This window comes from Heptranchias perlo, chromosome 3 (assembly GCF_035084215.1).
Source record: "Heptranchias perlo isolate sHepPer1 chromosome 3, sHepPer1.hap1, whole genome shotgun sequence".
In the NCBI taxonomy this organism is placed as follows: Eukaryota; Metazoa; Chordata; class Chondrichthyes; order Hexanchiformes; family Hexanchidae; genus Heptranchias; species Heptranchias perlo.
In genome coordinates this window covers 99,890,167-100,034,345 of record NC_090327.1, presented here as the reverse complement: position 1 = coordinate 100,034,345, position 144,179 = coordinate 99,890,167, and the positions used below count along the sequence as shown (strand labels likewise).

Here is a 144,179-nt window from a genome sequence, read left to right as displayed (position 1 = left end):
AGGGAAGATCATGTCTGACTAATTTGATTGAATTTTTTGAGGGGGTGACTAGGCGTGTGGATGAGGGTAACGCAGTGGATGTGGTATACATGGATTTCAGTAAGGCCTTCGATAAAGTCCCGCACAGGAGACTGGTCAAGAAGGTACGAGCCCATGGAATCCAGGGTGCCTTGGCACTTTGGATACAACACTGGCTTAGTGGCAGAAGGCAGAGGGTGATGGTCGAAGGTTGTTTTTGTGACTGGAAGCCTGTGGCCAGTGGGGTACCACAGGGATCGGTGCTGGGTCCCTTGCTGTTTGTGGTCTACATTAACGACTTGGATATGAATGTAAAAAGTATGATCAGTAAGTTCGCTGATGATACAAAAATTGGTAGGGTGGTAAATAGCGAGGAGGATAGCCTCAGTCTGCAGGACGATATAGATGGGTTGGTCAGATGGGCGGAACGGTGGCAAATGGAATTTAACCCGGAAAAGTGCGAGGTGATGCACTTTGGAGGGACTAACAAGGCAAGGGAATACACAATGAATGGGAGGACCCTAGGCAAGACAGAGGGTCAGAGGGATCTTGGTGTGCAAGTTCACAGATCCCTGAAGGCGGCGGAACAGGTAGATAAGGTGGTAAAGAAGGCATATGGGATACTTGCCTTTATTAGCCGAGGCATAGAATATAAGAGCAAGGAGGTTATGATGGAGCTGTATAAAACACTGGTTAGGCCACAGCTGGAGTACTGTGTGCAGTTCTGGTCGCCACACTACAGGAAGGATGTGATCGCTTTGGAGAGGGTGCAGAGGAGATTCACCAGGATGTTACCAGGGCTGGAGCGCTTCAGCTATGAAGAGAGACTGGGAAGATTGGGTTTGTTTTCCTTGGAGCAGAGGAGGGACATGATTGAGGTGTACAAAATTATGAGGGGCACAGATAGGATGGATACTAAGGAGCTTTTTCCCTTCGTTGAGGGTTCTATAACAAGGGGACATAGATTCAAGGTAAAAGGCGGGAGGTTTAGAGGGGATTTGAGAAAGAACTTTTTCACCCAGAGGGTGGTTGGAGTCTGGAACTCACTGCCTGAAAGGGTTGTGGAGGCAGGAACCCTCACAACATTCAAGAAGCATTTGGATGAGCACTTGAAATGCCATAGCACACAAGGCTACAGACCAAATGCTGGAATATGGGATTAGATTAGACAGGGCTTGATGGCCGGCGCGGACACGATGGGCCGAAGGGCCTCTATCCGTGCTGTATAACTCTATGACTCTATGACTGCTATCACTGAGCCAAGATTGACACCATTGGCATCACACCTTAAAATACAAGTGGGACAAAAAGTAGTGTTTGGTTGAAATAACCACTGTCTATTATGCAAATAACACTGATGGCAAAAATATCCTATTAACCAGATGCGAAGCAATCAAAACCACTTCCATTCACTATGGTTAGGAAAAGCTACCATTCAGATGTGAGCAAGCAGCACAAAGCCACCAAATCAAATCACTCAAACATTTTCCAGACCCAACAATCTGGAACAATCACTAAACAAACCAATCAAATGGTTCAGACAACTTTTACCAAACTATTTTTGGCCACCATTTTCCTTTCTCACTCAGTCATTGTATCCAGCTAAATATAACATAGCAAACATAAACACAATTACACAGTTCTCAAAAAAAAGTATCCCTGCAAGAAATTTCTCCACATAGGATCATTTCTTGGGCCTGAGGCGAGAATTTAGCTTCAGTCTCAAAGTTTGGAAACTTCACCTTTGCCTTGGGTGTGGGGAGCTGGAGTTTGAGTGAGAGGTGTATTGTGGGAGTGCATCATGACATCCTTAGTCACATGACAAGGTGGAAAATTTACAAATAGCAACAGTGAGGCCGGAGCAGCAAACAAAAAGAAATCAAAACTCAAAAGATTTAATCTTTTTCATTGTTATATATTGATTAAGCCATTAAATAAAAAATAGAGTTAGCCCAAAATGTTCCAGTTGTGTCACAGATGGAGGGGTGGACGATGATTGTTGTCTCTATGGGAGCTGGAGGGTGATGTTTTTGAGGTACTTCAATGGTGAGCTCAGAGATTGTAGTTGGAGCCAGTCAGTCTGGCCCAAACCATGGTGAAGGACCACCAGCTCAAGGTGCAGGTCACTGGATGTTGGCAGCCTCTCCCCCCCCCCCTCCTAAACCCCCTACCTCCCCAGTGTAATACTACACCAACTATAGCATCAGTGAGAACTACAAATCCACTGTGGAGGGTGAGGGAGGAGGGGGTGAGGGGGGAGGAGGGGGTGAGGAGGGGGGAGGGGGTGAGGAGGGGGGAGGGGGTGAGGAGGGGGGAGGGGGTGAGGAGGGGGTGAGGGGGGAGGGGGAGGGGGTGAGGGGGAGGGGGGAGGGGGAGGGGGTGAGGGGGAGGAGGTGAGGGGGTGAGGGGGTGAGGGGGGAGAAAAAAATCTTTTATAATTGTGTAAATAAATGAGAATAAGAAACAAGACTTTAGGAGGGAGGATAGAAGAACAAATAAATAACTTGCATCTTAAGCAAGTACTGTGAAATCCCATTTGCGAGGTAAAGTAAAAAAAGTGAATAACTAGGAATATGAGGTCTTTTGAAAAGAACAAACAAAGTAACTTGGACCTTAAGCAACTTCTGTAAAGTGGCAGGTAATTAGTAATACAAATATTATATAGTAAATCAGGTAGTATTTTTTACCTCATCAGCTGTGTGATATATTAATTCAGTAAATTTGCTCAATTACAGGAGGGAAAACCACTTGTGTTTACACTGTACTATAGAGCCCAGACTAACCATCAGCAAAACAAAGAGATCGACTGCTACTTAAATAAAAATAAAAGAAATAAAGAAGGACCAGCATTTATATAGCACCTTTCACTACCTTGGGATGTCCCAAAGCTCTTTACAGCAAATGAAGTACCCTTTTAAATGTAGCTATTGTTGTAATGTAAGGAAATGTGTGAGCCAATTTGCGGGCAGCAAGCTCCCACAAACGGCAATTAAATAACTAATCAAATCAACTGTTTTAGGTGTTGCTTGAAGGAGAATTATTGTCCAGGACACCAGGAGAGCTCCATGGTGTCCTGGACAAAAGATCCCATGGCACTTCGTATAGTGCCATGGGATCTTTTACTTCCACCCGAGAGGCCAGACAGGGCCTCAGTTTAATGTCACATCCAAAGGCGGCACTGAAGTGTCAGACTGGATTATGTGCTCGTCTCTGGAGTGGGGCTTGAACCCATGACCTTCTGACTCAGAGGGGAGAGTGCTTGAATAGGAAATGGTGTCACAGTGGGTTGGTATATCCTTCCAACTTTACGACCTATATTTGAATCCAGCCTAATTGAGGGGTAGAAAGTATACTTCTGGATGAGGGAGGCGCGGGGGTAGGGACGAGGGGGGACCGCGGGGACGAGGGGGGCCGCAGGGAGGCCGCGGGGGCGGGGACGGGGACGAGGACAAGGGGGGCATGGGGGCGGGGGGCCGGGAGGAAGGGGGGCACAGGGGCGGGGAGAAAGGGGGATGGGAGAGGGGAGATGGGGATGGAAGGGTGGAAGGGAGAGGGGATGGAGAGGGGAGGAGGGGGATGGGAGAGGGAGGTGAAGGGAGAGGGGAGAGAGGAGGAGGGGGATGGAAGGGGAAAGGGAGAGAGGAAGATGGGGAAGGGAAAGGGGAGGAGGAGAGAAGGGGGGAGGGAAAGGGAAGGAAGGGGAAAGGGAAGGACAGAGAAGAGGGAGATGGAGTAGAAGCGATCACATTAAACATTGGTTCCTTCAAAGCTTACCAATATTATTGAAGAGCATGAGGGTTTGGAAAACACACATCACTTATTTAGTGACAAGTACCTCCGACAGTAACAACTCTGCATGAAATCTGTATCAGCTTGTTTTAAAAGATACCTGATGAGTGTTTGCTTTTGATACTAATCATAAAAGGCCTTTGATAAGGTACCGCATAGTAGACTCATGACTAAGGTCAGTGCATGTGGAGTCGGGGACAAGTAGCAGAATGGATAGCAAGCTGGCTACAAAACACAAAACAGAGAGTAGGGGTTAAAGGTAGTTACTCAAACTGGCAAGAGGTGGGAAGTGATGTTCCACAAGGATCAGTGCTGGGGCCATTGTTGTTCACCATATACATAAACGATTTGGACTCAGAAATCGGAAGTACAATTTCAAAATTTGAGGACAGCACCAGATTGGGAGGTATAGTTAATACTGAGGAGGACTGCGACAAAATACAGGAAGACATTAATAAACTTGCAGAATGGGCGTGTAATTGGCAAATGATTTTCAATATAGACAAGTGTGAGATGGTAAATTTTGGGAGGAATAATAAAGAGGCCACATACTCCTTGGAAAATAAGAGTCTAAACGGGGTAGAGGAGCAGAGGGAACACGGGGGTACAGATACACAAATCACTAAAAATAAGACCATAAAAAAGCAAACCAAGAACTGGGGTTCATTTCTAAAGGGATAGAATTGAAAAGCAGAGAAATTATGCTAAACTTGTACAGAACCTTGGTTAGACCACACTTGGAGTACTGTGAACAGTTCTGGTCTCCACACTATAAAAAGGATATCGAGGCACTGGAGAAGGTGCAAAAAAGATTTACAAGGCTAATACTAGAACTGAGAGGTTCTACCTATCAGGATAGATTGAATAGGCTGGGGCTCTTTTCTTTAGAAATGAGAAGACTGAGGGGTGACCTGACAGAGATCTTTAAGATTATGAAAGGATTTCATAGGGTAGATGTAGAGAAGATGTTTCCACTTGCAGGGGAGACCAGAATTAGGGGCCATAAATATAAGATAATCACTAACAAATCCAATAGGGAATTCAGGAGAAACTTCTTTACCCAGAGAGTGGTTAGCATGTGGAACTCACTACCACAAGGAGTAGTTGAGGTGACTAGCATAGATGCATTTAAGGGGAAGCTAGATAAACATGTGAGGGAGAAAGGAATAGAGGGATATGTTGATGGGGTTAGATGGAGAAAGGTGGGAGGAAACTCACGTGGAGCATAAACACCTGCATGGACCTGTTGGGCCGAATGGCCTGTTTCTGTGCTGTACATTCGTGTAATTCTATGTAAACCTTAAGCTCCATCGTCTGGAGAGAAAGAGGTCAAGTGGAGGTCTCATTAAGATATGCAAAATATTAAATGATATGGAACCCAGAATACTACTTCAAATATAACAGGACCAGAAAACATTAATTAAAACTAGTGAGAAATAGTTTTAATCAGATAGTAGGAAGAATTTCTTCACTCAAAAAATAATACATTTTTGGAATAATCTGCCAGGAAAAAAGTACAGGAAAAATCATTGGGGACATTCAAATGATGCTGTAATGGCAGAATTAGGGTACTAGAGGGATAAGCTTTGATGGACCAAATGGCCTTTTCCTCATCCTTGATTTTTTTTTCTTCTAACTTCTACCACACATTGGAATGGAGAAGGAAAGATAGTACCTGAATGTAAAAGTGAAAAAAACATTTACTTCAGCAGCTGATAAATATCATAGGTAAATATTGCCATGTGCTTTCTTCAAACAGAGCAACACCATGTATAGTTACATTGCACATCATTGTCACATTTTGGACATGCATTTGTAAGGGAAAATATCATAAATATCACTGCAAAAAGTGATTTTTCCACATCGTTCACCTGAGGAAGGAGGTAGCCTCCAAAAGCTTGTGAATTTAAAATAAAATTGCTGGACTATAACTTGGTGTTGTAAAATTGTTTACAATTGTCAACCCCAGTCCATCACCGGCATCTCCACATCATGACTGCAAAAAGTGTTATTGCTGAGTACATCAAAAATGAAAAAAAAAGTTATGGTTTGTATTCTTTAAATCTAACCCAACTGAGAAAACAAAGCATCCAATGGTTTGCTTTTGTGTTTAATTAAGCTCATGGTTTTGAAATGTTAATTGAGGTACTGTGGTGTTGATGGTTGGGTTTGTTGCATTACGTCATGTGTGTCCTGGGACAATAGCTGAGTAAACAATCGAGTGTCTATGCTGAAGTTCAACATTAGCATTCTACAGTGTTTTGTTGTAACATTGTATTTAAGTAGTCTAGTGCATTACTGTCTCGATGTTTATTGTTTCCTGTAATTAAAATCACCATATTTTCCAGTCAATCACCAAACCTCACTGTTAACTGTGTTTATGAATGTTGATGTAGTTTAAACTTGGTTGGAGGTCCGTCTTCAAATGAAAAGTATAGGGCAGAAGATCCAATCTGTAGCTACCAGAGTTCATTGCAGAGATTCCAAAGGAACCGAGATAGACAATTCCAAAGATACTGCAAGAGGGGGTTTGAGAAAGAACTTTTTCACCCAGAGGGTGGTTGGAGTCTGGAACTCACTGCCTGAGAGGGTTGTGGAGGCAGGAACCCTCACAACGTTCAAGAAGCATTTGGATGAGCACTTGAAATGCCATAGCATACAAGGCTACGGACCAAATGCTGGAATATGGGATTAGATTAGACTGGGCTTGATGGCCGGCGCGGACACGATGGGCCGAAGGGCCTCTATCCGTGCTGTATAACTCTATGACTCTAGGAATATTTGATGTATAGTTCCTAAATGAGGCAGGAAAAGAACCTTTTACAGTGAATGGATTACCTCTTATGAGCTTTGTAAATGATCCCCATAATCAATTCTTGCATTTGCCTAATCTAAATCCTAATCCAGAATCTTCTGTGCATAGTTTAAATTGTAAATAAGTACTATAGTTATTTGAGTCTATAAAAATCTGAAGTTGCATTGGATGTTCTGCAATTCAAGGAGACTGAAAACATAGTACAAAGTCTGGGTAAAATCTATTGCACAATTTATTGCAATTGGAGTCATTGTTAATCGTGGGTAGCACAACCTCTGGAAAGTCAAATTCTATTTCTGGATTGTGGGGGAAAAGGTCCACTCACAGGAAGTACTTAACAACCACTGAAACAGAAAATGGTACTTGAAAACCCAAATTGTAAAACTGAAATGATAACACTCATAAGTGCTTTGGTTCATATAAAAAATTGTACAAAAGTAAGCACATTGTAAAGAGGGTTTTTTAAACATATTTCACTAAGGTTTGAAAAATTGTCTTTGCTTCCACATTTCTATGCATTAGTTGCTGAGGTTTGGGATGACCCCATCAACTGGAAAATCACTTACTAGATCACATGCTGGGTCAGGGAGAAGATTAGCCAGCGGAACAAGGTCTAACCCACCACCCTGGAAGACTGGTGTGTCACTATACATCTTGGATGTTCCCACATCACGCAGTGGCACGGATACATTGCATCACATCCTGGAGCAGGTGAATGGCAAAGTAAAATTGCTTGGATTATTTAACGGAGGACCAATAAATGGTGCCAGATGCAGAACATTATTGGAAGAGTTGCAAGACTCTACTACATAATATTGGACTTAATGCGCTTTATGATACATCCTAAAGGCTATAAAAGACAAGTGGATATTGTATTAATTACCAGACTGCTCAGCAGCCTCTGGAGAAGTGGTGGTGTTGTCGCTCCATAGGGGTGAGTTGATACTGCGAAGCCTTGTTCAAAGTTTTTTTTGGTGGTCTTTGGTATCCAGTTGGCACTGTTTCCAGTCATGTTGTGTTCCAGTTCGCATTTTGCTGATCTTTTAGGATTGATATTACATTTCCAACAGGCTTTTTGAACACTGTTGAATTATGATAATTTCTCAAGCAATAGTGCCCCTTGTTTTTTCTTGCTGCTGTGAATTCTGAAAAGGTTGCTAGTTTTCCAAAGAATGATTTCCATTCTTAGAGTAAAAACTTTAGTAACACATCACTTCATGTTTTTTAGCCATTTTGCATATTTACTCCATCAGTGCAACACATCAGTTGCTGGGTTAAGTGACTCATTTGCATACTGTCATGCCCTAAAAAAAATTTAAAGCACCTACACTTTGATTGGGTGGCTGGAGTGTTCAATTACACTGCCATAAAATCCGACGGTTCTAAAAATAGGGTACTATGCTAATAAATGTAACATTAGCGTAACAGCAGCACTCAAAAGGAAGTCAGAGATAGGGCTACAGAACTAGGAACATAGGAACAGGAGTAAGGTCATTCAGCCCCTCGAGCCTGGTCTGCCATTCAATTAGATCATGGCTGATCTGTACCTCAACTCCATTTACCCACCTTTGATTCCTATCCCTCAATACCCTTACCTGACAAAAATGTATCAATCTCAATCTTGAAAGTTTCAATTGACCCAGCATCTACAGCCGGTTTGGCAGAGAAAATTTCACATATCTACTATAGCACCAATTCTCCAACCCTTTAAGTGTGGCTCCCACTAGGAATGCTGGATCAGGGAGTTTGTTCTATTGTGCACTGATGATAGTGAATGGTTGAGAATAGAGAGCAAAGTTCTAGTACAAAATCAGTTATCTTTTTCAGAAGCCAAATTTATCCTTGTTAAAACAACTCATCAAGGACAAAGTCTGTTTGCTCAACGACAGAAGGTTGCAGCAAGACTTTGATCACGACAGCATAAAAAGCCACAAATTCTACAATTATAATTCCTGGCCACGTGTGCTTTTTGTGCTGATTCGCTCTTTCATCTTGTGATCTGTTATGAACATGCTCATGTAAACAGTGGCTCTACCTGTGCCAGTCGCAACAGTTATTTCTTCCACATAAATTTTGCACTTGTGTCTATTTGCACTGGGCCGATTTTCATTTCCTCTACCTGTGAAAGGGGCGGTAGCGAGAGGTAAATTGCAGCGACGGGAAAAACCACCGACTTACCGCTGGAGGATTGCCTGTCCCCATTTTTGAGCGGACCTCAATTTAAGCGACCAGTGGTCCCGCCAAAAACAGGAGAGGGCCTAAAGGATGTATTTAAATAGGGGTCAGGTAACACAGTAAAGACCCCAATGCAATTTTCACCTCAATCACCGCAACTTCCTCAGCCTGTTCACAAATCCTGGGCAGCACAGGGCGGGAGGCGGTTATTTCCAGCACTAGTTAAAGGATCAGTAGCTGCAGTAAGGGAAAGGTGGACGCAGGTCTGGCACTCATTTTTCCTTGATTCTTTTGGGAGTTTTGAGCCTTGAGGCCTTCTTAACTTCATCTCCTTGTTGTTGGGTGTGTTCTTTAAATTTCTCTGACACTGTTCCATTGATTTCCCCCCCCCCCCACCGCCCCGCCTTCCCCCACAGATCATTCCAGCCCTTCCCTTTAAGGTGCTGCTGCAGGCCCATTATCAGTGTCTGCCTGCCGGATTTCCTGCCCTCCCAAATGGTGATCTGCCTTTAAGCAGCACGCTTAGTGCTGACAGCTTCCCTATTCAATGTTAATGAGGCCTGACCACCAACATCAAGTGGGCCTCCCACTGACGCCATGTGGTGGGTGCAGCAGACATCCCGCTCACTGCCCGTCCAATCTGCGCTACACATGAAATTTGGAACTTGAATCCACAACCGTCTGAGTCAGAGGCAAGAGTGCTACCACTGTGCCACGGCAGAGAAAACTCTCAGTGTTAATACAGCATGTCTATTTGTTTTATATTGCAACTTCTGTCAGGAGTTTTGCAACCTTGAATTATATTTCATTAGCCCGTCACTAGTAACAATGCCTGGCCCAAATCCAACTCACAATGTGTGTGAGGGTAGGACTTTCAATCGATGAAGTTCATGTTCGAACATCTGCTGCACCCGTACTCCATTCCTACACGTGTTTATTTTAAGCAGGTTAACACCAGCTGTAACTGTAAATGGGGAAATAGCGAGACAAAAATGGCCACAAAATCATAAATGCCAACTTACTGCCCGTTCCGATTTCCGGTCAGCTGACGCTCCTGCCGGAAACACCTGTTTAAAAACAGAGCACACAGGAATGTGGTAGAAGCATATTTACTGCCAATCGGACCACCTGTCCCATGGAGCTTCCATCTGTAATATGCAGGGTGACTTCAGTTAATTGGAGCTTTTCTCCCTTGTCCCAGTTTTTGTTTCCAGTACAGTAATACAATAATTTAACATCATGTTAAACCTACATCGGAATTTTTGAGCTGGTGAAATTACCTTCCTTCCCACCCACCCCCACACAGCATTCCTCACATCTGGATTGCTATTTGCTCAAGATAGTAAAGCATTGTAAAAATAACCAACGGTCAGAATATACCCACAGTTCATATTTCATTAAGTTTATTCAACGGAGAAACTGAGCTTTAAGCAAATTGAGGTGAATGTCCACAGAAGTTCTCCCGCTCGCCTGCCATAACGTCAACGGTCAGCAGAAATGCCACGGAAAACTCAAAAAAATGGTGCACTTGCAGCGGATGAACGGGACATTCCCCGTGGAAATTCGCCTCCATTGCATGAGCTTCTCAGCAACAGGAAGAGAAGTCCCTGTTAAAATGGCTGCGTCTTCTTGAAAAGTCTTTGACGAAGAGTTTTTTTTGTTTGGGGAGGGAAAAGAGACAGATGCCATTTTTGTTGTCCACTAGTGGCTCAACAACACATTAACTTATTTCAACAGAGCTCCTTGTGGAAAGAAAATGTTGCAGAGCACTTAATAAGGCAGAAAAAGGTGGAAGTAGAGAAGGAAAAATGAGGCATGGTGGGGGAGTGGGAATCTAGCTGGGAGGCCAAAAGCACAGTTGAAGAGAAGAAAGCAGAGAGAGTGGGGAACGAGGGTATTCCAGTGTCAGCGAGCAGGGAAGTACAGCTGGAGGCAATCACTCAGATACAGTGGAGCATGTCCAAGGAAGGATTTGAAAATGAGGATGAGGATCATGGCCGTGAGCGAGGAGAGGGGTGATGGGAACACAGGACTTTGTGTAAGTAGGGGCACGGGAGCGTGTAGAGGGTGGGGACAATGAGGTCAGTGAAAAGGAGTTGATCCTTAAGGTGATGAATGGGTAGACGGGCACTTCAGCAGCAATGAGGGAATTGAAAGAAAACACAGTCTTGGTAAAGGACTGAATGTGGGATTTAAAGCTCAGCCCAAGGTCAAAGAGGGCACTGAGGTTTCACATCTTCCAATTTAGCTTGAGCAGACAGCCAGAGAGGTCAATAGAGTCAAGATCAGAGGTAAATAGATGCTTGCAAGAGCCAAAAGAGGAAGGTTTTGGTCTTATCAACATTGAGCTGAAGGAAACTGTGCCTCATCCAGGACGTGGGGCCATTGTGTTGTGTGTTTATATATGAACAAAAAAGTTTGTTACATTAAAAAAAAGTAAAAGCATTTGTGATCTGAATAAAGTAGGATCTGCTGTATTGTAGGGCAACAGCCAGCATGTATAAATAATGGAACAGGCCTGACCCCTGGTGTTGCTACTGAGTAAACACCGCAAGAAAGACCTGTTACTTCATTCTCTTTGGAAAATCATCCTCTCTTTGGAAAATCATCCTCCCCCTGAAACTCCAGGGACCTGGGAATGTAAAAAAGATGTTATTTGGAAAAGTAGGTTTGGTTACATAAAACATCTGCCCATATGTGAAGGGGACAGTGTATTCTGATCCCATGCAAATATAAGAAATATGTCATACAATGTATTTCCCATCATGTGTGCTCTAGCGCGCCTGTGCATCCCTGGTGTTTAATGTTGCCCTTGAGGAAGGATTTAAAATGTAATAGGAAGGTCCCAGCAATGCAATCGATCACAGAACGATTGACTACATTCCAAAAACCACAGAATTAGGAAGTGCACATTTTAAATTTTTGTTGCTGTCATTCCCACAGTTTTAGGAGTCCAATTTTGCTCTGGCAAGATCATAGAATCATAGAATCTTACTGCACAGAAGGAGGCCATTCAGCCCATCATGCCTGTGCCGGTTCTTTAGCCAATTAGTCCCACTCCCCTGCTCTTTCCCCATGGCCTTGCAAATTATTCGTTTTCAAGTATATATCCAATTCCCTTTTGAAAGTTACTAGGCTGCTTCCACCAACCTTTCTGGTAGTGCCTACCAGATCATAACAACTCACAGCATTAAAAAAAATTCTCCTCTTCTCCCCCCTGGTTCTTTTGCGAATTGTCTTAAATCTGTGTCCTTTGCTTAGACACCCTCCTGCCAGTGGAAACAGTTTCTCCCTATCTACTCTATCAAAAGCTTTCGTAATTTTGAACACCTCTGCTCTAAGGAGAACAATCCCAGCTTCTCCAGTCTCTTCACTCATCCCTCGTACCATTCTAGAAGATCTCCTCGGCATCCTGATTCAACTTCTGTCTGAGATGTGTTAGGGAGGTCACCATGTCTTATATAAAGTTAATAGACCAGAATGTGGAGTAAAGCTCTCTGTACCCTGCCCCAGCACTTAACCCCAACTGCTGAACAAGTGCTGTTACGGCACAAACTTTTTCCTAAGTTTTTTTCTGAGAGAGAAACATTCTATCACTTGGCTATCTTAAATACAACTGTTGTATCTGAGAGATTATGCACACCGCACGTGCTCAGACTGCACAATCCCAATTCTGCTAACATAGTCACCAATTCTAGTCAAAAATAACAAGTCCAAGCCCAGGTCTTTGGGAGAGGTTGAGGCCTTCAACTAAAAACTTTATTGAAGGTATTAAAAGACAATCAATGGGCAAATGTTATTGTGTAATGTGATTTTTTTTAATTTTTATTTTATTTAAACCCTTATTTTGAACATTAGAAATTTTAGTTATTGAGTTAAAAAAGGCAGGTGCAAATATTTCAGAAAGCATTTTGAGCAATTTGTTGGGACAAGAGCCTGTAATTACATTGTGAAAGTTGACTTAGGGCTTTTCCATTTTAAATGTGGACATGGAAATTTATAATGGAAAAAGCTAACACAAAAGTATGACAAAAAATGTAACAACAGGAAGTGGATGCAGAGATAAGATTATTAAGATAGATAAATTACTTTGCTAAGGTATGGAATGGGTAGGAACCTAACTATCTTCTTAGGGACCATACAGTAGCAGGAATAAAAATCACTCATCTCCCAACTGCAGGCACCTTCTGATACCTTCAGTATGTGATAAACTTGCCACCTTGTTTAATAAAATGACACCTAGGGATTCTTCCCTCCCACCCCAAAGTGACTGATAACATGATGCTGTTGTAGGAAAAAAACACGCAAATTAGTGCTCATCATGGTGCTAATTATTTTACTATTAATGCTTCATTATATTTGAAATTCTACAAAACTCATGTCAGAAGAATAATAGTTACAGGGAAAGCTATTGAAGTAAGTCTGACCATTCAAGTGTGAAGCAAACACTTAACATGATAAATGGGTTTCTGTGAGTAGTAGATTCATCTTGGGTAACATCTAATATTTAGGCCACAAAGACTTGGGACAAATAAGAAATTCAAATCACCATGAAAAGTAAGTTTTTTAGAACTCTAAGACAAAATGCGGGTAACATGGTAAATCTATATATAACCAACATCTCTAAAACTGATTATCTGGTGATTATCACATTGCCGTTTGTGGGACCTTGCTGTACACAAATTGGCTGCTGTGTTTCCTACATTACAAAAGTGACTACACTTCAAGACTTCTCCATTGGCTGGGACTTCCTGAGATTATGAAAGGCACTATATAAATGCAAGTCTTTCTTTCATATTACCATCAGTGAAAATAACATCGCTGGAAAGAGGGGGTAGAAATTGGCATGCATTGCGCCCGTTTTTCGAGCCAAGCCCAAAGCATAACAATTTACCTATGAGGGAACGGCCTGCACCTAATCTGGCAACCTGGGTGGGACCTAAACCAGGCGTTGGCCCCATTGAATATGTTAATTAGGGGGCTAATGCTTGTGAATGACCCCTCACCTAGATTCAGGAGGGTGGGAAACAGAGCTAGAAATGGAAGGCAGAAAATTAGTAAGTGAGTTTGCTAGGCAGAAGAAACATAGGTTAGAAAATAGATAACGAAGGAGTTTGGCAGTGCTTAATGGTACATACCTCAATGCAAGGAGTCTAGTGAATAAGGCAGATGAGCTGAGGGCACAGATAGACACGTGAAAGTATGCTATCGTAGCTATAGTACAGAAACATGGCTTAAACAGGGGCAGGAATGGCTGCTCAACATTCCTGGTTACTGGGTTTTCAGACGAGATAGAAAGGGGGATAAAAAAAGGAGGGGGCAGCAATATTGGTTAAAGAAACAATTACGGCTGTGAGGAGGGATGATATGTTAGAAGGGTCATCAACTGTGGCCATTTGGGTTGAGTTAAAAAAAAAGGGGCAATCACACTTCTGGGAGTGTACTATAGACCCCCAAACAGTCAAAGGGAGATAGAAGAGCAAATATGTAGACAAATTTCTGAGAAGTGCAAAAACAATAGGGCAGTAATAGTAGGCGATTTCAACTACCCTAATATTAACTGGGATCAGTGTAAAAGGTATATGGGGCACAGAATTCTTAAATGGCATCCAGGAGAACTTTTTTAGCCAGTACGTAGCAAGTCCAACAAGAGAGGGGGCAATTCTGGATTTAGTTTTGGGGAATGAAGCTGGGCAGGTTTTTTTTTTATTCGTTCATGGGATGTGGGCATCGCTGGCGAGGCCGGCATTTATTGCCCATCCCTAATTGCCATTGAGAAGGTGGTGGTGAGCCACCTTCTTGAACCACTGCAGTCCGTGTGGTGACGGTTCTCCCTCAGTGCTGTTAGGAAGGGAGTTCCAGGATTTTGACCCAGCGACGATGAAACTGGAAGGAGTATCAGTGCTAGAGCATTTTGGTGGTAGTGATCATAATTCAGTTATATTTAGCATAGTTATGGCAAAGGACAAAGATAGAACAGGAGTAAAAGTTCTAAATTGGGGAAAGGCCAATTTTACTAAGCTGAGAAGTGATTTAGCAAAAGTGGACTGGAAATAGCTACTTGAAGGTAAATCAATGTCAGAGCAGCGGGAGCATTCAAGGGGAAGATTCAAGGGGTGCAGAGTAAACATGTTCCCACAAAGAAAAAGAGTGGGACTGCCAAATCTAGAGCCCCCTGGATGTCAAGGAGTATACAGGGTAAGATAAGGCAAAAAAGGAAAGCTTATGTCAGGCACAAAGCCTAGAGGAGTATAAAAAGTGCAGGGGTGAAATTAAAAAGGAAAATTAGGAGAGCAAAGAGAGGGCATGAAAAAATATGCCCTTTAGCTACCAACTCATAAGTGGAAATAGTACTTCCTGAATTACCCCTGCCTACTAAGATTGTGTAACTCAAACTGAGAGGTAATTTCTTCAATGTACAGTGCCTTGATCGGAATATCTGCCATTTTAATAGGTACCATGCCTTAAGTTTCAGAGACCATGAATTTCAGACACTCTGAACCTGTATTTGTTTTCATCTCTACTACTGACATCTCAAAGGGTACATGACATAGTGCTAGCCATTAGCTTTGAGAATTTGTGTAATTTCTTTATTAATATCTTGACAAACTCTTAAATTTAAAAGTAATATTACATGTATCATTGAACCCATCACAGTTCTTGTAGCAGGTTGAGGAAAGACCAGGCCTGAATAATGTGACATTTGGTGAGTTACTTTAAATTCAATCACATCTGGCCTATAATTCCTCTGAGTGATTGAACTTTCTTTTTACAATTTTCTACCACTCGTTTTTCTACTCGTGGGCATGTAATTGGCAAATGAATTTCAATATAGACAAGTGTGAGGTAGTACATTTTGGGAGGAAGAATAAGGAGGCCACATACTCCTTAGAAAATAAGAGTCTAAATGGGATAGAGGAGCAAAGGATCTAGGGGTACAGATACACAAATCACGAAAAGTAGCAACGCAGGTTTTAAGGCCTTAAAAAAAGAGAACAAAGCACTGGGGTTCATTTCTAGAGGGATAGAATTGAAAAGCAGAGAAGTTATGTTAAACTTATACAGGACCTTGGTTAGACCATACTTGGGCTATTGGTCTCCATATTATACAAAAGATATAGAGTCACTGAAGAAGGTGCAAAAAAGATTTTGATACCAGAACTGAGAGGTTCTACATATCAGGAAAGATTAAACAGACTGGGCTCAAATCTCTAGAAAAGAGAAGGCTGAGGTGTGACCTGCTAGAGGTCTTTAAGATTATGAAAGGGTTTGATAGGGTCGACGCAGAGAAGATGTTTCCACTTGCGGGGAGACCAGAACTAGGGGCCATAAATATAAGATAGTCACTAATAAATCCAAATAGGGAATTTAGGAGAAACTTCTTTTCTCAGATAGTAGTTAGAATATGGAATTAGCTACCACAAGGAGTAGTTGAGGTGACTAGCATAGATGCATTTAAGGGGAAGCTAGATAAACACATGGGGGAGAGAGGAATAGAAAGTTATGCTGATAGGGATAGATAAAGATGGATGAGAGGAGGAGGCTCGTGTGGAACATGAACACCGGCATGGAACAGTTGAGCCGAATGGCCTATTTCTGTGCTGTACATTCTATGTAATTCTACTTAAAATCTCGGTCCTGGAAGTATAAACCAATCCTAAATCTTTGATTGACATGAAAGAGTTATCCAAAAAAGTTTTCTTGTGTTCAGCATATGTTGTAGGAATCGATTCACGTCAAGCTTTGCCTCCCTCCTGAGGGTCGGTGACAACAAGCCATCTGTTCCTGAAGATTTCTTTGCAGACATTGCAGATATTGACATTTCAATGTCTTTGAATGTTATTGAATATCTAAATTTAGATTTTTTTTACATCTATTTGAATAACTGAAAGCAGCACTACCTAATTCTTTACATCAAATTATTGATCATTTTTATGGCATTGCACCGAGAATTCAAGACCAAGTGTAGTCTTCAAGTGAAGCAGGGTTGGAGGGTGGGAGATAATTGGATCAGGAGACTTAGAGGTAATTCTGTCTATATTTTAAGTTCATACACTGTCTTTATTTTTATATAATACTTTAACAAAACTTATGGCAATTTGAGAAGCAGAGAAGTAGAGTTGGTTGCAACATCGGAGCTTCACCGCAGTAAATTGCTGAGAAGCTGGAAGAGCTACAGTGCCACTTGTGGCAAGAGGATATAATTACAGTGTGACCAGTTTGCATAGACAGTTTCCATTATAAATGTGGACATAGGAATTTATAATAGGAAAGGTTGACAGGAAGTGTGTGCAGACAGAATATTTTAACATATATACACGGGGATAGGGCGGGGGACTGGGACTAGCTGGATTGTTCTTGCATAGAACCGGCGCGGACTCGATGGGCCGAATGGCCTCCTTATGTGCTGTAACCTTTCTATAATTCTATATAGATAGATTGAAATTCTGTATAATTATATACAATTTCATATATTTACTAATTGATTCCCATGCCAATGCTCAGAGAAAATTAAAAATTGTGTTTATTTTCCTGTAACTGTCTCTCTGTTTCTCTCCAACTCTAACTCTGTGTCCTCTGTGTTTTTTTCCTTGTCTTCCACTCGATCTATGACTCTCACACATTTTTAATGTTCTGTTTGCCTCTATCGCCAATGCTCTTCCCCTCTGAGCTACCTGCTAAGGTTCAACCTGACCTGTTCTTTTAAGGCCACAAAGTCTACTTGCTGCAATTAGAGGCTTTTGCCATTGCAGAGCCAAGTTTAGATTAGCAGCTGCTATGTAATCCTCCACTATCAGTTTATCAAAGTCAAATAAAAAAACAGAAAATAATACTTGTTCATTGGTAGGTTCATGGTCTATTCAGTTGTGATTTTTAAAAATACATTCTCGGGATGTGGGTGTCGCTGGCAAGGCCGGCATTTATTGCCCATCCTTACTTGCCCTTGAGAAGGTGGTGGTAGGCCATCTTCTTGAACCGCTGCAGTCCTTATGGTGAAGGTGCTCCCACAGTGCTGTTAGGTAGGGAGTTCCAAGATTTTGACCCAGCGACAATGAAGGAATGGTGATATACGTCCAAGATTGGTTGCTGTTTTATGAATATGGTATTTGAGCCAATAAGGAACAAATGTGACACATACTTTGCAGATGTGACACTTTTAAGTATAACACTTTGAAGTGTGATGGACACATGAGATGCAAGATTTCTCTTCCACTAGCAGACTTTCTGTGGCATTGCTTATGGTGAGTCAGAGATGATGTTGTTCCATGGGGAGGGGAGAAACTGAAGTGTGGAAGTGAGGAGGGGTGTATACCTCCACTGAAAGAACTTAGAATGGAATTTGCTGGAGATTGTCTTTTGATTGGTTCCTGGAAAATTAAGATTTTTTTTCCTTACCCACTGCAAGAAGATAATTAAATATCAGCTGCATGAATAAATCTGTTTATAGGAACAATCACTGTGTGTGAATCTTCTGTACAATTAAAAAAAGACATTTAGAATACGTTACAAATTATAACGTTTCCGCTTTAAAATTTGACATTTTACATTATTTACCTCAGAAAAAGAACTCAGATTTATACAGCACCTTTCACATCCTCAGGAGGCCCCAAAGCTCTTTGCAGCCAACTAATTACTTTGTTTTAAATGTAGTCACTATTGTTTTGTAGGCAGATGCAGCAGCCAATTTGCACACAGCAAAGCCCCATAAACTGCAATGAGAAGAATGGCCAGTTAATCTGTTATTGGTGGTGTTGATTGAGGGATAAATGTTGGCCAGGACACTGGGACAACTGGGACAACTCCCCTGCTCTTCTTTGAATAGCACCATGCCAACCTGAGAAGGCAGACGGGGCCTCAGTTTAACATCTCACCCAAAAGACAGCACCTCCAACAATGCAGCATTCCCTCAGTACTGCACCGAAGTATCAGCCCAGATTATCTGCTCAAGTCACTGGAGTAGAACTTGAGCCCATGACCTTCTGAGTTAAAGATAAGAATGCTGCCACTGAGTCACGGCTGACACATCCAAATTCAAAAACTTCATGGTTTGTGTTGCTTTGAGGTTTTTAATGTAAAAAAAAAGCCATGTTACCTCTCAGACTTTCAGGCTTTTCCATCGCTGGGCAGGGTTTCAAAGCAGCAAGACCTGGCATGACTATTCATTAGACTCAGAAGAGAAGAATCCTTAACTGTATTCTGGTACCTATGCCAAGGAAAGGGGCTTGCCATGATTGACATGGGTAGCAGCCAATAGGGAGATAAAACAGTCAGCAAAGCACAACTCAATAAGCTCTAACTATGCAGTCTAAATCGAACCCTAGGCATGTAGCAGTTCTGAGGAAAGGTCATCGACCTGAAACTTTGGACCAGAAATCGCTCCGAACGGCAAGGCCGCTCCTGCGAATTAAATTAACAAAATTACTTACTGCGGGTTCTGTGGCGTCGAATTGTTTGAATTTGAACTTCAAAAAAAATTGTGTGCTATCAACCCGGCCTCTGAGCAGCGCGAGTTGGCGCGGCTGGAAAAGTCTGTGAGAGGAGAAGGCACGCCCACAAAATCTGTCAGGAAGAGAAGTCACGCCCACAAATTCAGAGTGCATTGCTCAAGCAGGCAAGCAGACTTCACTCATTGAAAGTTAGTATTCTGTACGTCAATGTAAATAAAAACTTACATTTTTTTTATAAAATGCCAAAGAAATAATTGAATTAAATAAAAGAGACAGAAGGGAAAAGTAAAAAAAAATAATTTTTTAATTAAAAAAAATGTTTTTTTAATGACCAAGAACTATTATAATAAGGAGTAATATGAGATTCCACATTTTAAAAAGTTAATTTTTAGTTGTTTGGCAGTCAATAAGACTTAAGCGCTGTTAAAACTTAGTTCAGACCTAGTATTTTTAAGCATATCTGTTTGGTGGTGAAATTAGTTACTTTCCAGCTGGGCAGATAAGTAAGTTGGCGCTTTTTCAATGATTTCTCTGATTGCAGCATGCGATGGCCCTTTAATTTGAAGCTGTCATATCGCCGGCGAACCACAAGGAGCAAATTCCAGATGTCTGCGTTTCACTGACATGTGCAAATGCCGGAACTTGCTCCTTCAGTTCGCCACTAACAACGGCGAGCGCTGTTGAGCTCTCCATTTTTTCGGGTGCGATTTCTGCCCCAATAACCCTGTTTCTCTCTCCACAGATGCTGCCTGACCTGCTGAGCATTTCTAGCATTTTCTGTTTTTATTTCAGATTTCCAACATCTGCAGTATTTTTCTTTTGTGTTAGCACAGTGGTAGGGATCTCTAGAACACTGTCTTCCCTGGAATATATAACAAAAAGGGAACTTATGCATTCAGCCCCTCAAGTCTGTTCCGCCATTCAATTGATTGTTAAAGTGAATGGAGAGGCTGCAGACATTCTCACTCCAGCAATCACTGTAAGTAGGAAGCTTCTCTGTACAATGAAAATTGATGGCTTTGTTTCTTTATACTTTTTTTGAAATATGATGCAGAAATTTGAGTGTGACACAAAGTGTGATGGACAGGAAAGGAGAAAATTGACCCAGGAAATGTACAATCAACATATTGTTTGCATAATATTGTATGTATATGAATGACAGCTGTACAGTATGTTGGAATACCAACAAGTGATGTTATGGTGAACTGAAAAGCAGGGTGAAACCCAACACCATGGAGTTCCCAATTTCAACTGTATTGTTATGGAGCTGTGAAATGGAGAACAGGTAAATTCCCATAGAGAAAGAAGGAAGGAAAAGCCAAAAGCAAAGTTATCGCTCATTCATTCTCCTGCATCTCCTAACCACCAGCTTAGGATCAAGAATGGGTCTTCTACTAGCACATATGACAGTTGGAGGTCCAAGGCTTATGAAATTAGAAAATGGGGACAACAGGGGAGAGAAATGTATATACATTTGCACTAAAGAGCAAGGGGACCCTGCAAGTAACCTAACACAAGATAGATACAAGGACCTGTGCAGCCCTCCCAACAAAAGTGTAGCTGAAACATATATGGGAAATATCTCAGAGTGTTGATCGATCTCCACCTGAAACTGCAGAAATACCAAGCTGTCTGCCATCCAGAACTGCAACCAATGCACTGGCAATGATGGGCAACTATTACAACCAACATGACCAGTAGCACTTAGGTCCTGTTTATTTTTGTAGCTGAGCAAATTTATTTCTTTTAATTATATTGAAGACACATTTATTTACTGTAGTTTTAAAAAATATTTATCCGTGAACTATCCTGTGGACGATCCACCAGTGAATAAGCAAACTATGTGTTGAACGGATGAGGTAGTTTCCACATGGCAACCAGTCTTCTTTGCTTATTTAACATCTGGACCAGATCGCACTGATTTTGCTTTGGATGGTAAAAAGGTGCTTTAGCGATAGCTTGCCTTTGCTAACTGGAACTCTCTCTTTAAACCCTTCAGCCTTCCCATTACACTCGCCACCTTTTAAAACCTCTGGAAAAATATCTTTTTGACCAAGCTTTTTGTCATCCCTCCTAATCTCTCCCTCCCTCGTTGTCGGTTTCCTCACTTATTACTATTTTGTAAAGCATCTTGGGACTTTTTTTACATTAAAGATTTTATACAAAATGCAAGTTGTTGTCATCATCGTGCCTTTCATTTCATGTTAGAAATATGCAGATTTATGAAAAGGCATAAATGTATCAGCAACAGTTAACATGAATGGGCTAAGACTTTTGTTTTAAAATAAAAAATGATTTAAAAGAAAAAAAGGAAGACCTGCAATTATATAGCACCTTTCATGACCTTGGGATGTCCCAAAGCACTTTACAACCAATTTAGTACTTCTGAAGTGTAGTCACTGTTGTAATGTAGGAAATTAATTTATCTTAGGGATCTAGAAAGTGATGGGTTTAAATAACTAGTACTTTTATTTATTCATCAAAATAACGGCAGAACTTAGAGTGCAGCTCTGAGATTTAGCTCTCCCTACCAAATTTTCCTCAACTCCAATGATACTGGTTGTAAAATTAGCTATTTGCACCATGCCATGCAGACTGTGGAAAGGACCGTTCATAAGCTTGGCAAAACAAAAAAATGTAAATTGTACTCGATATTTATCTCACCATTCTTGGCTTCACATGGTTGAAACTTTGGCACCAGAAGGGAAAAAAGCACCTTCAAACTAGTGACATCATTACATCTGCAACATCCAATTGAACCCTCACACTGCATAATTGATTCCAAAGCAAAGACTTGGGTGCAAAAAATATAGATAGTCAAGATACTGAAAGACAAACAGGAGAGGGAAGGTGTATTGAATTTAGTTGCTTTTTAAGCAAATCAAATCAAATCAAAACATCACTGTTATCACTTGTAAAAGTTCCTTTTTGATTGGATCATCTTAAGTTCGGGTGGACTACATAGATTAGAACATGTAGACAATGCCAGGTGTCTAGTCTTCCCCAATGAGGTAATGTGTGATTTCTTCTGACCCAACTCTGCATCTACTGGTGAATTAATATTACGTTTATAACGATGTATAAAATGGAAGGAAACTTTTGCACTGGGGTCCCCGAAGAACTAGAGAAACATCTACCAGGCAGCACAAAAGTTAGAGCACACCTTTATAGCATTTGAGATTTTGTTTTAAAGTTCAACTCAATCTGTGAAAATACATGACCGTATGCATCTGGCTGAAGCGTTTGCAACCATCTTCAGCCAGAAGTGGCAAGTAGATGATCCATCTCGGCCTCCTCCCGATATCCCCACCTTCACAGAAGCCAGTCTTCAGCCAATTCGATTCACTCCACGTGATATCAAGAAACGGTTGAGTGCACTGGATACAGCAAAGGCTATGGGCCCCGACAACATTCCGGCTGTAGTGCTGGAGACTTGTGCTCCAGAACTAGCCGTGCCTCTAGCCAAATTGTTCCAGTACAGCTACAACACTGGCATCTAAACAACAATGTGGAAAATTGCCCAGGTATGTCCTGTCCACAAAAAGCAGGACAAATCCAATCCAGCCAATTACCTCCCCATCAGTCTACGCTCAATCATCAGCAAAGTGATGGAAGGTGTCGTCGACAGTGCTATCAAGCGGCACTTACTCACCAATAACCTGCTCACTGATGCTCAGTTTGGGTTCGGCCAGGACCACTCGGCTCCAGACCTCATTACAGCCTTGGTCCAAACATGGACAAAAGTGCTGAATTCCAGAGGTGAGGTGAGATTGACTGCCCTTGACATCAAGGCAGCATTTGACCGAGTGTGGCACCAAGGAGCCCTAGTAAAATTGAAGTCAATGGGAATCAGGGGGAAAACTCTCCAGTGGCTGGAGTCATACCGAGCACAAAGGAAGATGGTAATGGTTGTTGGAGGCCAATCATCTCAGCCCCAGGACATTGCTGTAAGAGTTCCTCAAGGCAGTGTCCTGGGCCCAACCATCTTCAGCTGCTTCATCAATGACCTTCCCTCCATCATAAGGTCAGAAATGGGGATGTTCGCTGATGACTGCACAGTGTTCAGTTGCATTCGCAACCCCTCAGATAATGAAGCAGTCCGAGCCAGCATGCAGCAAGACCTGGACAACATCTTGGGCTGATAAGTGGCAAGTAACATTTGCGCCAGGCAAGTGCCAGGCAATGACCATCTCCAACAAGACAGAGTCTAACCCCCTCCCCTTGATATTCAATGGCATTACCATCGCCGAATCCCCCACATGAACATCCTGGGGGTCACCATTGACCAGAAACTGAACTGGACCAGCCATATAAATACTGTAGCTACAAGAGCAGGTCAGAGGCTGGGTATTCTGTGGCGAGTGACTCACCTCCTGACTCCCCAAAGCCTTTCCACCATCTACAAGGCACAAGTCAGGAGTGTGATGGAATACTCTCCACTTGCCTGGATGAGTGCAGCTCCAACAACACTCAAGAAGCTCGACACCATCCAGGACAAAGCAGCCCGCTTGATTGGCACCCCATCCACCACCCTAAACATTCACTCCCTTCACCACTGGCGCACAGTGGCTGCAGTGTGTACCATCCACAGGATGCACTGCAGCAACTCGCCATGGCTTCTTGGACAGCACCTCCCAAACCCGCGACCTCTACCACCTAGAAGGACAAGAGCAGCAGGCACATGGGAACAACACCACCTGCACATTCCCCTCCAAGTCACACACTGTCCCGACTTGGAAATATATCGCCGTTCCTTCATCGTCGCTGGGTTGAAATCCTGGAACCCCCTACCTAACAGCACTGTGGGAGAACCTTCACCACACAGACTGCAGCGGTTCAAGAAGGTGGCTCACCACCACCTTCTCAAGGGCAATTAGGGATGGGCAATAAATGCTGGTCTTGCCAGCGACGCCCACATCCCATGAACGAAAAAAATTTCAATATTTCTCAGACATATGATCAAATGGGACAGGGGTTCTTTGATGCCCTGATGAGTTCAGTGTAGAACAGGTAAACTTGTACACTACACCAATAGATTGGGAGACATGTGCATTGCCTCGCTGCAAATGAAAAGTGAGAACTTTGATCATGAATTCATTTGCAGAATGAAGAACCATCAGAGGCAGCATCTTTTCGATAAAAAACTTGAGATCCAAAAGATCTAACACAAGAAGAACTAGCACTCCTCTTTTGTGAATTTTGGGGATAAGACAATCTTCATCCACAATAATTACATTTATCTAATGATCCTCATGTAAACAATGAGTACTTTACAAGGTCAGATTTGAACAGAACAGTGTGGTTGCACAAGTTCAGCCTGTACAGGCAACCAAGGAGATTGAAGGTTGTCAGAGCCATGGACACATAGTTGCTGGCAAGAACCAAACAGGGTGGCTTCAGTACTGTTGACATTGAGTTGAATTTCAGTTCATCCAGAACTAGGTGTATTATGCCACTTCCTGTCTGGCATCAACAACCAATAATGATGGTAGAGAGGTGGAGCTGGGTATCGTCAGTATACAAGTGGAACCTGACCTTTCAGGTTAATTTCACCAAGGAGGAGCATATGGATGAAGAGCAGGGGACTGAGCATGGGGCACTCTGGATGTGACTGCAAGCAGAAAAGTAAGAAGCCACTGGAGGAGATGTAGAGAGTGTGTTGAGACTATTAGGAGTGGAACCACATGAGAACAGTGCTACACTGGAAATGCAATGGATCAAATGGTGAAAGGTAGCAAAGAGGTCAAGGGGGAACTGCAAGCCAAGGTTGCTATGGAGTGTCAATGTTGTGGATTTGAAAGCAACTTGGAGGGATTCAAAAGGAATTCAAAACATATAGTAGTTGGGTGGCCACATGGTCAAGGACCTTGAAAGAGCAGTAGATTGAAAAGACAGAGGTGTCGAGAACAGGCTTTCTAAGAGGTTGATGGTAACTGTGCTTTGAAATGGGTGGGAGCAAAGCTTGAAGGTAGAGAGATTGACATTGTCAGCACGCATGTGACTGAGAAGGGGAATTTTGGGTAGCAGGGTCAGAAGGGTTTGAGAGAGCAAGTGGCAGACTTCATGGAGGAAATTAATCTGATGAGAGCATGAAGGAGAAGCTGCAGAGTAAGAGTAGGGGAAATGGGACTGATGTGGGAAGGGTAAGCGAGAAGTGAGGGACAGAGGAAGAGGATGGGATGGAGGAGGCAGAGTTAGTCAAACAGATGACCATGGTTTTGGAAACAAAGAAATCCATGAGCTCCTCACATCTAACATTAAAGGTAAAGGGTGCAGGATTGGGAGGTCAGAGCAAGCAGGTAGTGAAGAGAATTTTGGGATTGCCCTTGCCCTCTGGGATAACCCTGGAATAATAGGAATTATCTACAGAGAGGGAAAGGCAGTTCCCCTTGATGTGGTTAAGCTAGGTGGACAGCCAGGCCACTTGTTCAAGTGCATTCTAGTCTGCAGCCCATGGCAGTGGCTGTTGTGCCAGGGAATGATGGGCTTAGGAGACAATCTGAGATCTGGTAGGGATGAAAGCATGAAAGTGGAGGCAACATAGTCACTGAGGAGATCTCAGGATGGAAATGATAGAGGATTAGAGACAGGCAGGGGTCTGTGAAGCAGTCACCAGAAATGACCCCATTAGTGAATGGTAGTAAAGCCTGGAGTGATAGCAAAACCAGAGGAGCATCTTTGGAGGGTGAGGGAAGGAGGAAGGGAAAAGAAATCAAATGAAGCAAGACAACGTGACTTCTTCAATCTACTGCTCTTACTGTGTCAGCTGTTGCTCAGTTGGTAGAACTCTTGCCTCTGAGTCAGAATGTTGTAGATTCAAGTCCCACTCCAGAGACCTGAGCGCAAAATCTAGGTTGACACTCCAGTGCAGTACTGAGGGAGTGCTGCACTGTCGGAGGTGCTGTCTTTCAGAGGAGACGTTAAACCGAGGCCCCAAGATTCCATGGCACTATTCGAAGAAGAGCAGGTGGGTTCTCGGGGTGTTTTGGCCAATATTTATCCCTCAACCAACATCATTAAACAAAAAATAATCTGGTCATTATCACATTGCTGTTTGTGGGACCTTGCAGTGCGCAAATTGGCAGCAGTGTTTCCTACATTACACAGTTACTACACTTCAAAAGTACTTTATTAGCTGGAAAGCACTTTGGGACATCCTGAGATCGTGAAAGGCACTATATAAATGCAAGCCTTTCTTTCTTTCTTCTTCTGGTGCAGATTAAAGTCAGCAAGGTTTAGGGGGTACTCAGCACAAAGACTTAGTGAGCAAAGAAGGAAAGTTTCAGCAAGGAAGGTGTCTGAGGCAAGTAGTAAACATTTGGAATCCTAAGGAGAGACAGGAAGGAACATAGGAGCAGGAATAGGCCATTCATCTCCTCGAGCCTGTTCCGCCTTTAATTGAGATCATAGCTGATATGTATCCTAACTCCATCCACCCACCTTGGCTCCATATTCCTTAATATCCTTGTCTAGCAAAAATCTATCAATCTCAGATTTAAAATTATTAATTGAGCTAGCATCCACTGCTTTTTGTGGAAGAGTTCCACACTTCTACACTTTGTGCAAAGTGTTTCCTAACTTCTCTCCTGAATCTCCGGGACCTGATGAAATGTATCCCAGGACGTTATGGGAGGTTAGGGAGGAAATTGCGGGTCCCCTAGCAGAGATATTTGAATCATCCACCGCTACAGGTGAGGTGCCTGAAGATTGGAGGGTAGCAAATGTTGTGCCTTTGTTTAAGAAGGGCGGCAGGGAAAAGCCTGGGAACTACAGACCAGTGAGCCTGACATCTGTAGTGGGTAAGTTGTTAGAGGGTATTCTGAGGGACAGGATCTACAGGCATTTGGAGAGGCAGGGACTAATTAGGAACAGTCAGCATGGTTTTGTGAGAGGAAAATCATGTCTCACGAATTTGATTGAGTTTTTTGAAGGGGTAACCAAGAAGATAGATGAGGGCTGTGCAGTAGACGTGGTCTACATGGACTTCAGCAAAGCATTTGACAAGGTCCCGCATGGTAGGTTGTTACATAAGGTTAAATTCTCATGGGATCCAAGGTGAGGTAGCCAATTGGATACAAAATTGGCTTGACGACAGAAGACAGAGGGTGGTTGTAGAGGGTTGTTTTTCAAACTGGATGCCTGTGTTCAGCGGTGTGCCTCAGGGATCGGTGCTGGGTCCGCTGTTATTTGTTATTTATATTAATGATTTGGATGAGAATTTAGGAGGCATGGTTAGTAAGTTTGCAGATGACACCAAGATTGGTGGCATTGTGGACAGTGAAGAAGGTTATCTAGGATTGCAACGGGATCTTGATAAATTGGGCCAGTGGGCCGATGAATGGCAGATGGAGTTTAATTTAGATAAATGTGAGGTGATGCATTTTGGTAGATCGAATCGGGCCAGGACCTACTCCGTTAATGGTAGGGCGTTGGGGAGAGTTATAGAACAAAGAGATCTGGGAGTACAGATTCATAGCTCCTTGAAAGTGGAGTCACAGGTGGATAGGGTGGTGAAGAAGGCATTCAGCATGCTTGGTTTCATTGGTCAGAACATTGAATGCAGGAGTTGGGATGTCTTGTTGAAGTTGTACAGGGCATTGGTGAGGCCACACTTGGAGTACTGTGTACAGTTCTGGTCACCCTATTATAGAAAGGATATTATTAAACTAGAAAGAGTGCAGAAAAGATTTACGAGGATGCTACCGGGACTTGATGGTTTGACTTACAGGGAGAGGTTAGACAGACTGGGACTTTTTTCCCTGGAGAGTAGGAGGTTAAGGGGAGATCTTATAGAAGTCTATAAAATAATGAGGGGCATAGATAAGGTCGATAGTCAAAATCTTTTCCCAAAGGTAGGGGAGTCTATAACGAGGGGGCACAGATTTAAGGTGAGAGGGGAGAGATACAAAAGGGTCCAGAGGGGCAATTTTTTCACTCAAAGGGTGGTGAGTGTCTGGAACGAGCTGCCAGAGGCAGTAGTAGAGGCGGGTACAATTTTGTCTTTTAAAAAGCATTTGGACAGTTACATGGGTAAGATGGGTATCGAGGGATATGGGCCAAGTGCAGGCAATTGGGACTAGCTTAGTGGTATAAACTGGGCGACATGGACATGTTGGGCCGAAGGGCCTGTTTCCATGTTGTAACTTCTATGATTCTATGATTCTATGTCCCTTTGTCATAGACTCCCCCACCAGAGGCAAACATTTCTCTCTATCTACCCTATCTGTTCCTTTCAAAATCCTAAAAATCTCAATAATCAACCCTTAACCTTCTATATTCTAGGGGCTACAAGCCTAGTTTATGTAATTGCTCATCATTTAACCCTTGGAGCCCTGGTAACATACTGCTGAATCTGCGCTGCACTCCTTCCAAGGCCAATATATCCTTTCTAAGGTGCAGTGCCCAGAACTATACACAGTACTCCAGACGTGGTCTAACTAGGGTTTTGTATAGCTGTAGCAAAACTTCCTCCCCTTTATATTCTAATGCTGTAGATAGGGTATTAGAGTGATGTGTTCCAATGTGAAGAAGATGCCAGAAGTTTATGGAGATAGGTCAATATATGATCTAGAAATTAGGGCTCCACCACCTCCACAGTGGCTTGGGCAGGGTAGATGGCAGAATGTGTAAAAGTGAACAGGATAACCTTTGCAAAAGGGAAGGAGTCTCCATTAGTGGGTCAAGTTTTGTCAGGCAAAGGAAATCAATAGTCGTTCAAGACGAAGTTGTGGATGAAGAGTCTCTTGCTCGTCTATTTTCTAGGTGAAAAATAGAGTGGATGAGCAGGCAGAGGCTTGGCAGGGTATTGAACAGGTTTGGAGGGTGAAAAGGTTGAAGAAGTTGACACCGAGGAGTGCACTGGAAGACATAAGTCCTGAGAAAGGGGAATAGCTCAGTTCAGCTGGTTGCTCGAAGACAGCTAGCATAATGTACAACAGTGGCCCTGGCAGAAGATGCCCAGGTTTGAACAGAGAAAATCTATGCAGGAGTGGTGAAAACATTAAATGGTAGTTGGATAGTTCAGCTGGGGAGTAGAAACAGACTGATTTATAATTTATAATGGACTGCTCTTTTTACTGGGCCTGGCATTATTTTTGGCTCCTCTAATGGTGTGTTTGGTCAGCAAATGCCTTCATTACCATTGTACAGGAAAGCATCATTATATAATCACCCTGAAAAATAGAGTGTCTCGAGGATATTCTCAAGCAATTCACTAGCACTGTCACTGTGAAAACCTTTGTGGTTGAAACAAAATGACTATGCAATGGAAAAGTCACGAAAGACATCAGGTTACGTGAAGGCAATCAGGACTTCAATAGATTCTATGGAGCAGCACACTTCTTAAGCAAAGACTGATGGTGGTGCTGCAGAATCAATTCCACCAAAAAGGCAGGGGAAAAGTAAGCTTCAAGACAACTCGAATGGCCTCCTTCCGTGCTGTAGCCTTTCTATGATTCTATGCCCTGCTCCACAAGATCTGGCCCAATATAGTGTGTTTGGCTGTTGGTCTATTTTCTGCTGGACATATTGGCATTGTAAATATGTTTATACTTTCAAAACAGACAGCATGAGAGATGAAACTCTGCCAAAAATACCTCTCAACATGAGGCTTAAATAGTCAGTTTTCTTCACAAAAATAATTTAATTATAAAGATATTGCTAAGAGTTTCGTGGACAAATCTGCCGTGTCTCACCACTGAATGCAGGTAATTACTGAAAACTTCACATTTTCTAACATTTTCTTTTATTTTTTTAAAATCTTTCGCTGACATCCTTAACAAAATAAAACAGGCAATAGTTCAGTTGACATTAAAGATGCTGCAAACACAAAGTACTTTTTTTGAGAAGTGGATAAGTTGCATTCAAACATTACTAGTATCAGGAAAATGAAACTAGTGAAAAATGATGGATGAGAAACTGCATAGAATATTTGATCTGAAAAGTAACAAGATACAAGTGTTGCAGTGTAATCACAGATTTACAGTTAGAGATTATACAATTATCCAGGCTCAGTTTTGGCTCAGAGTTTGATAGGATTATTCAAGGTAAACCATAATGAATATTGGCGCAGGATAGTTTGCTAAGCCTTAATGGCCAGTTTCAGAGTCTCACTCATTAGATTCACAGATACCCATTCTAAAATTTTCTCCAAAAATTCTATTTCAGTGAATTTTATGTTTGTCAAGGTAAGCGATGTCAATACTCAGAAATTGACTACTTTTCGCATCCAGCATCAGTGTCAGGTAATGGTAGGATAAGAACAGCAGGGAGTGATGCAGAGGAAAGCACCTTCTATCCTAATGTGCCCAATCCCACCCTTGGAAGCTATCCCCGATTCAGTGATGTGATCTTTGCATTCCCACACATCCTTGTGGCCTCTGAGTACCAATTAAAGATAGTATTCTGCCGTGGAATCAAGCCACAAAGAACTGGGCTGTGTTTGCAAGAACCCATCTCACTTAGAGCCCTTACATCGATAGAGAACTTACAACTGCTCTCTAGGTGGTAAAGGACAATATACCAAAGCACTACATAATCTAGTCCTCAAAATCAGAAATACCTATTTGTTGAAGTATATTTCTAAAATAAGATAAACTAGAACATTTGACTAATTGTTAAGTTTTCTTTAAATGATCATGTATCTTTGACTAAACACTCAAAGGAATGTGTGTTGCTATGTAACAACTACTTCAGTTATGCTTTCAAACTGGTCAGAGGCAGCCTTGGAGCAGAAATTATGAATGCAAGATCTTCCTCAACTTCTCTTAGGTGGGTGGTTGTAGGCAGTACATTCAATTCATTAATGATAGCAAGCTATCGAATTGCAGGGGAAATTACAGCCAAACTCAATCCTAATAGTTTGGGGGAGCTGAGGGAGAAGCATTTTGAACAGGAAGTGCCCCATCTACAGTTTTCTTCCTTTAAGGAATATTAAGTCTGGGATTGTTGGACTTTTGGAAATGTGTTGTGAATCTGCTTTAATAACTATATGCTGTCATTTTCTTTATCCCATAAATACTAAGAACACTAAGTTTCAGTCTTGATTTTTTTTAATGCAATTATAGCTTAATTTACCATTAGATTTACAAGGCCCTGATTAGACAAAATAGGATATAGGAAATAACAAACCAGATATAGTATAAGCAAATACGTAAAAGTAGCACTCAAAGACAGCCCTACAAACACAATCTGCTTTATATTTATGCAGCATTTCAGGCCCATTCCCCAAAACTGGATTAGAAAAAAAACCTATAGTTAACAAAAGATTTCTCTAATAAGCAGTTTTACCATATACATTTTTGCAAAAAAGTTGAGATTTTAAATTCGCTAAATTATTCCTAGTGTTTGTTGTTCTGAAAAAAAAGTTAAATTTAGTGCAATCTTAGGTTTTAACAGTACAACTTAATTAGCATTTACCTCGGACTAATATTTAAGAGTATGCAGTAGATAAAGTATTGTGAGGTCATTTAAAAATTAACCATAACATAGTATCTTATACAGACAGTGCCTTTTATTGCTGGTAGTACTGCTGCGGAGGGTAAGGGTATCCTGGCTGCTGAGGTTGTTGTGCACTTTGGAAAGGTGGCTGTCCAGGAGGCTGGTACATGTACGGCATGTTGTACTGGCCATAGGCATATTGGTTATATGCCATTGGCATGGGAACTGGGTAGTACCTGAAAAATGAAATACGCAACATAAGAAAAAGAATGGGTCAATCATACAAGTCACATCCTTCTTTTCTTCTATGAAATCTTAAAACTGCAAGCAGCAGAGACAGAGTCACCCTCATCACTCTGCTCTGAACTCTCCCCAAAGCATCAATGTCCTTCTGAAGGTAGTGTGCCAAAATGTGACCTAACTACTGATCTCTTCAAGATCAGAATAACTTATTTTGACAATCAAATGCCCCCAAAATCTACATAACAGTGAATGATCAAAATGTACATCTTTTTGTACCTTTGCTACTTTCCTCATGTACATCTTTGCTGGCTTCTGTTGCAATATACATTATATGTATCTATATTAAAATCCATTGGCATACTTTTATATTATGGCCCATATTCCTAAACATAGAACACATACAATTCTAGGTAATTCAGGGGATGTGTAGGGAGGGGTGGGGGAAAAAAGGAACAGAAAAAGATGTGAAAACAGAAGGAGCAAGATTAATGACAGTTTACTGTTCATTACCAGATCATGTGGAAAATACGAACGTATTTATATACTATTAAGAAATAAATAAAATTTCCGCAATATTCAGATTTCATTTCAGTTGCCTACATAGCCAAATTTCAATAGTAAATTTCCAATCCATCAATGTTCAATTGATTATCGCATAGAGAAAAATTCAGTCAGAATCCTTGAACACCACCACGTTTGGCTCTTTTAATGGACTCCTTTACTAACACTGTGTGCCATACTTCACATATTTCTACTCCCGAGTCAAATAAATGTGCTCTGTCAAAAGGAAGGCCAAGTACACAGAACGTAAAGCTATATAGACCAGCAGACAGTTCTCTCAAAAGCTAGCCCATAGCACCATGTTAGTAACTCATTACACATTACGTCATAAATCTACTCTCAATGGTCTTTCCTAATATCCCAATGAAGTACTTGATTGAGATAGCTGGTAAGTCTGGTAACTGGCTATTTTCATCTGGTGCAAGTCATACTGTACATCTTGCAGGCTACAGGAGATTTAACTTGTGCCTCTTTGGCTTTTCTTCTTTGCCTACATAACAATGACTACATATTGAAAGTGATCCACTGGTTGTGAAGTGCTTTGTGAAGCTGGGATGTCCTGAGGATATTGGAGGGCAAGTTCTTTCAATAAAGAATCCACTTTTGAACCTGGAGGCATTTTTAGATAAGGGGGCTTAGAAAGAACTTATCTTATTTATAATCGATACAAATATCATGTTGGTCACTGCTGAGACATTGTGGAACTCAAACTCTCCACCAAGGCATGCTGAACAAATTGTCTACCTTAAGTCCCAAACCAGCAGGCTGCATCTTGTTCAACAGAATGTTTTTATATCTCACCGACAAACCATTTCAAGGTTGCAAATTAAAATTCTCCAGTCCACGAGTTGTTTCTGCGCCAATATGTCGAGGACATACGTCAAGTGATTCACGGAAACAGAGAACCCTTCTTATCATGTGTAAATTAGGTAGCCCTTGTTCATCGAGCTTTGCAACTTGTTCTCGGCTGTTAAGCTCATTTGGTTGTAATGGCTTTTGGACCAGAATGAAGATTCTTCCAAATCCAAACCCAGTAGTTTCAAGCAGTACAGAATGCACAGCCCAATGGGGTAGAGGGGAAATGAATTGCCCTGAAGTCCTTTTGCCAGAGATCCAGGTGCAGGCCCCTCTCCCTACTTTTCAGCTAAGGATTGTGTGTAGCATTTCAAAAAAAAAACTAGAACAATATATCAAAAGGAAAAAAAAAATTCAACTTTTAAAATTTTCCTATTTCTCTGCAATTTCTTCAGTTTTAAAATCAAATTAGTCCCATTGACAATGCAAACTCAGTCAAAACTTACCCAGGAAATCCTTGATATGTGGGGTATGGAGGTCCCTGCGCCTGTGATTGCACACCAGCGCCTCCAACAGAAGCAGGCACAGCAGGAGCACTTGTGGCTGCAGGAACTGCAGCTATTGGAGCAGCTGGGAAAGTGGATCCAACAGATGGAGGTGGGGGACGTGCAGGAGGCTGAGGTTTGGGTTGCTGTAAAAAAAAAACAACAGGGCTTGAAATGAGGCTGAAGAGAACATTAAAAATAAAGCCATTTTATCATTCATATGTCTATACTTTGAATGTATTTGCTGTAAAACAAAATACAAAGTATTGCAGCAGTATACACTTCTGGAGATCCATTTATCTGGAATGTTATCAGTAAACCACAATTGTACCATACAGTCTACCAAAGGTTATTTCTCCTAAACATAACACCACCACCCATATTATAGTTAGTCCAAGCAGTGTGGTCTAACTTTGCTATAACAAATCATTTCAGAATTTTATTTAAAAAAAGATCGCATGTAACCATTGTTACGAGAGATAAGGCAGTCAATAATTTATTGACTGTCAAATTTTGTTTGAAAATCGTTCCTGTGAAGCACCTTGGGACATTTTACTACATTAAAGGTGCTATATGAATGCAACTTGATGTTGTTAGTCATCAAGTATTCATCAACGTTCTGTTGGGAAATAATTTTCATAAAACTTTCACAGTATTGTTCATTAATGCAAATAAAATTGCTGCAATATTAAGTGGGCTTTTGGTGCAAAAATTATGACCATAAAGTAACATAGTTGGGCACCACTATACATTCCACAACAGAACGATGGGTGAAGCTTTTCTGCGTGAGCTAGCTGTTGCAAAATTAAACCTGCTTACACCACACACAGGAAATTGGTTTGTACCGCTGCTTAATCAAATTGCAATATTTTAAATCTCAATTATTGGATACTTTTGTTGTGCGGGTGGATTAGTAATGCTGCAGGGGTGTCAAACATACGGCTCGCAGGGAGACGCAGGCTTAGGCTGGACTGGAAAAGGGTAAACAGACGCTGGGGAAGGATATTGGGACGGTGGGGGGGGGGGGGGGGGGGGTGAGGAGTATCGGAAGATTGGGACTTGGGTTGTGGGGGAGAGTGAGTGAGGGTGACAGGGAACTGGGGTGGGGGGTGGGGCGGAAAAAAGAGAGGACTGGAAAATGGGGTGAGGGTTGTGTGGGGCCCAACATTTCCTGTAGAGCCAGGAACAGCAGCAACGGAGTGAGTGGATGCAGTGCCAAGAGAGGAGCAGCCAGTAAAGGGGAGAGTGTGAAACCTGGGGCCTTTACTGTGGGTAAATAGTGAAAGATTGTTTCCACTGGTGGGCGAATGGGAAACAAGGGGATGGAGAGACGTGCGAGAAATTGCAAGCCCTGATTTTACATCGTAAGTTCTAACTACTGCCGTTCATGGACTGGGAAAGAAGGGGAGTAGCCGCAAGCTGCAGCTTCACTCCCCTCGGTGCAATAAACCCCACAAAAGAACCCCGGGCTTGACGCCCCCATATCAACTGTCGGCTCCTCGCTCAGGATCTCTCAGAATTTGCAGCTAGAGCTAGAGTCTCACCCAGAGGCAGCTCACCTAAGGTCAGGGATTAAATTTGGGCCTGCTGCATTGGCAGTAAATCCTAGAAGGTGGACGGAGGAAACTGCAGTGGGTCCGAGCGCGGGCCGGCAGCGACCCGCAGTAGTGCTGTGGAACTGGGAGAGACGCACTTTCCCTACTGTTTCTTCAGTGGTCCCGCAGTTTAGGCTGCTGTATAATTGGAAAAACTAGTCGAAGCCTGCACGGCACATACTCCACCTGGTTGTTGACGCATTTTGTGGAAGGATGCTGAAACAGGCGCAGGAACTTTCTTTGCATGTTTAAATTGATTCAATGCTGATTTCAGGCAGCCGTCAGGTACGCCCAAAAACGAGGCCCAATATGGCGGCAGCCATGCTGTCATATTGGTCCTTGCTGTTTTTAGGTGTACCTGGCAGCTGCCTGAAATCAGCATTGGATTAATTTAAATATGCAAAGAAAGTTCCTGCGCTTGTTTCAGTTTCTCGTAATGTCTCTACAATAGCAATTCTTGAAATTGCCTGAGTGTGGTGCTCAAGGAGAGATTTTAGAGAGCTATTTACTGCTGGAGACACAAGGTTCCTAAAGTAGTGTCAGAAAAGTCTTTGCTACAAAACACAGATTAAAGGAGTCAAACATAAGGAATGCGAAGGGGAAGTTATTATGAAAGGAGTAAGTTTTTAAATTATTAAATGATTTAAAATTTAAATTATTGGTGCCATACCTGATTTGAATGAAAATAAATGAACATAAATTAAATGAATGAACAGCAAAAACAGCTGAAAAAGGCAAATACTGGAAATGAAATGAAAAATAGTAAGTGTTAGAAATGCACAATAGGGCCCCAAATCATTCCATGAGAAACTATCATTTACATGTACCTCCTTCAGTCTGGTCATAGAAATTGTAGCACAAAAAACTGCATTTATATAGCGTCTTTGACATAGCAAAACATCCTAAGGCACTTAACAGAGGTGTACTCAGACAAATATGGACCCGCAGCCAAAGAAGGCGATATAACAAGAGGTGACCGAAAGCTTAATAAAAGAGGTAGGTTTTGAGGAAGGCCTTAAAAGAGGAGAGGCAGAGGGGTTTAAGGAGGGAATTCCAGAGCGTGGGGCCTACGTGGCTGAAGCCACCAATGGTGGGGCGACGGGTGGGATGGTTGTGGGGAAGGATGCACTAAACATCAGAGTGAGAGGAACAAAATGTTCGGGGGGGGGGGGGGGGGGAGGAGGAGGGGATTGTAGAGCTATAAGAGGTTACAGAGATAGAGGGGGAAGAAGCCATGAAGGGATCAAACATGAGGATTTTAAATGGGAGGCGACGGGGAACCATTGTAGGTCACAATGACAGGGGAGATAAGTGAGTTGGACGTAGTGCAGAATAAGATATGGGCAGAGATTTGGATGATCTGAACTTTAGAGGGTGCAGGATGTGAGGCCAGCCAGGACAGCATTAGAATAGCCATGTCTCGAGATGACAAAGGCATGGATGAAGGTTTCAGCAGCAGATGAGCTGAGGCAGGGACGGAGGTGGAATTAGGCTGTGTTTGTGATGGAGAGGATGGGGTCAGAAACTCAGTTCGAGGTGGGACATGGAAATAGCGGCAAGGGTACATATTTTGTAGCGGGGGCCAAAGATGATGGCTTCAAGTCTTCCCAATGTTTAACTGGCAGAAATTGCGGCTCATCCAGAAACGAGTATTGGACAAGCAGTCTGACAACAAAGAGGTAGAGGAGGGATCAAGAGAAGTGGGGGAGAGGAAGAACTGGCTGTTGGCAGTGTACACGTGGAAGCTGAACCCATGTCTGCAGATGTTGTCACCAAGGGGCAGCATGCAGATGAGCAAGGTGGGGTGGGGGCAAGGGGGGAACTCTGGATGTAATGGTGCGGGGGCAGGAAGAGAAGTCCTTGTCGGAGATGCTCTGGCTATGATGGGACAAGAGATGAACAATGCAAGGGCAATCCCACTTAGCTGGAGAATGGAAAAAGGTGTTGGAGGACGGTGAGATGTCAATGGCTACAGTGATGTCGGGGATGGGGTGGGGTGGGCAGTCGGGGGGAGATAATACACCACAGTCATAGAGGATGTCATTTGTGACTTTGATTAGGGATTGGAAAGATTCAAACATGGAGTTGCAGGAAAGATTGGCATGAATAGAGCAGAAAACAACATGTTCAAGAACTTGAGATGAAAGGAAAGTTAGCGATGGGGCAGTACTTTACATGGACAGACAGGTAAAGTGTGGGTTTCTTGAAGAGAGTGATGATGGTGATTTTGAAAGTGAGATGGATATTACCTGCAGAGGGAAAACCATTTACAACGTCAACTAGCCTAGGGGCCAAGAAGGGAAGTTTAGTGGCAATGGGGTCAAGGAAGCAGGAGGTGGGTCATGTCGACAAAATGAGCTTGGAGACGGCATGAGGGGACACAGGAAAGAGACCGGAGAAAGATGCAGGCACGGGGGTACGGGGGTGGGGTGCAGGGAAGACAGTAGAGGCAGTCTCAATCACAGTGACGAAGTCATCTATGAGCTCCTCGCATTTTTTGTTGGAGGTGACTGTGGAGGGAGCAGGAGACAGCAGTTTAAGGAGATAGTAGAATCATAGAAAATGTACGGCACAGAAGGAGGCCATTCGGCCCATCATGTCCACGCCGGCCGAAAATTAGCCACCCAGCCTAACCCCACTTTCCAGCACTTGGTCTGTAGCCTTGTAAGTTATGGCACTTCAGGTGCACATCCAAGTGCTTTTTAAATGAGTTGTGGGTTTCTGCCTCTACCATCCTTTCAGGCAGTGAGTTCCAGACCCCTACCACCCTCTGGGTGAAATTATTTTTCCTCAGCTCCCCTCTAATCCTTCCACCAATCACTTTAAATCAATGCCCCCTGATTATTGACCTCACTGCTAAGGGAAATAAGGGATAGATTTACCAATACAATCTATCTAGGCCCTTTATAATTTTGTACACCTCAAATAAATCTCCCCTCAGCCTCCTCTGTTCCAAAGAAAACAACCCCAGCCTATCCAATCTTTCCTCATAGCTAAAATTCTCCAGTCCTGGCAACATCCTCATAAATCTCCTCTGTACCCTCTCTCATGCAATGACATCCTTCCTGTAATGTGGTGACCAGAACTGTACACAGTTCTCAAGCTGTGGCCTAACTAGTCTTTTATACAGTTCTGGCATAGCTTCCCAGCTTTTATATTCTATACCTCGACCAATAAAGGAAAGTATTCCATATGCCTTCTTAATCACCTTATCTACCTATCCTGCTACCTTCAGGGATCTATGGACATGCACTCCAAGGTCCCTCACTTCCTCGACACCTCTCAGTATCCTCCCATTTATTGTGTATTCCCTTGCCTTATTTGCCCTCCCCAAATGCATTACCTCTCACTTCTCTGGATTGAATTCCATTTACCACTTTCCTGCCCATCTGACCAGTCCATTGACATCTTCCTGCAGTCTACAGCTTTCCTCCTCACTATCAACCACACGGCCAATTTTCGTATCATCTGCAAACTTCTTAATCATGCCCCTTACATTTGAGTCCAAATCATTAATATATACCTCAAAAAGCAAGGGACCTAATACTGAGCCCTGCAGAACCCAAATGGAAACAGCCCTCCAGTCACAAAAATGCCTGTCGACCATTACCCTTTGCTTCCTGCCACTGAGCCAATTTTGGATCCAACTTGCCACTTTCCCTTGGATCCCGTGGGCGTGTACTTTTTTGACCAGTCTGCCAGGTGGGACCTTGTCAAAAGCTATGTAGACTACATCAAATGCACTACCCTCATCGACCCTCCTTGTTACCTCTTCAAAAAATTCAATCAAATTAGTCAGACACGACCTTCCCTTGATTAATCCGTGCCTTTGAGTGATGGTTTATCCTATCCCTCAGAATTGTTTCCAATAATTTTCCCACCACTGAGGTTAGACTGATTGGCCTGTAATTACTCTGTCTATCCCACTGTCTTTTTAAACAACAATTAGTTGTTTACGATGTTAGTTATTAACAATGGATTAGTAGTGGAAAAAAGCTGAGGGCTATCTTTGCTCTTCAAGGTGACCCTGCAGTAGTGGGTGTTTTTGGCAATAGAGTGAGGCCCGATAGCGTTTGATGCAGTCCAGCCAGATCTGGTGATGGATGGCTAAGGAAGTTGCGTGCCAGATATGCTCAAGTCTGCACCCCTAAGACTTGAATGAGTGAAGATGGGAGCATACCAGGGGGAATCGACCAGGATGGGAGAGACAGTAAAGGTTTTGCTAGGGATAAGGGCATCAAAGGTGGACATGAGAGAGTGGTTAAGCATATCGAGGGCTGCAGAAGTATTGTGGCGAATTGAGGCTCAAAGGCCAGGCAGTTGAGATGTAGAAAGTGCAGTTGGAAGTGATTTGGGGGAAGTAGGCAAAGACTAAAGGAGAAGTGAGAAGACTGGAATGAGGTGAGGTGCTCAAAAGGAGGAGGAGGTACATGAGGACTAGAGGAAGAAGCCAAGGTGTGATTTGGTGATAAGGACCACACCATCACTGTGGCAGTTTGAGCAGGACCGGTAGTGAAAAGTATAGCCAGGTGGGGAGGCTCTCAGTGCAGGGCAAGGTGTCACCAAGGTGAGCCAAGGCGGCAATGGGTGGGTGGGGTGAGTGAGATGGGGAAGGAGGTTGGCGAGGTTAGCTACTAGTGGGTGTGCTGGATGGGAAGTGGGCGAGAAGAGAACGGGGCAGTTGGAGTTGTTGCTTGTAAGGAGGTAGTAACAGATGACTTGATGCGGCCTTTGGAGAATGCCAAGAGAAGCAAAGAGGGTAGCTTATCCAAGTAGGATTTAAGCCTGAAACGGTGACAGAGGAGTAAAAAAGCAGAGGGGTAGTGATGGGTTGAGGTAGGGACTTCCAGGGAGTGGCAGCAGCGTACCCATAAGGGGAGAAATGAAAAGTGGCATGACTGGTTGACAGGAAGGAGAGGAGACGAGAGAGAAGGGCACAGAGAAAAATAAGGAAATAGAAGCTATGGGCTAAGGTCAGGAATGGTAGCCGAAGTGCACATGGAGGCCGTTTGGTGTTAGCTCTTCAACTGTACCTACCTAGACTGATCCCATTTCCCTGCTCTTTCCCCATATCCTTTTATATTCTTATCTTTCAAAAACCTTCAGAGAATTTGTTTTCTTTCTCTTAGGGACTTTATTTTTTTTATTTGTTCATGGGATGTGGGCGTCACTGGCAAGGCCAGCATTTATTGCCAATCCCTAATTGCCCTTGAGAAGGTGGTGGTGAGCCGCCTTCTTGAACCGCTGCAATCCGTGTGGTGAAGGTTCTCCCACAGTGCAGTTAGGAAGGAAGATCCAGGATTTTGACCCAGTGACGATGAAGGAACGGCGATATATTTCCAAGTCGGGATGGTGAGAGACTTGGAGGGGAACGTGCAGGTGGTGTTGTTCCCATGTGCCTGCTGCCCTTGTCCTTTTAGGTGGTAAAGGTCGCAGGTTTGGGTGGTGCTGTCGAAGAAGCCTTGGCGAGTTGCTGCAGTGCATCCTCTGGATGGTACACACTGCAGCCACAGTGCGCCGGTGGTGAAGAGAGTGAATGTTTAGGGTGGTGGATGGGGTGCCAATCAAGTGGGCTGGCTTTGTCCTGGATAGTGTCGAGCTTCTTGAGTGTTGTTGGAGCTGCACTCATCCAGACAAGTGGAGAGTATTCCATCACACTCCTGACTTGTGCCTTGTAGATGGTGGAAAGGCTTTGGGGAGTCAGGTGGTGAGTCACTCGCCGCAGAATACCCAGCCTCTGACCTGCTCTTGCAGCCACAGCATTTATGTGGCTGGTCCAGTTAAGTTTCTGGTCAATGGTGACCCCAGGATGTTGATGGTGAGGGATTCGGCGATGATAATGCCGTTGAATGTCAAGGGGAGGTGGTTAGACTCTCTCTTGTTGGAGATGGTCATTGCCTGGCACTTGTCTGGCGCGAATGTTACTTGCCAATTATCAGCCCAAGCCTGGATGTTGTCCACGTCATGCTGCATGCGGGCATGGACTGTTTCATTATCTGAGGGGTTGCGAATGCAACTGAATACTGTGCAATCATCAGCGAACATCCCCATTTCTGACCTTATGATGGAGGGAAGGTCATTGATGAAGCAGCTGAAGATGGTTGGGCCCAGGACACTGCCCTGAGGAACTCCTGCAGCAATGTCCTGGGGCTGAGATGATTGGCCTCCAACAACCACTACCATCTTCCTTTGTGCTTGGTATGACTCCAGCCACTGGAGAGTTTTCCCCGATTCCCATTGACTTCAATTTTACTGGGGCTCCTTGGTGCCACACTCGGTCAAATGCTGCCTTGATATCAAGGGCAGTCACTCTCACCTCACCTCTGGAATTCAGCTCTTTTGTCCATGTTTGGACCAAGGTTGTAATGGGGTCAAGAGCCGAATGGTCCTGGCAGAACCCAAACTGAGCATCGGTGAGCAGGTTATTGGTGAGTAAGTGCCGCTTGATAGCACTGTCGACAACACCTTCCATCACTTTGCTGATGATTGAGAGTAGGCTGATGGGGCGGTAATTGGCTGGATTGGATTTGTCCTGCTTTTTGTGGACAGGACATAACTAGGCAATTTTCCACATTGTCGGGTAGATGCCAGTGTTGTAGCTGTACTGGAACAGTTTGGCTAGAGGCGCGGGTAGTTCTGGAGCGCAAATCTTCAACACTACAGCCGGGATGTTGTCGGGACCCATAGCCTTTGCAGTATCCAGTGCACTCAGCAGTTTCTTGATATCACGTGGAGTGGTGGGGATATCGGGAGGAGGCTGAGATAGATTATTCACTCTGCACTTCTGGCTGAAGATGGTTGCAAACACTTCAACCTTGTCTTTTGCACTCACGTGCTGGACTCCACTATCATTGAGGATGGGGATGTTTACAGAGCCTCCTCCTCCTGTTAGTTGTTTAACTGTACACCACCATTCACGACTGGATGTGGCAGGACTGCAGAGCTTTGATCTGATCCGTTGGTTGTGGAATCGCTTAGCTCTATCTATAGCACGTTGCTTCCGCTGTTTAGCATGCATGTAGTCCTGAGTTGTAGCTTCACCAGGTTGGCACCTAATTTTTAGGTACGCCTGGTGCTGCTCCTGGCATGCTCTTCTACACTCCTCATTGAACCAGGGTTGATCCCCTGACATGTTGGTAATGATGGAGTGAGGAATATGCCGGGCCATGAGGTTACAGATTGTGCTGGAATACAATTCTGCTGCTGCTGATAGCCCACAGTGCCTCATGGATGACCAGTTTTGAGCTGCGAGATCTGTTCTGAATCTATCCCATTTAGCATGGTGATAATGCCACACAACACGTTGGATGGTGTCCTCGGTGCGAAGACGGGACTTCATCTCCACGAGGACTGTGCGGTGGTCACTCCTACCAATACTGTCATGGACAGATGCAACTGCAACAGGTAGATTGGTGAGGACGAGGTCAAGTAAGTTTTTCCCTCGTGATGGTTCGCTCACCACCTGCCGCAGGCCCAGTCTGGCAGCTATGTCCTTCAGGACTCGGCCAGCTCGGTCAGTAGTGGTGCTACCGAGCCAATCTTGGTGATGGACATTGAAGTCCCCCACCCAGAGTACATTCTGTGTCCTTGCTACCCGCAGTGCTTCGTCCAAGTGGTGCTCAACATGGAGGAGGACTGATTCATCAGCTGAGGGAGGACGGTAGGTGGTAATCAGCAGGAGGTTTCCTTGCCCATGTTTGACCTGATGCCATGAGATTTCATGGAGTCCGGAGTTAATGTTGAGGACTCCCAGGGCCACTCCCTCCTGACTGTATATCACTGTACTGCCACCTCTGGTGGGTCTGTCCTGCCGGTGGGACAGGACCTAACCCAGGGATGGTGATGGAAGAGTCTGGAACGTTGGCTGAAAAGTATGATTCTTTGAGTATGGCTATGTCAGGCTGTTGCTTGACTAGCCTGTGGGGCAGCTCTCCCAATTTTGGCACAAGTCCCCAGATGTTAGTGAGGAGGACTTTGCAGGGTCGACTGGGCTTGGTTTGCCTTTGCCTAGTGGTCCGATACCGGGTGGTCCATCCGGTTTTCTTCTTATTGTGAATTTTTTTAAGTGAGATTTTACAACTGAGTGGCTTGCTCGGCCATTTCAGAGGGCAATTAAGAATCAACCACATTGCTGTGGGTCTGGAGTTACATATAGGCCAGGCCGGGTAAGGACGGCAGGTTTCCTTCTCTAAAGGACATTAGTGAACCAGATGGGTTCAATAATTCACTAACTTTAGGACTCTAACTCTCTGGTCTAAACATCGACTTCAATAACTTCATAGCATAGCTCCTTCCTTAATATTCCTGCTGCATTCTTGCATTCTTGTTCTGCCCCTTTTCGTTTTATCACTTTGAAATCAATTTATTTGCACTAGTGCTGTCAGCAACAAGATTGGGACTTTCAAATCTGGTAAGCTTACCTCAAGTGCTGCTGGCAGCTACTCAAGACCCACGCGTCAAGAGCCAGCAGCATTAACACAAAATAAATGCACTGTTTTCTTTCATGTATCTGTCCAAGATGACCTTTGTATACAGCATTTTACACTTCTTTTCAGTATTTTAACATCCATTAGTGGGCTTTTAAGTCAATTATTTCCTCCTTTGAACGTAATGAACATGTTGTACTCTTGTTTTCTGTCTGTTGCTCTCCCCTCCCTAGTTTTGACAACAAAGAAAAAGGCTTCTCTGATCTCACCATATTGGTTCTGATGAAGGGTTACATCCAACACAAACTTAGGTTTCCCTTTCGGATGCTAATTCGCATGCTGTGCATTTCCAACATTTTCTATTTTTATTCATGAAAAAGTTAATTTTTCAGAGGACAATATCCAGAAAATGAATTTTTTCAATTTTTTTTGTGTAGGAGTCATGACCAGTTTTTAAATCCAGAAGTATTAAAAACAATTTAATTCATCTTTCAAGCTCAATTTTAGACACTGTGGGTAATTACTCTATTCAGTTTGATCCCTTGTACAACCACATACACAAAACTACATAATTAAAATATTAAAAGTAAACTACAAAGTAAAACAAACTACCTTTTTTTTACAACAACTACTGGACGAAGGTGCAGTACATTCAGGAGGCTGAGGTTTAGACTGCTAAAATAAAAATCAAGAACTGAATAGGACTGAAGAGAATGTTACAAAGCAACACTACTACAATATCCAAGCGGTAATTTCACGAGGCTGTGTTGCCAGTGCTGAGCGTTGCTGGACACGACCGCAGGTCAGAGATAGGACTATAGCCCCAATTCTCCAACTCCGTGTACCGTTGATGGGGATCAGAAATTATCTAGTGTGTCTTATCCATGCACAAAACATACACGCAGCCAAAATAGTAAATTACTTTGTACACTGGATATATAGAATCTTAAAGATGATTATATGGTCAACTTTATGTCGAATAATAAAATCTGGAAAATTAATTTAGTAGTTTTTCTAAAAGCCAGAGATTAAGTGATGGACCAACAATAGAATTTGGGAAGACTACCCAGAGGACAACCAAATAGGCCAGATAGTGATACTGTAGCCATGCTTAATTATAAAAGAAAATAACTCAATCATTGAGATTGCAGTCAGAAAGCAGGATAGTTTTTTTAAAAACTCATGGGAGAAATATTTAGTTTTCACAAAAGGATGAGTTAACAATACATCCCAAAGGAACAGCTGCAAATTAATCCAAGAAAAGTCATCAAGGGAGCAAAAGCAATTTTTGGAGTGGTTTAGGATAATTAGTTGCCAACCTTAGATTTTAACAAGGAATCAAATGGACAGGAGATGTTTATAAAAGATTAAACTTCGGCTGCCAATTTTCAAAAATATGTTAAGCAAATTCCATACAAAATAATGAAATTGTTCATGAAATGTATGCTAGTTCAGTTCTAGATATATTAGTGTAATCCACATTTTAATAATCATATAAATAAAAGCATATGTAAGAGAATTAAGGCCAGAGTTTTTTTCCATTACTTAGCAGATAAATTAAGTGCCTGGTGTGACATTATTAAGTTGAACAGACGAGACCCAAATTCAATCCCTGCTGTGTTTAGTAAGCTCATCTCAGCCAGAGCAACAGTTGGAACACTATATTTGGTCTCAGTGCCTTTGGATTAGTGAGAGTAGGTTTGGGGGGGGGAAATCATTTTGTGCCCTTGTTCTTAATTGTTATCATTGACCCCTGCTGGAAAGTACAGGGTATCAGGCAAGGGTCCCTGGCACACACATGAAGAACTGCTACTTAGGCAAAATACTACAAATATAAGTTCTTTAACTAGAATACTTGCTACATAAATAGCAAAAACAAACTGTTAATATACTTAACCTCATGAAAAATAGGGAACAGCAAAACTGATTTTTGCAAATACTTTTGGAGGAGGTCCAGATTAAATAAAATCCAACAAAACAAGAGAAAACTGAGAAAGGTGCCTCACTCCAGATAGCTGCAGGAGAAACCTGCACATGTGTTATATAATACATGACAGAATGAAGCACTCCAATATAACTAGATTCTCCTTTGAACTAGAGGGATAAAATCTTTTGGTTACTCTTTCCAGGTATCACAAGTATCTGTTTCATTTGCAGTAAACTCATTACTCCTGTTTTCTTTTTTTATATAATTCTCAGGATGTGGGCGTCGCCAACATGGCCAGCAATTATTGCCCATCTGTATTGCCAATTGAGCAGCTTGCTAGGTCACTTCAGAGGGCAGTTAAGAACCACTTTATATAGGCCAGACGGGTAAGGGCGGCAGTTTCCTTCCCTAAAAGGATATTCGTGAACCAGTTGGGTTTTTATGACAGACAGCTTCCTGGTCAATTTTACTGATACCAGCTTTATATTCCCAGATTTTTTTTTAAAAAACCTATTTAAATTCTCAAACAGCCCTGGTAGGATTTGAACTCACATTCTCTGCATTATTAGTCCAGCCTCAGCATTCCTAGTCCAGTAACGTGACCAATACGTTACCGTACCCTATGAACTCTAAAGTACAGTCAAGTCCTTCGATTATGTCAAGCTTTTCCAATCGACATGGATTACTGATGTTTGTATTGCAGTTAAAACAAGTTTATATACTTTAGGGTGTATAAGGTCTCAAGTGATATTGATCATGAAGATTTTTGATCGTCTACTTACAAATACAGTTCTGGGTGCAGGAGTTGGAACAGCAGGGGTGTTTCCTTCAATAGAAAAAGCAGTCTGGTATGCGGGTGCTACTGGAATAGTTGGTGCACTGGGTGCTTTAGCTATGCTCTGTTGTAAATCCCTACCAAAAAGGAAAAAAAAACATTAATATCCAAGCTTTCCTTTATATTCACTGAGTTCTGTAAAGTTTCACAACCACATAAAACTATAGATCAAGGCAAAGTAAAAAAGTGGAGGCGGCCATGCATGATGCCTCCAACATCATGATATCACCCAAATGTCTTAAAGAAGCCTCATCCCTTATGTGACTGACAGTAGAATGGAGCTGCTACCAGCCCAGTAATACCAATTTATACACCTTTCTTCTCAATTAATCTGCTGGTTGAACTACCACCTCTTTCTCAACTGTGCTTACAATGCACAGCTATTATTCCTAATTCTTAACTTTAGTCATAAATAGGATTGCGGCACTTCAACATCAGGCTGGAACACTGGATTCAGAAACAGAAAAACTTTTTGCAAGGCAACATGAAACCAGACATCATTCTGCAATAAGTAATTACTTAACAGCAACAGTACCAGAAGAGTGTCTATGAAAACAAACATCACCCAAAATGCTCAAGACTGCTGTAAGAATATACAGAAAAATTCCCCTTACTTTAAAAGTTCATCCCTTTCGGTCTTGCGAGCAAACACAATGTCAGAACATTTTGTTTGGAATTTCAGGAGGAATTCGGTGAACCCATTGTAGAACTACAAATGAGAGATATATTAATATGCATACTATTGTGACATATGTTAACAGTTGCCCTAATCTTCTGTCTTAGCGATGTTACCACTATGAAGCAACTGAAAGTCACCTCTTGCTTTGGTTATATAAAGTAGAATACAAAGAGAATAAGTAGAGGTTCATAAAAAGTCTGCAGCGATAAGGTTGCTTTTGAAATGGGGGCGGGGGGGGGGGAAGGGAAGTATTTAAAATCTTGGGTTGGATACTAGTTGAAGTGAAGGCTGTACTCTTCATGGATGCTTTCTGCCACTCACGCACCATTGAAGATCTCTGCCTATGGGTCTGTAAGCTCGGATAAAACATTCCTTTAACAAAGGTAGTGCAGTGCTTGGGAGCTCAATTGGGAAGTGGTGGCTTGAAAATTTCCAGCTTGAAGCTGTTTTGAGACCCCACTACTTTCCCATTATTAAGTGGTGCCCTTTGAATCGCTGAAAAAGTACTTTCGCAGCTACATAAATTCTGCTTATGTTTGTACCTCCTGATCTTTGTTTTTTTGAAGACGGAAACCTTCAAACCGTAAACAACTTTACACTGCTGGAATTTGTGCACTTTAATAATCTGCTGTGTATCAAAGACAAAGTATGGCATTTTACAGGAGAAAGTTAAAAAAGTGCTAGAGATGTAGTGTAACACAGTGAAGTTTTCCAGTTAAGGTTTGCTAAAATCACTACTTGAAAACATCTGAATTGAAAGTTTTAAAATATTGTACAAACTTAAAACTGATCTGCAATCTAGATTTTAAAATTATGGGCAGTGTATTATGTGGGGTGTTTAATGATATTATACAAGGATGAAAACACTTAAAATGCTGATTTTTTTCAAAAATTAAAATAAACTATCGAAAAACTCACTTTTGTTCCTTCTCTCAAATTACCAACAAGTTCAACAAACTGATCATGTGCTGCTGCCAACTTCTTAAGTACTTCTTCCCTCTGATTAGCATCTGCGTTCGACTGTTTCGACGTCGAAAATTCTTCATGAGCAGTCTAGACAGAACAGACTCAAAATTTAAACTATTTGCTCCAACCTCACATTGACAAGAGTATTTCAATCTGGATCTATCTAATGAGTGTTGTGAACAAACCGACGCAGTCAACAAGCAGTTCATTAGCTAAGCAACCGCAAAATTAATATTTTTAATAATTTGGCTGCTTGGACCAATTATTGATTTTTTTTTTTAAAACTTCACAAACCAGGGGTAATATAACTGATACGTGGTTAATACCTAGCTTGTTTCTGTAAGTACATGGAATGCCCCATTAGAGATTATGATGAAAATCCAGAAAAAACTGAAGCTGATCCCATGTCACTCGTTATTTAACACATATTTGTTATTATCAAACAATACATTCTCTTTGTCAATCAATCCAGTGAAAGTCTTTAGGTGATGAACCCTCAAACTGAAGACACAGGGCGCTAAATCGGGCCATGTAGCACCCGTTGTTTCGGCGCTACACAGCCTCTCCGACATCCAAGATGGCATCTTGAATACACACGTTTCCTGCATGACGTGCGCCAGATGCCATCTTGGCATAGGAGTTAGCGCAGGCACAGATAACGAACACTGGAATCATGTAAAGTAGGGAGAAAATAGCTTCAGTGTGCAACGCTGATTTAAAGTGATGACACCATTTTGGGACTTAACACAACTCAACGCAGTGTCTTAACCCCGACCATCTGAACGTGACTTATGAGTGCCTGGAGGACCCCCACCGGCGCTATTTAAAGGGACCATGCAGGATTTACCAGTAAGTGGCTGGATTATTGCTTCTGGCTGCTGAGACATTTGTAACTGTTTTTGGAGATCTCCTATAATTGAATACTAGGACGTGGGGATATAGCCTAACACTTCGAGCCAGGACGTACAGGAGTGAAGTTAGGAAATGTTTCTACATGCAAAGGGTGGGAGACGTTTGGAATGTTTTTCTGCAGACGGCAGTTGATGCTAGCTCACTTGTGAATGTTAAATCTGAGATTGATAGTTTTCTGTGAACCAAGGGTATTAAGGGTACATGGTGTTAGGTCACAGGTCCACCATGATCTCAATGAATGGTGGAACAGGCTCGAGGGGCTAAATGCCACTGCCACTCGCTGTCTCTCGATATGCGTCACCTTCTCCTGCAAGAAAGCGGGACATGTGTCTGGGTGATGTGCCTGTCATGGTTGAATAGCTGCCAATCTGTGTGGTCTGTGAGTTGTGGGTGGACAGCTTGAAACAGTGGTAATGTGTAAGGATGAGAGGAAGCATCTGAATGGAAGAGTTGAGTACTGATGGAGAGAGTTTGTTGGTATGTGGGGTGTAGTGCATGGTGCAGTTGGTAGGAGATGCCACTAGACAGTTGACCTCACTCATCTTGACCACTCAAGTCAAAGCATTGAACTTCTTCCTGCACTGCATCCATGTTCATGATGCTGTGCGCCTGGCACTGACTTCATCCCCTGCTGCCTCCCACTGTCTTTTAAGTATATGTCTGGAGGGCCTCTTGCCCCCCACCCTGCCCTGCAAATATAGCATGTCCCTCCTTCTGTCCACCTCTTGCATCCAAGGTCTCTAGTGGATCAGCAGAGAACCTTGGTGCATGCACTCTCGCAGGCCTGGTACCAACTCAGATCGGCAGATTGGTGAGGTCTGGTGTGCAAATTGGAGGATGTGGGATTTAGTCGTGCGCAACCTTTATTCAATGTTTTTAGATAACTCATCAGCATGTAAACATAGGGATGGAATCTGCATCTGTGTTTTACGTATGCGATGTCTGATCTCTGTTCAGACTCCATGAAGATAGTAGACTGTTATTTTCAGCAAATAACAGGTACCAGCTACCTTTAAAAGATTTCTAAGAAACATCCTCCCTTTAAGAGATTGATCTCCCTCTGGTGGTGGAAAGTGCAAATTGCATTGATTCCACATGCAAGGCCTGGAAAGGAACGCCAATTACAGGTTAGTGCTCCCTTGGGTCTAAACTTGCGTCCTGCCTGCGCAGGGTCTGTCGGGCATGGGGTGGGGCTACCACTGCCCAAAAAGGATCCATATCGAATTTTTCCCCCACAATCACTTCTTTGGTGATCAGAGATTAAGGCATACTTAGACTGCAACTTTAGTGTAGCTTGTAAAGCAGAAACTGCTGAAGTTGCAATGCAAATGGAGAGCCAGGGTCCAATTTGAATCCAGAAAGAAGTGATACAAGACTCCTTCGAGGGGATCGTCTCACACCCCACTTGGATCTGACACCACATGGAATGCAACTATATCACCGTGTCAAACTAGATTTTAAAATTGTGGGCACTTCAAACCTACCTGCAGTTAATTTCAACGCATACAGCGTACTGACACTGCCACCCTCACTCTCAAGCATTTAAATTTTAAACTGCTGGGAGTGGAGCCCTGTACATGTTGTGTCCCTCCAAAATTTTTATTTGTTTATATGTCTGTTAGATGCTATCTGACCAGCTGTGCATTTGTTTTTATTTCAGACCTATGTACCTCAGTAATAAATCACAGCATATGTGAATTCTTGTAATTAGAATTTTAAAATACAGCATCCACTTTTTTTTAAACAAAGAAAAGCAGGAACAAAAAATCATAATCAGCTGCAGCATATTTTTGTATCCTCTGCTTACATTTTGAAAGTTCCTGTTTTAGACCATTAATGACATGGTAAAATTAGTTTGCAGGAGTTCGAGTCGGAATGTGTAAGAGCACTGAAATTAACAGAAGCACGGTAGAAACTGAAAAAAGTTACAATATTTACTGACATAAGTTCTGCTCCTTCACATACAATAACTTCTGCAAACCAATTCTCTTTATTTCACGAGTGTTTGAAAAAGAACTTATTTATACAATGCAAAGCACTTCACAACCAATTAACTACTTTTGAAATGCAGTCACTGTTGAATTGTAGGCAAATACAACAGTAAGATTTCACCAATAGCTATGAGGGGAACAGCCAGTTAAACTGTTTTTTGGGAGGGTTGTTTGAGGCATGAACGTTGGCCAGGATGCTGGGAGATTTCCCTGCTCTTCTTTGAATAGTGCCACGGGGTCTTGAACATCCACCTGAACAGGCTGAAGGGGTTTCCACTTAACATATCATCCAAAATCTGGCAAATCTAACAATACAGCACTCCATCAGTACTGCACAGAAGCATCATCCTAGATTATATGCTCAAGTCCTAGAGTGGGACTTGAAGCTATGATCTTCTGACTGAGGCAAGCGTGTTCTTGCCTTTACCTTTTCTTAAAAAAAAAACAGGGACACTACTTCTAAAAAAAAAATCACACACAAGATCACTTCCGTTCAAATGTGTAATATAAACATAGTATAGCAGTTTCAGATTATTTGGGGCAATATTCCACTTGAATGAAAACTATGATACATATGATAAGTGACAAACACTAAAATTAAGTTTAGACCAGAATCCAGTAAAATATTTTTTCATTTCAGCGTCAACTCCCTCTTTCTTCCCTCACCTACTTAGGTCATGTACAATAGCTAGGTACAGGTAAGCAACTGGTTCCCCAGCCTCTGCTCATACTGCTTTGGACTACTGGCAACAAGCTAACTGCTTCCCAGATAATACTCCCAATTTTCATAACCTCACGTGGCCAACTACCTAGCCTCTGTTTAGCATCTCCCTATAATAACAATGCTGAAACTCGAACTCAACACCAAGGAGGAAATCAAATCTGCCATTTACTAACTCCATGTCCGGTATCACTACACTGCCCACAATCATTTTTTAGAATGACCCAAGTGACAAATACACCAATATGTCACTATTGCATATCCAAGTTTAAAAACACTTTTTTGTGAATGATTTAAGTATAGATGTAAAGATTATATTTTTTGCTACATGTTTGCCTTTTATTCTGCAGTATATTACACATCAGACCCCAGCTTCTCCATAATCAGGTTAACAAGACTGTTGGCAAGGTGTGTAATAATTAGAGATGATGTCCTCTGCACGATGTAATTAATCTGTAACCCTATCCTTAAATAGGTTTAAAGTTAGAGAGATACCTTGTCCACCGCCCATGTTTGTAATTCCAATATTATCTACTTCTTCTATTAGAGGTGAAACATCTGACCACTTCAAACATCAATGCCTCATGGGGTATATTGGTGTAAAATTTTATTCAATGCTTTACTGAATCAGTTACCTCCATTTAATTCACAAATGTTCAAGTTGTCCCATGTGTTATTTTACTTTGGAGGTTTATATTGAAGTTTTCAAGTCAGTTTGCTGAGGTCTGTTCTGAATTAACACAGTTTGACATTAATTACCTGAATATTAGCAAGCAACTCCTCCTGTTTTTTCAGATTTTGCTGCACTCTCTGAGTGTGACTTCCATAAATTTGATCAAGTTCAGTCACCGAGATAGCCTCCTCATTTACGGCACCATCCTGAGCCAATGCTGTCAGAAACTTGCTCGTCATGTCAAACTGCACTGACTTTACATCATTCTCAAAAGTTTCTCGTTCCTTCTTGACTTCATTCAAGGAAGCAAGAAGTGTCTTCAGAAGCATAACAACCTAAAGCAAGAGTGTCAAGAAAGTCAACTGCCAAAAGTAGTTCAAAGAATTCAACATTTTTAAATTCTCATTATAAAAAAAAGCAACACTACTTCACCACAGCAGCTTCATATACAGAAAAAAAATCCTATGCAACTTAATTTCCAAAAGTTGAATTTACAGAGAAAAACCTAATAAGGATGATGATCCTGACTATAGTTTCAGCAGAAGCTAGTCAAACCACAAATACAGAATAACAGTTTATTTAAAAACTTTGTGAATAAACCAGCATCTGTAGAACAACCAAGTTTTAGTCATCAAAATCAAGCCAGGAACATTGTTGGGTTCAGCTATGTTGCGATCACCCATGGTCTGACACTCCAATTAGACACTGTAGGGTAAATTCAGCAATTACAGGTACGGTAACCTTGCAGTTACAATATTGGACGAGCAACCCAGAAGCCATGAATTCAAATCTCGTCATGCAAGTTGTGAAAATAAATTTAGTAAATCTGGTATCTATGTAGGCTAGCACCAGAAAAAATAACCATGAAAGCTAGAATGTAATAAAAAAAGCCAAATGGTTCACTATTGTCCTTCAGGGAAGGGATCTGCCACCTGTTTTGGCTTATATGTAACTCCAATCCCATATTCTGTAGTTGCATCTTAATGCCCTCAGGGCAACTAAGGGTGGGCAATAAATGCTTCCTTGGTAGTGCTGTCCACAACTCAATAATAAATTAAAAAGATTTTAATCTCATTCCACAGTAGCACAGGTCAGAGATAGGACTACAACACTGATAACCCTATAGTACTAGGGCTTTCCTGATGACACAGCATTTGAGAAGCTGAGCCGCACAGCCAGTAAGGACCCAAGTTTAAATAGGGTCTGTGCTGAGTTAGCCCATATCAACCAGGGAAAGAGTTTGGGGTGCTAAAATTAGTGTCAGTACTCCAGTAGGAATGCACATGTGTAAGCATCAGGTGAGGACACTATGTGGCTCTAGTGTGTGACACCACGATCAAATAGCCTCCTGAAACCGGTCAATGCTCAGAGGAATAGCAGCCACTTGACCTAGGCACCGGAAGGCACCTGTGAAAATTTACCCAGGCAAGGAATCGGAAGGGAGAAAAACTGTCAAGAACAAGTTATAAAACTCTACAGCTTCACTTTCATTTCATGACATATTTTCATTCTGAAAACATGAAGATTAAGGGTTTATAGCAAGTCTCATTTTACCTCACTGCCTTGAAGAGATTTGGTAGGATTCCCAGACGGTATGGCAGCATTCAGCTCTGCTTCAGGTTTACAGAGAAGTGCAATGACTTCACTGTGAGCAGCATAACGTTCTCGGACCACTTTGTCCGCTTGGACGGCTCGGTCCAGAGTAGTTCTGAAATTAGCTCCCTCTTGGAAAAGGGGGAGAAAAAAAAACACACACAAGCTGATTACTTTAAAAACTTCAACATTATTTCTTTTCTGTACAATCAAAACCTGTTGCCTGTGTCACCCAAGAACAGCTTAATAGACCTCCTTCTCCAATTGAGAAACCAAGGTGAAGGAGCAAGGCCCATAGTGCAGATAACCAGAAATGTTATAAAGATCAAGTACATCAAGAAATAGTGATTAAGTGAACCAAGCTTGGGCTTTAAAAGCTTGTAGATTGTTGATGAAAGAAAAGGCTGAGGGTGGTAAGGAGTTTCACAATTTTGAGGACCTAGGAAACAATGAGTCAGAGTAGGAGCCCATGTGATGAGTCCTGATTTCAACATCTTAGCAGCATAGGAGGAACAAACTTGTAGGATTTCATTCTTGAGGCTAAAAAGGAGAGTAGAACATTTTGAAGTGCACTGACCATAGTAGTACTGATAAAGTAAAGGCATAAAGGTTGCAATGGAGAGAGAAAGATTGCCATTCGGTCAAACTTTTTTTTGCGAAAAGATGATACAAGAGGCTTTCCAGATATTTGAGAAGTATTCAAGCTTTCAACGGACTTGAATTTTACAGAGTATGAACAGTTGTTGAAGGGAACAGAAGTGTTTCTTTTTCCCTTCGACAAAAAAAATCAAGCTTTTTGAAGCCATCTTTAATAGAGATGTAAAGTTCCAGTTGAAGCCAGAAGAGATAATGAAGGCAAGAACATTGATGAATTCAGTAAAATGAAGGGTAGAACCATCAAAAGTAACTGTTAGTATGACTGGTAAGAGAAACAAAGCAACTGTCAGAAATTGAAAGACGACTTTTTAGGAAAGGGTTAAAGAGGGCAGCAGCAGAACCCACGTGGCTGACATGAGTGATGAGGGAATCTGCTTTTTAGCATTTCTGGCTTTGTGTTATACAAGTGTAAATTTTAGCTTTTATTTATGAAACAATAACATAATCCTTAAGCCATATCAAACTAATCAGTGCATTTGTGAGTAAGGAAATGGTTTAAACAGATGGTTTTTGAGTGAGTGAATGAACAAGGAAATGGAATTTGTGGTTAGAGATAAGAGTGTTGAGGCTGGAAAAACAAGTAGCCTATGTTTTTGCAATGAAATGTTGCACTGCAGGATGAGATTGGCAGAGTTGGAAGTTGACAGGTTATTAAGAATGAATAGGAACTAAACTTATGGTTAGCAGATCCATATGGTTGAACAACAACTGACTGCTGGATGAATTTTTTAAAAATTCATTCTGGGGATGTGGATGTTGCTGGCAAGGTCGGCATTTATTGCCCATCCCTAGTTGCCCTTGAAAAGGTGGTGGGTCATCATCTTGAGCTGCTGCAATCCGTGTGGTGAAGGTGCTTCCACAATGCTGTTAGGTAGTTGTTCCAGGATTTTGAACCAGCAACAACGAAGGAACGGCGGTATATGACCAAGTGGGGATGGCATGTGACTTGGAGGTGATGATGTTCCCAAGCACCTGCTACCTTTGTCCTTCAATGTGGTGGAGGTCGAGGGTTTTGGAGGTGCTGCTGAAGAAGCCGTGGTGAGTTGCTGCAGTGTATCCTATAGACACACTGCATCCGCCGATGGTGGAGGGAGTGAATGTTTAGGGTGGTGGATGGGGAGCCGATCAAACGGACTGCTTTGTCCTGGATAGTGTCGAGCTTCTTGAGTGTTGTTGGAGCTGCACCCATCCAAGCAAGTGGAGAGTATTCCATCACACTCCTAACTTGTGCTGTGACACAGAGTAACTGGTACTTATGGATATCAATTGCAAGGATACCAGAGTGTTATTCAGGAACAGGGAACCATTTGCTTAAATATAACAAACTTTATTACATGAAGAAAGTTTATGTAAAGCCTGGGAGTCAAAGGGAAGCTGCTGCTGGAGCAGGATGCTGAGTGTCATGAACAGTGATAAGATGATATAGAGAGAGAGGGTCTGCACCTAGCCTGGGAGCAGTGGTGAATCCTCCATACAGGATGTCGGCTGGCCGTGCTCCCAGGATAAAGATAATTACAGTATCCTGTAAGTTAAGGTTGCCTCATAGTGGAACATGGTGTGCCATCTTCTTGCTGCTATGGTCAATGCTGCATTACTTGCTGGTATACATGAAGTCTGTCATAAATAAAGGTTAAATTGATTTTTAAAATATGTATATTTGTAGTCATGTCTGGTTCGACATGCCTGAACTCAAATTATATTTAAAGACACAGTGCATGAGTATCTAACAGTTCAAATTACACACCTTTGGTGCTTAGAAGGTAGTTGATGAACACAGTGTGCGATCAACAGCAAAAGAGTAGGTAGGGTTGAATGATGAGTGCAGCACAAGTGTCCATGATATTAAAGAACACAATGACAACACCCTGTGGAACACTTGTATAAATGGAATCAGGTGTCCCAGGGAATGAGGGCAATTTGAGATTAAACTAAATGGTCATGAACACAACCTTGTTTGGATACGCACAGTGCTAGACCCTGTTGAGGCCTATGAAGATGGCCAAGGAGATGACAACGAGAATGAGGTCTATAAAGCAGGCAAGGTTAATAATACAATGGCAATGGTGCAAACCACACTGATTAGTTGTTAAGCATAATCTGAGTTAACAGCAACATCCATAACTTTAGAAAGCATCAATGTTACATTCTTTTGCGCAACTACATACTGCTGGAATTGACATTCTATAAGTGCAGAAAGGACACTATTCTAAAGGTGCAGAAAGATGATTGGCAGAAGGATTAGAGAGGACATGAGGAAAAACCTTTTTTACCCAGAGGGTGGTGAGTGTATGGAATTCGCTGCCCGAATTGGTGGCAGAGGCAAGGACCTTCAACTATTTTAAAAAGTACCTGGACCTGCACCTAAAGTGCTGTATGCTGCAGGGCTACGGACCGGGTGCTAGAAGGTGGGGTTAGAATGGGCACCTGGTTGTTCTTCGAGCTGGTGCGGACACAATGGGCCAAATGGCCCCCCTTCTGTGCTGTATCTTTTCTATGGTTCTAGGACACATTGGCTACAAGATATCAAAATGGAAAAGGAAAAAAAGTGGGAAAAAAAGGTAAATACGTTTTTTCCTCATTTCTGTGAAGTCCCTTGGGAGATTTTTCCTACGGTAAAATAAGTTATACAAGTGCAAATTGTTGGTGTAAACAAATTACAGCTGAATGTAAGGGAAGAAAGAAGACGTGTATGTGCGCAGAAATTCAGAATTTCAAGATTTAGGAATGTAGGTGTTGTACATCACAGTAATTATGAACCTACAGGTAATATCTCCCGAGTAAGAGGAACATTTAACTATGGATTAATACAATACAAAACATTATTCCTAACAGTCAACAATGGAAATCCATATCAAGCTCGATTCATTTTATGGCTTTTTAGAAAAATATAAAGCATAATGAAGCGGGTACCCATAGCACATGTTCATTGTGTTGATTTCATGGTTTATCCTGACATTCCCCAATGCTTCCACCACTTAAAAGTATAGGACAGAATTATATCTTTCTGCTTTATCCTTACAATTTTAACAGTATAAAGAGCTCCAAAATAAGATGCTGCCATATCATATCAGGTATTTCTTCCTTCAGGATTTCAACCCTAGCAATCTCAATGTTAGTCAGAAGATAAATTTCTAAAAATGTTCTTGAATTCAGCACCAAGTGTGCAACTTTGCTCACAAGGCATACAGAGACAGTATAGGTGGAAAGTAAAAAATATCACATGCCACACTCCACTCCTACCTGTCCCAACAATACCAGCCTTCTATGCATACCCCTCTCCCTATACGCCATCACTGCTTCTAGTCTTCAGCTGCCTTGGCTTTAATCTGTGAAATTTCTGTTGCAAAACTCTCCACCTCTATTTCTCTCCCCATCCTTAAAAGCCATCTTTTAGAACAAATTTTCAGTCACCTCTCCCAAGTCTGCTGTCATGCTCAGCGTCAGTATATTTCTCTTCATAAAGCTCCTTAGGACAATTTGTTTATGTTAATGGTACTGTACGAATGGAAGTTATTAAAGTTTATTTCTCTGAAGGTTGATGGGAAAATCTGACGGCTTAAGGGAAATCTTGATGCTGCAGTTTTGTGAATGGAAAGTAAGATCCCACATCAACTGAGCTTGGGCAGTCTTGTTTCTGCTCTCATCAAGCATGGGACCACAGCATAAAACTGTATTTAATTTGAAATATTGTAATTGATTTGCCAAACTGAAGTACAAATCTTCATACTGTTGTTCTTCTGAGTTGGAGTTAAAGCATGTGGTTGGAGCAGAGTAGAGAGAACTTCACTATGTATCTTGCTTCACAGGAACAGTGTGCCCCTTGGGGATAAAACACTTTTTTTGGCAACACCAAAACTGTTCATTTTGTCATTAGTATTTTTTTTTTAAGGACCAGACCTCTCAGATTTATTTTCACTGAAATGTGTAGAAGAACAATGCAGTGGTAACTATGGAAACTTACTACTGATAGCATAAGCAAAATGGTTTAGTAATTTCCAACATTTCCATTATTTAATATTTAAGATGCAAGCCAAAGACATCCGGGTCTTCAATCCTTCAAATTGTTTCTTAGAACGAGGATATTACAAACTTATTTGCAGAGTATGAAGATGAACACAGCACCATAATTTTACCGGGAACCAGAGTTGCAATATCAGTGATTGTGTGGACACTGCAGGAACCCAAGAATAACATGTTTAAGGAGTGAAGGTAATGTTATCCAGTTTCAGCAATTGGATTTTGAAGGGCAGGAACACCAGCAGTAAATTTTATAAATGGTTCCCAGCACACTGGAGTAGTAATTTTTTTTTTACCTGTTCTCAGGGGTTTGTACAGTTCATTTGAAGGTGTCCTTTGCCAACGTTCCTTAAATTTTGCTTTCAGTTCATTATCTGTGACTTCCTCTTGATCCAGTATTTTCAGTGCCTAAAAGCAAAATATTTTTCTACATCAAAATTTAAGGACTATTCGATAAGGCACTAAAGGTTACAAATTACTTTTCGCAAAAAAAATGGATTCCTTCGTCGGCTATTGCAAGAGGGGAATGAACTTATTTCAAATAAGTTTACACTTCAGTTACAAAAGTGGAATATCATTCGAGGATGTAATGCTGTCCGTGATGATTGACAACATTAACTTTGAACCCAAAATAATGAAATGGTTGCACTAATATTTCCACACTAAATCAACTGAACCTTTAAGATCTCACAATACAAATCTAGTTGCTTGACAGAACTTTTAAAAAATTAAAAAGAAAACAGTTTATTCACACCAGTTAGTAAGATGTCCACATTTAGGAAGTGCCCACTTAGCAACTGGAGTCTAACATTTCAAAAAAAAACGCAAACCTGAAGCAGAGAATAAAGATAGGAAAAGAAATAGTTTACCTCATCCAGAATTTCTCTGTTTCTTTGCAGAAGTTCTGGAAGATCCCTTATAAGTTGATCTATTGCCTGAAGGCCACCCTGCTGAATGACACCTTTGGACTTCTCCAGGATAGACTGAGGAATACTGTCTCCAGAAATATCCTCTATGGCAGCTGGCAGATTCAAAGAGGCCAGAACACTAAGAGAGAAATGAGAATAAAATCACACAATTATCAATTGCTACTCAATCATCTCTCCTCTGGTGTGCAGAGACCTTGGATGAATCCAGTATTTTTATTCTTGCTGACTTATGAAGCTACCCCATTTATGCTCAGAATGGAAAAATAATTTTGCTTCCCTTCTATTTTCTCCCCCCCCCCATCAATTTTGACATTCCCCACCTCCTTATTGGGGTGCAGCAGTTGCTTAATAATACCAGGCCCCAGCGACCAAGCTTCATCTATGAACTGAGACAGCTGGCTTTCTGACATGGGACATCACAGCTGAGCCTGATGCATACACTTCCCAGCACAGTTCTTTAAATAGCTATCAAGAACAGGAGCCCTGGCTGGGTTTCCTCTCCCAACTCAGGGTCTAAGAGGCCAATTGTAGTACCCCAAGCACTGTCTTGAATGAGATCAGTTAAAGCAACATAGATGAGGAATCAAGCCGAGGACTTTCTTGGGCTGTAGGACTGGGTTTTACACACGAATGTGCCCTTACTGACTGAGCCACGGGCAAGCCAATGTTCTTAATATTTGTTCTGCCACCCACCTCCCCATGGATCTCACCAGGGTACAGTTGACTTTTCCATCCTACTTCACTATAAAGGCACTTCTTGGTAATTGATATGCACAGTGGGGGTCAGGGAGAAAAGGAGTAGCAGAAGAGAGAAAACAGTGCCTAACTGTGCAACTAGCATTAATGCTCTCCAGTTGATTTTGGAGCAGAGATAAGAGAAAACAACTGGGATAAAATTTCATAAAGTTCAATTATTGTGGACAAAATATGCTGCAAATTGAGGATTTTGATACAAATTCCTTCATCTAAGAAAATAGGGAATATAGTCTTGAACTTGTATTTAGTCCTAGTGTACAGAGAGTTACAGTGCACTACTTTGATATTTAAATGTAAGGAATCTTACAACACCAGGTTATAGTCCAACAATTTTATTTTAAAATCACAAGCTTTCGGAGATTATCCCCTTCGTCACCTGACGAAGGGGATAATCTCCGAAAGCTTGTGATTTTAAAATAAAATTGTTGGACTATAACCTGGTGTTGTAAGATTCCTTACATTTGTCCACCCCAATCCATCACCGGCATCTCCACATCATTGATATTTAAAATCAAGGTTGCTGATTCATCCATCAGGTATTTACATTAATAGCAACATCAGCTTGGAACTATCAGCGGAAATATTGAGATTCATATTTAGGTACTATATTGTTGAACTTGGCTCGAGAAAAAGGATTTGAAAATTTACGAAGTACTCCAAATCAACAGTGTCATCTATCATGCAGAATAAATGTCTTGTTTGTGAACAGCTTGTGCTCTTTTCTCTGCCTAACTTAAAATAAAGGAAACCACAAAATTATCAGTATATGGTACAAAGTGGGTTATGTAAAGAAAAAGATGATTTAGGCAACAGCTGAAGAATTCTCTTACTTACCCATTGGCCAGATTTGTGGCTTCTCTCATCTGTGCTATCAGTCTGTTCACCAAGTCAGCCCTTCTCTGATTGTATATGCTCAAAGCTTGCTGCACTGCCAAAGGAACCATCTTCTCAAAGAGATCTAAATATGTAAATTTAGTTTTTTTTTTAAATCTTAGAAATTTTGCCATAGTAAATGCATGGGTGCAGTGATATTCAATGACACTTCTATTTTATCACCAATTCAACATCTTGCATTAATATTTTGAGGGAAAAAATGAAAATTTGTTAATCAGGTACAGTGCACCCAAAGTTATTGCTAAAATTGCAGGTATTAGTCAAGTGAACATCATTTAGCAGCCCGGAAGTGATTTTGCTGCTCTAAGGATGGGTGGCCAACACAGTTTAAAAACAGCTAGTACGAATCTTCATCAAAAAAGGTAAGCTTTGGTGTTTAAAAAAAACACTTGATAGTTACTGCACATTTCATACACTGATGACGGAAGGGAAGCATCTCCACTAAAATTTACCGGGAGTGGGAGACCAGTGAGCAGTACTTCAGCGATTGTGGTTTTTTTTGTTTTATCTGTTCTTCAGGTGTGCACGACTCTGGCAAGGCTATAATTATTGTCTATCCCTAGTGGTGGGCCGCCTTCTTCAATTGCTGCAGTCCTTGCGATGGTGCTCCCCACCACAGCGTTAGATGGGGAATTCCAGGATTTTGTCCCAGTGATGATTAAGGAAAAGCAGTATATATCCAAGTTCAAAAGATGTATGATTTAGAGAAGTTGGAAGTAATGGTGCTCGCATGACTGCTGCACTGGTCCTTCATGGAGGTGGAGGGTGCAAAGTTGGGAGGTACAATCAATGCAAGTTTGGTGAGTTGCTGTAGTGAATCGTGCAGATAGTACATACCACTGGCATGCTGTGACTGCAGTAATAAAAAGTCCAATGGCAGGGTACAGATCAAGTGGGCCACAATGTCCTGCGTGGTGTTGAGCTTCTTTATTGTTGCAGCTGCATCCATCGAGGCGAGTGACAAGTAGCCCAACACACTTCTGACTTGAGCCTCATAAATGGTGGAAAGGCTTTGAGGGATCAGGATGTAAATCACTTGTTGCAAAAGTACCAAGCCACTGCCCTGCTCTTGTCACCACAGTGTTATGACTGGTGCAGTTAAGTCTTGATCAGTGTTGATCCCAAGATGTTAATGGGGGACATGGCAATGGTCGTGCCTTTGAAGTTCAGGGGTAAATGATTTGTTTTTTCTCATTGAAGATGGTCATTGCCTGACACTTACATGGCACAAATGTTATATATCAGTTATGAGCCCAAGTCTTGATGATGTCCAGGTCCCGTGGTAGGCTGGCATCAGCTGCTTCATTATCAGAGAAGCTGTGAATGAAGTTGAACACTGGGATAGCAAACAGTCAGGCTCCCAACCTTAAAGCAGAGGAAAGGTCATTGATGAAGCAGCTAAAGGTTGGGCCAAGGATACTGCCCTGTGGAACTTCTGCAGCTATGGCCTGAGGCTATGATGATTGGCTTGCAACAACCAAAACCATCTTCCTTTGTGTCAAGTGCTTCTGGCAGAACACAAACTGAGGGTCTGAGCAAGTTATTGGTGAGCTTGCTGGCACTGTTGATGACTCCTTCCATCACTTCGCTGATGATTGGGAGCAAGTTGATAGGGTGGTAATTGGTCAGGTTAGATCAATCTTGTTCTTTTTGTAGATAGGACATACATGAGAAATTTTTCACATTGTCAGGTGCAGGCCAATGTCATACTTGCATGGGAAGAGCTTGGCGATGGGGGTGGCCCGTTCTGATGCACCAGTCTTTCAACAGTCCAGCTGGGATATTGTCATGGACCCACTGCCTTTGCTGTGTCCAATGTACTCAGCTGTTTCTCAATGTCACATGGAGTGAACCAAGTTGGCTGACAATGACATCAGCAATAGTGAGGAGCTCGGGAGGAGGCGAAGTAGGATCAACCACTTGGAGCTCTTCACAGAATTTTACAGCACTTTGAAAGAACTATCAAATTAGATCCACCCATCTGCTCTCTCCCCATAACACTGCAAATTTTTCCCTTTCAAGTATTTTTTCAATTTCTTTTTGAAAGTTATTGAATCCACTTCCACTACCTTTTCAGGCAACGCATTCCACGTCACTACAATTCTCATCTCCCCTCTGGTTCGTTTGCCAACTATCTTCAATCTGTGTCCCTGGTTATCGAGCTACCCACCAGCAGAAACAGTTTCTCCTTATTTACTTTATCAAAGCCCCTCATAATTTTGAGCACCTATTAAATCTCCCCCTAACCTTCTCTGCTCCAAGGAGAACAATCTCAGCTTCTCTCGCCTCTCCACATAACTGAAGTCCCTCATCCCCGGTTGCAGAAGGTGCTTTTAAACACTTCAACCTTGTCTCTTGCGCTAATATGCTGTGCTTAGTTATGGCTGAGGATGGGGATATTCGTGGCGCCTTGTCCTCCTCCCCCTGTTATTTGCCTGGTTGGTGTCAGTTTTGGCTCAGTGGTAGCACTCTTAATTCTGAATCAGCAGGTTCAAACCCCAACCCAGAGACTTGAGCACATAATCTAGGTTCACATTTGAGTGCAGTACTGAGAGACTGCGGCACTGTCGGAGGTGACATTAAATCAAGGCCCTCTCAGGTGGACCTAAAAGATCCTATGGCACTATTAGAAGAAATGCAGGGGTTCTCCCTGTCTCCTGGCCAATATTTATGCATCAACCATCATTAAACAGATTACCTAGTCATGATCTCATTGCTGTTTGTGGGATCCCTTGTGCTCGATTTGGCTGCTGCATTTCCCTACATCACAACTGTGACTACACTTAAAAAAACTTGGTTGTCCACTATCACTCCCAACTAGATATGGCAGTGTTACAGAACTCTGCTTTCATCCATTGGTTGTTGGACTGCTTAGCTCCGTCTGCTTTTGGTGGTTAACATGCAGCTGCCTTGTGCTGTAGCTTCACTAGGTTGGCAATTTATTCCAAGAGATGCCAGGTGCTATTCCTGGCAAGCTCTTTTACACTCCTCACTGAACTAGGGTTGGTGTCCCAGCTTGATGGTGATGGGGTAGTGAGGCATGTACCAGCCCACGAGGTTAAATTGTGGTGGTATACAATTCTGTTGCTGATGACCCACACCACATAGATCCCCGATTTTGGGCTGGTAGATCTGCGCTTAGTTTACCCCACTTCGCACAACAGCAGTGCCAAACTGTGAGATGCAAGGTGTCCTCACAGTGGAGACAAAACTTGGTCTTCACAAGGACTGTGAGATGCTCTCCTGCTAATGTTATCATGGAGAGATGTGTCTGCAACAGGTAGGTTGGCGAGGTTGTAGATATATGCGCAAGTCTCAGTCTTCTCTATTTAGGCAGATAGTAAAAAAATGCCTCCAGGCTCAGATTTCTATAAAAGTAGACATGACAGTGTATCGCATAATAATGGAGCATAAAACTGGTACGGATGTAATCTCCCCTTCACTTTCGTCCTTTACAGCTCACCTGGAAGTGGGACTTGCTGGTGCTGCCATTTAATGCTTTACCCATCCTTTTCTCTTGCTCTCCATTGAAAGCAAGAGTCAGGGCTATTCCAGAATCAACACAAATGTAGCTGCTCTGTTGAAACTAGATTATCTTTAGTTCAAAACATCTATAGTTCAGCAGTCGTTCCATATGAAAAATATGCATTCTGAATCAAAAATTGATTTCAGAATACACACTTCTGAAGGGCAGGGAAAAGAATCCAAACCTGCCTCAATAGCCAAAGATAGCTGCTCTCACTGTGATCTTACCAGTGAATTTCTGACTCATGGGCACATTGACAGGAGTAGGCTTCACCAATGTGGCTTTTCCTATAGTCTCCAAGTCTTTCAGATCAGGAACACGGTCATGGTAAATGAAGTCATTATCCTTCTTCGCGGCAGTTAATGCACGAGAGATTTTGTCTGAGAGGTCCTTCACATTGATATACTCATCATACCGAGAGGCAACTGTCTTCACCAAGTCTGATGCATGCTGAGTTATAAAAATAGAAAACCATGAGTTAAGCTGTTCACGACTAGCTAAAACCAGCAGTTTTAATTTTTCAATTATTGTTCTAAACCCTTCCCCTTTAATTATACAGAGAAAGAAACTTTAAGGAATGAGGCTATGGAAATCTGAAAAGTTGTTGTTCAGGTTCATCAAATCCAATTTTAAAACTTCTGGTACGCAAGAAGCTTTGTAAGAATTTTTTTGTGTGGAGCTGATAGCAGAGATTTAATTAAGTATGCTTGTAGTTTGTTCAGACTGAACACAGGACACATTCTGGAGACCCACTAGACAGGACATTTACCAGAGATGTACACGCAACCAAATATATGCAACATCTAAGTTTACACCAGTGATGCAAGACTGGGCTTGGAGTGGTCAACCATGTCAAATGCTGCAGAGAAGTCGAGAAGGATGAGGAGGGATAGTGCACAATGGTCACAGAGGATGTCATTTGTGACTTTGCTTACGGCCATTTCAATGCAGTGGCAGGGGCGGAAACCAGATTGGAGGGGTTCAAACATGGAGTTGTGGGAATGATGAGCATAGAATTAGGAGGTGTCAACACGTTCAAGGGCTGGAGGGGAAAAAGAGGGTTTTTTTGAGGGGGGGGTGATTAAGACAGATTTGAAAGGGAGGGAACCATTTACAACATCAGCTAGCATGGGGGCCCGGAAGGGAAGTTAGGTGGTCAGCAGTTTAGCAGGAATAGGGTCAAGAGAGCAGGAGGTGGATCTTATGGACGAGTTCAGAGAGAGCATGAGGGAAGATAGGAGAAACTAGAGCAAGATGCAAATTCAGGGCTAGAGCAGGTTGGGGAACATTGGCGTGGGCAAGTGGAAGGGACGGATGGTCTCAATCTTAGTGCCAATGAAGTCTATGAGCTCGTTGCATTTGTTGGAATTGAGGGTGGAGGGGACAGGGGAGAGGGGTGTAAGGAGATAGTTAGTAGTGGAGAAAAGAAGCCTGGGGTTATCTTGAGATTCCCAGATGATACTGGAGTAGTGAGCAGTTTTGGCAGAGAACAGTTGGGCCCAATTTTGCTTGATGTTGTCCAGCCAAATCTGGTGATGAATGACTAAACCAGTTGTGTGCTGTATAAGTTCAAGTCTGCACCCCTTGGTCTTGAGCACGAAGATGGGCGCCGTACCAGATGGAATGACCAGGATGGGCGAGAGTAAGAGTTTTACTGGGGACAAGGGCATTGGAGGTGAAGGTGTGATTGATAGCTGCAGAAGTATCGTGGCGAATGGAGGGCCATAGGCTAGAGAGTTGGGAGTTTAAAAGTGTTGTTGTAAGTGACTTGGTGGGAGATTTTTTTTCCCCCCAGGGTGGACGCTGAAGGAAGGGGGATGTTAGTGATGAGGCATTCGAGGAATGATCATTGATGGCCTTGAGTATGATTGAGACAATGGGAATAGAGAGGCCAAGTAAGATGGCATGGTTGAGGGTATGGCCATGAATTAGGGTATCATAGTACGATACAGCACAGGAGGCAGCCATTTGGCCCATTATGCCTGTGCCGGCTCTTTGAAAGAGCGATCCAATTAGTCAGAGTATCCTGCTCTTTCCCCATAGACCTAATTTTTTTTCCCCCTTCAAATATTTATCCAATTCCCTTTTGAAAGTCACTATTGAATCTGCTTCCACCACCCTTTCAGGAAGTGCATTCCAGATCACCATAACTCGCTACGTGAAAGAATGTTTCCTCATATCGCCTCTGGTTCTTTTGCTGATCACCTTCAATCTGTGCCCTCTGGTTACCAACCCTTCTGCCACTGGAAACAGTTTCTCCTTATTTACTCAACCAAAACCCTTCATGATCTTGAACACCTCTATCAAATCTCCTCTTAACCTTCTCTGCTCTAAGGAGAACAATCCCAGTTTCTCCAGTCTCTTCACATAACTGAGGTACTTCATCCCTAGTATCATTCCAGTAAATCTCTTCTGCACCCTCTCTAAGGCTTTGACTTCCTTCCTTCCTAAAGTGTGGTGCCCAGAATTGAACACAATACTCCAGCTGAGACCTAACCAGCGTCACATACACATCAACCGTACTACCCTCAGCAACCCTCTCCATTGCTTCATCAAAGAACTCAATCAAGTTAGTCAAACATGATTTTCCTTTAACAATTCCATGCTGACTTTCATTTATTAGCCCATACTTTTCCAAGTGTCAATTTGTTTTCTCCCAGATTATTGTCTCAAAGTTTCCCCACCAGCGAAGTTAGGGTGATTGGCCTGTAATTGCTGGGTTTATCCCTCTCTCCTTTTTTGAACAGGGGTGTAACATTTGCAATCCTCCAGTCCTCTGGCACCACCCTCATATCTAAGGAGGATTGGAAGATTATGGTCAGAGCCTCCGGATTTTCCACCCTTACTTCCCTCGGTAACAGAGGATGCATCCCATCTGGACCAGGTGACTTTTCTTTGAGCACTGCCAATCTTTTAAGTACCTCCTCCTTATTTTTATCCTATCCAATATTCCTCCTCCTTTACTGTGACATTGGCACCATACTCTTTTCTAGTGAAGACGGATGCGAAGTATTCATTTAGTATCTCAGCCATACCCTCTGCCTCCACAAGATGATCTTTTTTATCCCTAATCGGCACCACCCTTCCTTTGACTATAAGTTTATAAATAGTCCCCTTTTATATTAGCCGCTAATCTATCCTCATACTCTCTCTTATTCCCTTTTTTAGGCCTCCTCTATACTTTCTGTATTCAGCCTGGTTCTCTACTGTATTGGGCACCTTATATTTGTCATCAGCTTCCTTTTTCTGTTTCATTTTAATCTCTATATCTTTAGTCATCCAGGGAGCTCCAGCTTTGGATGCCCTTCCTTTCCTCTTCGTGGGAATGTGTCTACTCTATACCCGAACCATCTCCTCCTTGAAGGTCTCCCATTATTCAATTACTGTTTTACTTATGAATTTTTGATTCCAATCCACCTGCACAAGATCCCTTTTTAACTCACTGAAATTAGCCCTTCTCCAGTATTTTTACGCTTGATTGTTCCTTGTCCTTTTCCATAACTATTCTAAACCTGATATTACGATCACTGTTCCCCAAATGCTCCCCCATTGAAACACGTTCCACTTGCCCCATTTCATTCCCCAGAGCCAGATCCAGCACTGCTTCCTTCCTTGTTGGGCTGGAAACACACTGATCAAAGAAAATTCTCCTGCACACATTTCAGGAATTCCTCCCCCTCTTTGCCCTTTACACTATTACTATCCCAGTCTATATTGGGATAATTGAAGTCCCCCATTCTCACTACTCTATAGTTCTTGTATATTTCAGTAATTTGCCTCCAAATTGGCACCTCTTTCTCCTTCCTACTATTTGGTGGCCGACAGTGGGAAGAGGAGCCTCCAAATTCACCAATCATTTGACAAAGGATGGTATGTTCATCTGTCTGCAGATATATAGATCTGTATAGAACTTTTATTTAACTGTGAAAAATTTGAATCCTCTCTATTCTATAAACTTGGAAATGTATCCTTCAATTGATGAGAAAATCAGAACTTCAACTGTAAACATTTCATACTTCAAAGACAAGGATTTCAAGAATTTTAGTAGGTGGTTTCTCGGTGCAGACAACATTTAATTTCAAACAGAATAGCACTTCTGTTAGACCACTATTATTGGGGCATCCATTTTAAATGTAGGTAGACCAAGCGTTCTCAGTCAAAGTCTTCGCAACTGGAAATTCCAGCTCACCTGCACTGCTCAAACCCATCTCATAATAGGGCAAATGGCACAATGGTAAACAATATCCACTATTTCAGTGATGCTTTGGAGGGGTGCTACAAATTTTTTTTTTAATTTTTAAAATGACCCAACAATGCATTAAAGATGACCCGAGAAGGCTTACCTGTAATCTTGCAATCTCCTCACCAAACTTCTTCTGTTGCTTAGCCAGAATTGATTGATGGTACTCTGCATTGGCCTGCATCATGCAGTGTTTCGCAGCTAGCACAGGCAGCACTTCCTGGAAATAAAAATACTGACCAGGGGAAAGTTCAACCACAAACAACCACAGACAACAAGGGAATCAGGAAAGAGAAGGGGAAAAGAACGGAAATTAGAATCACATTAATGGTTTTTAGAAAGTTGGATAGGTTAAATCATTTGGAATGTAAGTTGGGCAGTCAGGTGACTATGAATGGCTTGAATTTTAAGAGAGGAAAGCAGCTGAATCCTTCAAAAAAATTCCATACTAAAGCACACTTGTTAATATTCTGACAACAAATGGGTCACTTACCAAAAACATGATAAAAACCCAACCTCCGCATATATTAAATGTTGTTGCAAAAGTGTAATTACTTCACCCTCAAACTAACTTGCCCAATCATTTCTAGGTTAAATTAGGCATGACCAGTGGCACACTAATATGCTGTGTCCCCAGAAAATCCAATGTGTATGTAACAGGATGTGAGCTGGGATTTGCTGAGGAGCAAATTGTCTTCAGTTGAGGACCAAGAAGATGCATAAAGGGGTTTAAAAAGAGGAAAACACAAAGACAGGAATAGATAATGCAAAAGCTGAGCCAAGGCATCTGTGGAATTGGACATTGAAAGCTGAGCTGCCCACTTAAATTTTAAACAGCATTTTGAACATTTTATATTCAGTTTTACAAGTGACCCATTTGTTTTTAGAACTGAAGTTTGCTGTGCATAATTTAACAATTTGCTTGCACGCAACTTACAAGCATACAATTCACCCCCATCTAGATACTCCCAAAACTAAATCCAAGCCAGAACATGTCACTAGTAGTGGAATTTTTTTCAAATCAAACAAGTTCCTCAGTAAGGTCACAGTATTTTGCTGCCAGTCATTTGGGGCAATAGACATGTTATCAGATTACCAATTCACCATCATTTCTGAACTATAATACCACCCACTTGAGCCTACACAGGCAAGTTTAACAAATTAGAGATTAATATAAAAGTACTCGATATACCTAAAGCAGTTACTTCACCCTGATCAATATCGTACTAACCAATATATTTTTAATATCACAATATGAACCATCATCTGTGCACAGCAGGAACCGCAGAAAAGGTGGCATTAACCAAAATTTATGATTAAATCATCTGTTTAATCAAGTAATCTTGAATATTTCAAATATATACCAAATCTTAAGGGACAAACTGCTTTTTCCACTTATTTTAAACCATTGTTGAATTTTATGCTCAACAGGAGAGCTGCTACTGCCGGGAAATAAGGAACTTATTTTGGGTAGCCAGCATCATTTCTTGATCAGGTACAGCATAGGTAAATGCCGAGTAAAGCTTTTTGCTCTGTTTTGATGTCAGAAAAGTACTCCCCACTGCACTCGAACTATTTTTTCATTTCCCACATTGGCCATCTTGCAGCCTTCCTCCAAATAAGATTGTCAATCTTTTGGCATTAGGGCCAAATTAAGAGCAGTTCTGTGCTGTGGGCCCATCCCCACCACGAACTGGGTTTAAGCTATCCAAACACATTTCACATAGGATTCTTACAGGCAGACACATCCAATCAGTATAAGCTGGATTCAAATGTTGATTCCCTCAGATGGCAGGTTTGTGAAATTCAGAGCACTACCCCATAATTCAAGAGCCATTTAAATAATGCCAGTTCTTCACTCCTCTGTATTCTACCACCAGCACTTAATGCCAGTAATCACTTCCAGATACAGAATTAGATTCATTCTACTCTGCCCTCTTAACACAATCAACTCTTACCTCAGAAGAGCACTTCCCAACCTCACTAATGTGAACAAGACAATTTCCCACACCAGCTTTCTTTTGTGGAGATGGCAATCCGTACCGACAATCATTTTATGCTATGAATGGATGCTCAGAGAACTGGGCCGTCCAAACTAATTTTACAAAAGGCTTTTATAGCCAGCAAACAGACATGCATCCTTCAGTGAATTCAGTGAACAGACAGTCTTCGGTGAATTCAAACCCAGGTCCCTGAAGTGGAGAGTATGCTAACCCCTAGAAATAATCAGTTCCCAAACCTATTATTAGTTGATCTGCCTTGAATTAGTGCTCCAACACATGAAATATCTAACTGCCTATTTTCAGAGAAATAAATTTCAATTTCAATAAACTTGTTAGTCTTATACATAAGTCTTTCCTGAAAACTGCAACTCAATTGCTCAAGTGGAGTCAGAATCTGGTGCTGGTGTACTGAAGTTTAAAAAGGAAAAAATATAGCCCAGACAGCATTTAATAGCAATCTGTAACAACTGTGAACGTTTTGTTGTAGATACTACAGTAGGCTGCAGTGTCCACACGACATTGGAAGGAAAGGCAGGGAGAGGACAGAGAACAACATGCAAGTCGAAGGGTGATTTGGGTGATTCTGGATAGGCAGTTTGTTAGTCTGTAAGACAAGTAGTAATATGAAAGTTAAAGACTGAAGGTGGCAGAATTCAGAAATATGCAACAGTTTGTATTGTTATTTTAATCTTAAAGAACACAGAAGAATACAACAGTTTGTAATTGCACACATTAACCAACTGAAAAACCCAACTGGCTTCATTTATTTTGGCAAATACAAATTAAACCTTAAGATTCAAGTTTCACTTAAGATTGCAAGTGGCTTCATGTCTCACCACATTCATCAATACACTAGAGTACATCTACAAGTTACTTTCACTAGATTAACTAGCCTTCGGTTTTGATTTCACATTTCATTTTAGTTTGTTTTAGTTACATTAGGTTACTGTATAGGTAACAACATCCATGCTTTACAATGTCTGTATTGAATTGAAAATTTACAGCTATTGGCTAAGCAAGCGAATATCCATTTTATGAAAGTAAGGTGTTCACTAATGGGCCTTCAAGCACATAGGTTTCCACCAATCAAAATATAGGCCTTTAATGCAAACTGCTCCTTCAGCAGTCACAATTCAAGCTTAAATATAAATGGGGTAAATTTTACTATTTAGCACTCTTGGCGCAGAGCTTCGCATGACTGGTGAATATATTGGGAAGTTGAATACGGGACTCTATGCTTCCCGCCACCCCACTATTTTCTGTCCATTAAAATTAATGGAAAATTGTGCAGGCTGTGAATTGGGTGTACTGACATTTGCACCCTATATGCACTCCTGTCATGCAAAACTTTGCATCAGAACTGCTAAATTGTAAAATTTACCCCACTGTCCATACGTGAGCAACTCAGTACAAAAGCAAGTGGTTTGAATACACACACACACACTTAAAAGTTTACCAAAAAAAACATTTTTAACATTGAACTAGTTAACCGAGAGGAAGTCACTTATTACATCAAGCCATTAATGAACATGCACACGGACATACATATGGTTTGTAGCAAAGCCATTTTCAAATGAAGTGAAACTGGTTTGGTGAAAATATAACAATGTATATGTTAATAAATAACAATTCATGGTTCATGCAATATCCATTTTATGAAAGTCTGATGAGCTGATCGCAAATTCTTTTGGTTAAATACAAAACGACATTTATTGTTTTTAAAACAGCGAAGACATACTGGACGTTTTCAGCTGGCATTATTAGAAGGAACCAAGAAGCTAAAAAGTCACAAATAAAAAGTTAAAACCTTGTTAAATATATTTGTGAATTACTGACTATGTTTTTAAGATTAATGTGACAAAATCCAAACCATATCTTCATAATCTTTCAAGCCCCTTCCCTCAAAATTTATGGAGGAGGGTGGGGAAAGGATAAAGGAAGAATTGCTAACTTTTAGTGCTATAACGGTGCTTGCACCACCAATTCTGAACCCTTTCTTCAGCAGGTTTTAGTAAATCTATTACATTGGAGTTGCCATTAGATGACCAAGACCTGTGAAGCAGAATGGGCCAGAATGTACTGTAGCCAGCAAACAAACAGCACCCACCATTCGTTAGACTTGCCCATGCCCATTTAATTTCCATGAGCTTTTGCACGGAAAGTTGCTGTAAGTTAGAGATCAAAACAGCACGGCACCCTGAACAGGGCATCCTTAACCAATTAGATTGAAGCACTGTTAATGAACTGCGCAGAGTCTTAACCAGGAAGTGTAAGTTAGATTAGTGAATTCAATGTCAAATCAGGTACAGAAAGTGAAATAAAGAGAGGGAAAGAAAGATTTGATTAAGATAGAGAAAAAAAATAAAAAGTAAAAAAAAATTAATTTACATTTTTAAAAAAAATCTCCAAACAATTAAAAGCTGAAAGAATGAGACTCCACAGTTGTAAAAAAGTTAGTTTTCAGTGCCAGAGAGGTTGCCTGGCAGTAATTAAGACATCACACCATTAAAATGGGTACTTAGACTGAAATGGACAAGCCCTAACTTTCTGTGACAAGTTTAGTTCGTATCTACCATGCAAGTACAGAAACTTCACGCCGTTCAATGCATTTGAATGGCGAGTCAGACAGAGAGATGCCTTTTTCGGGAAGCTATCGGTGGAGCGGCACATCTGACAGCAACTTCCAGATTTTCACATTTAGCCATGCATTTACCCTCGTCTGAAGTTGCTGTGTGATTTCGCATAAATAACGATGAGCGTCATTAGCCTCACCATTATTTTGACAGTAAATTCTGGCCCACTGTAACCTCTATTACAAACTTTTGTTGGACAGCAAACCTCTTTAATAGCAAGGAGCTTGTTTTAGCGAATTATTCCATGCCCAGGCACAATTCAGCAATTTGTGAAAGTGAATGCTCCAGCAGTCTGTACGTACACACACATTTAGCAGCGAATAAAGCAAATGTAATGGAATTCTTTTTACTGAATTTCAAAGCAGAGGATGTCTTTATCTTCGTCAATGAATGAAATTAATCCTTATTTTTCCTGTTTCTTCAATAAGCTTTATTTCAAGAGGCCAATCGTTAAAATTAAGCAATTTACAAATCCACAAACAGGAAAATATGTCAAAATAAACAATTTTTATTCAATGAGAAAAATTGTACACCGGTTTACACATTTTCTTAAGTGCAAATTAATGTAAATGCTTTATGTAATGTCTCATGTAGAAAAACATTCCAAAGTGCTTCAGAGGTGTAAAGGAAAACAAATGGACGCTGAGCCAAAGCAGGAGACATTAGATGGGGCAAGGCTTGGCCAAAGTGGTGGGTCTTAAGGGAGGAGAGGGACTTGTTTGGGATAGAACAAAGGCAGCAGAGTTTTAGATGAAACAAAGTTTATGGAGGGTGGAGGCTGGCAGAGAGAACATTGGAATGGTCAAATCTGGAGGTGACAAAGGGATGAATGAGAGTTTCGGCAGATGGAATGAGGTAGGGTGGAGGCAGGCGATGTCACAGAAATGGATGTAGGTGGTCTTTGTGATGGAGAGAATTATGGGGTCAGAAGCTCAGCTCAGTGCCAAATAGGACATCATGGTTTGCAGACAGTCTGATTCAGCCTGAGACAGTGGCTAGGGAGGAGGATGAAGTCAGTGGCAAGGGTACAGAGTTTGTAGTGGGCGGGGGCAAAGACAATGGCTTCGGACCTCCCAATATTAAACTAGAGAAAACTGCAGCTCATTCAAGACTGAATGATGGACAAGCAGTCTGACAGCACAGAGGGATAGTGGCAAGGTAGAGCTGATTCTATGTCTGCAGATAAATGTTGCCAAGAGGCAGCAAGTAGATGAGGAAATGAAGGGGGCCGAGGATGCATTTAGTTTAGCATATTAATGTGATATATGTGCCATATTTGTACAGTAGCTTTACATTCTTCAGGATCAGGGCAGCCACAGGGGTGGCTGAATGCGATGAAATTTGGATATAGATGATTTAAATACTAGACCTTTTCTGGGGGTGCATCTCTTCTCCTTTGTACCCGAGAAGCAGGTAGTGATGGACATTAGCCCAGTCTTCCCTCTACTGGGATGTGGTTGTTGGGTTGTGATTAGCTACTTGTTGCATAAGCCTTCAAGTAACAAGTCCAAACTACCAGAAATTTCCCAGTTCTAGGTGGAGGCTTTACATCACAAGCTCCAACTGGAATATGCCCCACAGATACTTAAGCCACGTCGTAGTGAGGGAGGGTAGGACTTACCCTTGGCATCTTCTCGCTGCAAGAAATGAATTGTGCTCATCCCTGCATCTCTGGTGGCCCTCACATCCCTCGGACCACGCCAAACAGAAGAGCAGCAAGTCTGACAGGTTAACAATGCTAGTTGCAGACTTTATGGCATTCCGGATCTCTGCCCAGAATGATTCCAGGCAGGACCAGAAGGTGTGTAGGAGCATGGCAGTTTGGCGACAACCTATCCAACATTCATCCAATAGGGAGGAGTGGAATCTCTAAAGTTTATGTGGGGCATCACACGTTCAATGTACTTCAGTTTGAGTTGATTCTGAAACATTTTATAGCAGCTGTTTGAAAGAGTATTCCACTCTTGAATTGTTTGGTGGCCTCGGACTCTACATATTCTCCACCTCAAAAAGACTTGCATAAGCCTATCACTGCCCTGTACATTGCACGCACTTCCAAATCGCTCAATTAGCACTTCATTTTAAATCGCTTACTTGCAACAACTGCAGCTGTTGCAAACGCATGCATTTATATAGCACCTTGAACTCAGGAAAAACTAAACGGTTCTTCACAAAATTAAAAATAAAACTTAACACTTCATTCTCCACTTTCCTGCCAGCAAGGGCTAGAACTGCTGATCCACCGTACAAGAATGTTTGGATGTATGAAGAACTACATCAAAAATCTGTAGATTTACACAAGGCATTTTGCTGCAGATTACAAGTAAATATCAGTAACATCAATGAATACTTTTTGCTGCTGCGTGGAGAACTGGTGATCCAGTACAATCTGTCTGCCCAAGCCCCCACAACAATTCATACTGAGGATATTGGCATCAACTTTATTTATATCCACTCTACTTGTAACCTGCAGCTTAATGAAATCTATAAATCTACAGAATTGCTATGTGAACAAATGTATGAAAAACAAAAGCTTTTGCATGGCCGATCATCTGCAAGAGTAGCCGTTATAACAACAGTTGGCCTTACAGCAATAGCCGGTGAACTGTAGAAACATAAGCGATTAATTTTATTCATTGATCAAAATAAAGAAATACTCTGCTTAGAAATGCTGTAAGCATTAAGTTAATTCCTTAGCTAAAATCATTTGCAATAGGACAATAAAGAGCAGCAAAAGTTGTTGGTTAAAATTTGAGGGATATGGCTTGTATTCATGAGACCCAGTTGTATGGCAGAGTTTGTTACAGACTACATGGTATTGGAATCGCACAATTTTTTCCGTATAATGAGAATTTTTTTTCCTGTAAAGAAACAGTGGTCATCCCCAAAGTGCAAAAACACTTCACCAAAAATCAAAAAGTAAATCTCACAGCAATCTGAAATTATTTTTTGGAAAGGGCTTTAGCTTCAGTGGCAACATTTTCATTGTAAAAATAAAATTCCAAAGTGATTTTAAAAAGCAACTTGAAATATTGTTTTTCACACACTTTAGTAGCGAATTTCAAATGAATACTGTTATTAATTTGGATCTCATAAGTAACAAAAACTAGGAAACTAGGAAATATTTAAGTTTATGGCATAAACTCTTAGGTCCAGATTTATCTCAGTTTAATTCTGTAGACAAATCCTTGCTAACTAATCTCACTGAGTTGAACTGTAATGTTATCTATTTTATTTACAAATCAAATGCCAAGCATCACTGCATCCTACCTATATATACTTCGAACTTACCTTAGGCAAGTTTTCCTTATACTGGCACTGTTTGAAGGCATCTCCATAGTAATCTGCTGCTTGATTGGCAAGTTTTGCTATTATTGCATCTTTCATTTTATCTGCAAGACAGAGTTGTCAACAGCTATAAGCAAACTGCTCCCAATACCCATCCCAATTTTCTCCCCTTATATATTCCAATATAATCTCAATGGGTACTGCGAAAAGCAGTTTAAATTCTAATACAGTTCATTAAGGTCCAAGCTACCAGACCCAGAAATTGCTGATATAATCACATTTTCAAACACTGAAAATTAAAACTGTTTCATTCGATTACATACTAGATAAAATGGTTTACTAAAAATAGTCGAAGAGTATAATTAAATAAAGCCAACCATTCTCAAGATACTATGCAGTGTTGCCCAACCTGTGGCCCTCGGGCTGCACGAAGCCTCCAAATCCTGGCAACTTAGTATTATGTGTACATATGTTACTTATTTTGAGAGCCTGGATGCTTGAAAGGACTATTATTCAGCTCTTGCTTAATTCTTCAATCATATAAATCTTCAATCAGAACACCAGGATGTGTTGGCATCAATTTCAGAAATGCACAAGTTAACATTAACATGGGAATAAACTTTGCACATGTACCCCAAAGCTCCACGTAGTGCATCTATGCAGCCCATGAGACAAAAGCTCTGACACCCTAGTATATTTGGACTATGTATCCAGTTTTGCACACAAATTACTGATCGCATTTGCTCAACCACTTGCAGAATGACTAAATCCTTCATTTCATCAGCCCACCGAAAAAAAACAATGAAAAAAAATAACCAAACACAGCTAAGAGCAGGCTTTCAGACAAGAGGAATAGTCATTTAGTGATTCCACTTTTTTTAATCGCATAAATGTAGTCAAGATAATTGAAATTTAATTTCAAAACTATTTGTTGAAATTCGGGATAGCCCAGGTGCTAACTAATGTTCATCCAACGAGACAACGGTGAACCAAAAACAGCTCTTATTCCTGGAGATCTTCCCATATGAGTTTCTGAAATATGTAAAACTTTGCCGGCATTTATTGCTCACATCATTTTAACAGACACAAACCAATGGAAAATGCAATCTGTATTCTTTTTCACATAAAAGAATATTTCCATAATTTTTTAATCTCACCCTATTAGTTGCTTGCTTTTACCCCCATTTCCAGCCATCAAACAACCTTCATTGTGCAATTTGTTTGTTGTCGAGTCACAGTTCCCCTCAACTGAGCAACCCAGTAGAAATCAAATGAAATGCATATGTACTTGGGCAGGCAGCCTAGAATTCAAACCCACAAGCACTTGTTTAGGGTGCAAGCACCACAAAACGGATTGTCTTTTACCCAAAGTGTCATAGTCACTCAATCCAGCAGCATTAAAGTTCTTCCCTATGCCTCTGTGGTTGTAGACCAGCATCCCAGTGCTGGCAATCAAATCGACCCTACCCATAACTAGAATGCTGTTCCTATAAATGGGTAGCTCTAACACATCTGGCAGCCCTGAGCTGGGTTGAAGAAAACAATTGTCTGATAGGCAATTCCTCTTCCACCTCCAGGTTCCAACTTACTTTTCTATTGGAATCTTTCTTGTCTCTATTTTCTGGATACCATGAGTTTTACTCCTTTGAGCTTTGCTCTATTCCTTCTAAGCTCCAAATATGCTGTCCTGCACGTATTCCCCCTTTTTACATCTTCAGTGTTTTGAAATCAAGACCCATTACTATGTCCCCTATTTGAACTCAGGATCTCAAAACTGTGATCTCTCTCAATCTTCAAGATTGGCAACTCATCACTATTACCCTGTTCCCTCAATTGTTTTCTCTTCAACCTTGGTGGTTCAACTTGGCTTCTCAATAAAAATAAATCATGCCTCTACAGTCGGTGGTGACTCCTGGCAAGAGCAAATTGAATCTCAGAACAAAAAATTCAATTAATTTGTGCAATTCTAATGCCCTACAGAATATGATTCATCAGTTAAGCAAGGAACAGCTCTTGGCATAACCTTGCACAACATAGGATGAACAATTGATGTACAGCATACAATGAAAATAACCACAATTTAAAAAACAATTAACTTTTGAGTACTTGCTTTCAAAGGATTGATGTAGAAAGCTATGTGAGAGTCACTAATTTCCTTTTTTTTCAAGTAACAATGATCATCAATTAATTCCTTGATTGAAGCAGTGCCTTTTCTGTAAGCCTTCTTTCTAACACAGCACTCTGGTATCCATTGAATGTAATCTCATACAATACAGGTTAAGAAAGCAGAATTGATCAGACTACCATCTAACAGGTGGTACAAACATGACAAGACTATAACTGATATATTGAGGCCAAATAGTATCATACACCTTGCATTGCAGAAAAATGGAAGTCTACACCTGATGGATGAAGACCTTTGCTTATGCCTGATCGATACTAATGAGTGAGTTATGGTTCAGCAAAATAAATCCATCAGTCAAGAAGCTCCTCAAACACATGCCTCCACTGATTCTAAGATCACACTGAAAATGGAAAACAGACAGAAAACCCGAGCAAGAAATAGTAAACCAGCAGCCAAAATTCTCAATGGTTTTACGAGAAAAAAAACGCACTGAATATTTAGAAATTTTAATACTAAGCACTATTGCTTTCTAAATATATATATCAGACTCAACGTACAATTACTTTCCATCTTAGCTGTCACCAACAGTTCCTAAGTTTTTAGAAGTATATTAGATTACAGTCCTGCACTTTCACAATTAACATTTACACTCAAATAACCATACCAATTCATTAAAACTGAAGTAACATAGCACGGCAAAAGACGGCACATTGGGTAAGACAGTCCTCAATTTGTTCATAAAAGGCTCCCAAATACCTGGCCGGTAACCACAATATCTGGCTTGACTACCTTAAATGGCATTGTCTATCCCACTCTGCGACCGAAACCTATTCTTAAGATCATCTCTGAGAGCAATCATAATTCCAGATTGTTCTCCCAAATGCATTCCCCACACTTTCCATTTTCACCTCCAACTTTCAATGCAAGAAGTCATGGCTTTATCTCCAAAACTGAGGACATCTGTTCAGCTGCATTCCCATTACACCTCTTACCCCATTCCTTGATACCCTCCCAACCAAGCTCCTGAACAATCACCCACTAATCCTTGGCTCAATTCCTGAAACCTCTTTTTCTTCTGTAGTATTCCCCCCCCCCCCGCCAATCAAAAATGGTGTCATCACCCTGCTTTCCAAAAAGCCTCTCTCGAACCTTCCTGCATGTCCAACTACTGCTCCATCTCAAACCTCCACTTCCTCTTTAAGGTCTTTAAACAAGTTATCACCGCCCAATTGGACACCCATCTCCCCAACCACTCACTGTTCCAAGTAATGCCATCCCACTGTTAACATGTATGGGGCAGAAATCGCTCCCGAAATAACAGAGGAGCTCAACAGCGCTCTCCGTTGTTAGTGGCAAAATGGAGGAGCAAGTTCCGGCATTCACACATGCGGAGTGAAACACAGAAATTCGGAACTTGCTGCTTCTGGTTCGCCAGCAATATGAGTGCTTTGAATTAAAGGGACATCACACGCTGCAATCAGGGAAATCATTGAAAAATCACCAACTTGCTTATCTGCCCAGCTGGAAAGTAACTACGCCACCAAACATGTACACTTAAAACTTAGTTCAGACCTGGTATTTTTTAACAGCGCAGTAAATCTTAACTGCCAAACAACTAATAATTAACTTTTAAAAATGTAGAGTCTCATTGCTCCTTATTTGAAGAGTTTTTGGTCATTAAAAAAATTTAAATTAAAAAAAATTTACTTTTCCCTTCTGTCTCTTATTTAATTCAATTATTTCTTTACCGTTTTATAAAAAAATTAATTTTTTTTACTTACAATTACTGACAAAATACTAACTTTCAATGAATGAAGTCTGCTTGCCTGCTTGAGCAATGCAGGCTGAATCTGTGGGCGTGACTCCTCTTCCTGGCAGACTTTTCCAGCCGCGGCAACTCACGCTGCTCAGAGGCCGGGTTGATAGCGCACAATTTTTTTTAAAGTTCAAATTCAAGCAATTCGATGCCACAGTAAGTAATTTTGTTAATTTAATTCACAGGAGCGGCGGTGACCGTTCCTTGCCACTCCCAGCGATTTCTGGACCAAGATCACCCTGTTCAAAGCCACCAACAGCATCGTGTGTTACAGACTGTAGTGTGCTATCCCTCCTTGACCAGCGACCTTTGACACAGATTCCTTCTTTATCGCCACTCCTCCGTGGCCCAGCTCAGTTTTCCATTCTTAAAAAGATTTCACCGCAATCAGCTCATCTTCTCTAACAGATTCTCCTCCCAAGATCACTGAATAATGTCCAGTGTACCCCAAAAGCTTTAACTTCAGCCTCATCCTATTGCTCATCTGCATGCTGCCTCTCAGCAACATAATCTACAAACAGGGTCAGCTTTCATGTTCGCCCCAATAACTCCCAATTTTTCTACTGTCTCCACCCTGGATTCCACTGCTGTTGTTTTGCTGATCATCAGATCAGAGCCACCCTATTTGGCTCCCAGCAGAAAGGTCATGTCTTAAGCATTGAACATATCTCCCCTTTTACTGGCTCTCAGACTAAACCAGCAAGAATACAAAGTCATTGCCCAATTTGACTCCGCTGAGCTTCAAATCCCACCTCTGGTCCACTGCCAAGACCACCTACTTCCACCTCCCAAACTCACCCCCACTGCTGCCAAAATCCTCATCCTCAATGATCACCTCAAGAATTAACTTATCCAAAACACTCTTCAATGGCCTCCTTAGCTGTCCCTTACAAACTCCAATTTATCTAAAACCCCGAAGGCTATATCCTATCCTTACCGAGATCCACTGGGTCCACAAGCATATCTATTTCAAAATGCAAATCTTTGTCATCAAGTTCCTCCATGACCTTAATGCATTCTACTTCTGCAACCCTCTCAGGTTCTATGCCCGAGGACACATCCACACTCTTCTAACTCTGGGAGCTGCAAATCTTGCCCTCCCCTCCCTAACTCCATTGTCAGTGATAGAACTTCATTCACCACAATCCACACTGAGTACAGCGGGGCATAGAGTGCGCAACTTGAGAATATGGTAAGTGTGGGAGTTTGAGGAAGTGGGGGAAGGAGGTGCTGCTTTGCCTTGCTTTTCCTAACTTTTACCGCAGAGCGGCGCGGACCTGAGCAGCAGCAGACTGACAGTGGGGATAAAAGCAGCAGCAGACCTACAACTGCAGTGTGACGCCACAGGTGGGAGCGGTAAGTGATTGGTAGTGACTGTGGGCTAAGTTTTAAGTTAACATACAGCATCTAATTAAATTTTAAAAACAAAACTTAATTTAACTAATCTACTAAATTAAGCGAGGTAAATAATTTGATTAACATTAAATTAACTAAATAAATAAAATAATGGGAGAACAGGAGATGTGTTGATGCTGCAATATATGGGAGCTTATGGATATTTTTCTCCAGGGTGACTACATCTACAGTAAGCGTCTGCAGCTCGAGGAACTTCAGCTCCGAGTTGAGGAGCTGGAGTCCGAGCTGCGGACGTTGCGAGACATCAGGGAGGGAGAAAGCTACCTGGACCTTTTGCTCCAGGAGGCAGCAACACCAGAGATTAAATACTTTAGAATAGACATGTGGTCAGGGACAGGAGGGTGTGACTGCGAGTGAGGCAGGTACGGTGATCCAGGAGGTAGTATTGCAGCAGCCTCAGTCCCTGCGCTTGTCCAATAGATTTGAGGTTCTTGCAACCCTTGTGGACAAGTGCGGGGACTGTGGGGAGGACGAGCAAGCTGACCACGGTACCTCGGTACAGGATGCTGTTCAAGTGGGGGGGGGGGGGGGGGGGGGGGGGAGTAAAAAGGAGAGTGGTTGTAATAAGCGACAGCATAGTTAGGGAGATACACACTGTTCTCTACAGCCAGGAGCATGAGTCCCAAAGGCTATGTTGCCTACCCGGTGCCAGGGTTAAGGACATCTCCTCCGGGCTGGAGAAGAACTTGGAGTGGGAGGGGGAGGATCTCGTTGTCGTGGTCCACGTAGGTACCAACGACATAGATAGGACTAAGAAAAAGGTTCGGCTGAGAGAGTTTGAGCAGCTGGAGACGAAATTAAAAAGCAGAACCACAAAGGTAATAATCTCCGGATTATTACCTGAGCCACGAGCAAATTGGCACAGGGTCAATAGGATCAGAGAGATGAATGCACGGTTCAAAGATTGGTGTGGGAGAAGTGGGTTTCGATTCGTGGGGCACTGGCACCAGTACTGGGGAAAGAGAGAGCTGTTCCATTGGGACAGACAACACCTGAACCATGCTGGGACCAGAGTTCTAGCAAATTGAACAACTAGGAAGGTAAATAGGGCTTTAAACGAAATGAGGTGGGGGGAGGGGAGGGAAGGGTCCAGTGGAGAGAAATCTAGAATGCTAAAGAGAAAAGACAAAGAAGCAGTGCAGGAAAGTGATAGGGGTAAGGATAACCAGATTGTGTCAGGAAGGGACAGAGCGTACAAACAAACGAGTGCACTAACAAATAGGGTCCAGGTAAAAAAACAATGGTAATAAGACAAATAGGGCCACAGCACAAAAAAATGTTAAGATGTCTAAAAATATTAAAAAGACAAATCTAAAGGCACTGTGTCTGAATGCACGAAGCATTCGTAATAAGGTAGACAGTTAACAGCGCAAATAGATGTAAATGGATATGATATAATTGCAATTACGGAGATATGGCTGCAGGGTGACCAAGGCTGGGAGCTGAATATCCAAGGTTATTCAATATTTAGGAAGGACAGGCAAAAACGAAAAGGAGGTGGGGTGGCATTGTTAGTAAAGGATGAAATCAGAGCAATAGAGAGAAAAGATATTGGCTCAGAAAATCAAGATGTAGAATCAGTCTGGGTGGAGTTAAGAAGCACCAAGGGGCAGAAAACACTGGTGGGAGTTGTCTATAGGCATCCAAACAGTAGTGGTAATGTAGGGGACGGCATCAAACAGGAAATTAGAGACACATTTAACAAGGGTATTACAGTAATCGTGGGTGACTTTAATCTACATATAGATTGGCCAAACCAAATTAGCAATAGTACTGTGGAGGATGAATTCATGGAGTCTGTACGAGATGGTTTTTTAGACCAGTACGTTGAGGAGCCAGCCAGGGAACAGGCTACCCTAGATTGGGTATTGTGCAATGAGAAGGGGTTAATTAATAATCTTATTGTGCGGGGTCCTTTAGGGAAGAGTGACCATAACACGATAGAAATCTTCATAAAGATGGAAAGTGAAGTTGTCCAATCCGAAACTAGGGTGCTAAATCTAAACAAAGGAAACTACGAAGGTATGAGGAGTGAGTTGGCTATGATAGATTGGGAAGCTTCATTAAAAGGCATGACGGTGGATAGGCAATGGCCAACCTTTAAGGAACGAATGCATGAATTGCAACAATTATACATTCATTGCTGGCGCAAAAACACAGAGGAAAAGCGGCCCAACCGTGGCGAACAAAAGAAATTAAGGATAGTATTAGATCCAAAGAGGAGTCATATAAAGTTGCCAGAAAAAGTAGCAAGCCTGAGGATTGGGAGCAGTTTAGAATTCAGCAAAAAAGGACCAAGAGATTGATTAAGAGGGGGAAAATAGAGTATGAGAGTATGAAATTAATGGGACTGAAAGCCGATAAATCCCCAGGGCCTGATAATCTGCATCCCAGAGTACTAAAAGAGGTAGCCATGGAAATAGTGGATGCATTAGTTATCATCTTCCAAAATTCTATAGATTATGGAATGATTCCTGCAGATTGGAGTGTGGCAAATGTAAGCCCACTATTTAAAAAAGGAGGGAGAGAAAACAGGGAACGACAGACCGGTTAGCCTAACATCAGTAATAGGGAAAATGCTGGAATCTGGATAACAGGACACTTAGAAAATATCAGCGGGATTAGACAAAGTCAACATGGATTTATGAAAGGGAAATCATGTTTGACAAACCTACTGGAGTTTTTTTTTTGAGGGTGTAACTGGTAGAATAGATAAGGGAGAACCAATGGACGTGGTTTATTTGGATTTTCAGAAGGCCTTTGATGAAGTCCCACATAAGAGGTTCGTGTGCAAAATTAAAGCACATGGGATTAGTGGTAATACACTGGAATGGATTGAAAATTGGTTAACAGACATGAAACAGAGAGTAGGAATAAATGGGTCTTTTTCGGGGTGGCAGGCGGTGACTAGTGGGGTACCGCAGGGATCAGTGTTTGGGCCTCAGCTATTCACAATATATATCAATGATGTGGATAAGGGAACCAAATGTAATATTTCCAAGTTTGCTGACGACACAAAACTAGGTGGTATCGTGAGATGTGAGGAGGATGCAAAGAGGCTTCAAGGCGATTTAGACAAGTTGAGTGAGTGGGCAAATACATGGCAAATGCAGTATAATGTAGATAAATGTGAAGTTATCCACTTCAGAAGGAAAAACAGAAAGGCAGAGTATTATTTAAATGGTGATAGATTGGGAAATGTTAATGTACAAAGGGGCCTGGGTGTCCTTGTACACCAGTCCGTGAAAGCAAACATGCAGGTGCAGCAAGCAGTTAAGGCGGCAAATGGTGCGTTGGCCTTCATTGCAAGAGGATTTGAGTACAGGAGCAAGGATGTCTTTCTGCAGTTATACAGGGCCTTGGTGAGACCACACCTGGAGTATTGTGTGTAATTTTGGTCTCCTTACCTAAGAAAGGATATAATGGCCATAGGAGGGAGTGCAGCGAAGGTTCACCAGACTGATTCCTGGGATGGCAGGACTGTCGTATGAGGAGAGATTGGGTCGACTCGGCCTGTACTCACTCAAGTTTAGAAGAATGAGTGTGGATCTCATTGAAACATAAAATTCTGACAGGGCTAGACAAACTGGATGCAGGGAGAATGTTTCCCCTGGCTGGGGGTTCCAGAACGAGGGGTCACAGTCTCAGGATACGCAGTAGGACATTTAGGACTGAGATGAGGAGAAATTGCTTCACTCAAAGGGTGGTGAACCTGTGGAATTCTCGACCACAGAAGGCTGTGGAGGCCAAGTCACTGAATATATTTAAGGAGCTAGATAGATTTCTAGACACAAAAGACATCAAGGGGGATGGGGAGAGAGTGGGAATATGGTATAGAGCTAGAGGACCGGCCATGATCATAATGAATGGCAGAGCAGGCTCGAAGGGCCGAATGGCCTACTCCTGCTCCTATTTTCTATGTTTCTATGTTTCCTGCACTCTGCAACTCTCTCCCTAAAATGCACCTCGCTATCTCTTTCACCATCTTTGAAACTTATCTCTGACTGTGCCTTCGGTCACCTCCCCTATCTGCTCTCCTACTTGCATGTTTTGTGTAAAACTCCATTGTTACATGAAAGACACTATTTAAATTGTGGTTGAAAGTTTTTGCAAAACAGAACAATGATACATCAAATTTTTAACTTAAATTTTAGCATATGATACAGATTTAATAAATTTAATATCTGAATACAAAAGCATTACCATAATTATCTTGAAAAATATTTAGATTTTAATAACCGACTTCTCATTAGACCAGCCAGACTAGCAAGAAGTAATGCTGAGCCAGTATCACATGCAATGGCTGCAATAATAGTGACACTACAGTGAGCTGGTTCTCAATCTGTGGAACGCAGGGGCTGTCCGGTTGCACCAGTGAATGGTTGAAAAAAAATGTCAATTTGTTGGGTCAGCTGTTCCAGTGAAAAAAATGCAGTACCATAAAAGGAAATTAGCACCATAAAGAAGGGGGAGAGCAAGAGTGAGAAACAAAGAGTGCAAGAATAATAGTGTGCAATGCTGGAACGTCAAACATTTAAAGCAAACTTTTATTAATGTCGTCAAGTCAAATAAGAACTGCAATTTGCAAATGATAGTTTGTGTTATTAAAGTAAAATGGCAAAATTTAATTTCAGTTTCTGGTTTGTTGACTCAGTAACAAGCAAATACTAAATGAAATTATTCCAAAATATTAACTGGCTAGAAGGTATATTTAACCAAAAAGACAGCAGGAATATCTCACTAAGCCTCACTAAGAACCTATGTGCAAACAAAAGAACATTTAAATAGTCATATTTACCAGCTGCTGCTTTAAGGAAAAACACCTCCTGTGCTTGAGCCAACATAATCAGACTGAGGGTTCCAACTGTATCTGGAGAGATGTCCATAGTGGGCTCTCTATTCAGTGCTGACAATACAGTATCCTTGATGTGCTGGAAAACTCCACTGGCAAGCTATTAGTGAAAAAAGGAGAAACGCACGTTATTTCATCCACCGTCTTTCCACAGGATCAAACTTGAAAAAGATAGGATTAGCTCAATTTTATGAAACTACTAGTTCCTGACCCATTAGTTATGATTATTGCTTCTGGTTATAATAATCTTAAAATTAAAGCTGGGCCACTCAGGAGTGAAATCAGGAAGTATTTTTTCCCCACACAAAGGGTAGTAGAAGTCTGGAATTCCTGCCACCCCACCCCCTTTCAAAACTGAGATGGATAGATTTTTATTGGGTAAGTGTATCAAGGGATAGGGAACAACGGCAGGTAAATGGAGTTGAGGTACAGATCAGCCATCATCTAATTGAATGGCGTTGCAGACTCGAGATGCTGAATGGCCTACTCCTCTTTCTAACGTTCCTATGGTTAGCACTTCAGTGCTCAGTTTCAAACCAGTTCAATGCACTGCAAATGCATTTATCTACCAGAAAGAAATAAGGACATTTTCAGTGTGTTCCAAAAGTTTTAAATATCAATAGCGCTTGCAATTATTGATCAGTTTGCAATTGATATGGGAAGATCAACCAGCTGAGGAACATTCCAGCTTATGCCCCATTTTGCTGCTTTCTATCTTTTTAGAAATTGAGTAATTTAGTGAAGGATTATGAGACAGATTATGAAGTGGGAGAGAGTCAAAAACAAAAGTGTGAGGCAGAGAGCGCAAGACAAACAGACAAAAGAAAGCAAGTAGTGATGGCTTACAGAAATCGTAAGAGTGAGACAAGAAAGTTTGCGAGGGAGAAAGAGGTAGAGTAAGAGATAGTGTTTTGTGTTCATGAGCAACACGAGCAGGGATCAACTATTTTTCATCTTATATTTAGATGCTGTAAGCATTGACAATGATTTTTTTGAAGTAATTTACACTTTAAAGCACTAGGAGACACTTGCAGCACCATTCTAGGCCTCTGTGATTTTGGCGTATGTAATACGTGCATTACTGCACACAGCTAATGAAAACTGTACAGCAGTTTTTAAATTCCCTTGCAGCAAATGTTACAAATGACATTTTTAAAACACCTTAATTCAAGTCCAGAGAAGCCCTAAGATGTGGCATGGCAAAGCACAATGGAATTATGCCGAAGAGTGGTATAAAGTGGGTTTGTATCAGGGAATCTACATAGCTAGAATCTACTCAGCTTTGTCATTGAAATGAAATTTCAAGATGACGCTACCTTCTCTCCACAGATGAGGAAAGTTTAAAAAAATGTAAATTTGTAGCTGAATGCCAAAATCTGTAATCCTCATCTCTAGGCCTACCTGCCCACTTGGCTAGGAAATGGTGCATGGACTTGGCAAAAGTTTTTGACAAAGGCAGATAATTTTTCACCACAACTTTCTCATCTGAAGACACTAATACTGGGATATGTAGTCCTCTGGCACCTCAATTAAGTAGCTATTCCTCATGCATGAGTGCATGCAATATCCAGTTTCCAGCAGAGATCACTGACTAGAAATCAATAGCAGGAACCCGGGTAAATTATTTCCTCCTTCACAGCCGAGGGCTACTGATAACAGGTCAAGGTCGGCTACTCATTACGGACCAAGGATCAAACTAGCGCAATGCTGACTGTACGGCTCAGTATAACCCCAGGAGATGCATTTCCCCCAATGAGTCATTAACGACCGCTGGAGAAATTCAATTAGTTAAATAAAATCTGGAATTAAAATACTAGCATCAGTAATGGTGGCCATGAAACTACAGGATTGTCGTAAAAACCCATCTGGTTCACGAATATCCTTTACGGAAGGAAACCTGCTGTCCTTACCCGGTCTAGCCCATATGCGACTCCAGACCCACAGCAATGTGGTTGATTCTTAATTGCCCTCTGAAATGGCCGAGCAAGCCACTCAGTTGTAAAATCTCACTAACAAAAGTCGTACTAAGAATAAAACCGGACGGACCACCTGGCATCGGACCACTAGGCACAAGACACGACAACGGCAAACCAAGCCCAGTCGACCCTGCAAAGTCCTCCTCACTAACATCTGGGGACTTGTGCCAAAATTGAGAGAGCTGTCCCACAGACTAGTGAAGCGACAGCCTGACATAGCCATACTCACAGAATCATACCTTTCAGCCAACGTCCCACACTCTTCCATCACCATCCCTGGGTATGTCCTGTTCCAACGGCAGGACAGGCCGACCAGAGGTGGCGGTACAGTGATATACAGTCAGGAGGAATGGCCCTGAGAGTCCTCAACATTGACTCCGGGCCCCATGAAATCTCATGGCATCAGGTCAAACATGGGGAAGGAAACCTCCTGCTGATTACCACCTACCACCCTCCCTCAGCTAATGAACCAGTCCTCCTCCATGTTGAACATCACTTGGAGGAAGCACTGAGGGTAGCAAGGGCACAGAATGTACTCTGGGTGGGGGACTTCAATGTCCATCACCAAGGGTGGCTCGGTAGTAACCACTACTGACCGAGCTGGCCAAGTCCTGAAGGACATAGCTGCCAGACCGGGCCTGCGGCAGGTGGTGAGCGAACCAACACGAGGGAAAAACTTACTTGACCTCGTCCTCACCAATCTACCTGTCACAAATGCATCTGTCCGTGACAGTATTGGGAGGAGTGACCACCGCACAGTCCTCGTGGAGATGAAGTCCCGCCTTCGCACTGAGGACACCATCCAACATGTTGTGTGGCACTACCACCGTGCTAAATGGGATAGATTCAGAACAGATCTAGCAGCTCAAAACTGGGCATCCATGAGGTGCTGTGGGCTATCAGCAGCAGAACTGTATTCCAGCACACTCTGTAACCTCATAGCCCGGCATATTCCTCACTCTACCATGACCAACAAGCCAGGGGATCAACCCTGCTTCAATGAGGAGTGCAGAAGAGCATGCCAGGAGCAGCACCAGGCGTACCTAAAAATTAGGTGCCAACCTGGTGAAGCGACAACTCAGGACTACATGCATGCTAAACAGCGGAAGCAACGTGCTATAGACAGAGCTACGCGATTCCACAACCAACGGATCACATCAAAGTTCTGTAGTCCTGCCACATCCAGTCGTGAATAGTGGTGGACAGTTAAACAACTAACGGGAGGAGGAGGCTCTGTAAACATCCCCATTCTCAATAATGGTGGAGTCCAGTACGTGAGTGCAAAAGACAAGGCTGAAGCGTTTTCAACCATCTTCAGCCAGAAGTGCCAAGTGGACGATCCATCTTGGCCTCCTCCCGCTATCCCCACCATCACAGAAGCCAGTCTTCAGCCAATTCGATTCACTCCACGTGATATCAGGAAACAGCTAAGTGCACTGGATACAGCAACAGCTATGGGCCCCGACAACATCCCGGCTGTAGTGCTGAAGACTTGTGCTCCAGAACTAGATGCGCCTCTAGCCAAACTGTTCCAGTACAGCTACAACACTGACATCTACCCGACAATGTGGAAAATTGCCAAGGTATGCCCTGTTCACAAAAAGCAGGACAAATCCAATCTGGCCAATTACCGCCCCATCAGTCTAATCTCAATCATCAGCAAAGTGATGGAAGGTGTCGTCGACAGTGCTATCTAGCGGCACTCAGTCACCAATGCTCAGTTTGGGTTCCGCCAGGACCACTCAGCTCCAGTCCTCATTACAGCCTTGGTCCAAATATGGACAAAAGAGCTGAATTCCAGAGGTGAGGCGAGAGTGACTGCCCTTGACATCAAGGCAGCATTTGACCGAGTGTGGCACCAAGGAGCCCTAGTAAAATTGAAGTCAATGGGAATCAGGGGGAAAACTCTACAGTGGCTGGAGTCATACCTAGCACAAAGGTAGATGGAAGTGGTTGTTGGAGGCCAATCATCTCAGCCCCAGGACATTGCTGCAGGAGTTCCTCAGGGCAGTGTCCAAGGCCCAACCATCTTCAGTTGCTTCATCAATGACCTTCCCTCCATCATAAGGTCAGAAATGGGGATGTTCGCTGATGATTTCACAATGTTCAGTTCTATTCGTAACCCCTCAAATTAATGAAGCAGTCCGAGCCCGCATGCAGCAAGACCTGGACAACATCCAGGCTTGGGCTGATAAGTGGCAAGTAACATTCGTGCCAGACAAGTGCCAGGCAATGACAATCTCCAACAAGAAAGTGTCTAACCACCTCCCCTTGACATTCAACGGCATTACCATCACCGAATCCCCCACCATCAACATCCTGGGGGTCAGCATTGACCAGAAACTTAACTGGACCAGCCATATAAATACTGTGGCTACAAGAGCAGGTCAGAGGCTGGGTATTCTGCAGTGAGTGACTCACCTCCTGACTCCCCAAAGCCTTTCCACCATCTACAAGGCACAAGTCAGGAGTGTGATGGAATACTCTCCATTTGCCTGGATGAGTGCAGCTCCAACAACACTCAAGGAGCTCAACACCATCCAGGACAAAGCAGCCCGCTTGATTGGCACCCCATCCACCACCCTAAACATTCATTCCCTTCACCACCGGCGCACTTTGGCTGCAGTGTGTACCATCCACAGGATGCACTGCAGCAACTCGCCAAGGCTTCTTCGACAGCACCTCCCAAACCCGCGACCTCTACCACCCAGAAGGACAAGAGCAGCAGGCACATGGGAACACCACCACCTGCACATTCCCCTCCAAGTCACACACCATCCCGACTTGGAAATGTATCGCCGTTTCTTAGTCGTCGCTGGGTCAAAATCCTGGAACTCCCTTCCGAACAGCACTGTGGGAGAACCTTCACCACATGGACTACAGCGGTTCAAGGCGGCGGCTCACCACCACCTTCTCAAGGGCAATTAGGGATGGGCAATAAATGCTGGCCTTGCCAGCGACACCCACATCCCATGAACGAAAAAAAAAGAAATAAAGATTCATTATCTTTCTAACCACATAAATGTGGTTGGTAGAATTGGCACTTTGCAAACAGTAAGAGGCAATGTTCCTTTGAGACGTTTGTTACAATGCCGTGACATTGCCCATGTAAAGGCCATTCCTGCACAAAGAACACTAGAATGTTCTGACTGGATCTATAAAAAGGAAATGAGGACGCCAATATCAAATCCAATGGGCTTTCCAGCAAGGGCGTGCGACAAGGCAGTATCCTATTTTGATTTGAAGAAAGATGATGATCAGGGTGACTGAATGTTTATAATCATGGATTCCATGATTTTAAAATCGCATTTTGATGATAAAATTCCACGATTCTGGCTATTTGGAGGCCTGCTGTTCTTCACAGAGGTCAACGGGCTATGTATTTGCAGCATTTTCTGTTTTTATTAATGCTTTTATAAAGATGTTCAGGTTCCCTTCAAGGCAGTTTTGCAATTCATAATGAGAGAAAATCAAAAATTCTGGGGAAAAAATAGAAACCTTGTCTAGTGATTGCTACTGTCATTGTAAGGGATTTTCTCAATGTTGCAGTCAAGATAAAGAAATTTGCTCTGTGTAAAGTTGTAACTTAATGCACCAGAGCTTGCCATTTTCTGTGCCCAAAAATAGATTTGGCTTTTGTATTACCTAAATGAGCCCACAGCTGAGGCCATTTAACATCTAATGTTATGCTTGCAGCCAAGTCTTCAGGAATGGTACAAATTTAATGCCTTGAACAAAAGCTTTTCATACGTTTTATTATTTAAACGGGAGAAGTGATTTTTTTTTTGAATGACAATTTCTCTTACAAAGGCATAAGTCAACATTTATAAGACATAAGCACGTGCAGGAAAATTTCCAGCTTTCCCAGCATCAAAAGAAAACAAATTGATTTGGAAGATACAGAATTTGATGTTTAACTTGCTGCAGAAGTAATGAAGTATTCAACCACAAAAGGTTTATACAGGCATCTGATATAGCAAACCAGTATGCCTAACTCAATTAAAGAAAACCAGGTGGTGAGAGGCAACTTGCCAAGCTTATTAAAACTTCATTTGCTTTTCAAGCCAGACATCACATCACATCAGATGCTGACTGACATAAGAACATAAGAAATAGGAGGAGTAGGCCAATCGGCCCCTCGAGCCTGCTCCGCCATTCAATAAGATCATGGCTGATCTGATCCTAACCTCAAATCTAAATTCATGTCCAATTTCCTGCCCGCTCCCCGTAACCCCAAATTCCCTTTACTTCTAGGAAACTGTCCATTTCTGTTTTAAATTTATTTAATGATGTAGCTTCCACAGCTTCCTGGGGCAGCAAATTCCACAGACCTACTACCCTCTGAGTGAAGTAGTTTCTCCTCATCTCAGTTTTGAAAGAGCAGCCCCTTATTCTAAGATTATGTCCCCAAGTTGTAGTTTCACCCATCCTTGGGAACATCCTTACCGCATCCACCCGATCAAGCCCCTTCACAGTCTTATATGTTTCAATAAGATCGCCTCTCATTCTTCTGAACTCCAATGAGTAGAGTCCCAATCTACTCAACCTCTCCTCATACGTCCGCCCCCACATCCCCGGGATTAACCGAGTGAACCTTCTTTGTACTGCCTCGAGAGCAAGTATGTCTTTTCTTAAGTATGGACACCAAAACTGTATACAGTATTCCAGGTGCGGTCTCACCAATACCTGATATAACTGCAGCAATACCTCCCTGTTTTTATATTCTATCCCCCTAGCAATAAAAGCCAACATTGCGTTGGCCTTCTTGATCACCTGCTGCACCTGCATACTAACTTTTTGATTTTCTTGCACTCGGACCCCCAGATCCCTTTGTACTGCAGTACTTTCCAGTTTCTTGCCATTAAGATCATAACTTGTTCTCTGATTTTTCCTGCCAAAGTGCATAACCTCACATTTTCCAATATTGTATTGCATCTGCCAAATCTCCGCCCACTCACCCAGCCTGTCTATATCCCCTTGTAGGTTTTTTATGTCCTCCGCACTCTCTACTTTCCCTCCCATCTTTGTATCATCTGCAAACTTTGATATGTTACACTCAGTCCCCTCCTCCAAATCGTTAATATAGATTGTAAAGAGTTGGGGACCCAGCACCGACCCCTGCGGAACACCACTGGCTACTGGTTGCCACTCCGAGAATGAACCATTTATCCCAACTCTCTGCTTCCTGTTAGATAACCAATCCTCCACCCATGCCAGAATATTACCCCCAATCCAGTGATTCTTTATCTTGAGCAATAATCTTTTATGTGGCACCTTGTCGAATGCCTTCTGGAAGTCTAAATACACTACGTCCACTGGTTCCCCTTTATCCACCCTGTATGTTATGTCCTCAAAGAACTCAAGAAAATTTGTCAGACATGACTTCCCCTTCGTAAAGCCATGCTGACTTTGTCCTATTAAATTGTGTTTATCCAAATGTTCCGCTACTGTCTCCTTAATAATAGACTCCAAAATTTTACCCACCACAGATGTTAGGCTAACTGGTCCATAACTTCCAGCCTTCTGCCTACTGCCCTTTTTAAATAAGGGTGTTACATTAGCAGTTTTCCAATCTGCCGGGACCTTTGCCGAGTCCAGAGAATTTTGGAAAATTATTACCAAAGCATCCACAATCCCTATTGCCACTTCCCTCAAGACCCTCGGATGTAAGCCATCAGGTCCAGGGGATTTATCCGCCTTGAGTCCCATTAATTTACCGAGTACCAATTCCTTAGCGATTTTAATCGTATTTAGCTCCTCTCCCCCCCCCCCCCCTCCGCAAGCCCCGTTTGTCCGGTGTTGGGATATTCTTAGTGTCCTCTACCGTAAAGACTGAAACAAAATATTTGTTCAGCATTTTTGCCATCTCCGTGTTTCCCACCATTAATTTCCCGGTCTCATGCTCTAAGGGACCTACGTTTGCCTTAGCCACCATTTTTCTTTTTATATAACTATAGAAACTCTTGCTATCTGTTTTTATATTTTTTGCTAATTTATTTTCATAATCTATCTTCCCTTTCTTAATCAATCCTTTAGTTACTTTTTGCTGTCTTTTGAAGACTTCCCAATCTTCTATCCTCCCACTAAGTTTGGCTACCTTATATGTCCTTGTTTTTAGTCGGATACTATCCTTAATTTCTTTACTTAGCCACGGATGGCTGTCATTTCTTTTACACCCTTTTTTCCTACTGTACATTTCCAGCATTTTGCTTCTCTATTTCAGATTTCCAGAATTTGCAGTTTTTCTTTTTATTACTGCACTATGCTCACTATTACCATCTGGCATTTGGTGAAAAAGTACAAGTCAGCTACCATTTGTTGTTGTGTCACAGACCTAGTCTTGGACATCTTTATGAAACTGTTGGTCAGTTTTTACACATTTATGTTGGCACATATGTTTGAAGAGGACTTCATAATCATAAATCAGTGTCTTCAAAAAAGTGGAACAGAAAACCCAAGACAAAGCATCAATATATTGGAACTGCAATACATGCAAGATCAGTAAGTGGAATGCTCACACAAAAATGGATCATTTGCATGGATTAAAATGTAGGAGGTGGTTGAATAAGCTTAATGTTGAATTAACAGTGCCTCCTTTGTAGTGATGTACAGGAAGTTATTGCTAAACTATCAAAAAGAAATGTACAGCAAGACACTCCAAAAATGGAAAGCTAGTAAAATTAAACTCACTCATACTGTAAATCAAACATAATGCTCCCTTTAGAAGGCAGTACTTCAGAATATTTTACACAAAACGCATCATCTGTCTTCATGGGGGTAACAAGAAATAACATTTCCTCTTCCTTTAATCAATGACGGGTTCAGGCTACGAAGAAAAATAAGGGACAAGAAGAAAATTCTTTCCCAAGTAATTGCTTAATTTGATCTGTTGCCATGAAGTCAATCTCTGAGTGCCATTTTTGGAAGGGGCAGCGAACCAATCATACGCAGAGTCCATTCATAAGGCAGGATTTTGACCCAGCTACCATCCAATGTGTCTTTGAGGTGCTAAGCAGAAAAGTCAGAACTTGTTACCAAAGCCAAATTTGCACAGCACCAAGGCATAAGAATGACCAAGACCCTCCATACGTACTTACCTGATCATCACCATGTGGTCAATCCACATCACCACCTTTAGGACTTTCTCCTTGGTGGTCAAAACTAGAGCCGACATGTCAAAAGCTATATCTTCTCAAGATTGCAACACCACCCCCCCCCCCCCCCTCCCCTCCCTCCAAAACCAGGACAGCTCACCATCCTTCGGAGTAGGATGTTGGTTATGAGTACAAGATGTGAGGCAGACACTGCTGCCTCTGTCCATCAAGCACCTTTGAAAGTTTAATCATTATTTTTGGCATCAAAAGTTCCCTTATCAGTTGAGAATTAAATCAGTCAATATTCACTGCCGGAAATGATTCAGCTCCACATTTTTTGTATGTGGCCACTGACAGCCCAGGAACTTGGCACCTGAATTTCAGGTGGATAGCATTAGAACTGGATGAATGCAAATCTTAGCAGCAGCGTGACCACCCCCTTTCAGGTCTAAAACAAGCCCTCTATCAAAGATGTGTCTTGTACTGGTTGTTGGTGGAAATTCTCAAAATTCACCATCTTGGAGCACAGGAATATACCACACTACCACTTTGGCAGAGACGTGGAAGGAAGCTCAATCCGGTGGAGGATAAATGTGAAACTGAAATTAACTACCCTGGATGCCAACGTGAAAAGAAATCATACCAGCAGTGGAGTCCTTCCACATTCATCCTTTGTACAGAATTCTCTAACAATCCAGGTCTTTGAAGTCAACTGCTGTGAGCAAATTTGTTAGTCAAATCACCCATTTAAAATCTTGAACTTCTCTGATCAAGTCAAGACCCCAAAATTTGGACAGGCAAATTTTCCAGTCTTTTTTGGAACTGTGAAGTAACAGAAACAAAATCCTGAGTTTTCCTTGTCCAATTCTTTTCCTGCTGCAATAACTAGTACATTCACAAGCAAGAAGCACTCTATTCTCCGCATAATCCTGAGAGGAACGCTCATCATTAGAAGAAATCCAATAAATTCATGGCCATAGCCATCCCCATTTCCACTGCCCTTAACCATGGATGCCCTTTTGAGATGCAATCCTCCACTGGAGTTTCCACCAGTTTTAAGATGATTATGAGCATGTCGCTGTTTGGTGACAATAGATGAGCTTGGGGCTTGAATCTCGGTTGGACCCAGGGGTCATTTGAGATGACAACCGAGGAAAGCTTTCCTTGTGCCAAGCACCTGCTCACTAAACATATATCTCCCAAGAACCCAATCAGCACTTGGCACAGAAAAAAACAAACACCCATCACAAGCATATTTATAGAAAATACTGGCCTGAGCCACGATCATTGCTCTGTTACCCAGGTTATCATTGCCAACTGCTACAGCAGCTTGGCTGTCCACCAACAACTTTTATTTAGATAGCACCTCTAATGTAGTAAAACATTCCAAGGCACTTCACAGGAGCGTTATCAATTTGACACCGAGCCACATAAGGAGCTATTAGGACAGGTGACCAAAAGCTTGGTCAAAGAGATAGGTTTTAAGGAGCATCTTAAAGGAGGAGAGAGGGGTAGAGAGGCAGAGAGGTTTTGGGAGGGCATTCCAGAGCTTCGGGCCTGGGCAGCCGAAAGCACGGCCACCAATGGTGGAGCGATTAAAATCGGGAATGCACAAGAGACCAGAATTGGAGGAGCACAGACATCTCCAAGGTTGTAGGGCTGCAGGAGGTTATAGAGAGAGGGAGAAACAATACACATTAACCTGTACTTTGCTTCTATCAAAATTAACAAGAGCCCATTTATCATCAGTGCACAAATTTCACCTGACAGGTAGCCATTCACATCTGCAGAATGTCCATGTGGAATCTTCCACTATTTGATCCAGCTGTTCAGATTACTCCTCAGAGGAGAAAGGGCTCGAAGTCTTGCCCTATATAAGCGAGTTCTCCTACTTTGCTTGGAAATGATACAAGGGGGGAATCCAACTTCAAGACTGTTATCTCAACTGCATGACAGTATTGTAACGCTCATCAGACCTCAGAACTATAGCATTTAGCTACAGATTATCCTAAATAATCTTTGTGGCTGTTTACACTGAAAAGGTCTGGCATGCTGAAACATCTGCCAGCTTTAAGACAGAATTCTTGATAGCACCAGAGTGCTCAAGAATTTGAATTATTAACAAGGTGAGCATTGAATTCATCATCGATGATGTGGGCACGTTCCATAGCAAGGGAGTGATGGACTCCAGTACGCTGTACCTGAACACAGGGATGGATTGGCTACATCGGAAATCCGGAGATTCTCTGAGTACGCCAGTCAATAGTTCCATCGTGCCATATTGTCGGCACCCTTCTTTTCCCATGAGAATTGCAAAGAATCCTGTGCCTTTTGGATGAGCCAGTACTCCCTGCCCGGATAGCATAATCTTTCTCTTCATCAGAAAAGGTGGTGTATCCTGATTATTGGCATCAGATTAAGTTAAGCATATGGAAATGCAACAACTGATGCTGAAAACCCTAAAGCCCAGTGTCTGATGGTGGCTTGATGCTGTGGAGCAAAATGTTTTAAAACAAATTCAGCAATAAATTTGTTAGTTGCTATTCCCAACGACCAAGGATTTGGCAGCCAGTGTTGCTTCCTCTGAGTCTCAGTTTGTATGTAATTCAAAACAACTACTTGCATTTATATAGCACCTTTAACGAAGAAAAACATCCCAAGGTGTTTCACAGGAGCATAAAGAGGCAAAAAATTGACACTAAGCCAAAGGAGGAGGCATCAGGGCAGCTGACCAAAATCTTGGACAAAGAGGTAGGAGTGTCAAGGAAGAGAGAGGTGGAGAGGCAGAGAGGCAGACAAGTTTAGGGAGGGAATTCCAGCGCTTCGGGTCTCGATAGGCATAACCGCCAATGGTGGAACATGTACAAGAGGTCAGAGTTGGAGGAACGCAGATTTCTCGGAGGAGGTTACAGAAATAGGGAGGGGGCGAAGTCATGGAGGGATATTGAACACGAGGATGAGAATTTTAAAATCGAGGCGTTGGTGGTCCAGGTCAGCAAGCACAAGGGTGATGGGTGAATTAGGATACAGGCAGCAGAGATTTGGATGAGCTTAAGTTTATGGAGGGTGGAAGATGGGAGATAGACTGCAAAAGCATTGGGATAATCAAGTCTGGAGCTAACAAAAGCATGGATGAGGGTTTTAGCAGCAGATGGGCTGAGTCATACGCAGAGACAAGCAATATTACAGAGGTGGAAGTAGTTGGTCTTTGTGATGGAAGGATATGGGTTCAGAAGCTAAGATCAGGGTCAAATGGGACTCAGATTGTGAGCAGTTCGGTTCAGCCCAAGACAATGGTAAGGGAGGGGGATGGAATCAGTGACTGGGGAACGGAGTTTATGCTGGGGACCAAAGACAATTAGAGGAAATTTCATCTCATCCAGGACTGGATGTTGGACAAGCGGGCTGACATCAGAGGCAGTGGAGGAGTTAAGCTAGGTGGTGAGGTGGAGCTGTCATCAGCATACTTATGGAACCTGACACTGTGTTTTCAGATGATATCACGTGTAGATGAGAAATAGGGATCTTTGGGACTCCAGAGATAACAGTACGGGGTAGGAACAAAGCCGTTGTAGGAGATTCTCTGGCTACAACTGGATAATTGTAAACAATTTTTCAACACCAAGTTATAGTCCAACGATTTTATTTTTAATCCCACAAGCTTTCAGGGGCTTTCCCCTTCCTCAGGCGGTGTGGAAATGACAATTTCGAATCCTTCGCATTTTAAGATCACATAACAATGCCTGGTGATTACTGCCCGTTGCCAAGGCAATCACAGTGAGCAGACAGAAAGGTGTCATCGAAAAGGCCACTGAATATACAACCCCCCAAAAAAAGAGAGAGAGAGAGAGAGAGAGAGAGAAGGAAGACAGTCAATGACCCGTTATATTAAAAACAGATAACATTTGTTCGCTGGTGGGGTTACGTGTAGTGTGACATGAACCCAAGATCCCGGTTGAGGCCGTCCTCATGGGTGCGGAACTTGGCTATCAATTTCTGCTCGACGATTTTGCGTTGTCGTGTGTCTCGAAGGCCGCCTTGGAGTATGCTTACCCGAAGGTCGGTGGCTGAATGTCGGTGGTTGAGAGTACTCTCAACCTGTACTCAGGACACAGCAGACCAGCTACGAGATACCGCCAGACAGACGAGGCAACGGAACTACGCTGCCTCCATGAAAACCAAGAGCAGGAAGCTTGAGAAACTCGGCATCACCACCAGCATCGACCAAGCTTCCCCTGGTACCACGGTTGCAACCACAGGGAAGTCTATCGTCAATTTGTCCGACCACACCCTTCAACCAGACGAAATCGAAGTTCTCAGCCGAGGGCTCAATTTCTGCCCCACTACCAAAATGGACCCCACTAGTCTCGCGGCAGACACAGAGGAATTCATCAGGAGAATGAGGCTCCGGGAATTCTACCACAAACCACAAAATTTCAGCAGCGAACCCAATGAGACAATCAACGATCCGGAACAGCAGACAGAGGGATCCGCGATACAGCAACCGAAGAGGAAAGAGTCTCACTGGACTCCTCCAGAGGGTCGCTGCCCTCAGCTTGACATGTATGCTCAAGCTGTCAGGAAATGCGTCTATGCCAGATTCATCAGCCGCACTCGGAAGACAGTCCAGAATGTCACCCGAGCACAACGCAACGCCATCAAAGCTCTCAAGACCAACCGCAACATTGTCATCAAACCAGCAGACAAAGGAGGAGCCATCGTCATACAGAACAGAATGGACTACTGCAAAGAAGCATACCGACAACTGGACAACCAGGAACACTACAGACGGTTACCCGCAGACCCGACAAAAGAACACACCCATCAGCTCAACAAACTGATCAAGACCTTCGATCCAGACCTTCAAAACATCCTACGCACTCTCCGCGTGGGAGACTTCTACTGCCTCCCAAAGATACACAAAGCCAACACACCCGGACGTCCTATCGTATCAGGCAATGGAACCCTGTGAGAACACCTCTCTGGATACATCGAGGGCATCCTGAAACCCATCGTGCAGGGAACCCCCAGCTTCTGTCGCGACACTACAGACTTCCGACAAAAACTCAGTACTCACGGACCTGTTGAACCAGGAACACTTCTCACCACGATGGACGTCTCGGCACTCGACACCAGTATCCCCCACGATGACGGCATCGCTGCGACAGCATCAATACTCAACACCAACAGCCAATCTCCAGACGCCATCCTACAACTCATCCGCTTCATCCTGGATCACAATGTCTTCACCTTCGATAACCAGTTCTTTACCCAAACACACGGAACAGCCATGGGGACCAAATTCGCACCCCAATACGCCAACATTTTCATGCACAAGTTCGAGCACGACTTCTTCACTGCACAGGACCTCCAACCAACACTATACACCAGATACATCGACGACATTTTCTTTCTATGGACCCACGGTGAGGAATCACTAAAGAGACTACACGATAACATCAACAAGTTCCATCCCACCATCAAGCTCACCATGGACTACTCCTCAGAATCGGTTTCTTTCTTGGACACACGAATCTCCATCAAAGACGGGCACCTCAGCACCTCACTCTACCGCAAGCCCACGGACAACCTCACGATGCTCCACTTTTCCAGCTTCCACCCTAACCACGTCAAAGAGGCCATCCCCTATGGACAGGCCCTGCGAATACACAGGGTCTGCTCAGACGAGGAGGAACGCGATGGACACCTACAGACGCTGAAAGACGCCCTAGTAAGAACGGGATATGACGCTCGACTCATCGATCGACAGTTCCGACGGGCCACAGCGAAAAATCGCGTAGACCTCCTCAGAAGACTAACACAGGATGCAACCAACAGAGTACCCTTCGTCGTCCAGTACTTCCCCGGAGCGGAGAAACTACGCCATGTTCTCCGCAGCCTTCAACATGTCATCAATGATGACGAACACCTCGCTATGGCCATCCCCACACCTCCACTACTCGCCTTTAAACAGCCACCCAACCTCAAACAAACCATCGTTCGCAGCAAATTACCCAGCCTTCAGGAGAACAGCGTCCACCACACCACACAACCCTGCCACGGTAACCTCTGCAAGACATGCCAGATCATCGACACAGATACCACCATCACACGAGAGGACACCACCCACCAGGTGCACGGTTCATACTCCTGTGACTCGGCCAACGTTGTCTACCTCATACGTTGCAGGAAAGGATGCCCCAGAGCATGGTACATTGGCGAGACCATGCAGACGCTGCGACAACGGATGAACGGACACCGCGCAACAATCGCCAAACGGGAGGGTTCTCTCCCTGTCGGGGAACACTTCAGCAGTCATGGACATTCAGCCACCGACCTTCGGGTAAACATACTCCAAGGCGGCCTTCGAGACACACGACAACGCAAAATCGTCGAGCAGAAATTGATAGCCAAGTTCCGCACCCATGAGGACGGCCTCAACCGGGATCTTGGGTTCATGTCATGCTACACGTAACCCCACCAGCGAACAAATGTTATCTGTTTTTAATATAACGGGTCATTGACTGTCTTCCTTCTCTCTCTCTCTCTCTCTCTCTCTTTTTTTGGGGGGTTGTATATTCAGTGGCCTTTTCGATGACACCTTTCTGTCTGCTCACTGTGATTGCCTTGGCAACGGGCAGTAATCACCAGGCATTGTTATGTGATCTTAAAATGCGAAGGATTCGAAATTGTCATTTCCACACCGCCTGAGGAAGGGGAAAGCCCCCGAAAGCTTGTGGGATTAAAAATAAAATCGTTGGACTATAACTTGGTGTTGTAAAATTGTTTACAATTGTTAACCCCAGTCCATCACCGGCATCTCCACATCATTACAACTGGATAGGCAAGAGTGGAACAAAACGAGGGGAGTCCAACTCAGCTGCACAATGATGAAGAGGCATAGGGAATGGTGTGGTGAACATGTCAAAGGTGAGGGTGGAAGGGTCAGGGGAGTTGGATTTAAGAGATGATTGGTAGTAGAGAAAAGAAGCCGAGCGTTATCTTTGCATTCCAGGATGATCCTGGAATAGTGAAATAATAAAACATTTAGTAACTGTAGATAACTGCTTCAGACAATGTGAATAGCTGAGCCAAAGGTGGCAATAAAAGTCATTTCAATGGTCATGCAAAACAACTTGATTACTTTCCTCTACAATCAACTTAATGCCCCTTCCTGTTGCAACTTGGACATTACATGTCCTCCAATGGCTTCTCTTTCACTGCCTGCAGAGTCACTTCTAATGCACTCAGTCCTCTGTTCCCTCCCCTTCATTATTTACATGCTACTTCTTTGTGATATCGTGTAAAGTACTCACTGCTTTCAAACATGTAGAGTAATGCCACCTAGCTCTCGCCCTCTGCCTTCTTCGCCATCCAAAGGCTGTTCCTATATATGGACAATGGTGAAGAACTGCTACAACCGTGGTGGGGAATAAAAATGGCTTGGTTCAGAGGAGGTCCAATCGGACAAACTAAGGGAAGATCGGAAATCAAAAGAGCTGCACATGGTGCAAAATTTAAAAGGGACACTATCCTAAGACAATACTTTCACCTCCCTGTGAGACGACACTATATTATTTGTAGACAAACTGAATGAAGTGCTCAAAGAGATGTTAAAAATCCCAGCAAAAACATATGGAAAGGAGGTTAAAAAGGATTTTTTTTGTAATAAAAATTATGAATTAGAGAGTGATATAGTCCAATAATTACTGCCATGAATACAAACTCCAGTTGAGGACAAACTTTTGAGATGTCCTGGTCATTGTGAGTATCCATGTGTGGAAAATAGGACTCCCCATCTTTGAAGGTGATTTCTGCTTAGAGTACTTCAGATCCAAGCAGCTACTGGCTGCAAATATTTCTGCTATAACTGTCATCTTGAATTTGTGCAGGAAAGTAATACTACAGTTCTGTTCTGAAAGATTTAAGATTTAATTTTTCTTGATATGCAAGTAAAATCGACATCAACACTTTGGTTTCAGATTTTTTTTTAAAAAAGAGTCTTACAGACATCTTGCCAATCTAAACCCCCAACAGAGGGATACAAACTTCAGCACAATTACTGAGAGGACATTTTTTCATTGCTAAACCAGAGTAGGCAGAACGCAAGACAGACGCAGACAGGCAGAACGCAAGACAGACAATTTCTATAGCACCTTTCACAACCTCAATGTCCCAAAGCGCTTTGAATGAAGTACTTTTGAAGTATAATCACTGTTGTAATGTAAGGAAACATGACAGCCAAATTGCATACAGCAAGGTTCCACAAACAGCAATGAGATAATGACCAGATAATCTGTTTTAGTGATGACGGTTGAGGGATAAATATTGGTCAGGACATAGCGGAGAACACCTCTGCTATTCTTCAAATAGTGCCACGGGGTCTTCTACATCCACCCGTGGGTAGATAGGGGCTTCCGTTTAACGTCTCATGCAAAAGACAGCACCTCCGACAGTACTAGGCTCGCTTAGTACTGCACTGAAGTGTCTGAGTCGGGGGTGAGAATGCTGCCACTGAGCCAAGGCTAACACCTCATGACTCCTCATGGTAGAATGCCTCATGTGAGCAAGCCTAAAAAATAATTTATCAGAAACCACAGGAGGAAGATCGAGCTACAACAACAAAAACTTGCATTTATATAGCACCTTTAACATCGAAAAATGTCTCAAGGCAATTCATAGAGGTGTAATCAGACAAAATTGGATGCTGAGCCAAGATGAAGACATTAGGTGGGATGACCTAAAGCTTGGTCAAGGGTTTTAAGGAGTGTAGAGGAGATGGAGCTTGGGGAAGGAAATGCAGAGCGTGGGTCCAAGCAGCTGAAAGCACGCCCGCCAATGGAGGGGCAAGAGAGAGAGAGATGCACAAAAAGGACAGAGCTGGGGGACCAGGAGCCAACATAGCTCAGCGAGGACAGAAATGATGGGTGTCCGGGACCTGCTACAAGATAGGATATGGGCAAAGTTCTGGATGATCTGAAGTTTACAGAGCCTCGAAGTCGGGAGGCTGGCCAAAGCACCATTGGAATAGTTGAGTCTGGAAGTGACAAATACATGGATGGGGGCTTCAGCAGCAGGTGGGCAGAGGCAGGCGATGTTAGAGGTGGAAGTAGGCAGTCTTTGTGATGGAGGGAATATGGAGTTGGAAGCTCATGGTCGAATAGGATACTGAAGTTGCATGCAGTCTGGTTCAACCCGAGATGGTAGCTGGGGGGAGAATGGAATCGATGGCATGGGTACTAGAATTTGTGGTGGGGACCGAAGCTAACTGTTCCAGTTTTTAAAATGTTTAAAATGCAGAAAATTGTAGCTCGTCCAAGACTGAATGCCACACAAGAAATCTAAGGAATCTTACAACACCAGGTTATAGTCCAACAATTTTATTTTAAAATCACAAGCTTTCAGAGATTATCCCCTTCGTCAGGTGAATCGTCAAGAAATCTGACAGCACAGAGGTAGTATAAGAGTTGAGAGAGGTGGTAGAGAAGATAGAGCTGGGTATTGTCTGCATATATGTGGAAGCTCACCCCACATCTTTGCATGATGTCACCAAGGGATAACATGTAGATGAGGAAGAGGAGAGGGCCAACAATAGATCCTTGGGAAACTCTAGAGGTAATGGTGCAGAAGGAGGAAGCAAAGCCATTGTTGGAGATGCTCCAGCTATGATTTGATACTCATGAGCAGAACCAAGCAAGGGCAGTCCCACTGAGCTGAACAACAGTTATGGTGCTGGAGGAAGATGGTGTGGTCAACCATGTCAATGGAGAGATCAAGGAGGGGAAATGAACCAGTCACAGAGGATGACATTTGGGAAAGATAGGTATGGATTGAGAGGAAACAATATGGTCAAGAACTCTGGCAAAGAAAGGGAGGGTGCGGACAGGGTGGTAGTATACAAGGACAGAGGAGTCATGGGTCGGTTTTTTGAGGAGGGGGTGATGATGGCAATTTTGAAAAGGAGGAGGGTAGTACCTGAGGAGGGGGAACCATTTACAATGTTTGTCATCATAAAGGCCAAGAAAGGAAGATGGGTTGTCAGCAATTTAGTGCCAATGGGGTTAAGGGAGCTGGAGGTGGGTTATAAGGACATGAGCTCAAAGGGGGCATGAGGAGCAATAGGAGAGAAATTAGAGAAAGACATGGGATCAGGACTAGGGCAGCAATGAGAAGGAGAAGCAGAAGAGGCAACTGAACAGATGGTCTCAATTGTAGAAGACAAAGAAGTCCATGAGCTCCTCGCACTTGTGGGAGGTGAGGGTGGAGTGGGCAGGGGCTTAAGGAGACATTTGGTACTGGAAAAAAGCAAAAGGGTTATCTTCGCTCTCCAAGATGATCTTGGAGTCATGGGCGGTTTTGGCAGAGGAGAACGCGGCTGATTGTGCTTGATGTGGTCCAGCCAGATCTGGTGACGGATGGATAAACCAACTGTGTGTCAGATATGCTCAAGTTTAAACTAATTTGGCAGGGGGAAGGGAACCAGGAAGAAGCATCAGAGAGGAGAAATAAGGTGCAGAGGTCTTAGAGACAAACAGCATTAGAATAAAGAGTTCAGAAATAGAAGGGAGCATACAGGGGGAGAAATACAAAGCAGACTAAGGTGGATTTGGAGTGCATGTGCGTAAATGCACGGAGCATGACAAATAAGGTTGGTGAGCTGCAGGTACATATTGCCACATGGGATTATGATATTGTGGCAATAACGGAGACCTGGCTCAAACAAGGGGAGGAATGGGAACTTAATGTTCCTGGCTACAATGCATTCAGGAAAAATAGAGAAGGGGGAGGGGATGGTAGCACTGATCAAAGATATTGTTACAGCTTGGAGGTTCAATGACAAAATCTAATTGGTTAGAATTAGAAACCCTATCAACATCCTGGGGGTCACCATTGACCAGAAACTTAACTGGACCAGCCATATAAATACTGTGGCTACAAGAGCAGGTCAGAGGCTGGGTATTCTGCGGCGAGTGACTCACCTCCTGACTCCCCAAAGCCTTTCCACCATCCACAAGGCACAAGTCAGGAGTGTGATGGAATACTCTCCACTTGCCTGGATGAGTGCAGCCCGAACAACACAAGAAGCTCGACACCATCCAGGACAAAGCAGCCCGCTTGATTGGCACCCCATCCAACACCCGAAACATTCACTCCCTTCACCATCTCTACCACCTAGAAGGACAACAGCAGCAGGCACATGGGAACACCACCTGCACGTTCCCCTCCAAGTCACACACCATCCCGACTTAGAAATATATCGCCGTTCCTTCATCGTCGCTGGGTCAAAATCCTGGAACTCCCTTCCTAACAGCACTGTGGGAGAACCTTCACCATACGGACTGCAGTGATTCAAGAAGGCGGCTCACCACCACCTTCTCAAGGGCAATTAGGGATAGGCAACAAATGCTGGCCCCGCCAGCGACGCCCACATCCCATGAACGAATAGTAAAAAAAGAATTAATAGAGAAGCCATTATGCTGCTAGGTGTATACTATAGGCCAACAAATAATGGGAAGGAGATAGAGGATCAAATTTCAGAAAGGTGCAAGAAAAGGATAGGGATAATAGGAGACTTAAATTATCCTAATATAGACTAGGAAAATAACAGCATAAAGGGCAAAGTGGGGGAGGAATTCCTGAAATGTGTACAAAAAGAACTTTCTTGATCAGTCTGTTTCCAGCCCCACGAGAAAGGAAGCAGTGTTGGATCTAGTTCTGGGTAAATGAAGAAGGGCAAGTGAAGCATGTTTCAGTGGGAGAGCATTTGGGAGACAGCGATCACAATATTAGGTTTAGAGGACAGATTTAACGTAATTGGCAAAAGAGCCAGGAGGTGAGATGAGGAGAACTTTTTTTTTTAATGCAGCAAGTTGTCATGCTCTGGAATGCTCTGCCTGAAAGGGTAGCAGAAGAACATTCAATAGTAACTTTTCAAAGGGAATTGGATAAATACTTGATGGGGAGAAAACTGCAGGAGCATGGGACTAATCGGAAAACTCTATTAAAGGGCCAGCACAGGCAAGACGGGCCAAATGGCCTACTTTTATGCTGTAAGATTCAATGATTCTAAGTTGGAGTGGAGATGGGGACTACACCAAGAAGATCAACCAAGATGGGTGAGAGTAAAAGGGTGGAGGTGAGTAAGCAGTTCAGATTGAAATCACCAAAGATGAGGGGTTGCTCAGTGCAGAGCCTGAGGGGGAAAAGGAGGAAGGATATCTCAGGGAGAAATGCAGGATGGGGCTTGGTGGCAGTAAAGAATGAGGCTACAATCAAAAAAAATTTAAAAATTTGACAAACAGGTTGCTTACCTGGTAATACTTAGCTGCTGCTTTCAACCCTTCATCATTCTCCAGATTCTGCTCTGCTGCAATTTGGCTGGCTAGAGCTCCAATATTGAACAGTACACAGCTCTTCTCATATCCCAAACTCGCAAGGGCTGTAATCAAACGCAAGAAATTATAAAAACACAGAAGCTAAAAACCTCTAAACTACAACCACTCAGTTTTGGGTATTGTGGAGCTGCTAAGAAATTTTACAAGAAGCTGGCTTGTGTAACAACAGTCAAATCTTTTTTGTACTTAACTGAAGAGGTGCATTTGAGAAACACTGTATTAAGATTCAGTAACAGGGATGTGACCAAGTGTCACAAGGATTTCAGTAAAGCATAACAGTAGGAATGAGGAATATACATAAACATATCAGAGGTCAGTTTAACTTTAATCACCAGGTGAAAAATGGTCGATAGCGAATCGGCTGCCTGTTTTACACCCTGCCCGGTTTTCATTTCCACTGACTTCAACATCTTTCTAAATATAGACCAGCAAGTAAGGGATTAATTCAATAGTTGCTAATCATTGCCGTGGAAACGCAAGAGCAATTAGCCTTATGCGGACATATACCCATGACATTTCATTGCCTTGGGACACACGAGCATGATTGGTTGCCGTCAAATTCAGTGAATAAGTAATTTCTCCACACTGTATCCTAGCTACACGACAGCCAACTGCATTCGCCAATCATTCAGTGAACACATGAACAAAGTTTCCTGCACTGTGTGCTATCTCCATTGCCGGTCACAAAGACGTGCTGGACACCAAGTACAGGATATCTGACACAAAGTTGCTTCTGTCCTCTCCTGATGAGAAGCTTTGCTCCTTCATAAGCACTCAAAAATAAATGTGGGTTGTTTTCAATGTAACAAAAAATTAAGATTGATCATTTTGGATTAGTTTAATCACTATTTCATTCCAGAGGCCAATCTCATAGGCTGTGGACAGGTTAATAGTGCCTTGACATTTACGTAATTACATTTTTGAATGTTTAGTTTGTTTTCAAAATTTTGAATGTTATTATGGAGGAGTTTAAAATTGTGCACAATTGGTGCTGTTAAGTGACTCACTATGTTGTAGTTTGTGTACAGTACCTTGGTGTTTTCTTTGACTACAAGCAGAGTTTCAAACCAAAGATTCAGTCCGTCATCGATCATCGATTTCCACCTCTTTAGCATCCCATATTAAGTCCCACCCATCCATCATCCTCACTGACTCCCCGCCCCCCCGAGTACATTGATTTGAAAATCCAGTCTTGCCTCTTCTCTTCCACCATCACCTCTGCAACCTCCTCTAGCCCTACAGTGCAGATCACATCTTCCAACTTTGGCTTGCAGTGCATCCACCCCCCTCCCGAACCACCCCTCCCACCCACCCCTTGCTGCGGCAGAGCCATCAGCCATCATGCCCCTGCACTCTGGAATTCTCTTCCTAAATCTCCTCTTGGACCACATTACTAGGTTTCTTGACCATACTCGGTAGTATGTTCATCTCTCCCCTCTCTATCCTCTAAAACCATGAAAAGCCTGAGGATGTTTTGGTATACAAGTTGCTGCACTTGGAAATTAAGTGAACAAAATTGTTGAGTTGCCTAAGTCAAAGTTCACACTTATTCTGTTCAGCAGATGCAAAGCCTGGACTATATATCCATGCACCATTATTTGAAATGCGTTGTGGAATACAGTAATCTAGCAGCACACCTGTCCATTAAAGAAATCAATCCTTCAAACACAAATTTGTGACACGCTCGGAGGACAGAATGTGTTTTTCTGGCTCTTGACATTCAAAAGGTTGGCCACCGCTATTATAGCTTATTGGTATCAAATACATTATAGAAACCTAGTGACAACACTAAAATCTTGCTAGTTATAAAAAAAATGAATTGAAGCTACAACAAAGACTGGATTCACAGTGGAACATGAGTAGCAACTTGAGATGGCTGATGGATTTCACAGAGTTTAATATGAAATTGTGCCATTTGAAATTAATTTCCTTGGAAAATAGAATCAGACAACTATAGAAAATGTAGTAAGCTTGTATGAGCCATTTAATGCTCAGTCTCCAAAATATTCAAAATGTACTGCCTAACTGTCATACAAGAATCTCTTGCACACATTTTAATTATAGAGACGCATCAGGTGGAGGTCAAGTGCTTCTCCACAGAAGCAAGATGGAAAAAAAACTAAAAAGGGACAGAGAGGGGATAGTTTCTGTGGTTATTAGAGCTTTGAAGCTCAAGTCTACCGCCAGACAAGAGCAGGAGGAGATGGGAAGGTACACAGGAAAAGACGCCGGGCGGGCGGGCGGGCAGCAAGCGAGCGAAGGAAGGAAGAGGTAGGGAAGAGAGAAGGAAAGGGACAGAACAGGAAGAGAGAGAAAGAAAAAGTTAAGTGGGGGGAAAAAAAAGATATAATTTTTTTTTCTCCCTGGGCAATACCATGATAAAAACAAGTACTTACCAAGCTTAACAGATCCTCCAAACAGAGATCCTTTATCAAATGCATCTTTCCAGGTGAAAGTTAAACAAAGCTATAAAAAGGAAAAAAAAACAGTAAGTCTCAATTTGTCAGGTTTTTTGAACTAGCAACTCTAAAAATTGAAAACTTCCATTGTCTGCACTACCACTTAGTAGACATTTTTATATGTGACTGCATTAACAGTAAAGTTGCCCCATTACTTGACATGTTTCACACTGGATACACTCACTAATATTTAACTGCATGAATTAGCATCTGACCACGCTCTTGTCAAATGATGGGTGGGGGTAACGAGGAAATAAACCAAAAAATATAAAGTTGCATCAATATATTCAAACTTTTTCTCCTGATAAAGCCCTGTGTTGGGTATGGAGATGAAATGATTTTAGTAAAACGCCCATCATTGGCACTTATCTTGAATTATCTGACATCAAACTTAAATAAAACTTACCAATTTATTCAGAATTGGGTTATCTAGAGGAGGCATAATGTAGAATATTTGAACTGCCTGTGACCCAATAGTCAACAAGTGAAAACCATTAACTCTAGATTAGAGGTATTCACTACGTGATCAACCAAAACTCTGCGGCCTGTATCCTAACCCGCAACAAGTCCCGCTCACCCATCGCAGTGTGCTGTTTTTCTACATTGGCTCCCAGTCCACCAATGCCTCAAATTCAAAATTCTCATCCTTACATTCAAACCTCTCCAAGGCCTCACCCCTCCCTATCTATGTAACCGCCTACAGCCCTACAACCCTCCAACTGACCTCTTATGCATCCCCCACTCCCTTCACCCCACCATTGGCAGTCGTACCTTCAACCATCTAGGCCCTAATCTCGAGTTCCCTCCCTAAACCTCTCCACCTTTCTCGCTTCCTTTAAGGTTTGCCTTAAAACCTCTCTCTTTGAGCAAGCTTTTAGTCACCCCAGCTAATATCTCCTTCTTCGGCTCAGTGACAATTTTTGTCTGATTACGCACCTGGGAAGCACCTTGCGACATTTTCCGATGTTAAAGGTGCTATATAAATGCAAGTTATTGTTGTATGCTTCAAAAGCTGACTGCAACCTGTATAAGCCTATTATAGCCCATGATAAGAAGGGGCCCGGTGTCACCGTTGCTACAGTCTCCACTCTTGTAGAAGACTCCCACTTTCTATTTGCAGAGTGGACAACATAAGAATTTTGTGATAGACCAGTATTTATTAGCAGGCTGCCTTCCTAACTATATCAGGGGTTGCCCACAGCCATGGGTTCTGTGGATATTTAAAGCCAGTTCTTTTTGTAATCTTGAAGATCACAAGATAGGTGCAGATGAGGTGGGCCACACAGTGCATCCAGCTCATGCTTCCACAAAAAAAAGTGTCTTCAGTCATAGCATCAAACTATATCAGGAGCTCGATAGCATGGGAGGAACCGGACAAAGCCACGGACGTGGAGATCCTGCCAATCTTAATGCCAGGACATCGGGGCAGTGATCGGAGAGCCACGGGAGAGAAGCCAGGATATCAGGGCCTGAGGGAGACCGAAGGCTTCCTTGTGAGGCCTGTGGGGAGCACTCCTGCTCCTCATAGCTCACAAGGAACACAAAGGAAATGATTTTGTGCTGGGGTCAGGGGAAGAGTTCAAACAACCAACATTTTGGCAGAATTCTACAGTTGTCATGCAAGATTTTTTTTTAATTTGTACCAGAACACATAAACCCACAAGCTCAGGACAAAAGCACCTCCTGCCTCTGATCGGCTGCTGGGAATTCCACAACGCAGGCCTCGCCTTAGACTTACTGATAACTTTAAGTCGCGGCGCCAATGGGGTCATCGGGCCACGACTTAAGTGTTAATTAGGCCCCCAATTGCCTTTGCAGCAGCCTAGTCGATGGCCCGATATGCGTTTGTAAAATTTTAATCCGGGCAGGCATGGGATCAGGTTGCTCGATCCCAATATTTTAACACCCCCCCCCCCCCCCCTTCTCCTGCCTGTCGGTGGGTGGGGGGGGGGCGGGGGGAGTTAAAACAGAGGCCTATATCTCTGCGAGGTCCGATCTTGCTCACCTCTCGAAGATCTCACCTATCTTCATAATTCAGTACCAACACCAGGGATCAGCCTCCTATACCTTCTCTGCATCACCTCTAGTGCTTGAATGGCTCAGTGAACAGAAATGAATGCAACACTCAAGATGTGGCCTGATAAGTTGTTGCCTTGCCAACCTCATGATTAGACATTGCAGATAACATTTCTTGCGATTTCATTACATTCAGAGGAGAAATTAGACCATTTGCACCCAAAATCCAGACTCCTTCAGTAAAACAAATTCTACGTCAACAAAACCCACAACAGAAGCAGGTTTTGTACCAGAGGTCAGAGGAAGAGTTTTAACAGCCAACATTTATGCAATATTCTACAATGGTCATGCAAGGTGTTTTTTTTTTTAATTTATACGTTTTATTTTAATTTAAGTACCGGAACAAATGACGGCACTAGCTAAGGGCAAAAGCACTTCATGGGACAGCAGAACATACTCAGCCGTTTGGTTTGGTGCCTCTTGGTTGATGGAGCTCCCCAAGAACATAAAGAAGGTAGTTTAATTAACTGCACTCAAACATTTCCTCCTATTCGGAGAGCAACAGTTAACACTGCTGCTGATGGGAAAAGCACTGCTTTTAGAAACACAAGCTGTTTCCATGGTTGTACGATGAGCCTATCCTTCAGGTGTGTATGTATAGGATAAACAAATGGAGAATGCTTCCATTTAGAAAGAATGATATCATATCACTTTCAAAATAAAAACACAAACTCAAGGGAAACTAGTTACTTGCACAGAAAGAACAGTAAAGCATGACAATGGACCTTTTATTTTAATTACATGAGCAGCTACAGCCAGTGAGTTATGCAGCTCCTCTCAAGGCACAATGAACCACTTACCTACAACCTTTCTGAACAAATTGTTAGCTGCTTTTCACCAAGTTGAATTTACTAGTGGACACCATTCGTCAAATCCATTTTAACAGATTTCTTCCCACTGACGTCAAGACTTATTTCAATGTACCCCAAGTAGGTTGTGTGTCAGCTTGGCTCAGTTAGGCCTCCTGCCTGAATTAGAAGGACACGCATTCAAGCCCCACTCCCGAACCTGAGCACACAATTTTGGCCGACACTTCACTGCAGTAACGAGAGAGTGCTCAGAGGTGTTGTCTTTCTGGTGAGATATTAAACCGAAGTCCCATTTGCCTGTTGGGTGAATGTAAAAAATCCCACAACATAAATCAAAGAAGAGCAGGGAGTCCTCCTGGTGTCGTGGCCTAAATTCCTTCTTCTTCCAGTACACTGTCTTACATTCATTTGCTCTTTGTGGGACTTGTTGATCTGTAAATTGTCTGTTGTATTTGCCCACAAAACGGCAACTGCTCTTCAAAAATAATCAACTGGTTGTGAAGTGCTTTGGGATATCATGCAGATATGATTTAATTGTGAGTTTTATTTCTTTCTTCAGCCGTAAACACAGCAGGAGTTTGACCACAATATGACAAGATTTTAAAGTCAATATTGGAAAATGTAGCTTACTCTATCAAAACTGATATATACATGGACATTTGAAAAATGGCACACACTTGTAGGACCTTATCTGCTCTATTCTTTCAATTCTTTTGCATGTCTTAAGAAAAAAATATCAAATATTCTATCCTCTTAGAACACACCCACCGACTTAAAACATTACCAAAAAACATAGGGGGTGAATTTCTTCGGGGGTTCTCCCACTCAGCAGATGTGATGCAGAAATCCCAGGAAAACAACATAAATGGTTTTTATGTCATTATTTCAGGGTTTCTGCAGAACTTCCAAAGTTACGATGGCTAAGTGGGAGAACCCCAGAGGAAATTCTCGGCAATAGGTCAGACACTGGAATCCTATCATATGCAGCTTTGGACAGAATAGTAAAGGTCGTCTGACACAATGGAGATAACTAGGTCAGCAGCAGGTATAATTAAGAGTGACACATACACGCAAATATTTGATGAGGAAATGTTCACCTTACCCAAAAAAACAGTAACTGATTTGCACATCAACTTATTTAATTGGCAAAATATTGAAAATGATGTGCTTGCTACCAAGATAACCATATTTCCACAGATCTGATATTATTAATAAAAGGCAACATCAGGCTTCTAACTATTTATAAGTGGTTGGTTGGAAGGCAAGCAGTTAAGTAGTTATATATACCACACGTCAGTCCTCAGTGTAAATATTGAACCTCCTATCAAGCCTTTGCTTATACTAACCTTGTATCAGCTGCTAAGACACACTCAAAAGTAGCATCTATCAATGTCTAATTTTCCCAATCTTTAGAGAAGCAATTGCTCTCTGCTTAAGAACATGAGAAATAGAAGAAGTAGGCCATACGGTCCCTCGAGCCTGCTCCGCCATTCAATAAGATCATAGAAATATAGAAAATACGAGCAAGAGTACGCCATTCGGCCCTTCGGGCCTCCTCCACCATTCAAAATGATAATGGCTGATCCTCTAACTCAGTCCCCTGTTCCTGCTTTTTCCCCATATCCCTTGATCCCTTTAGCATTAAGTAATATATCTAATGACTTGGCCTCCACTGCCTTCTGTAGTAGAGAATTCCACAGGTTCATCACCCTCTCAGCGAAGAAATTTCTCCTCATCTCTGTTCTAAATGGCATACCCTGTATCCCGAGACTGTGACCCCTGGTTCTGGACTCCCCAGCCATCGGGAACATCCTCCCTGCATCTAGTCTGTCTAGTCCTGTTAGAATTTTATATGTTTCGATGAGATCACCTCTCAGTCTTCTAAACTCTAGTGAATATAGGCCTAGTCGACCCAATCTCTCCTCATACGTCAGTCCTGCCATCCCATCAATCAGTCTGGTAAACCTTCGTTGCGCTCCCTCCATTGCAAGGACATCCTTCCTCAGATAAGGAGACCAAAACTGCACACAATACTCCAGATGTGGTCTCACCAAGGCCCTGTATAACTGCAGTAAGACATCCCTGCTCCTGTACTCAAATCCTCTTGCAATGAAGGCCAACATACCATTTGCCTTCCTAACTGCTTGCTGCACCTGAATGCTCGCTTTCAGCGCCTTTCTGTTTTTACAACCAAAGTGGATAACCTCACATTTATCCACTTTATACTGCATCTGCCATGTTCTTGCCCACTCACCCAACTTGTCTAAATCACATTGGAGCCTCTTTGCATCCTCCTCACAGCTCACATTCCACCCCAGCTTTGTGTCGTCTGCAAACTGGGAAATGTTACATTTAGTTCCCTCATCCAAATCATTGATATATATTGTGAATAGCTGGGGCCCAAGCACTGATCCCTGATGTACCCCACTAGTCATTGCCTGCCTCCCAGAAAATGACCCGTTTATTCCTACTCTCTGTTTCCTGTCTGTCAACCAATTCTCAATCCATGCCAGTATAATCCCCCCAATCCTAAGTGCTTTAATTTTGCACACGAACCTCTTGTGTGGGACCTGATCAAAAGCCTTCTGAAAATCCAAATACACCACATCCACTGGTTCTCCCCTATCTATTCTACTAGTTACATCCTCAAAAAACTCCAGCAGATTTGTTAAGCATGATTTCCCTTTCATAAATCCATGCTGACTTTGTCCAATCCCGTTAATGCCTTCCAAGTGTTCTGTTATAAAAGATGTGATAATAGACTCTAGCATTTTCCCCACTACTGATGTTAGGCTAACTGGTCTGTAATTCCCTGTTTTTTCTCTCCCTCCTTTTTTAAATAGTGGGGTTACATTTGCCACCCTCAAATCTGTAGGAACTGTTCCAGAGTCAATAGAATTTTGGAAGATGATCACCAATGCATCCACTTTTCCAGGGCCACTTCCTTTAGTACTCTAGGATGTAGATTATCAGGCCCGAGGGATTTGTCAGCCTTGAGCGCCATTAATTTCCCTAGCACTATTTTTTTTTACGAATACTGGTTTCCTCCAGTTCCTCCCTCTCATTAGACCCTTGGTTCCCAAACATTTCTGGCAGGTTATTTGTGTCCTCTTTTATGAAGGCAGAACCAAACTTGGATGCATTTTACTCTGTCCCCTCAACTAAGTCATTGATATATATTGTAAACAGCTGAGGCCCAAGCACTGATCCTTGCAGCACCCCACCAGTTACAACCTGCCAACCTGAAAATGATATGTATTCCTACTCTGTTTTCTGTCTGTTAACCAATCCTCAATCCACACTAATATATTACCCCAAGCCCATGAGCCTTAATCTTGTGCAACACCTTATCGAATGCCTTTTGAAAATCCAAATATGCTACATCCACTTATCTACCCTGCTACTTGCATCCTAAAAAAACTGATAGATTTGTCAAACACGATTTTCCTTTCATAAAACCATGTTGACTGCCTAATCATATAATGATTTTCTAAGTGTCCTGTTACTAAGTCCTTAGTAATAGATTCTAGCAATTCCCTACTCCGGATGTCAGGCTAACTAGCCTATAGTTCCCTGTTTTCTCTCTCCCTCCTTTCTTAAATAGCAGGGTTACATTTGATACTGTATAATCCACGGGGACTGCTCGAGAATCTAGGGAATTCTGGAAGAGCAAAACCAATGCATACCCCATCTCAACAGCCACCTCTTTTAAAATCCTAGGATGAAGGCCATCAGGTCCTGGGGATTTGTCAGCTCTAAGTCCCATTAATTTCTCCAGTACTTTTTCTTTACTGATCTCAATTACTTGAAGTTCCTCACTCTCATTAGACTCTTGGTTCCCCACTGTTTCTGGTATTTTTTTGTGTGTCTTCTAGTGTGAAGACAGATAATAAATATTTGCTTAAAGGCGTTGCCATTTCCTTATTCCCCATTATATTGCTCCTGTCTCTGCCTCTCAGAGACCCATGTTTAATTTTGCTAAGCTCTTCCTTTTTACATACTTGTAAAAGCTCTTACAATCTGTTCTTATATTTCTTGCTAGTTTAGTCTCATTCAATTTTCTCCCTCTATCAATTTCTTGGTCATCCTTTGCCGATTTCTAAAATTCTCCCAATCTTCAGACTTTCTACTCTTTTTGGTAAGATTGTAAACCTCTTCTTTTAATCGAATATTATCCTTAACCTCTTTAGTTAGCCACTGTTGCATCACTTTTCCCGTGGAGTTTTTATTCCTCAAGTGAATGTATATTCGTTAAGAATTATGGATTATTTCTTGAAATGTTCACCATTGCTTATCTACCATCATACCTTTTAATCTATTATCCCAATCTACCTTAGCCAACTCACCCCTCAAACCTATGTAATTGGCTTCGTTTAAATTTAAGATCCTAGCGTGACAATCCTGCAAAAGAATGAAGTGGAACAGAGAAGAGGCACCAGCTTGTGGTGTCTTAAACATGTGGAAAGTCTTTGCTTTGTTCAAAAGAAAATATTTCTGTAGCACATTAATTCAATTTGACTGCTTTCCTCACACCTGGAGCAGTGGGACAATCAATGCAATCTTGCATCATCAGGTCTGTTCACAAAATGATTTCAGAAGCAAGTGCAGCCCCTTCCATTAAATCAGGAGACTCTAAGCTTTTAGGGCTTAGAATCATAGAAGTTTACAACATGGAAACAGGCCCTTCGGCCCAACATGTCCATGTCGATTTTGAAATGGTGGTGGGTTGGCAGCAGGGTGTGGGGGGGGGGGGGGGTGGGGTGCGGGTGTGAAGGCGCATGTGGCAAACCTTGAATTAAAAAAAAAACTTACATTTTCAATGCGATCGCGATGTAATTGATGGTGATTGAAGTGTTTCCGGGTTTCACCCCTGGCAGCCAACCTGATTGACAGGCTGACTGCCAACGGGAGCAGCAGCGCGGGGGGCAGGAGGAAGAGGGAGACATCAGTTGGGGGGGGGGGGGGGGGGGAAGGAAGGAAGAGTGAGACATTGGGCACTGAGGGGGACATCAGAGCAGGGGGACATTGGGCGCGGAGGGGGACCATCAGAGCAGGGTGGAAAGGTAGCTTTATTTTGTTTTGTTTTTTTTAAAAAACATTGTGCAATGGTTTTTATTTAATTTATTTTTGCCTGATCCAGCCCTTCACGCAACCAGGCATGAATCAGGAGCCATGGGAAAGCCACCCAGGTAAGTTTAAAATCATTTTAACTATCTACTGTATCGGAAATAAAGTACCTTAAGTACCTCACTGAGGTACATTTGGTTCTTTAACTAAGCCGGTGGTACTTCAGCATTTGGGAAGCGCACGTGCACACAGGCGCGTCTGTGGGAAACCCGGAAATCAGCAGGTTAGGGCCGGCTTCCTCACCCACTTGGGATTTTCCCGATTTTCGGAGTCCCCTGCCCCTGCAGGTGTGTACTATGGATCATCGGTGGGCTTCAATTTAAATCAATTTCCCCATTAATTTGCATATCTTGAATTGTGGATACTTAGTGCGGATCCATCATTAGTTTGCAAATCCTAAATCAGACACTGAAGATAGCTCTTTTGAAACCTGAGGCCCATAAAATTCAAACAAGACAAGCCAGCAAATAACACATTCAAATAGAATAGAGTTGCTAAGGCTCAGGGGGCCACAGTTCAGTCAAGCCTGTATTAATTCGATAAAACATGGCAGCTAAGTTAGTTCAGTGGAACAAGGTTTGAGATTTATGTGGGCAATAGCTATTAATTACACAAAATTATCTCATATCTGCAACAGACTTTTTCATATAGCTGAGTTAACAACCCAACTACTTTTCTGGGATCCATTGAACCCCACCTGGAACCACAGCTCCTCGCATGGCTTTTGTATTTCAAAACATTTTGTTCTACTAAAGCAAAAGGAACACTGCAAAGACCTCCATTAAAATATACAGGTATAATAGTATTTTTTTTAAACTGCAAAATAATATGAAAAACATAACAATGTAGGAGGCTGTTAAACAAGATTTCTATACTGAAAGTAAACTATCATGTTCAACAAATTTCTGTGCAACAACTACATAAGGAGTAGAGTGGTCAGAACAATAAGTGAATTAGAACCAAATTCACATACAAGAGCAAAATCCAGTATGAACTAGAACTAGACAAAGTGACTTTTGTCAGAACAGTAGAGGAGGTGATGAAATGTCTTTTTTTTCCCCCCCTCTGTACTCTTGGCAGGCCATGCACTACCTCCAGCCAAACTAATTATTTTGTCAATTCTCTCCTTGCCGGATATGACATTCGGTGGTAATTGAAAAGGTCCTGAACTTTTGGTTTTGCTTCAAGCTGGTGCATGCAACAAGGGTAATACAGTAATCATGGCGGACTTTAATCTACACATAGATTGGGCAAACCAAATTCGCACTAATACTGTGGAGGATGAATTCCTGGAATGTATACAAGATGGTTTTCTAGATCAGTATGATGACGAACCAACTAAGGAACAGGCTATTTTAGATCTAGTGTGTGCAATGAGAAAGGGTTAATTAATAATCTTGTTGTAAAGGAGGCCTTAGGGAAGAGTGACCATAATATGATGAATTCTTCATTAAGTTTGAAAGTGATGTAGTTCAATCCGAAATTAGAGTCTTAAATCTAAACAAAGGAAACTACGAAGGTATGAGGCGCAAGTTGGCTGTGGTTGATTGGGGAACTACATTAAGAGGTATGATGGTAGACAGGCAATGGCTAGCATTTAAAGAATTAATACATAATTTGCAACAAATATATATTCCTTTAAGGCACAAAAATCCAACTGGAAAAGTGGTCCAACCGTGGCTAACAAGAGAAATTAAAGTTAGTATGAAATCAAAGGAAGAGGCACCTAAACTTGCCAGAAAAAGCAGTAACCCTGAGGATTGGAAGCATTTTAGAATTCAGCAAAGGAGGACCAAGAAATTGATAAAGAAAGGGAAAATAGAATGAGAGTAAACTAGCAAGAAACTATAAAAATGGACTGTAAAAGCTTCTATAGGTATGTAAAAAGGAAAAGACTGGCGAAGGTAAATGTGGGCCCCTTACAGACAGAGACGGGAGAATTTAGAATGGGGAATAAGGAAATGGCAGAGAAATTAAACAAATACTTTGTGTCTGTCTTCACTGTATGAGGAACTGAAAGAAATTAGTATTAGTAAAAAAAAGTACTAGAGAAATTAATGGGACTGAAAAATCAATAAATCACAAGGACCTGATAACCTACATCCCAGGGTTTTGAAAGAGGTGGCTATGGAGATAGTGGATGCATTGGTTGTCATCTTCCAGAATTCTACAGATTCTGGAATGGTTCCTGCAGATTGAAGGGTAGCAAATGTAACCCCACTATCTAAGAAAGGACAGGAGAGGGCAAACAGGGAACTACAAATCTGTTAGCCTGACATCAGAAGCAGGGGAAATGCTTCTGATGTCAGGCTAACAGATTTGTAGTTGTGATAACAGGACACTTAGAAAATAATAATAGGATTTGGCAGTCAACATGGATTTATGAAAGGGAAATCATGTTTGACAAACCTATTGGAGTTCTTTCAGGATGTAACTAGTAGAATAGATAAGGGGGAAAACCAGTGGATGTGGTGTATTTGGATTTTCAGAAGGCTTTCGATAAGGTCCCACACAGGAAGATGGTGAACAAAGTGAGAGTGGGGTACCGCAGGGATCGGTGCTTGGGCCCCAGCTATTCACAATCTAGATCAACGATTTGGATGAGGGGACCAAATGTAATATTTCCAAGTTTGCTGATAACACAAAACTAGGTGGAAATATGAGCTGTGAGGAGGATGCAAAGAGGCTTCAAGGAGATATAGACAGGCTAAGTGAGTGGGCAAGAGCATGGCAGATGGAATATAATGTGGAAAAATGTGAAGTTAACCACTTCAGTAGGAAAAACAGAAACGCAGAATATTTTTTAAATGGTGAGAGATTGGGAAATGTTGATGTTCAAAGGAACCTGGGTGTCCTTGTACACCAGTCACTGAAAGCAAACATGCAGGTGCAGCAAGCAGTTAGGAAGGCAAATGGTATGTTGGCCTTCATTGCAAGAGAATTTGAGTACAGGAGCAAGGATGTCTTACTGCAGTTATACAGGGCCGTGGTGAGACCACACCTGAAGTATTGTGTGCAGTTTTGGTCTCCTCACCTATGAAAGGATATACTTGCCATCGAGGGAGTGCAGCGAAGGTTCACCAGACTGATTCCTGGGATGGCAGGAGTGTCATATGAGGAGAGATTGGGTCGACTAGGCCTGTATTCACGAGTTTAGAAGAATGAAAGGGGATCTCATTGAAACGTGTAAAATTCTGACAGGGCTAGACAGACTGGATGCAAGGAGGATGTTTCCCCTGGCTGGGGGGTCCAGAACAAGGGGTCACAGCCTCAGGATACGGGGTAGCACATTTAGGACCGAGATGAGGAGAAGTTTCTTCACTCAGAGGGTGGTGAACCTGTGGAATTCTCTACCACAGAAGGCTGTGGAGGCCAAGTCACTGAATATATTTAAGAAGGAGCTAGATAGATTTCTAGACACAAAAGGCATCAAGGGGTATGGGGAGAGAGCAGGAATATGGTACTGAGTTAGAGGTTCAGCCACGATCTTGTTGAATGGCAGAGCAGAGTCGAAGGGCCGAATGGCCTACTCCTGCTCCTATTTTCTATGTTAAAGGAATGGAAGGATATGTTGATAGGGTGAGATAACCTACAGTGGGAGGAGGCTCGTGTGAAGAAGCATAACCACCACCATAGACCCGGTGGGCTGAATGGCCTGTTTCTGTGCTGTAAAATTCTATGTATGTGAAAAAAACCTAACTGAACAGTTATGAATGAATGAAACATCAGTTAGTTTTAGTTGATTAAATATTATGTACATTGAAGCTGTTCAAGAATTAATGCCTGCATGATTTTTCCCTGTCCTGCTGCATTCCGATTCTTGACTGCGAGAGTACAAACAAGAATGTAGTACAAAAAGGGTAACATTTGTTTGTGCACAGAGATCACCATATTTCAATGGGATGCTGAAGTATTTCTGCTATCACTTCATCTTACATCAGTGTTATTTTCTTTCCTTCAGCCATTCTCAGCCAGCCCTTCCTCAGCCTCTGATGAAGCAATTTTGTAAATGGCCATTAAGCACGTAACTCCTACATAGCACTGCAACACTATTATGCAGCAGCATGGGCAGGGATTGATTCTTCCTCCCTTTGGGAACTGCTTTCCCCTATGGTATGGCCAATATTGAAACATATCATAGGGAGAATTGCAAGGTGCAAACCCATATTCTATGCAATGCTGACAATATACTCAACTACTTGTACTGACCAAGTTTTTTTTGTTACAGAAGACCATGTAAATTCAAGAAATGAAGTGGACGGTGTTCGAAATATATAAATACACTATAGTGTTTTTGGGAAGTCCACAGATTGTGAAAGAACATTTGCAGTCATACCTAAACATATGATCTGCCCTCAATTCCAGACAACTGTAAAGTAAAGGAATTCCATTCTAATTTCTGAACCAGTCACTATAGCTGAAACATTGTAACCTTCATTATGTAAGGACATCACTGTGAGAGGAGTTGTTAACATGATTATTTCTTCCCTTAGCATAATTATACTGGGTTCAATTGAGTAAACATATTCCAGGACTGGCAAGGTTTTGCTGGACAAAACATGTACCAACTATGGCCATTCTGAGTTCAACTGATGTGAATATTCCAGGACTGACCAGGCATCTCTCGAGCAGAAGTTTCCTAAACTGTGATCATACGTAGCCTCAAGATTTAGCAATCGATCCATCAAGTTCAAGCAACTGAATTCTATTTGCACTTACAATCCTTACTCATGGGCTCGTCTGCTTTAAATTTCATGGGCCTGGAGGTTTGCAACAGGCTGCCAGATAGTAGAGGATGCACCAACACAAGACCAAGATCCACAAAATGCTCTCAATAGTGAACTCCCGAGTGCAAGTTAACATTCAGCAAACTTTGCTGCATGTATCTAACCATTAAGCAAAAGTTCAACAGTCTTGAAAATTGGCTATTTCTCCATGCCAATAATCTTAATGCTTTAGTACCGCAGTAAGAAATGTGTACAACTTTTATATACTCGAATCTTAAACTGACACTTTTCCTCATTAAAAATGTTTGTATTTATTTTATAGGAATACAAGCAAAAATAAATAACCATCTAACGTAAAATTTTAACACCCAAGGACAACCAGAGCAACACTAACATACAAAATAAATTCTGAACACAGGTGACAGCAAAAGCTTTAGATAGGAACTGGACACCTACGTCCATCCTTAAAACAGAACCAATGTGAAGATAATGACTCTTTCTTGCAACCAGAAAAAAAAACAAAAGCAGCTGTATTTATATACAACCTTTCACAACTTCAGAACATACCAAAGCACTTCACAGCCAATGAATCACTTCTGAAGCGTAGTCACTGTTGGACTGTATGCCAACACGGCAGCCAATTTGCAAATAGCAAGGACTCACAAACAGCAATGAGATAAATGACCAGGTGATCTGTTTTAGTGATGTTGGTTGGTGGATAAATTTTGGCCAGGACACTGGGAGAACTCTCCTGCACCTCTTTGAATAGTGCAATGGGATTTTTATGTCCACCTGAGGGGGCAGGCGAGGCCTCGGTTTAATGTCTCATCCGAAGAAGGCATCTCCAACAGTAATGCACTGAAGCATCAGCCACATTCTGTGCTCAACTCTGAGTGGGGCTTGAAACGACAATCTTCTGACTCAGAGATGAGAATCCTACCCTGAAGCCAAGACTGATTTACGAGGGAGAGGGAAAAAAATGGAATCCACTAAAAGTAACATAAAAAATCCCATCTCGATATCCAATTAGCACTTCTTAAAAGTACATTAGGTCCACGTCACAAAAGGAAGACAGGCATACTATGCTCCAAGTGCATGCCTGCTGGTAGACCATTAATCTGACACCAGGGTTTCCCATATGAGGAATGAAGTGCGACTCATTCACTTGCAACTATTTTCTTCATCATCTATTCAAAAGAAATCCTATTGTTTTGAGCTAAATTGGTGTCAACTACAGCAGGTGGATGATACATAATAGACTAGTTTGGTGCAGACTTTACTGGCCAAGTAGCATCCACTGGAGGATGAACAGGACTTAACAGATCAATGCAAAACATTTATTTACAGTGGTAAAAATACAGACTTGAATACCTGATTTTCTGAGAATGGAAACTTGGGCTCAATAGCACACAGTTGATCATAATACCTGAAAAAGAAGTAAATCAGTTAGAACATAGTATTTTACGTTTCCAGTGCCTTTATTTGTACACGTGCTTTTGAGATTTAATCATATGACATTGGGGGAACTCCCCTGCTCCTCTTCGAATAGTGCAATGGGATCTTTTACATTCACCTGAAGGGGCATATGGGGCCGTGGTTTAATTTTTCATCTGAAGACAGTATCTCAGTACTGCGCTGAAGTGTCACATTTGTGCTCACATTTATTTAAAGCAATAAAGCAAAGCGCTCATTACAGCCAGTTAATGGCTTTAAATTTGAAGCCTTCGAAAATTACTGAACGGCAATGTTGTGCACAAGGACTTCAGAAATCTTTTGGAAGCAGCAAGCTACTTGAAATTACAGGGCATTTCAGATCTCAAAACATTGAAACAATTAACTGAAATTACAGAACAAATTGTTTGAATATTTTACTCCCAAATTATATTTGGTAATTGTTCAAACAATTCATATAAACATAAGCTTGCGTCTAGCCACATAACATTTGTTTTGGAGCAGCCAACCAGAACTGAAAACAAGATGTTTTTGAACAGTCATTCTCCACATTCATTTTTTCTACAAATTAATTGTTTAATTTTTGTCATGTTCATTTATTGATGGATTACTATTATAAATAACAAGATCTCTGCACACTATCTTCTAATGCTCCCAAAGTAGTTCCTGTGTACATTGGGCCTGAAAGTACATATGGCCCAGGAAACACTGCAACAATCCTCTGAGAAGCACAAATGGCAACTCCTTCAACACCAAAGCTTCACTCATCCTGGAACCATGGGACAAGCATTACAACAAATTATAGAGTAGACCGTTGAGCATCACAGGAGAGGCATACAGGTGTGTACGACATATTATAATTCATCCATCCCTGAAATTTGAAAAGCTATTACTTTGAATGTACATCACAGAAACAGGCCATTCAGCACAACATGTCCATGCTCCATGTGCACCTCCTCTCAATCCTTCTTCATCTAACCCCAATATATCCCTTTAATCCTTTTTCCCTCATGTTTATCTAGCTTCCTCTTAAATGTATCTATGCTAGTCGCCTCAACTACTCCTTGTGGCTACGAGTTCCACATTCGAGGTAAAGAAGTTTCTTCTGAATTCCCCACTGGATTTATTAGTGACTAACTTATATTTATGGCCCCTACAAATTCTTTCATAATCTTTAAGGCCTCAATCAGGTCACCCCTCAGCCTTCTCTTTTCTAGAGAAAAAAGCCCCAGCCTGTTTAATCTTTCCCGATAGAACTGAGGGGTTATGCCTGGTATCATCCAACTAAATCTTTTTTGCTGTACAACTGAATAACAGTAAGGCTCAAGGTTCTGATGGAATACCTGCATAAATCTGCAGCGCTAGCTATACTGCATTGCTCAACCAAATTCACTCACTATTTCAGAGCATGTACAAGATTTAACCATAGTGTCCATCTACAAGCCCAAAGAAATGTGACTGCAGCAATTACGTATCTGTTATCGATCTTTGAAACACTTCTTGCTCACGTGCTTAAGTACCTGCAGACAATATCCCCCTTGAGATACAATGCACATTCTGAGCACAGCTTTGTTTGACATCATTTTCACCACAAGACAAATGCAAGAAAAGTGCCAAGAGCAACATGTGGTACAGGATAATCAAAGACCTTCAAAACTGAGAGTTATCCTGGTCTATAGCAACTGTTTGCAAAATTTGGATGCCTTGATACATCCACTAACATTGTACCAGGTAGATTGTGCTCCCTCTCAACCTTCAGAGTCCAAGTACCTTCCATAACTTCCCTCACTATTAATCCCACAATGTGTTGCACACATGGTGTAGAAGTCTTGTCCCAGGATTAGATGCAGCTGTTCCATTCCTTTCCTTGTTTTTCATTTGGCCTTTAAATATCGAAGCACTGCTAAGTAATGAGCAACTAAAGTGCTATTTGTAACTCTGTAAATATTTCCTTTATTATTTTCATATAATTACCAACTCAAAGTTAAAAACACCTTCTATACTAGTCACTCACTGCCCCTACATTTCCTTCATTTTTACATTAAGACTGCTCCAAGTCTTAGTCCTCTTCCATCCCTCCAGCAAAAAAGTTGTGTACATTTCGAGCGTGTATTTTTGAAGGACTTCAATGCCCCAGTCTTTCTGCTTCTTTGTTCTGCCATTTTTACAAAAGTACATTCCATAACTGGTTGAACAAAATATTCACCACTTATAGAATCATAGAAAGGTTACAGCATGGAAAGAGGCCATTCAGCCCATCGAGTCCGTGCCGGCTCTATGCAAGAGCAATCCAGCTCGTCCCACTCCCCCACCCTTTCCCCGTAGCCATGCAAAATTTTTCCTTTCAAGTTCTTATCCAGTTCCCTTTTGAAGGCCATGATTAAATCTGCCTCTACCACCCCCTTGGGCAGTGCATTCCAGATCCTAATCACACACTGAGGAAAAAAACAAGTTTTTCCCTCATGTCACCTTTGGTTCTTTTGCCAATCACCTTAAATCTATGTCCTTTGGCTCTTGATCCTTCCGCCAATGGGAACAGTTTCTCTCTATCTACGCTGTCTAGACCCATGATTTTGAATACCTCTATCAAATCTCCTCGCAACCTTCTCTGTTCCAATAAGCACAACTCCAGTTTCTCCAGTGTATCCATGTAACAAAAGTCCCTCATCCCTGGAGTCATTTTAGTAAATCTCTTCTGCACCCTCTCGAAGGCGTTCAGATCTTTCCTGAAATGCAGTGCCCAGAACTGGACACAATACTCCAGTTGTGGCCGAACCAGTGTTTTATAAAGGTTCACCATGACTGCCATACTTTTGTACTCTATGCCTCTATTTATAAAGCCCAGGATGCCGTATGCTTTTTTAACCACTTTCTCAACCTGCCCTGCCACCTTCAACGATTTGTGCACATATACACCCAGATCTCTCTGTTCCTGTACCCCTTTTAGAGTTGTGCCCTCTAGTTTATATTGCCTCTCCTCGTTCTTCCTACCAAAATGTATCACTTTGCATTTTTCTGAGTTAAATTTCATCTGCCATGTGTCTGCCCATGTCACCAGCCTGTCAATATCATCTTGAAGTCTATTACTATCCTCCTCACTGTTCACTACACTTCCAAGTTTTGTGTCCTCTGCAAATTTTGAAATTGTGCCCTGTACACCCAAGTCCAAGTCATTAATATACATCAAGAAAAGCAGTGGTCCCAGCACTGACCCCTGGGGAACACCACTGTACACCTCCCTCCAGTCCGAAAAACCGTTTACCGCTACTCTCTATTTCCTGTCCCTGAGCCAATTCTGTATCCATGTTGCTACTGCCCCCTTTATTCCATGGGCCGCAATCTTGATGATAAGCCTACCATGCAGCACTTTATCAAACGCCTTTTGGAAGTCCATGTACACCACATCAACTGCATTGCCCTCATCTACCCTCTGTTACCCCATCAAAAAACTCTACCAGGTTAGTTAAACACGATTTGCCTTTAGGGAAAACCAGCACGGATTTGTTAATCAATCCGCACTCGTCCAAGTTATGCTTGCCGACTGGCAAATTAGCTGTTTTTTTTAATTCATTCATGGGATGTGGGCGTCGCTGGCAAGGCCAGCATTTATTGCCCATCCCTAATGTTTTGAGTGTGACTATAGATGTTTTTACGATTGGCTGGTCTTAAGTTCCTACTAACAGCTTCTGACTGACACTTCAGCAGCAACATCAGACCCACCGATCATGATTTGGGTTGATTTCCTACAATAGCTATCAGCCCTTGATTCAAGGAAGAAGAAAATACATCCTTTGGTTTTTAAGTTCTGAAGGAACATTTTGTTTGGCTGGTTTCAACATAACCATATGCTGAGGGATAAAGCACAAATATTAATGAAGTGATATCATTCTATGCAGAAGAACTGGGAGGGAGTTTTAAAAAGAATATATATAAATCAGAAGTGGACTTAAGTGTACAGTTCCATCTGTGCTGGGACAAAAAAAAACCTTGCAACAATTAAGCCAAAAACTGTGTGTGAAATACTCAAATTCATCCCCACTTGATCAGTTATTTTAAATAATGTACATCAGAGCCCTCAATTTGGAACATGGCAAGCGTCAGATCAGGTATCAATCACTGGTTAACAAGAGATGTGCAACATAATGGGCTCAACAGCACAATCAGCATCTGGTATCCAAAGTATCAAGTTACAGAAAGAGAAACCACACTGACAAAAAAAGATGCAGTACAAAAGGGAAATCAATTTCTCATAGGTATTCCACAAAGCTTGTGGAATTTAAAATAAATTTGTTGGACTATAACTTGGTGTTGTAAAATTGTTTACAATTGTCAACCCCAGTCCATCACCGGCATCTCCACATCATCACATAGGTATGGAAAAGAAGGACCAATCAACAAGAGTTTAAGATTGCAGCAAGAGAGGTGGTAATGGAAATCACGATAGCATAAAAAAAAGCCAGTAGAGAGTACTTTCATCTGAGGAATGAAGCATTCAAATTAAGCAACTATATATTATAAATGTGACCAACCGTCTTCTAAACTGAAGAAATTGCTGAAAGCTTGAACTGCAGCATTTCATACCAATATCACAAGTGCTAAAATATATATGATGGGACAACTAGGTGCTTGGAATTGTGCTCCCAATATGGTAATGCTTGCAACATTTGGAGAAAGGTCAAGTCAATGTATTTTAAACTAATATAAGTGAAAGTTTGTTTAAAAATACAGTTGTGTTAGCAGGGTCTGGGCATCAACGCACCAGATTTCGACTAATATTACAGCAAAAATCTTATGGTGCAATAAAAGAATGTAACTAACAAATAATGACTTCACTCAAGAGTTAGTTTCCATTCAACATTCAAGTACCATTTGAAACTAACAAACCATAAAACAGAAGTTTTGCCTTATTGAAATACAAAATACCTGCAATTTTACAAGTGATAGCAGAGTTAGTGGGAAATTTCTCAACTAAGAAGCTGACAATGCTCCTTTCAAAATCATTGCTATCATGTGACACCAGTGAGGAAATGATCATTGAAATCGCCTTTTGTTAGGACTAGATTTCCACTGATATTCTGCAATTAAAAACATTTTCCCTCCTTCCACCCATCTGAAAAAAATTACTTTTTTTGAATTGGTATGTTATAATTAAGAATCTTAAAACAGAAAGCAACAAAAACAGTCACAATCAACTGAAGCAGCAAAATGGTGCACCGGGAGTTATGGGACAAGGTACGTGACAGATATTCTACACAGTGAGTTTCCAATCCTAATTGTGCATTAGGCTCAAGGGAGAGGGGGAAAACATTCATGGGCAACTCTTATGACAACTGTTGTCAAACTAGCATTAATATGAAGATATTATGCACAAAATAAATTAACAAGGGTATTCAGCACCGCAAGCAGAACCTATACAATTTGCCCTTTTTCAGACTGACCAACTTATTTAGCCTCAAGGGAAGGGACGAATAAATTTCCAACGATTCAACTCAAAGTTGCACCAAAGCCTCAAATCAAATGAGACAAATTTCAGCATATTATATTAACATAACACCACATTTTTCAGCTCTGACCAGTTGCATTCCATTGATGGCATAATTGGTCTCATTAGCACAGAATCCATTGTGTTCTATAGAATCTCGTACTTCAAATCTTGAATCCATTTCTTCACCTTCAGCACAGCTCTTATTGAAAGGAGCGCATCGATATAGCACTAACTGCTTTTGCTGGCACTTCATTCCACATATTCCTTGATCAGCATGGGGAGGAGGGGTACGAATTCCAATCTTGCTCGAACCGTGTTCACTTTCTACTTCTATCCACTGATCACAGTGCTAGCTAAATAATCTGCTTGTGGCATTGGTGCCTTTTATAATTTTAAAGGACCTGGATTAGCTCATCCCTCAACTTTTTCTTCAATGAAACCAAATTTGATGTTGATAATCTCTTTATAACTTTGAGCCACAAGTACCAGAATCATCTGGGCATTAATGTATCCATATGCCTTTGAAGGCAGATTCCCAAAATTAGCATTCCAAGTATGGCCTGGCCAATGATTTTCAATTAAATTAACCCGTTGCAATTTAAAGCACTGAAGCAGTTGATCCAACCTCTTCGCCACAGCAGGTACATGGCTCGTGAACAGTAAAAAAAATCCCAAGTTTCATCCTCACATTATTAACACAAAGCAAGAAACAATGATGCAATGAGAACATCTGAGAGAACTGTGATGACAGCTACAACAGAGTGTAAACGTGGTAAGAACTAAAGTTTATGTAACACCTTTCCATTTCTCAGGATATCCCCTAGCACTTTGCATACAATAAATTACTAGTTATTATTGCCATACAGCAGCCATTTAGTGCACAGCAATGCCCGACAAACAAGTTTTAATTAAACTCGTTCATGGGATGTGGACATCGCTGGCAAGGTCAGCATTTATTGCCCATCCCTAATTGCCCTTGAGATGGTGGCGATGAGCTGCCTTCTTGAACTGCAGCAGTCAGTGTGGTGAAGGTTCTCCCACAGTGCTGGAGTTCCAGGATTTTGACCCAGCGACAATGAAGGAATGGCAATATATTTCCAAGTTGGGATGGTGTGTGACTTGGAGGGGAACCTGCAGGTCATGGTGTTCCCATGTGCCTGCTGCCCTTGTCATTTTAGGTGGTAAAGGTCCCGGGTTTCGGAGGTGCTGTCAAAGAAGCCTTGGCAAGTTGCTGCAGTGCATCCTGTGGATGGTACACACTGCAGCCACAGTGTGCCGGTGGTGAAGGGAGTGAATGTTTAGGGTGATGGATGGGGTGCCAATCAAGCGGGCTGCTTTGTCCTGGATGGTGTCGAGCTTCTTGAGTGTAGTTGGAGCTGCACTCATCCAGGCAAGTGGAGAGTATTCCATCACACTCCTGACTTGTGCCTTATAGACAGTGGAAAGGCTTTGGGAGGAGGGGGCGGTCAGGAGGTGAGTCACTCGCCACAAAATATCCAGCCTCTGACCTGCTCTTGTACCTACAGTATTTATATGGCAAGTCCAGTTAAGTTTCTGGTCAATAATGACCCCCAGGATGTTGATGGTGGGGGATTCAGCGATGGTAATGCTGTTGAATGTCATGGGGGGGGGGTGGTCAGTCTCTCTCTTGTTGGAGATGGTCATTGCCTGGCACAAATGTTACTTGCCACTTATCAGCCCAAGCCTGGACGTTGTCCAGGTCTTGCTGCATGCGGGCACAGACTGTTTCATTATCTGAGGGTTTGCGAATGGAACTGAACACTGTGCAATCGTCAACAAACATCCCCATTTCTGACCTTACGATGGAGGGAAAGTCATTGATGTAACAGCTGAAGATGGTTGGGCCGAGGACACTGCCCTGAGGAACTCCTGCAGCAATGTCCTGGGGCTGAGATGATTGGCCTCCAACAACCACTACCATCTTCCTTTGTGCTAGGTATGACTCCAGCCACTGGAGAGTTTCCCCGATTCCCACTGACTTCAATTTTACATGGACTCCTTGGTGCCACACTCGGTCAAATGCTGCCTTGATGTCAAGGGCAGTTACTCTCACCTCATCGTTGGAATTCAGCTCTTTTGTCCATGTTTGGACCAAGGCTTCAATGAGGTCTGGAGCAGAGTGGTCCTGGCGGAACCCAAACTGAGCATCGGTGAGCAGGTTATTGGTGAGTAAGTGCCACTTGATATCACTGTCGACAACTCCTTCCATCACTTTAGTGAGGATTTGGAGTAGACTTATGGGGCGGTAATTGGCCGGATTGGATTTGTCCTGCTTTTTGTGGACAGCACATACCTAGGCAATTTTTCATATTGTCAGGTAGATACCAGTGTTGTAGCTGTACTGGAACAGCTTGGCTAGAGGTGCGGCTAGTTCTGGAGCACAAGTCTTCAGCACTACAGCCGGGATGTTGTCGGGGCCCATAGCCTTTGCTGTATCCAGTGCACTCGGCCGTTTCTTGATATCACGTGGAGTGAATCGAATTGGCTGAAGACTGGCTTCTGTGACGGTGGGGATATCGAGAGGAGGCAAAGATGGATCAACCACTCGGCACTTCTGGCTGAAGATGGTTGCAAACGCTTCAGCCTTGTCTTTTGCACTCATGTGCTGGACTCCGCCACCATTGAGGATGGGGATGTTCATGGAGCCTCCTCCTCCCGTTAGTTGTTTAATTGTCCACCACCATCACGACTGGATGTGGCAGGACTTCAGAGCTTTGATCTGATCCGTTGGTTGTGGAATCACTTAGCTCTGTCTATAGCATGTTGCTTCCGCTGTTTAGCATGCATGTAGTCCTGTGTTGTAATTTCACCAGGTTAGCACCTCATTTTTAGGTACGCCTGGTGCTGCTCCTGGCGTGCTCTTCTACACTCCTCATTGAACCAGGGTTAATCCCCTGGCTTGTTGGTAATGGTAGAGTGAGGAATATGCCGGGCTATGAGGTGACAGATTGTGGTGGAATACAATTCTGCTGCTGCTGATGGCCCACAGCGCCTCATGGATGCCCAGTTTTGAGCTGCTAGATCTGTTCTGAATCTATCCCATTTAGCACAGTGATAGTTGGATGGTCCCCTCAGTGCGAAGACAGGACTTAGTCTCCACAAGGTCTGTGCGGTGGTCACTCCTACCAATACGGTCATCTGCGACAGGTAGATTGGTGAGGACGAGGTCAAGTAGGTTTTTCTCTCTTGTTGGTTCGCTCACCACCTGCCCCAGGCCCAGTCTGGTAGCCATGTCCTTCAGGACTCGGCCAGCTCGGTCAGTAGTGGTGCTACCGAGCCACTCTTGGTGATGGACATTCAAGTCCCCCACCCAGCGTACATTCTGTGCCCTTGCTGCCCTCAGTGCTTCCTCCAAGTGGTACTCAACATGGAAGACTGATTCATCAGCTGAGGGAGGGCGTTAGGTGGTAATGAACAGGAGGTTTCCTTGCCCATGTTTGACCTGATGCCATGAGATTTCATGGGGTTCGGAGTCAATGTTGAGGATTCCCAGGGCCACTCCCTTCTGACCGTACACCGTACTGCCACGTCTGGTGGATCTGTCCTGCCAGTGGGACAGGACATAGCCAGGGACAGTGATGGAAGAGACTGGAATGTTGGCCGAAAGGTATGATTCTGAGAGTATGGCTATGTCAGGCTGTTGCTGGACTAGTCTGTGGGACAGCTCTCCCAATTTTGGCACAAGTCCCCAGATGTTAGTGAGGAGGACTTTGCAGGGTCAACTGGACTTGGTTTGCCTTTGTCGTGTCCAGTACCAGGTGGTCTGTCCAGTTTTATTCTTATTGTGACTTTCTGTAGCGAGACTGTACAACTGAGTGGCTTGCTAAGCCATTCAGAGGGCGATTAAGAATCAACTACATTGCTGTGGGTCTGGAGTCACATATAAGCCAGACCGGATAAGGATGGCAGGTTTCCTTCCCTAAAAGACATTAGTGAACCAAATGGGTTTTTACAACAGTCTGGTAATTTTCATGGCCACCATTGCTGATGCTACATTTTTTTAATTCCAGATTTTATTTAATTAATTGAATTTAAATTCCCCAGCTGCCGTGGTGGGATTTGAACTCATGACTCCGGATTATTAGTCCAGGCCTCTGGATTACTTGTCCAGTAACATAACCACTATGCTACCGTACCCAAGATGAATGACCAGTTAATTTATTTTTAGTGTTATTGGCTGAGGGAACAATGCGGCCCACGACACCGGGAAAACTCGCTGCTCTTCTTCCAATACTGGTGCAGTGGATCTTTAATGTCCATTTAATCAGGCAGATACCCTATCTGCCTGATCAAGGTCCCAGCAGATTGGAAAACCACAAACGTAACACCCCTATTCAAGAAGGGAGTGAGACAGAAAGCAGGTAACTATAGACCAGTTAGCCTAACATCTGTCATTGGGAAAATGCTCGAATCCATTATTAAGGAAGTAGGAGACTCATAATACAATCAAGGAGAGTCAACATGGTTTTATGAAAGGGAAATCATGTCTGACAAATTTATTAGAGTACTTTGAGGAAGTAACGGGCAGGGTGGATAAAGGGGAAACCAATGGATGCAGTATATTTGGATTTCCAAAAAGGCATTCGATAAGGTGCCACATAAAAGATTACTGCACAAGATAAGAGCTCATGGTGTTGGGGGTAATATACTGATATGGATGGAGAATTGGCTAACGAACAGAAAGCGAAGAGTCGGGATAAAAGGGTCATTTTTAAAATGGCAATCTGTAACTAGTGGGGTGCTGCAGGGATCAGTGCTGGGGCCTCAACTATTTACAATATATATCAATGACTTGGATGAAGGAACAGAGTGCATTGTGGTCAAATTTGCTGATGATACAAATAGGTGGAAAAGCAAGTTGCGAGGTGGACACAAAAAGTGTCTGCAAAGGGATATTGACAGGTTAAGCGAATGGGCAAAAATTTGGCAGATGGAATATAATGTGGGAAAATGTGAAGTCATCCACTTTGGGAGGAAAAATAAAAAAGCAAATTATTTGAATGGAGAAATGCTACGGAACAGAGGGATCTGGGTGTCCTCGTACATGAGACACAAAGTCAACATAAAGGTGCAGCAGGTAATCCAGAAGGCAAACGGAATATCGGCTGTTATTTCTAGGGGGACGGAGTATAAAAGCAGGGAAGTCATGCCACAACTGTACAAGGTGCTGGTGAGACCACACCTGGAATATTGCATACAGTTCTGGTGCCCTTATTTAAGGAAGGACATACGTGCATTGGAGCAGCTCAGAGAAGGTTCATTAGGTTGATTCCGGGTATGGAAGGGTTGTCTTATGAGGAAAGATTGAACAGGTTGGATCTATACTCATTGGAGTTTAGAAGAATGAGAGGAGACCTTATTGAAACATACATGATAGGGTAGATGCTGAGAGGATGCTACCCCTCATAGGGGAATCTAAAACTAGGGGGCACAGTCTCAGAATAAGGAGTCGCCCGTTTAAGACAGAAATGAGAAGGAATTTCTTCTCCCAGAGGGTCGTGAATCTTTGGAATTCTTTACCCCAAAAAGCTGTAGAGGCTGAGTCATTGAATACATTCAAGGCTGAGTTAGACAAATTTAATCAGCAAGGGAGTCAAAGGATATGGGGAAAGGGCAGGAAAGTGGAGTTGAGGTAAAAATCAGATCGGCCATGATCTCATTAAATGGTGGAGCAGGCTTGAGGGGCCAAATGGCCTGCTCCTATCTCTTATGGTCTTATGATCAGAAGATAAAGGAGACGAAGAAAGTTAACCAGTCAAGATTAAGGAGTGGCTCAGTGGTAAAGAGACAAAAACAGTAGGATAAAAACCTAAGCAAAAATACACAGCAAAAGATTAACATAACAAGAAGGAAGCATGTTTCTACCAGCTAAAAACATGCATTCCATTTCCATGTAAATTTTAGCTCCGCCCATAACCTCTGATATAAATCTAAGAAAATGAAGAGTGTAGCTAAGGTCTGCAGCTACTAAAGTCAATGTTAAGACCAAAGGGCTGCCTAGTGTCCAGGAGAAAAATGAGAAAGGTTAATATATGCTGAACTCAAATTGTTATTTGATGTCTTCGAAACCCTTTTTGTATACTAGTTGACACGGTTCAGCCAGAAGTAATTGTAAACTAGGGCAAATATCCTACCAGTTTGATCCCTTGATTGAATTACAAGTGGTAGCATTCATCTTAATCAGAAAGTCATGGGATCAAGCCACACTCCAGAACTTAAGAACATAATCTATGCTTAGGTACATAATCCTTTCAAATAATGGAACTGCACTATCAGAAGTGCTGGTTTTTCAAATGGATGTAAAAGCTCCCATGACACCAAATGAAGGGAAGCAGGAACCTTGTACACAAATTAGTTGTCATGTTTGCCTACCTAACTTTTGATGTGTAATCATTGTTAAGTGCCCTGGAACGTAAATGCAAGCTATTTCCTGACTTCTTTGTACACCACTGGCAGTCATCTACAGCCACTGCTCCAGAATTTAGTAAGTATTTATCCTTTTTGTGGTATTTGGCCAATAGCAACAGGAAAATAAGTGTGCATTTGGAAGGCAACTCAGGCTTCTTCTCAAGTTTGCTTTGAAGCACAAGCACTTGCAACGCCCAACCGATGAGATAGCAGAAAGTAAGTTGTGCGGCCAACTAAACTCTCACAAAAATAAACATCATGGGTGAAATTCCCAATGGCTGACGGTAGGAAGAATGCACGATCCCATTACCCGGAGAGGCAAATAAGGAAGTTTATCCAAAGGATTCATCTTTATTTTTTTAAAAAAAGGTAATAAATACCGACGAGTTGGGTGAAACCAGGCCAAGGCCCCTCAGCACACAAGCCCGTGTTGGAGCTACCTGCTTCAACCAGCAACAGGTGGAGGTCCTGTCAGGACCTGGGCCCGTCCTTGGCCGCTCTATCTACTGGAGTGGGGAAACCACCTTCCTCTCCTGCGCCCCTCCCCCACACCTCCCCGGAGCCTTTCCGCAGGCCCAAGCCCGGATCCCCCCCCCAGGCCTGACTCACCGCAGCAAGATTTCCAACGAGCTGTCGTGTTTGTCGAGCGGCCTGCCGACGGCGCTTTTCCGCAGTTTGTTCAGCTCCTCGGCCGCCCTGACGTAATCGGCCTGCGTGTCGCCGCTCGGGTAAGTGTCGTGGATGAACTTGGAGAGCGGCTTCGCCACGTCCACCTCGGACGATTTCTTCAGCGGCACCGAGACGAAAGTGGTCGCCATCGCCTCACACAAGCAGACGGAGGGAGGGAGGGAGGGAGGAAGGAGGAGGACGGACAGCGACGCTCCAGCCCAGCTCTCGACCGCTCCTGGGATCCACTTCCGCAATGATGTCACCACGTTCCCTTGGGCGCATTGGCACGGGGTAAATGGCGGCCTGTGTGGGGCAACAGGTGATGGGAGGAGCTCAGTGCCATGTCTGACTCATGGGGTTGTTTGTGTTTATATATTTTTTGTGGAGTCCTTTCTGTGGTTTGTGGAGTGTTCTTTTCCCAAAAAAAAACCCACCAGGAGATCCTGGGTTGCTCCAGTGTCACCAAACGAAGGTGTTCCCCTTTTTTAAAGGGATGATGTGGAGATGCCGGTGATGGACTGGGGTTGACAATTGTAAACAATTTTACAGCACCAAGTTATAGTCCAGCAATTTTATTTTAAATTCACAAGCTTTCGGAGGCTTCCTCCTTCCTCAGGTAAAACATTCACCTGAGGAAGGAGGAAGCCTCCGAAAGCTTGTGAATTTAAAATAAAATTGCTGGACTATAACTTGGTGTTGTAAAATTGTTTACAATTTTTAAAGGGACACACCTAATTTTTTTTTAAAAACTTAAGCACAAAACCAAAGGCGACTTATGAAACTTAAATAATGTTATTACTGTTATTCACTAATGGACTCCAGTCCCTGCGGTGCCCACCAGTCGCGGAAGGCCTCAAGCTCACAGGGTTGTTTGTGGTGGGAGAATTCTGTGTCAGGAATGTCAATTGCCATTAGTGAATAAAACCGCATAAATTGCAAACCAATTTTAAAATATTTTGTTTAATCTGCAAATCAAAACAGAAAATGATAAAATTTCTTTGCTCAAAAATTTAAAATGGAACGTTCTGCCACAATCTATAATTAAAACAAATTCTTAAGACAGTGCTTGAAAAAGATTAATATTGAAAGGTGGTTGAGTAAGTGGGAGAGTGTGGTTAGAGTAGGTGGAGAAAAACACTGGCAAGACTTAACAGCTATATACATAGAAGTTACAGCACGGAAACAGGCTATTCGGTCCAACCAGTCCATGTTGGTGTTTGCTATCCACGTGAGCAAATAGTTCTAATCATATTTACCTACCCTGTAGCCATATCCCTTCAACCCTTTTTCCTTCATTCAGCTATCCAACCTAAACTTGAATGTTTTGGAGATGCCGGTGATGGACTGGGTAAGGAATCTTGCAACACCAGGTTATAGTTCAACAATTTTATTTTAAAATCACAAGCTTTCGGAGATTATCCCCTTCGTCAGGTGAATGTGTGAAAGATTCTCAAATCACATATCTTATATTAGGCTGGGACAGCATCACACCAATCAAAAGGTGTCGTTGTTCAAACAGGCCAGTCATGGAGAACAGCACGTCCCAGTACACTGGATATACATTGTGTCAATTACACAGACAGAAAGAAAGAGACCCAAATGGCAGAGAGAGAGAGAGAATATTAAAACACGTAACTTTTTTTCCCTTTATTCTCTCTCTCTCTGCCATTTGGGTCTCTCTTTCTGTCTGTGTAATTGACACAATGTATATCCAGTGTACTGGGACGTGCTGTTCTCCGTGACTGGCCTGTTTGAACAACAACGACACCTTTTGATTGGTGTGATGCTGTCCCAGCCTCATATAAGATATGCGATTTGAGAACCTTTCACTCATTCACCTGACGAAGGGGATAATCTCCGAAAGCTTGTGATTTTAAAATAAAATTGTTGGACTATAACCTGGTGTTGTAAGATTCCTTACATAAACTTGAATGTTGACATAGGGCCCAATATTAGGAGGGAAGCGGGTTGCCAGCAGTGGGGGTCGACTGGGCATGTTGGTAACCCGCCCAGTGAAATCGGTGGGTTCCCCACACGATTGTAAGTAAATTGAAGCCACTTACCTTGGCTTCCGGGTTTCGCGCTGGAAAGCTGCGCAGCGGGCGGACTGCGCACCCACATCATAGGCTGTCAGCCTATTTAAAGGGGCTGTCCTCCACAGACTGATGCTGCAGAAAGGAGCCAAAATTACAGCATGGAGCAGCCCAGGGGGAAGGCTGCTCCCAGGTTTAATGATGCCTCACTCCAGGTCCTACTGGATGGGGTGAGGAGGAGGGGGAGGACAGAGATCTTCCCGCGGGCGGGAGGAAGCGGCCTGCCTCTGCCACCACGAAGGCCTGGCTCAAGGTGGCAGAGGAGGTCACCAGCACCACCAACATATCATGCACCTGCATACAGTGCAGGAGGCGCTTCAATGACCTAAGTCGGTCAGCCGAAGTGAGTACACTTACTCATTCCCCTACACTCCGTCTGCCACATCACCGCCCCCACCCCACATCTTCTTCTGCACTGCCAACACTACTCTATCACATCACTCCTCACACCCACTCAAAGCCCATCCTCATCTTACCTGCACTTACTCACCTCACCAGTACTCATCCCACCACTACCACTCAACCCAATTCTCATACAATCTTATGGCTTTGTCTCATACTCACCCTCTCATGCATCTCTTTCACGGTCAGCCTCACCCCACCTGCCACTACCTGTGCTGCAGCCACAGGGCATGCATCACATATGTGTATTAGGAAGCATAAGGCAAACGTGTCGTGAGCATGAAGGGGATGCACAAGGGTGATTGAGGGTTTGTCATGGTTTTTACTTATATTTAATTTCTGATCAACTCACACTACATATTATGTTGTCACCACTACTGCCACGTTTTGGCCATTCTTGAGTGGCTTGTGCAATAAGTGCCTTTCATGAGGTTCTCCATGAACACCCTTGATGCCACCCATTGGGTCACCCTACAGTGGGTGTATGTGTAGTTGCATGACTACTTTGTGCAGATACCTGTTGCGCAGCACTGTTGTGTAGCTCCACGTGGCGGAGGTGGACGGCAGGCCTGGCGAGGCTGGTGATGTTGCTCGTCCACCAGTGGAGTGATGAATGCAGCAATGGACCCCCCCCCCAACCACATCCTGACGGTGTGAGTGTGAGGGGGTCCACAAAGTAGGTAAATGTGTTTGGACAGCAGAGTTTGGGGTCTGATTTAATAATTTGGAGTGTGGAGACAACGGTGTGGCAGGCAAAACTTTGTCTGAGGTGACAGAGTGCCCTGCTGCAATGAATGAGGGTTTACCCCGCACCTGTTAAATGGACCTTTGCAGCTGCTGCTGGGTGCAACACGTCTGTTTAAACAGGGAGTGTTTCCCCCAGCATGGGAAACACGCTCTGGGTAGTCCAAAATCCGAATCCTCCTAAAATCTCCAACTATTGAGGTCTGTAAACGACCTCAAGTACCCAGATAATGATCTTAAGTGGGATCCCGCCGGCTTTGATTGCCGGTGGGAGTCCCACATGCGGGGGCTGCGCGCGCACCGATTCACGTCATTGGGGAACCTGGAAGTGGGAGGGTTGGAGTCGGGCTCCGGACCCGCTCCGGGAATCCCCAATTTTTGGAGCCCCCCCCACCACGAACGCACCCGCTCGGCCATCCAAAAATTGACCCCATAGTTTCTGTCTCAACACTAAGCCTGGAAGTGAATTTCACAACTCTGTTTCTCCTGCTCTGTGTTCTAAATCTCTTACATTTAATCTTGTATCTTTGGCCCCTCAACTTCTGGGAACATGGGAACAGTCTGCTTCTATCTACCATGTCCCATCCTTTGGACTGCATGGCCCATTTCTGTGCTGGAACATTTGATGACTCAAATTCACAGAGGGTCTATCAACATTTGCAAAGAAAAAGGTAGTTCATGTTTCACATTGACCCTTTGTCAAAATATATGTATCTTTCCTGAGAGTGACATACTAAAACAGGGTAATGCTTTAAACCAAATGAGTCATTGCCACTGCTAACCAGTAATATTTAACAGGTCTAGAATCACAAGTAGTCAAAGGATGGCAAATCACTTTTAAAAAAAAAGATACCAGTATTCTTTATTGTTCAGGTGGTACATTTTTGCTTGTTGACTGGTATATTAGATGGCATAAAATTCAGCGCAGGGTGACACTAGTTGATAAATATTAGGTATCAGTTTTGAGTTTATTTTTTCTAATGTTTGGGAATGAATGAGTTTCAAATGAATATCACTTAACCTGCACTTACTGCAGATGCCCCATATGTAAGCACCTATAACCTAAGGCAGTTTTGGGATGCTGTCTGGCTTTGCAAATCCTAGGCTGGTAACAAAAAAAGAGTCACTAAACTAAATGTGGTTACACTGAAGCTTCTTCCCACAGGTTCCTAATTAAGACACATGAGCTGCCTGTTTTCCAATGCTGTGATTCCACATTTTAATCCGGCTTTCCCTGAAAATGATAATTTTTTCCCATGTGTTTTAATCAGTTGTTGCTGTACATATTCCTACTCATTAACAAGTGCAAAAACACCAAGAAAAAAACCATAGAAACAAATTGCTGTTTCCACACACTTTATGTGCATTAAACATCATCTATCAGGGCGTAGCGCAGAGAGGAAATTTAGGTGGTTTTCGTTACAACAAGTGACCTTCCCCACCTAATTTTGTCTGTGCTCTCCATCCAGGCAATGCTTAATGCCCAAGCAATAAAGAGGAAAATGTGCCCCTCTTCTTTTTACTTTTGTACTTTTCCTGAGAATCCTATTTAGGCTACCTTCAAAGTTCCATGACCATTGGAAATCTTTCAGGGCAAGCTCTCTTAGTGATTGTATGTCTATATCTGAATTCTTTTTATGAATCCATTAAAGTATGGAGACCTCCAATGGTATGGGAACATTGTGAATGGATAGTTCCTAGGGATTGCAAAAAATAAATTGGGAATATTAACTGATGACTTTAACTGACCACGTATTCCATAAATGACTACCATAAACACTCCAGTATTACTGTGTTTGCATGTTGACACCCCCATGCAGGAGGGTGTTTTCATCCTAACAATGTGTGCTATTCTGTTGCAAATACTGCAAACCTATATATTCGAATAGCCTGTCCTGCCCGTTGAAGGTGCTTCTGCATCATTCTCTGGTCAAGAAGACAGACAGACCTGCTCCAGGAATCTGACAATGTTGATGTTTAAGCATGATCTTTTGGAGTAGGGGACAGGATACATATGTTGTAGCCACTGACTGATCTGCATTGGATTATGCAAAACTGAGATCCACAATTAAAAAAAAAATTCAAGCTCCCCCTCCTCACCGTACACAAAAATTGGCTGGCTGTGTGTGCCTCAGTTATCTTTTTTCTATTCGGTTCCTGGTCTGGTCTACTCTACTGCCAGCTGTTGTCTTTTTTTCGGCCTAGCTTGTTACAGTCATGACCATCCGCTGTCCTCCACTGTTGCTGGTTCCTTGCTGTGATCTCCTCTGCTACCTTTTCCTCCACTGTCATCCCCCCAAATTTGAAAACTTGGAGCTTCAGCCTCTGTGTCAGCTTGGATGAGTTGGTAGCAGTGTTGTGGGTTCAAGACCCACTATGAATATAAACACATCATCCCGGCTGACACCTCAGTACTGCATTGTTAGACGTGTTGTCTTTCAGATAAGACATTAAAAAGGGACCTGCTCAAATGGATGTAAAAGATTCCACAGCACTATTTGAAGGAGGTCAGGGAGTTCTGGTGTACGACCCAACTCACAACCACCACCAAAAAAGAACATCTGGTCATTCATGTGACGTTTGTGGGATCTTGCTGTATGCAAATTGGCTGCCATATTTGCCTACATAACAACAGTAACTACACTTCAAAAATGATCCATTGGTTGTAAAGCACTTTGGGACATCCTGAGAATTTGAAAGGCTGAAGATAAATGCAAGTTATTTCTTTCAGTTCAAACCATCATGGGCCCGGACGACTAGTAAAGACAGATTCCTGATCATTAGTCTAAATCTACCAATCAGGGAGCAGTTTTTTCTAATCCTCCCAGCCCATGAAGTGTAAAAAGCTGAGTCTGAAAGTCAGCATTGAACACAGAACAAAGGAATTGCTGTCTGAATAAAAGGAGCTTGCAGGCCATACTTTGCATGAGCAGCTCCATAATTTT

The 144,179-nt window shown here is 42.5% G+C and overlaps 1 protein-coding gene across 4 annotated transcripts; it reads right to left on the bottom strand.

The window, feature by feature from the left end:
• Window positions 1-31,277: 31,277 nt before the first annotated feature.
• pdcd6ip (programmed cell death 6 interacting protein) lies at window positions 31,278-138,241 on the bottom strand. Of its 4 annotated transcripts, none has more exons than XM_067981158.1 (19): window positions 137,936-138,241; window positions 125,332-125,386; window positions 111,159-111,228; window positions 108,679-108,806; window positions 87,244-87,397; window positions 77,092-77,192; window positions 69,268-69,399; window positions 65,152-65,374; window positions 61,339-61,462; window positions 59,689-59,866; window positions 59,116-59,227; window positions 54,107-54,276; window positions 52,639-52,887; window positions 48,208-48,342; window positions 47,225-47,319; window positions 46,558-46,687; window positions 44,461-44,523; window positions 33,789-33,973; window positions 31,278-31,919 (listed from the first exon to the last, which is right to left on the bottom strand). In XM_067981158.1, exons 1-19 carry the CDS (start codon window positions 138,142-138,144, stop codon window positions 31,757-31,759), a joined length of 2,676 nt encoding a protein of 891 aa, XP_067837259.1. In that variant the 5' UTR covers window positions 138,145-138,241; the 3' UTR covers window positions 31,278-31,756. The 4 variants fall into 4 exon arrangements, with proteins under 4 accessions (XP_067837259.1, XP_067837264.1, XP_067837271.1 ...); XM_067981163.1 differs by having other exon boundaries at window positions 69,268-69,384; XM_067981170.1 differs by lacking the exon at window positions 44,461-44,523 and having other exon boundaries at window positions 137,936-138,240.
• Between the last annotated feature and the right edge of the window lie 5,938 nt (window positions 138,242-144,179).

What these genes read in the sequence shown, in the direction of transcription:
- pdcd6ip (XM_067981158.1), bottom strand. Translation starts at nt 138,144, where the DNA reads ATGGCGACCACTTTCGTCTCGGTGCCGCTGAAGAAATCGTCCGAGGTG. An exon ending in AGGAGATTGCAAGATTACAG is followed by an intron (nt 65,375 to 69,267) that starts GTAAGCCTTCTC and finishes TTTATAACTCAG; the next exon opens with CATGCATCAGACTTGGTGAA. An exon ending in AGTTGCTTGCTAATATTCAG is followed by an intron (nt 48,343 to 52,638) that starts GTAATTAATGTC and finishes TGTTCTGTCTAG; the next exon opens with ACTGCTCATGAAGAATTTTC.